Here is a 144,179-nt window from a genome sequence, read left to right as displayed (position 1 = left end):
TGTGTCTGCTCCATTCCTGCAGTTTTCCTAAGATGATGTCCCATGTTACTGGCATTTCTTAATCTTGGGGGTCTCCACTGCAGCTTCAACTCATTCCTTACACCTCCATACTTTGAATTTTCAGGGAGTGACTACAGGGTCTCTGACCCCCCTGCACTTTGCCTGGCTTCTCAGGCCTTCCTTTGAAATCTTGGTGGAAGTCCCTCCATGAACCCCTAACTCCAGCATCCTGCATTCCTGCAGAACCAGCATTAGGTGGTTGATGCCAAGATCTAATGCCGTCTGGAGCAGTATCAAGCCTCCAGGGCTACTGGAGCAGTCTCTGAGTGTCTGTGTGGATGAGCACTTTGAAAAAAAATTCCTTGTGCAAGAAGGATTTCCACTGATATCTTCAAAAAAGAGAACTTTCACTTTTACTCCCTTGAGCCTAAGATGGGTGTGGTCTTGCAGGCTCCTGAGATGCCCTCAAACTATCATTTTTATTGTCTCTGGACAAAGTCTTTAGCATTTCTTTAGTTGTGGTATGTCTTAACAACTGCAAATTCCTTAGCCCTAGTTTTACTCTGGCCTTAAGTCCACTTTATCCAAATCTTTTTGCCCTGCTTTCTGCTCCTGAATTTTCACAACAAACTTGGTTAAAAGTCACCAGCAATATCCATGCCACCACCTGAATGCTATGCTGCCTAGATATTTCTTCCACCAGATTAAGAAGTCCATCACTTTTAAAATCAGCTTCACACAAAGTTTCAGGTCACCGGCAAAATACAGACAACTTCTCAGCCAAGAACATGAGATGAATGGCCTCTATTCCAAATTCCAGTAGGGTCCTCTATTTCTGAACCCTCTTGAACCCTGTCTTCACTGACCACAGTCCTATTGCCATTCTGATCTTCTGAGCTCCCATCAGAATTGACCATTAAGCTCTCTTACAACAACCTAAAGCATTTCTAGCATGGACTGCTAAACATCTCAAAATTCCTCCAACCAATTCCCCAAAGCTCCAAAAACTTATGAAACACATGGTCGGATAGGTCACAGCCACAACCCCACTTCTTGAAACCAATTTCTGTTTTAGTCAGCTTTTTCACTGCTGTGACTAAAGGATCTGATTGGCACAATTGTACAGGGGGAAAAGTTTATTTGAGGGCTCACAGTTTCAGAGAATCTTAGTCAATAGAGGGCCCGATCCAATTCTTGGGGCTTGAGATGAGGCTGAACATCATAACGGAATGTGTGGTGGAGGGAAATCAGCTCACACTAGAATAGGAAGCAGAGAGAATCTCCACTTATCAGATACAAATGGCATAACCCAAATCCACACCCCCCAATTGCCACCTCCTCTCACCACAACCCTACCCACTTCAGTTACCACTAAATTAATCCCTATCAGGGGATTAATTCACTGGTTGGGTTAAGGTTCTCATAAACTAATCATTTCATTTCTGAACCTTTTTGCATTGTCTTGCACATGAGTTTTGGGGGACGCCATATCTAATCCATGCAAACTGTATAGAATGATTTCTTTATTCTGTTAGTGAATTATAAATTAAAAATTAGAAATAGATCAACCAATGAAATTCTAATTCAAATTTCTTCCTTTTAGACATTAGATTTTACTTCCAATAACTCAGTGTGAAAACATGATGAAAATTTAATTGAATCAAATAATTACAAATCTACTGAAAATTTATGAAATTAGTCAGAACTGTGTGTAGCCAACAGAGAAACAAATAGTCTTTTGTACAGTCATCCTTATACAAATCCTACAGAAATATTTAAAATGAATGGTTAGAAATGTATTATTTATGATGTGAAAATAATACAAACAGTTCAACCATTCCAGTTAGCATAACAACAGAGAATAATGCATTTTCCTTGATTTAGTTAATCAAATTTTCCTTTATTTTAGTTAATCAAATTCATTTGTATTTGGCTGCTACACATGAGAGAAAAAAGGAGAGAGAGATGCAGAGAGGAGAGAGTACATTGCAATTGCATTTTTTACTTCTATTCAAAAGCAAAGGACTGCTCTTATATTCACCCTTTCTTTTTGTTGGTAGTTACATGAACTTAGAATACCATACAACACTTGAATGTTGAGAAATACTCTAAGTGTATGTACAGGTAGAGTGGGAGAAAGTTTTGTTTCGTAGCGTCTTTGCAGATTGGCATTATATGGGATTAAGTTGTGGTCTCTTAAGTAAGCGGGAAGCACAAGTGTTCAAGGGCAGCTTCTGGAAACTTCCTGAAAGGGTGACTTTTCACCCATTTTTGTCCCTCCTTTTCTTCCCCATCTATTTATTCCATTCCACTTCCTGAAATACAGATAAAATAGGGGGAAGCTTTTGCTACCATTCTGTGGCTAAGAGCATGATCCATGTATTAGAGACTGTCAGAATAGGGGTTAGATATAGCTTGAGTCCTTGAGAACTTTCTTGAAGTTTCCATTCAGCACTTGACTGTATCAGAACTTTTCCACAAGTCAGGGATTATTGTTTTATTTAAGTCATTGTTATTTGGCATTTTTCTGCTGTTTGCAGTTTAAACTGATGTTCCACGTCTCTTGAAAGTGGAACTAAGGGGGAAAAAAACCACTAGATATTTATACTTTTCAAGAAAAACAATTTTTCTTCTTATTCATTGCTTACATGTCTGTCACTTGTGAACATTTGAGCTGCTACTCCTGCTCCTGCTACTCTTTTCTTGGTGGACTCTGGATTGTCAACCGTCAGCCAGCAGCTACAATGCTTTCAACCACTCTTATCTGACCCCATCAGGAACTCTCAATCACCTTAGACACTCGTAGTTTTATCATGTTTTGGTTTGTTTTTAAGAACATCATGACATCCCAAGACAATTAATAAAGCCCTAGAGTTTTACGCAATCAGGAATGGAGAGTGACTACAAATAAAGTCTTTTGTTTCTTAGTATTAGAATAATAGGTAGTACAGTTGAACCATACTCCTCAATGTTATCAAATTAGCAGAGCAAATATACACTGTTTATTGAACAATCCACTTATAAATCCAGAGTAGAGAAGTAGATACAGGTGAAAATTTGATTGACTAATATAAACTACAGCAGGAGTTTTTCTTCTAAACTACACATAAAGAGTTTTTTATTCTGAAATAGAAAATAATGGATTAAAAACACTTTTGGTCTACTCCGATCTATTTTCCCAAAGAAAATAAAATTTTGAAGGAAATGAAATAATGTAAAGGATATATTATTAATACTTTTCTAAGTGATGAAATCAAAAAGAAGTGATAAGTTTCTTTTGAATGATAAAGAAAATATTAAGGAGGAAAAGTATGTTGTTGTTGCTTTAAGAAAAAGAATAAAAAAAGAGAAATTTGGACAAGACTAGATCACCAATATATTAGCTTAACTGCCAGACTGTTGTTCTAAGGAAAAAAAAAAACAAAAAACAAAAAAATAAACAATGGCACAACAGAATGATATACTCCTAGGATTGCTGAAAATGGAATTTCAGTAATAGGACTCACAGGCAGAAAAATAGTTGAAGTTGACGACTCTCTACCTCCAGTCAGATCTAACAGTCCTAGAATGGATCAAAATACGAAAGTGATCAAAGCAAAGTTGCTGACTCTAAGCACTCCTGCCAAAAAAAGTCATGTGCATGGCAAAATTCTACAGTAAATAAAACTTCTCTTCCTACACCTGACTAGAACATTTATCTGGTATGAACAAAACTATTCTTTTGTCCTTCTCAGTTTTTTCTCTGTGTGTTCTTCCTTAGTCTGTCATTTCTGAGGCACAGAAAAGAACAAGTTGACCATTTTATTATTTTATTTTACCCTTTGAAGACTATAGAACTTCAAGAGCTAAGCCTGACATGACTTCTTGGTTCCAGTGTTTTCACCTTAACTGCCCCCTCACAGACCACCCTCATCTCCACTGAGTCTAGGAGATTATTCAAGTTTTAAAGTGAAACATTTCTTGCTATTGTAAATCAATTAAATAATGTTCTTGGTTCAGTTGTTTTAATATTAATACTTTAAAATTTTCAGCTATCAGCTTTTCAACCGCTGTGATGGACTTACAGATCCGGCTCCATAAGAATGTTATAGGCCAAACTCTAAGGGAATAAACTAAACAGACTCCATTTTGCTCTGAGAACTCATGTTATGTAGGAAATAAGCTTCTCCCATGGGAACACCCCGCTCTGTACCCAGCAACAATTGCTTAGCTCCTCCCATAGGAGCACCCCACCTCTATGCCCATCATTTGGTTGCTTAGAATGACATGTTTAGCAATACAAAATGTGACAATTCTTATATAATGAAAAATTGCTCTCTTTGATTCCTATGCTCCTAAACAATGTACCATGTGAACAGTGATTGAGTGGAGGTGAGTAATCATTCTTTAGTTTGTACCTAGGTAAGGGTCATTTTGACCCACTTCCCCTCTGTTGATGATCTCATGATGTTAGTTTGTATTTTGAATCATAGAAAAGACATTTATGATTGATATGACTTTTGGTATAAGAACCCTACAACCCTGTAGCTCGGGCTGTTCTCCCAATAGGCGTTTTTTTGGGCATTGTGTGAGACAGTCAGCTGGCCAGCTTAATAAAGACTCTCAAAATTAGGACTTTTCAGTGGTGATTCGGTCTGTTCTTAAGTTGCACCCCATAACACTGCTATCATTTTAAGTATGAAAAACAACAGTATTTTCTGAAAGATATCTATATTTGTTTCTTCAAGATTGAATGTCAGTAAAACTGTAACTCCATAATGCATTTAATTGTTTTTCTGGGACTAAGAACAGTCGTTATCATTATAAAGTGAATCTAAAATTTGAGACTGCCCTCTGTTGATTACAAACAAAAACTGCACATGCTTTAAAGATTCAATTCCTTTCTCTGATTAATTTTCAAGAAAATTATTTTAAGACAAATTCACTGTGTGTTTTCAAATATATGAGTAAAATATGTAGTGATTTATTCATGCTGTATTTCTGAACACAAGAGAATGTGTCATTTTTTTATGTTGTATAATGTGATATGCTTTGAAATTGTTATAAATATTACATAAATATCTACATCAAAGTCATCACTATTTTAGAGGATGGGTACTGGAAATTGAACCTAGGGGCACTTTACCACCGAGCTATATCTCCAGTCATTTTTATTTATTTATTTATTTTTGAGACAGGGTCTTGCTAAGTTGCTGAGGCTGGCTTTGAACTCGTGATCCTCCTGTCTCAGCCTCCTGAGTTACTGTGATTACAGGTGTCTGCGACCACCCTGGACAAGTTATCACTATTAAAATTATGGAGAACTGAGGACATAACTCAGTTGTAGAGTGACTGCTTAGGCATGTACACACCTAGGGTTCAATCCCCACTCTGCCAAAATATTTATTGTGTGTGTACATATGTCTACACATGCACATCTGCACTTAGTTCAGGTTTGTTTAAATGAAACATAAAATAGTAATATAGAAGAAAATAAGAATATTTTCTATCTTAAAGATACTAGATTTTAATTTATAGTCAAATGTTAAAGATAAGTGTGGCTTTTATTTCTGAACAGTGAAGATAAACAATGAGTGAGCATGTTATTGTGGAAATGCAAAATTGCATGTTTAGACTTAAAAATAAAATTATTATTTTCAAATATTTCAAATTGTTTGAAAATGAGAATTATGATTTCCTCTCTGTTTAAGATGTCTTCAAAATTTTCAAATGGACTGTAATTAGTTTTGTAGATACAGATAAAACTAAAAGAATAGTTTTATTGATTCAGCAAAATATTTATTGAATTTTTGTGAAATATTTTTATAAAATATGTAATATGTATTTAATCTAATTAATTGCTATAGTTTATGTTTCTACTTTCCCTGAATATTTTAAGTATTGGTAATAATAGATTAATTTATTATATTAAATAAGATTAATTAATAATCTTAATTAAATAAGATTAATTTATTATATTAAATTGCTATTGGGGGGAAAATAGAAAATTCCACTCATACATGATTTTTTCATGATTAGTGTATTACTGAAAGTTCCGAGTCCATTTAGCTTTTTAAAAATAAGGCATTCTTAGAGTAGAATCTGTATCTTGAATACATAAAATAAAAATTTAAAGATATTAAACCCTCTTTCATTTTCTCTTTTGTATTCAGCTAATATAAATGACTCATTGCTTAATCTCTCAACTTATTCTCCATTATTGTCAAAAAGATCTGTTGGTATAATAAATCATTAAACACTAACAAATAAAAGAAACTCAGGAAAGGTCTTAACAATTTAAGTTTATTGATATTCAGAAGGACTCTTAGTATTGTTACATTTCAAATCACTTTCTTAATGCTATTGTTCACAGAAATAGTTTAACACTTCATAGAGGTCTTTTCAACTTAGTGAGAGGCAATCTTTAATAATGTTATAAATTTCCAAGTAGAATCATAAAACTTATTTAGAATTATATACTCTGTATATTTATTCTAAGTGTCTCTAACAGATAAATAAGTGGAAGATTATCATGCTTTTATTTAAGAGTGAAGAAATGCATTAATCTTCTTAACATTTTTTGTGACTTCCATAAAGAAAGATGCCAACGAGAATCCTAACTTCTGTTAAGTTTATCTCTATATGAGATTCAATTAGTAATAACTCACCAGTGATTTTAGAGTATTTCAAGAATAACTTGGTAAATCATTACACAGCTCCAAATGTTTAAGTAATCTTCAGTCTTACATTTCTCATGCAGATATAAACCCCAAAGGAAATTGAATTAGTGATTCTTTCATTTTTAACAGAATGAAATAACATGGACTACATTTATTCTTCAGCTCTATATAACTAAAAAGCCATGCAAAAGATTGAAGCTTGACCCCTATCTCTCGCCCGGTACAAATATCCACTAAAAATGAATCAAATACCTTAATGTAAATCCTGAAATTCCAAAACTACTTGAGAAAAACATAAAGGAAATACTTCAAGATATTAGAACAGGCAATGATTTCCTGGCTAGGATTTCAAAGACACAGGAAAACAAAAGCAAGAATTGACAAAGGGATTGTGTCAAATTAAAAATCTTCAGCACAACAAAGAAAAAACAATTAACAGAGTGAAGAGACAACCGAGAGGATGGGAGGAATATTTGTTGACTATTCACCTGTGTATATCTACAATACATAAAAATGCAAAAAACAGAAAAGGAAAAAAATCAAGTAATTCGATTAAAAAATGAGCCAATGGTCTGAACAGACCCTACTCAAAAGAAGAAATACAAATGACCAATAGATACAGGGAAAAAATGCTCAATATCATTAGCCATCAAGAAAGTGCAAATAAAAACTACAATGAGAAATTAACCATAAGTTGTGGGTAGAAATGTAAATAAATCAGTATAGTCTATAGAAAACAGTATGGAGATTCATCATAAAAATATCATATGCTTCAACTATCCCACTCCTGAGGATTTATCCAAAAGAAATGAAGTCAGCATATAAGAGACACCAGAATATCCATGTTTACTTGCAGCATTATTCATAATAACTAAATTATGGAATCAGCCTGGATGACCAACCGGTGAATGGAACATTATTCATCCTAGAGAAGAATGAATCTTGTAATTTGCAGGAAAACAGAAGAAACTGAACAACATCATGCAAAGTGAACTAAACCAGGCACAGAAAGCAAAGTATCACATATTCTGTCTCATATGTGAGGTAGAAAAGATGACCTGAAAGTAGAAGAGGGATTACTAGGGACTGGGAACGATGTTAGAGGGGTGCTAGAGTGAGGGTAGAAAGAGTGTAGGGATACAATCAATGCACTATGGACATATCACAGTGACCCCATTAATTTTTACAATTAATGTGTTAAAGTAATAAAATAATTGCTTGATGCAAACATAACGGTGATATATAATGATGCTTATCACATATGTAAAAGGAAAATGTGTGGTTAGGATACCACATATTTCAACAAGTAGAAAAGGAAGTGAAGTTTTTTAAGGTTCCTATACATTGCAAGAAGTAGTGTATTTGAAGGTAAGCAGTGATAAGTTAATTATGAATACTATTAACCCTACAGAAAGTAAAATGAGACTGTAAGAGTTATGGCCAATAACAAAGAGAATTATAAATAGTATTGTAAAGCACATTCTATTAATTCAAAAGACAGTAGAAAAGAAAAGGAAGGCAACGGATAGAACACATAAAAGACAAATAAGATGGTAGACTTAACTCCAGCCACAAATTTAATCATAGTATATAAAGCTCTAAACACTGAAATTATAAGGCACACATTATCAGACTGGATAAAACAGCAAAACCCAGCTACATGCAATGAAAAATACAATTTAAATATGAAAGCATAATTAGATTGTAAGTAAGAGGATAGAATAAAATATTCTATGCTAACATTTATCAAGAGAAAATCGAAGTGGCTATATTAATTTCAGACTATGTAGATTCTAAATCAAAGAATATTACCAGAGATAAAGATCATTTCATGATGGTAAAGAGTTCAATTAATCAAGTGGACTTAACAATCTTAAATATTTATACACTGCATCAGTTTTCTGTTTCTGCATAACAATTACCATAAGCTTAATGGACTTAAAAAAAACTTCCATTTATTAGCTCATAGCTGTGTAGTTTAGAATCTGGACATGGCAATCTATTGAGTTTCACAAGGCTAAAATGAAGGTATCTGATGATTGTGTTCTAGTCTGGAGCCGAGGGTCCTCTTCTAAGCCCACATAGTTGTGACATTAATCTACTCCTAGCTTTTGTGGGACTGGAGGTCATATTTTTTTCCTGGTGGTCATCGTGAGTCCACTCTCAGCTCCCACAAGTCAGCAGTATTACTTGCACAATCACCCCCTCCATTTTCATAGCCAGACATGGAGAACTGCCTCACACAGAACTTGGTATCTCCCACTCCAGGACTCTTATGGCTTTTAAGGGCCTACCTGAGTAGGCCAAGTTCCCTGTGGAGATTCTCTAAGGATCATACATGAAACACACATTTTAGAATTCTGTCTATCACATGTATTTCATAACAGAGCTTCAAATTCATGAAACCAACACTAATAAGACTATGAAGAGTAATAGAAGGATTCATAATTACACTACGTATTTTAACAGCCCTCTCAACAATTTAAAGTAAGTAGACAGAAACTCAGTAAGGTAATAAAAGACTTAAATAACACTATCAATCAACTTGACCTAATTGATATTTTTAGAACATTTTACCTGCCATGAGCAGAACACACACTGTTTTCAAGTTTATATTGAATAGCTAACATGATAGACCAAATCCTGAACCATGAAGTATGGTAATAATTATTTCAAAAGTTTAACTCATTCAAAGCATATTCTCTGAACACATAGAATTAAATTATAAATCTCATCATGATGGCATCTTAATATTCCTACCAATAAAATAATAAGAGAAAGCCTCAATGAGGTAACAATTACAAAAATACTTGAGTGGGCTTGGTGGTGCATGCCTATAATCCCAGTGGCTCAGGAGGAAGGAGGATCTCAAGTTCAAAGCCAGCTTCAGCAACTTAGAGAGGCTCTAAGCTACTTAGTGAAATCCTGTCTCAAAAAATTAAAAGGACTGCGGATGTGGCTTAGTGGTTAAGCAACTCTGGGTTTACTACTTTGTGGAAAGAAAGAAGAAAGAGAGAGAGAGAGAGAGAGAGAGAGAGAGAGAGAGAGAGAGAGAGAGAGAGAGAGAGAGAGAGAGAAAGAAACTTCAAGGGTTGAAGAAGTAAACCATTTGGATGCCTCAGGAAAACTGTTTCTGACAGAAGCAGCAATTTATGCAAAGTCCCTGAGGTAAGAGCATGCAAGGAGGTCAATATGGTTGGCCCACAAGGTATAGAGCAACATACACAGACGAGGTTAGATATGGGGCAAGGCATAACCTGCACTTCATTAGTCATTGAAGCTTCATTAGCTTATTGAAGGCAATAAAGCAATCAAGTAGTCTAGAGAAAATGATACACAACACACATTCTCAGGGAGTACTTCTGCCTAAATCACCTCGTGCAAGAAAGTTATAAACAAGCAAAATGTAGGCATTTTAAACAACAGTTGGTGTATTTCTCTTTCCTGCACTTTAAAGCAGTACATTTTCATTGTTTTTGCATATTTATTCAGTCCTACTTTAAAAAATATTAGAAAAAGATAAACTAATAAAATGAATTCCAATACCCTACCCAGATGAAAGTATCAAAATTCTGACAAAATTGGATTTTGTTCTTTTTTTTTCCTTTTGCTGAAGTATTTTAAAGAAATATCATTGCATCTTTATATTTCAACATGCATCTCTAAAAATGTAAGTTATGTAAGCTATATTCTTACATAACTACATAATCATTATCACATGCAACCAAAGAAAATTACTTGTGTTTATCAAACACTCTGTCCATAATCAAATTCCTCTAATTTTTCTCAAAATACCTGTTTTGCGATTGGTTTGTTTGAACCAATACCCAAACTCAGTGGCGTTCCTTAGAGTGATGATAATTTCACTTTCCATGTAGTCTTCTCTTGAGTATCTTATTTTAAAATATTTTAATCTTTCCTGAATGCTGAATTAGGAAATTAAATAGTTAATTATAATTTAAAAGCATCCTAAAATTGACGGTGTATTTAACTTTAAATGAAAGTGCTCAATCCAAATGGTGCATTTGCATGGTTTTTATTGTCTTTGTTATTGATACAACTAAGTCATTACACTATGATTCAAATCATATATCTGTTATTTATTTAAAATCATAAAGGACTTAGCTTGTATACGTACAGTTTAGATTCATTTACATGAAATATTGGCTAGAGGAAAACAACAAAAGCAGCAAAGGTAATGATGCAACATAGAAAAAGGAAATGGTACCAGCAAAGAAAGAAGGAGACCCAGGATTTTTTTGAACAAGCATTTGCTCCACATTATAATTAGTAATGTTAGATCTTAGTTCTAGCACTGTTGCAACATGTTTACGAAGCAGCCTTTGATTTAGACCATATGAACACTCAGTAATAAAATCTGTCCGGATTTTTAGAAAGCCTTCGATTTTCTATTTATATTTCCCTAAATGTTGCACGTATTTTTTCCTTAAAAATTTCTCTTTTCTTTGCTCGGAATCAATAATAGCATTTTCTCTTCATATACTTATTGAGTTTGGCTTTCCTTTATTAAATACTCCTCAATAACAAGTCTTTTGATGTAGAGCGTGTAGAAAATGGTTTGATGCTGATGACGCCATTCATCAAATTCCAGAGAAATATGATCTTGTGTCATTTCCAGGGCACATTACTGAACCTAAACTGAACAAAAAGAGACTAACCCTAATTAATCATCCTATTATTCTTTTTCACAATCATGTTGACTGATGGTGGATTTATCCATCTTCTTCAAGTTGGAGGAAGAGTTTTTTGGAAGACAGAATTTGAAAATTTTGAGATATTCAAGTCACTATGTAAAATTTTTAAATAAAGACTAATGTCTGACAGATATTGGACATCCTAACATCAATTTCTACCAACTAGATTTTTTTTTTACTTTTACGAATCTGTTTTAAATGTAAAATAGAATAAGTTTTTCCACTTTCACAGCTCTTTTTTTTTTTTTTTTTTTTTTTTTTTGGTACCAGAGATTGAGCACAGTGGCACTTAACCACTGAGCCACAATCCCAGTCCTATTTATATTTTATTCAGAGACAGGGTCTTGCTAAGTTGCTGAGGCTGGCTTTGAACTTGTGATCCTCCCACCTCAGCCTCCCAAGCCTCTGGGACTACAGGCATGCACTGCGACGCCCAACTATAGCTAACTCTTAATTGTACTGGAAGGGTATATGTTGCCTTCAGCTCCTTCCTCCCTCTTTTTGTCTGCTTCCTGACCGCCACAAAGTAAGCAGCTTTGCTATGCCACACCCTCTCTGCCATAAAGTAGTCCTTCCTGTGAGACCCAGAATCAATGAAGCTAATTGACCATGGACTGAAACCTCTGAAAACAAAGCCAAAATAAATCTTTCCTCCTCTAAATTGATTTTCTCAGGTATTTTGTCATAGCGCTATATAGTTGACTAACATACTCTTGAGCTTCCTACCCTGCAAGAGTTCCCATTCTAAACAACCTAGACAATTCAGTACAAAACAACATGTTGACTGCTAAAAGGGATACAACCATGTAGAAAATTTTCCTATATTCTAAGGGATGATATTTTAAATATATTTTTCAGGAGTTTGAAATTTTAATTGTGAATTGTTACTAAATTATTCAATTCATATCAGTGTTATTTATTGAACAATTGAGCAATGGTCACACATTTTGTATCTCCAGTGTTTGTCATTTGGCTAGAGTAAGCAATTAGGAGGTTCCCAAATGATTCTTCACCCACTGGTCTTGAATTTACAGTACTGTTCTCTCCTGTTTCCATTGTTCCTTATCATAGGAAACTACCTACTTACTCTGTGAGGACTATGAGACTACGTCTTTTGCCCTGAGAACCGTATTTTTTTTTTTTTCAGAATGTGATAGTTTGCTCCAAAGTCTTCCTAAATGCAGACTTCATATATATAAAAAGTCTCCTGTTAAATATGAGATTACATCATTCTAGGTATTTGATATTTTCATAAGAATGAGGTCTATTTAGGCGATTTTATTTTTTCCTTTTCTTATCCATGGAGTTCACCTTACTTGTGTTGTTAGTCTTATTTTTCCATTAATGACTGAAATTTATCCAGAGAACAGAATAATATATCAGAATAAGAAAGGGCAGCTTTGACCCCCCTCACTCTTCTTTACACATTCTTTTTACCTGGATGTTCAATTGTTTACTTCTCAGATTCAATTCCGAAACCATTGATCCTGGTAGAAAAAACTTTTCATTGACAGAACCATTGGAAACTCTGCAAAGAAAATGAAAACTTGAGAGCAGCAACTCAATCAGTTTTACATTCATGGGCCCTTTGGGAATAACTGCCTACCACATTAGTTTTATAGTACATTCTTCAAATTCCCTATCCCTCCAACTGTGGTAGAGTATGCTCTTTGTCCAACTGTGTTTGCTCATTGACAAAATGTGATGCAAGTGGAACTTTAAAATAAATGCGACTTTACGGATCCTGGAAAGAAACATCAAGAATAAAGATGACTACATGAATCAGGAAGGTATTTGGCAACATGAAGATCTATTCTCCTTTAAATACTAAACAAATAGTTATAGCCTAATCAAATCCCTGTCATATCTTTCACCACTGGACACAAAAATAGAGGAGACTGACTTTAACATTGGGCTGATTCTGTGTGAAAGATACTGTTATTTGAATAAATACTACAGCAGCACATTTGTGCAGTAGATGTTAAAAATAATAAACCACATATTATTCATTTTCATGGAGTCCAAAAACAGAAGACATATTACTAATACCTATAGTCTTGACAAAAAGTAATAATTAATCAAATTTTTACAACTAGATCATTGTAGCTGTGTAATCAATTGAAAAGAGTATGATATTTCAACAGTTCTCTGATTGTGCTCTAACAAATTATTTAACATTGAATTAAAATTATACTAAGGCCAAGTGAGAGGTGGCAAACACCTATAATCCCAGCAACTTGGGAGGCTGAGGCAGGAGATCATGAGTTCAAAAACAATCTCAGCAAAAGCAAGGCACTAATTCAGTAAGACCCTGTCTCTAATAAAATACAAAATAGGGCTGGGGATGTGGCTCAGTGGTTCAATCCCCAGTACCAAAAACAAGTCATACTAAGATATTAATTAGCTTTCCATAAACATTGGGCAAGCTAGTCTTTCTTGATGGATTATCACAAAACCAACACATATAAATGTCTGAATAAGTTACTTTGTAGAACAGAGCTGATGATGAGAAAGATTTTTGTAAACCTATGAAATATCATGGTGTCAGTTACAAAGCTACTTCTAAGGCTATTCTTCCTTTCCTTTCTTTCAGTACTAGGTGAGGAATCTACAAAATATGTTCCTTCCCCAGTCAAACACTATTTAGAGTCTGCCAGTAAAGGACCTTACTGAGATGAATAGTGCACAGCAGGGGCAAAAGGACCTTCTATGTTTGATGGCTGCCACTGTCACTGTCGCCCACTCAAGCCATCTTCCCCCATTCCTATAGCAGCACTGGTTCCAGTCCTCTAATTTCTTTGTGCATTCCCAGAGAAACAGTGATATTTCCTGTCTCAGGGATTCCAGAACCAGAAATCAGCCACCTCCTCCTCCAGTGTCTAAGGCCCAAGGATACGGGGACTCTTCCCTTAGGGCTTCTGAGTTTTCAGCCATCCAGTTACCAGCTGTCCAGGCAGTGCCCTTCCTCCAGGAGTCTGGCTGTCTCTCTTTAAGTCCTTTCCCTGGGACTCTTGAGATGGTGGCATAGGCTTGATGGTAACCAGTCCTCAGAAAGAAAAGTACCACCTTCATGGAAATTCTTGCTTTAAGTTTTTTTTGTCCTTATCCCCAAACTTTGACCTTTGTGGCCCCAGTCTTAGAGTCCTGTTCCTACACTCACTATAATTTCTGTTGCCCCATTGAGTTCATTATAGCATTTTAAGACAACTGAACTAATACCCATATCCCTACTATGGCTCCTGTTTTCCTAAGATTTTGGAAAAGGATATCCTTAGTGATTTGGATAAAATATGGATAAAATTATTCTGAATTAGTTGAAAGCAAAATTATAGAATAGTTTATGGAAAATTTATCTAGGAAAATAAAAAAACATTAAATAAAGAAACTTTTAGATTATTAACTTAATTTTATGCTTAAAATAAAAAATAACAAATGTATCAACTAATCAAGTGTGCAATAACATTTCCAGGAAGTTCTTTCAATGTTATTTTTTGTAGTTCTTGAAAAATATAATCCATAAGAAGTAATCTTTAGTCTCTACCCTCAATAATTGATTTAAAAATTTGTACTAGGATGCTCTGAACAATAACTACAAATGTTTTCAATTCTACTGAATAACTCTGCTTAAATTGTAGATACATAGAATTTTAATTTTATGCTGCACCAAAATCCACAAATACATTATCAAGCATAGAAAATTCAATGGACAAGGATAATTTAATTAAAACATCTTTTCTCCAAATCATAAATTAAAATAACTCAAAACAGTGTTTTGCTTTTCTCTAAAAACAAACAATAAAATGTACTAGGTTTAATAAATCATAAATGCTTATGAAAAAAAGGAAAAGGGATACATTTTTTGATCACTACTTAAAAACAGTCTATAGGGTCCTTGCTTCAGATAGCATTTAACTCCCTATTCACATTTGAGGCAAGAATAGTAAATTGCTTTGTCCATTTTACTTGAAACTTAAGGAAACTGAACTCTCAGAGAGTTCAAGTGTAAGTTCAAGATCTGAACCCAGTCCTCCAGCTCACAATGCCCTGTGGTTTTTTCTATTCATTATTGCATCCTTAGCCTAGTTGGTGCTCAATGTGGTCACTGCATAAAAGAACAAGTCAACTTTCTCTTTGGAAATATGAGCTAATTCTCCACCACTTTCTATTTTGTTCTCAGAATGCACCAATTTATCACACTTTATTTATCTTAGATGTATTTTTCATCTCCTTCCTTTATTTTCTCCCCTTCTCTCCAGTTCTTTCTCCCCCGCCCCCAGACTTCTCTTCATTCATTTCTAAAATATTTGCATTGGAAGTTATGGAAGAATTAACACATAGTTAATTTTTAAATTCATGTAGAACATAGCATTTGTTTATATATTTGATCATGTACATATATGTATGCATGTATATTTTGTGGCCAATTCATTCAGCAGAAATTCATAACAACAGTTATAATTTTCATCACCTATATTAATTTCTAAATGGCAAATATCACAGTACTCCCATTTTTAATTGCATATAATGTGAATTATGGTTTTAATTAAAAATAGCAATTAAATTCTCATTTGTGCTTGAAAAAACATTTGCATCCTATCAATTTGTTGAGAAAAGCTTAACTCATATCCCTTTCAGACACAGTCATGCATATCAATATGCAATATGATATTATGTTTATTTAAACTCATTTTAGAAATTTAATAGAACCATTGTTTAAATGCTTCATTTATGTCACACATTTGTTGTTGCATCTCTTTTTTAAAAAATGTTCTTCATTATTTATTAAAATACCCTTGAATTTTAAAATCTTGAAGTATGTCATAAAGTTTGTGATTTAAATTTTTAAAATATTGCAGTGTTTTTCACTTGATTAAATTTTCAAAGCTAGTATGGTATCAAAAATCTGAAAATGGCAAGAGCAGTGTTAATATGCGTTAACACAGTGTTTACTTAAATATGAGGAATCCCCACAGGACAGAGTGCCAGAATGTTTCTGTCTAGGGATATGCTGAATTCAAAGGAACAGGCAGTAAGAGCATCACATTTAAAATGATAGTTTTGAAGCTAGATTTTAGGTAATAAACTGACAAATGGTCACTATCCAGTAACTTTCTCAGGAGGTACAGAATATTCATAAGAAAGAATAATAACACTTCATGTAGTTGAAGTAGGATGTTTCCTCCAAAGGAGTATCTTGTAAGACTACTCCAGCTTTTTTTTCCCCTAGCTCTAGACTTTCGTGGCAATGTCATCACTCAGGCAGAGTCAAGAAGTATCACTTTCCCCACCCCCATTTCCTTCTCCAAGCCCATATCCAACTGAAGATGGACCTCTAGTATTTGTTCTTTTAGGATTAGAACTGTCTCGACCAATTATCAACCAACTTTAAAAGCATGCATACTACTGGAAATTTTTTTAAAGTTTCATGTAATAAAAACAAAAATCTATAACAAACTTCTAGTACTAGTGAATTTTTGTAATTTTTTATTTGTTCTGAAGAGTTATACATGAAAGCAGAATGCATTTATGTATTTTGATAATCACACATAAATGGAGTATGCTTTCCCATTTTTCTGATTGTACATATTGTAGGAACACACATTCATGCAGTCATATATGTACATGAAGTAATAATGTCTGTTTCAATCTACCATCCTACCTACCCCCATTCTCCTCCCCTCCCTTCACTCCCCTCAACCATCACCAATCATAGCAGTCAAAATTTTTATCAAGGACCATGAAAAACATTTTCCATGCATAGGACCATGGAAGCCACTAAACCTCATAATTTTTTTTTTATAAGCCCTCAGTCCAATAATGCCTTATTCTAGTGAACAAGACAATTCAGACAAATTCCAGGCTCACTGAAATTAACCTTTTAGGCAGGGAGTTTGTTTTAAAAATTATATAAAACATAGTATTTTTTTCATTATACATCATTGACTGTGATGTTCCCTAATTCCCAATTTTTTTAAAGACCCAAACTGAGAAAGAAAGGATGAAAATATTTCAAATTGTAAAGAGATCCATCAATAATTAGGGTATATACTTTTACCTCAGATTTTATTAAAGGCTATACACACTTATTTTACATTAAACCCTGAGTCCTTAATTTCCACATAGTAATAACTAAGTTGGAGCTTGCTCCAAAAAATCACCAAGAATTAGGTTGTGAAGAACAGATTGCTATCATTTTTCCTGATAGGTGTGTGAATATATGTACATTATCTATCATCTGTCTATCTCTCTGTCTATCTCTATATTCCCAATAGATGCATTATTTTCCCCTAGAGGGAGTAATACTATCATTCTTCTACTTAGTATTTCATCCAGTGCTTGAAGGTATTAGACATTAAAATAATATTTCTTAAACCCATATAAGCACTGTGTATACACTATTTTTCAGGAAAAAGCATTCCAAAGTTTTAAGTTATAATTCTGGTATTTTTTTGTGCCTATTATGTGTTGTGTGCATTATTTTGGAGAAGAGACTCTGCTTAAAAATCTATTGACAGTAGCAGTGTACATGTGTGTGTGCATGTGTGTGTGTGATAGTTAATTTTAAAAGAAATAAAGCAGAGAAGTATCTATGTAGGAGAGTTCCTGAGGAGAGTGGAATGATTGTTTTCCAAGCAGTGGTAAAAGAAGACCTTGTGAAAAGGTGATAACTAAGCAGAGGCTATCCTGAGCAGACTGAATGAAGATGTGTAAGAGGGAGAAACACTGCTCTAAACAGAATGAACAGCATCAATCCAAAGACACAGCTAGTTTATTTGTCAGTTGGCTGTTGCTATGACAAAATTCTGAGCAGGTGTTTCTAAAGAAAAAAAGGTTTATTTAATTGACAGGTTTGAAGATTTAGAGATTGGCACCAGCATCATCTCAGCATTGATGAGTACCCCATTGACTGTGTCACAACATAATGAACATCATGATCAGAAAATGTGAGAGGGAGAGAGTACATGAAGAGGTAGGAAGCCAGAAAGCAGCAAGCTGCAGGCCCTGCTCTTTTATATCAACTCCCTCTCATGCTAACTAGCTTATTCATTAAGACCAACATTGATCCCTTCTGGGCATGCTTCCAAGACCTAATAGCTCCTCTGGGTTCCACCTTTTATAGTTCCATCCCCTCCCAACATTTTCACACTGGTACCAAAAACTACCAACACATGAAACTTTAGGAGACAAATCATATCTAAACAACTGCAACTAGGGTAGGAATCTTCCATTCCTTGCAGAGAATTCATCATTGGGATAATGTAAGTGGAACAAACTTCTCTGGGTTCCAAAGTCACAATGGAGACCTCAGATTATAGATTTGGAAGGAGAACTGCGCTGGTAAGTGTAATTGAATGGAAGGGAAATCAGAGTAGGCTAAGGACCCAAGAAAAGAGTCACAAAAGGGTAGGAGAGAATACTAGGAGTCAACAGGAAAGAGAGGAAAAAAGAAAGATATATAGGAAGAGATCAGGCTGATCCTGGCTGGACATTTGAATTCAAGGATAAGAATTTCTCCAGACATAGAATACAACACTGTAAATTCATTGTAAAAAAATTTAAATTTTATTTTTAACAATATAATCAGATTAGTTTCTTTTGAAGAAGCACACAAAGGTGAAGAGAACATCTTTCAATACCTGATTTCTTTTTCTCGTAGATACACTATATCAGTGGTTCTTGGTGGACCTGTGGTTCTTGGTTTGGGTTTGAGAATTTGTACTTCTAACTTGTACCCCGAGGAGATACTGAGGCAGCTGGCCCAGGAACCAGACTTGGTGAGCTACCAAACCAACTTACTGAAAGGTTGAGGTTGTTGGCATCAGATACACACAAGTTAAAAGTAAAGTACAATTTTATTACTTTAATTTCTATTTTTAGCACCCTAGTTTATTTTACAAAAATTAGTTTTCCTTGCATTCGTCCTACAAATATGTAAGTTATTAAATATGATTATTCCATCACTCAAATGAAAGCAAAGATTGATTACACCAGTAATAAGTGTTCATTGATATCCAATTATGACCTAGGCTCTGCCCTAAGTGCTTTAAATTAATTAACCTCATTCAATCCTATGAATTGTGGTGACTATTAATAATGATAGTCTCCCCACAGATTAAAAAAAAAAAATACAGAATTCCCAAAGGCCATACGTTAGAGCTGAGGACCCAGGCACTACAGATCCACTCTTGTTCTCTTCCACACCGCATGCTATTTGTTCTGCCTTAGGCAAAAAAGACAACATATTCAGAGAGGGAACATGGACATACCCAAGAGCTGCTGCTCCTCATTTCTGGCACTAATGTAGCAGGCTTGAAATATCAGGTCCTTTGGCAGTATCGCTGTGTAGCAGCATGTTGTTAATCCAGTGGAAAGCACATTGAGCTGTTGTGCATATTTTTGTATTTAAATGGCACTGGGGATTGGGTATTTCACTTTTATGGTCTACCATTTATTCCCTAGTCAATGACAGAGCCTCGTGTAAATCCCTATTTATGGGTTCTGTGGCAGAGGTCCCAAGCTAATCAGCGATATTTCTCCGGAATGCATGGCAATGCTCTAAATTTCAGTCTGAAGGAGACTCGAGACTCTTCTCTCACAAGACAGTGTAGGTTGGTGGCTGAAATCAGTTAGAAAACACAAGTTACTTAAGTCAGGGAAGAAATAAAGTTTAGCCTTTTGCACGTGATTTCAAATTGGAAGCCTTTAAATAGGCAGCACTACACTACTGACAAAGGAGGGAACCAAGCACAACTGAGGTATTTTATACCTTCCGACAGGTAGTGTTGTGAGGTTAAGTATGACAATTAAAAGTAGGCCAGTTTTAAGCATTCTTTATAAGATGATAAGCAGAGAAAGATTGAAAAGTGAGGTAGAAGAAACATTTTCTATCATGTACATATTGTTCTAAAATGTAGTTGGGAAATAGGGAGAAAGGTGCTTGCAGGTGAGAAGTACATGAACTTTATAAACTTTATTTTGGTGATTGAAGGAAAAATGCATTTATCTCCATCATTACAGTTGAAACAGTTGTCCCAGGCTTCCTGGGTTTTCATAAGGAGGGATTTTCCTTGATTTCTTTCCTTATTCTTTATTCTATCCAGAGAAGAAAGAGCAATGTAATAACTGGATAAAATTAGGAAGAATACACAATTAGGCTTGCCTCAACTACTTCCCATTACCATTTGGAAAAAGTGTCTTCTTTGTATTTCTTTCTGACATAAATACCCTGATGTCACCACACTTTGGAATACCTTCCTCAAAATTTTCCAAATCTTCCTCCTTCCAGTGCTTGTAGTGTTTTCAGGAGAGACATTCCTAGCCTGGAACAGGATCCTGTGGACCTCTCCATTCTCCCTTTGACCCCTTACCCTGCCACCTATGGAGTCAACCAGAAGCCTGGAACTCATTTACTCTGTGATTCTATCGTCAGGTCAGGTCTAGGAGGAAAACTGGGCCAATGGATTACTTCTCACTGGGTAAAGAGGCATATATTTTGCATGTCTATTTAGGGTGACTTATTCATGTTGAACACAGGGCCAGTTTAGGGTTCTGGGTTGGCTATCACCTCTCACCGACTTGAGCTATATGTCTGGGCTCTTGCATGGGGCCTTGCCTGTCCGTGTTTCCTCCATGGGGCCACCTAAAATTTACAGAACCACCATAGCAGGGGTAGGAGAAGTTGTCCCTTATCCTCAGCTGCTCATCAGGCAAGCCTCCAGGTGTGCTCTGTCTCCTCTAAGGACTCTCCAGACCATTCCTCCATGTTGGTGATAGGCCTTTCTGTTCAATGTCCTTTTTTGCTTCTCCTCAATATGGAGAAGCTATTTTTTCCCAAGTAAGTTTGAGGCTAGAGTGTTGGAGGCCGCTGCCCTGTAGGGCCCGCAGTGGTGGCTGGCCTCGCCCTATGGCGCCAAGAAGCCCAGCTGCAAGTGCTTTCTATTGGCTGACTGATCTCCTCTGCGTCTGTGCTTAGCTCGTGATCAGTACATGTCCTCATTACCCACCATTAAGTCTCCACGAGCCAAATGCCTGACCCGTTAAGGTGATTGGCTGTTATATCCCATAAAGCTGCGTATTTTGCGCGGCGGCGGGAGCAAGCAAGGCAGAGCAAGCAAGGCAAGGAGGGCAGGCAGCAGCTGTGGGACAAGAAAAGAGGAGAGGCGGCCGCGGAGCAACGAGAGAGGAAGAAGAGAGAAGTGACAGCTGCACGAGAGAAAAGAAGGAGAGAGAAAGCTACACGACAAGAGAAGAAGGAGAGAGAGAGCTGCGCGACAAGAGAAGAAAAGAAGACGGCGGCGGTGGTGGAGGAGGAAGAACCAGGCACTCAGCTCAGAAGCTCTCCCATAAAAATAAAGACCTTAAAACTTCATTTGAGAGCCGAGTCTTCATTGTACTCGCTGGACGAGACAAGTGGTGCTGAAACCCGGGACCCCTCGCACCGCCACAAAAGAGGTAAGTAATCCAGGTAAAACAGCTGTTAAAACTAAACAAGTCTAGTAAAATAAGTTAAGAAAGGTTAAAGCAGTATACAGGAAGCTGGGTGAAGTAACGCCCAGTGGAGCTGGGTTGAAGAGGGCCCAGGTACAGGGAACTGGGTAGAGTAACCCCCAGTGGACTGGCCAGGTATTAAGATTTTGTGTGTTTTGTTGTTTGTCAAGAGTCCATGTCTTTGGTTGTATTGTATTGTTGCAGAGTGCTACTGTTTTTAGTTGTTTTAGTGTGACTTAGCATCGTAGTGTGGGTAGCATTTAAAGCTTCAGAAAATGGGTGGCGAAACGTCACGGATCAGAATGGAGGGTCCACTTAGAGACTTATTAAAAGCAAATGGAGCACCTCTAAAAACAAAGGACTGCGAGCCTTTTCCTCAGAACAATAGAAGAAGCTGCGCCATGGTTTTTAGATGAGGGACTCTTAAATATACCACAGTGGGATCACTTAGGAGAGGATCTAAGAAAGAGGGAGAAAGTAGAACCATTGCCGGTGGGCACGAGCGCAATTTGGAAGTTGATTCGCGGGTGCTTAATTAACCCGAGGCCAACGTTTAAAGATACGCTATAAAAAGGAGAAGACATTTTAGAGGAGATAAAAGAGGGACGATCCAGAACCTCTGAAAGATTATCAAAAAGGGAAAGTTTCTCGGATGAGGAAGAACTTTCAGGAGAGGAACTAGAGAGGATAGTTAAAAAAGAGGGACAGGAAAAAAGAAGAAAGTTTAAATTCAATATTGTACCAACAGCCCCCCCGCCTATAATCCGTATTATGACGATAGGGAAGAACATACAAAAAGAAGCTCCAGTGCACTCAAAGGATTAATGATAGTTCCAGGAGTCATAGATCAAGATTATACAGGAGAAATTAAAATGCTTGCTTCATCACCTCAGGGCATTATTTCCATTTCTCCGGGAGACCGAATAGCTCAGCTTTGTATACTACCTAGTCTTCATGGCTCATTCCCGTCACAACAACATTTTAGGGGAGATAAGGGTATGGATCTACAGGCATCGATTTGGCCTGCCTTACTATGGAACTAAAAAACAGACCTATGTTAGAATTAATTGTAAAAGGAAAATTATAAATGGATTGTTAGACACAGGAGCAGACACAAGTATCATAGCAGAAAAAGACTGGCCAAGGATTGGCCCACACAAAAGGCAAATCAAACATTGAGAGGATTAGGTATTGCCACAGAACCAAAAAAGAGCTCCATGTGGCTACAATGGAAAAGCCCAGAAGGTCAAGAAGGACTTTTCCAACCATATGTCTTAGAACAAATCCTGGTGACATTATGGGGTAGAAATATTTTAAATCAAATGGGGATGAAAATAACCACAGAAGGAATATACAGTGAACAAGCACAAAACATAATGAAAAAACAAGGGCACAAGTGGGGAAAGGGCTTAGGAATCAATGAACAAGGCATAACGGAACCAATATCAATTAAACAAAAAGGTGATAGACAGGGATTGGGTTTTTCCTTGGGGCCACTGATGAAATAATTAAAATAAAATGGAATATAGAAAAACCAATCTGGGTCCCTCAGTGGCCCCTAAATACAGAAAAACTTAAAGCGGACCAGGAATTATTACAAGAACAATTAGAGGCAGGGCATATAAGGCCCTCCACATCACCTTGGAATACCCCCATATTTGTTATAAAAAAGAAATCAGGTAAATAGAGATTATTACATGACCTAAGAGCCTTCAATGCCGTAATGCAATCCATGGGGCCAATTCAGTTGGGCTTACCAGTCTTATCAGCATTACCAAAGGACTGGAAATCAATAATATTAGATATAAAGGATTGTTTTTTCTCTATTCCTCTCCACCCTGACAACATAGAAAAGTTTGCTTTTACGGTCCCCTCCATTAATCATGGACAGCCTGATGCCAGATATGAATGGACAGTCCCTACCCCGAGGGATGGCCAATAGTCCAACCATATGTCAAATTTACGTAAATAGTGCTTTAATACCAATCAGAAATAAGTACCCAGATATAATTATATACCATTATATGGATGATGTATTAATTTGCCACCCAGAACAAACAATACTAGATAAGGTATTTACTGATCTAATTAGTCATTTAAAGACAAGAGGACTTATTATAGCACCTGAAAAGATACAAAGGCAACAAGTTCAAGAATTTTTAGTTGCTAAAATAAACAGCACAATCATTACACCCTTAAAAACTTCCTTAGACTCGCCCATCTTAATACCTTAAACGATTTTCAAAGGTTATTAGGTGATATTAATTGGATAAGGCCTTACCTTAGATTAACTACTCAAGATTTAGGACCATTATTTAATATCTTAAAGGGAGATGCTCATCCTCCTTCACCCAGAAAACGTACAGAGGAGGCCAGAAAAAACCCTGGATGTAGTGCAAAAAAGACTAGACGAGGCACAGGTTGATCATATAGATCTGTCAGCATCTCTATCACTCATAGTACTTCCAAATAATTTAGTCCCTACAGGAGTCCTCTGTCAACAAGGACCTTTAATGTGGATACATTTACCCTACTCTCCAGGAAAAACAATAGTTTCTTATCCTGAAGCAATGGCACAAATAATATTCAAGGCATTAAAATTAGCCATCATAGTATTTGGAAAAACTCCAGACAAGATAATAACCCCATATAATTCAGAACAATTTCTTACTTAAGCAATAATTACAATGATTGGGCAATTCTTATGTTCACAACTGCTGCCCAATTTGACAATCATTATCCAAAACATCCATATATACAATTTTATTTAAGAAATCCTGTGATTCAAATAAAAATTACAAAAAGAGAACCTATAAGGCAAGCAGTGGTAGTGTTTACTGATGGTTCCAATAATGGTACTGGAGCATATTTTCATAAAGACAAGGTACAAACATTTCTTTTTCCAAAGGCTTCTGCACAGCAAATAGAATTATTAACAATAGAACAAACATTAAAAGATTTTCATAAAGTTCCTGTAAATATTCTGTCAGATAGCCATTACGCTGTTAATGCAGTTCAACAACTGGAAGACGCCTGTCTAATCAACAAAAATTCCACCATATCCAACATACTCTTAGCATTACAAAAACTCATTTGGAGTAGAACAGAGCCATTCTACATAGGACATTTAAGAGCTCACACAGACTTGCCAGGTCCATTAACACAGGGCAATAATATAGCTGATCTAGCCACAAGGGATCCTCATGTTTTTTCTATAATAGAAGAAGCACAAAACTTCCATAGTAAATTTCATGTAAATTCTAAAACCTTACAAATAAAATTTAATATAACCAAAGAACAAGCCCGAACCATTGTAAAAAACTGTAATAATTGTGTAACATACATAAATTCACCTAATAATAGCATTAATCCAAAAGGCCTATTGCCCAACCATCTATGGCAGATGGATGTAACACATATTCCAGAGTTTGGAAATCTCAAATTTGTTCATGTAACTATTGATACCTACTCAGGGGTTATATTTGCTTCATTACATAGTGGAGAAAAAATAAAAGACGTAATATCACATTGCTTACAGGCCTTTGCGACTTGGGGAAAGCCTAAACAATATAAGACAGACAATGGGCCTGCATATATTTCTGCATCATTTAAAAATTTCTTAAGTGCCTCTGATATTTCCCATTCCACTGGAATTCCATACAATCCTATGGAACAAGGAATCATTGAAAGAGCCAATCAAACACTAAAGGCTGTTTTAAATAAACAAAAAGGGGGAATAGGAGACACATACAGGTCTCCTAAAGATAAACTAAACATAGCATTATTTACTTTAAATTTTTTAAATTTGGACAAAGATGGAAAAACAGCCGCAGATAGACACGAAAATCCTACAGTGGCTCCAAAGGTCCTTGTACAATGGAAGGATGTACTCACTGGACAATGGAGAGGCCCGGATCCAGTGTTATTCTGGAGTCGAGGCTCCATATGTGTTTTCCTACAGGGTGAAAAAACACCAGTCTGGATCCCAGAGAGATTAACAAGACCCGCATCTAAGACGTCATCATCCTTTACCATTCACTAATACCTCTTCTATTTTTACCAATGCTTCGACAGGATTGCCTGCAGTTCTCTTTGATTCACAGACTGTTCTTTTAATGCTACATCTTTTTCTTTACCAGGATGATGTTCAGTTAGGGATGAAACATGTCAATCCTTATGATAACTGGCTTCTGCTTTGTAACACAAAAGGATATACTAATATACAGTCATTTTTTCAGCCTTCTGGGAGTGGAACATAAATTGTGCCAGTGGAACGCCTCTAATTGGGACAATTCTTTCCTATCTGCTACTCAGTCTCTTACCTGTAATGGAAGCATAACCTTTCCTCCCATTCCAGTTTGTGTGTCACCCCCTTTCATGTTTCTATTAACTAACCATAGTAAACGTAACTTGTTTCCTTTCACAATGTTGGAATGCCTCCCAGTTTTCCGCTGCAGTAACCAGTCTCCATAACTGATGAAGAGCTGCCTATGATTTTGTCTAGAAACAAAAGAGACTTCGGCATTACAGCAGCAGTGGTTACAGTGGTGGCTGTGTCTGCTGCTGCAGCTGCGATAGCAGTGACAGCATTAGCTACTACAATACCAATAGCACAAGCTGTCAATAATATAGCTGAAAGAGCCGCCTCAGCTTTACAAACACAAAAGGTTATCAATGCTCACTTAAAAGCTGGCATAACTGATCTTATACTCCTGATAACCTTATCACTCAATTATGATTAGAGACTGAAACATGGGCAGATATCATCTCTCTTGGAATACTTATGGTACTGGGTTTGGACTAATGATCTGATGCCTTATGCACGTAAGATGCCAACAACAGGGAGAACGTCAGACCATCAAAATGGCACTTATGGCGCTTAAAACTGGCACATCTCCCCAGGTGTGGCTAAATATGCTGGGTCGGTAGCCAATGATGGGTAAGCAAACAGAGACATATATCAACCTAAGACAGGTCCTCATCCCAAGATGGGTGAGATACCAACGATGGGTAAGAATATGTTCTGCTGTTATGCAACCTAAGACAGGCACGATCCCGGGGATCCAGAGTCACAGATAGGCTCATGGGGGCCCATACCAACCTAAGACAGGGTTCTGACGCTTGGAGGTCAGAATTCCGATGACGGGTAAGGATGGTGCTCACCACATGAGCTATCATGATGACCTGATCCTAAGCCATTAATAAAACAGAACGGGGAAGATGTTGGAGGCCGCTGCCCTGTAGGGCCTGCAGTGGTGGCTGGCCTCGTCCTATGGCGCCAAGAAGCCCAGCTGCAAGTGCTTTCTATTGGCTGACTGATCTCCTCCGCGTCCGTGCTTAGCTCGTGATCAGTACGTGTCCTCATTACCCACCATTAAGTCTCCACGAGCCAAACGCCTGACCCGTTAAGGTGATTGGCTGTTATATCCCATAAAGCTGCGTACTTTGCCGGCGGGGAGAGCAAGCAAGGCAAGGAGGGCAGGCAGCAGCTGCGGGACGAGAAAAGAGGAGAGGCGGCCGTGGCGCGACGAGAGAGGAAGAAGAGAGAAGTGACAGCTGCACGAGAGAAAAGAAGGAGAGAGAAAGCTGCACGACAAGAGAAGAAGGAGAGAGAGAGCTACGCGACAAGAGAAGAAAAAGAAGACGGCGGCGGTGGAGGAGGAGGAAGAACCAGGCACTCAGCTCAGAAGCTCTCCCATAAAAATAAAGACCTTAAAACTTCATTTGAGAGCCGAGTCTTCATTGTACTCGCTGGACGAGACACTAGAGGAGGGATTGGATATCTTTTCACTAATGTGACTATTCTTCTTGCTCTGTCTACAGCCTCTGCTTTAACCTCCCAACCTGTGGCCATGAGTGAGAAGCAAGTAAGGTCAAAATTGGAAGAAATCACACTCTGGAAATTCAGTGATAATGTCTTAAAGAGCTCAAAAGAAGACATAACTGGATGGGTTGTTCTAAATTCATACTACAAAATTCTGAATAGTAAATTTCACTGAGAAGCAAAAACAATTGTTGTTCATATTTTCCTGCACACTCTAACTTGTTGTTTGGTCATCATCAACAAAGCATAGTAACCACCACTGAAAGTCATTGAAAGCAGGTGTTCATTCACAATGCAGCATGGTAGGCAATGCGACATCAAGGGTGATTATGTAAATAGGGAAAGGTGACACCTAAGACCATAAAGAATCTTCATATATATTAATTGGACAATAAAAATACCTCTTTTTTATTCTAAATCTTCACCAATAAATCACTATGTCCCAGTCTCCTTAGATTGTGTAATACATTTATAAACAAATTATATATATGGATAGGATCCTAGTACTACCTAGTCATGGTCCTGCCCAAAAATCTTACATGAGGGCCTTATGGGAGAATTCATTTCAGTTCAGCACTGCAGAGAATTGAGTAGGTTAATTTGTTAAATCCTATAATTGAGTCAGTAGGCCTATTTGTCTTAAACTACATTTTCTAACTTCAATGTTGACATGGATAATATTTAAATTTTCCTTCTGCCTTCTTTTCTTTTCCTTTTTTCTCAGTTGATTGAGAATCTAACTGAAGAAAAGAACCTGTATTTTGTGCTCCTCTATGCCCCAAGACCCCCTTGATAAGTGGTCTTTTAACATATAGAGATGATACAAGGGACAACTAAAGACCAAAGTCATGTAAAAAAGTCCAAATCAACTGGATATTTGATATAGTTCCCCCAAAACACAACTCACCTCATTTCTTTTGTTCTTAGAAGAAAGATGTAGTTTGTTATTTAGGTTTATTGATTAGAAGATTATATCTACCTTGAGACTTCATATGTTGAATCTAATGAATACTGAGATAAAGTAATGTGTGGTACTTTTCTAACATTCACATAAATTATGTCATCTATATGTCTCAAAAACCTATGTGGTAGGTAGTTTTTAGTTTACTAGGACTTACTGGGCAGCTTAAAACAATAGGAATTTATTCCTTCACAGTTCTAGAAGCTAGAAATCTGAAATTAAAGCTTTGGCAGGCCGTGCTTGCTCTGAAGCAGCTTGGGAAAGTCCTTTGCCTCCTCCTGTCTTCTGGTGGTCCTCAGGCACCATGGCATTCCTTGCTTTTCAGCTATATTATTCTATCTTTTCATGACTGTTTTCCCTCTGTGTGAGTTCATGTCTCTCTATCCAAATCTCCCTGTTCTTTCTCTTTTGAAATATTTGGGGTACACTGTAACAGTGTAATTTTATCTTACCTGGAGAACATACCAAAACCCTATTTCCAAGCACAGTCACATTCTGTCATTCCATGAATTTTGAGGGGATATTATAAAAACCTATGACCATATTATTATTATCATCATCACCATATCACCCTTTCACACTAAGGATAACTGAGGCTTAGAAACATGAAAAGGTGAAGGGGCTTCATTTAATGTATACAGTCAATTCAGTACTGTGATTTCCTGAACTGCGGCATTTTAAATATATTTGAAGCACAACATAACATGTAAAAAAGGACACACATTACAAGTGGATTTCTTTGACACATTCTTATAAACTTAACACACATGCACATGCAATCAATGATCAGATCAAGAAAGAGATAATGACTTTGAGCTCAAAAGTCCTGCCATGTGGTCTCCTAGTAACTGCCACTATGGGTGACCACTTTCCTTACTTCCAAAGGAGAATGTGTTTCTACCATTAAAGTTATTTATGTAAATTTAATCTCTCTCATACATATTTGGGGTGGCATATTTTATTTATTTTCTATTGCTGAGGTAACAATTTACCACAAATTTAGTGGCATAAAGTAACAAATTTATTATGTTAAAGTTCTATATGTTGGAAGTCTAATACAGGTCTCATTGGGCTAAGATGAAGGAGTTGGCTGGACTGCGTTTGCTTCTGGAGACTCTAGAAGAGACTCCGGTCTTGCCTATTCCACTATCCGGCGACCACTCATAGTCTTTGACTTATGGCATCCTTTCTCAAACTTCCAAGATAACAAGCCAGTGACACTCTCTTCGCTATTACATATAAAGAGGGCAGCATCTCCCTCTTTCTACAGCCAGGAATGGCTTCTACTAAGGAGTTATGAATTAGACTGAGTCCATGTGGATAATGCAGGACAATCTTCCTGTGTCAAGAACTTTGACATTAATCATATATGCAAAATCCCTTTAGCCACATATGGTAATGGTCACAAATCACAGGGATTAGAACATAAATATATTTAATACTTCTCTATTCTAGGGTAGTACTATGGGGCATAGGATATGCATATATTCAGATTTAATAGGTATTGATAATTTTTCAAAGTGATTACATAAATTTTCATTCCTACTAGCAGAGTTGTCAATATTTGACTGTTTTTTAAAAAAACTATAGCTATTCTGGAGAAAGTTCTGAGATGTGTACCTGATTTCTTGCAATTTCAATTTTTTGATATTTTTCAAAATACTGAATCAAGAACTGTGAAGGGTCTGAGATTTCTGTAATACTTCTAAACTGACAAACTAGTCTGCTGCAGTTTCAAGGATGCTGGCAAAAGATACAAGATTCCTGGGTCAGAGATAGAAGATGGTTTATTACTTATAGCAATAACAGTGGCAAGAGTATCCACATTTGCTTCAGTTCCCATGCCCCAATTCCCACAGAAAAACACAAAGAGAGCTAGATGTCACTTTACATGCAGGCATTCATTATAGGACAGAAAGCCTGAGTTTAGAGAAACAAATGTTTTATAAGGGAGAAAATGCATACCTGGAAAGAGACACTATTTGCATGTTACAAGGACATTCCCAATACAAGTAACCTTGAAAATATATTCTGGAATAAAAGTAGCATACACATCTGCTTCAAAGGTACGCAGAAACACCAGGACCTAAGAGGTTATTGTACCCCAACATGTTGATTGTTATTGGGATTGGTAAATAGTTTATGATACTTTGGGCTGCATGGGACTTCTATGGGGAGAATTACAGAATTAAATCAAATGATGGCCTTGCTTTCAGGAAGTATACAAAGTGGCAGAGGATGAAAAGCATGTAGAATAATTTTAGAATAAAGTAGAATGTGTTAAGCATGTACCAAGAAGGCTCTTTTCATTGCTAAATAATTTCCATAACTTATTAAAGTCATGTAATCTTTGATTTTTAGAATTTAAAATTTTATGTAATCAAATATGTTCCTTTTTTGTGTCTCGAGTGCTAGAACTTTAAGGAGAGATGTATTAATTGTTTCAATAAGCTTTCATAAAAAGGAAATGGAAAAATAATTGTTGGTGTAGGATTTAGGGGAAATTTCACAATTGAGATTATTCAGATAAATGTTAAATAATTGGAAAGGAAAGAATGAAAAAAAGGACAGGCATTTTAGGTAAAGGGAAGAGATATGTCAAGCAGAGCTACAGAACTCAGAAAAGTTCATTTTTACTAAAATCATCTACATTTGGAAGAATCAGAGTATATAATTGGCCAATTTCCTCACAATTTTTCTCAAATGTGGAAATTTTATTTTAGTTACTTGTGAATGAAAGTGTTTAGTCCACATTCTGGGCTAAAATATGCTCTTATTTATTGAACTAAGTAGAATAAATACTGGAGTTTAGAATTGAGCCTTAAAAATACTTGAATGTGTTTGTGTTTAAGTGTATGCATATGTGTTTTGAGAATGTGGTATGTCAGGAAATGCTCAGAGATATTGATTGGTGTGCCCTAGAAAAATCTGATAGCGCTTCATGGTGTAAACTGTGTAACAAAAAAGACATAGAAACTATATGTCAGCAAATATCAAAGAGTCCAGGTAGAGAGCAAGCTGAACTAGAAAGGCACAATGGAAAGACAGAGTTCAATGCAAACATCGATCCTGTGTTTCTGTTAATTTTTTCCTCTTGGGTAGGTATCTGGAAAAATTGTAGCAGCTTTAACTGTGATAAAGAAGGTAGGAAAAAAACTTGCATTCTTAAAAAACTGATTTCATTTTCCTTTTTTTCCCCCAACATTTTAATGAATCCCTGGGATATACTTCTTTTCACTTACTTTGCCTTTGAAAACCCATAGACAGCCTGGCACAGGTGCCAAGAGGTTGGGGCACTTTATCATTTCCTGACACATGATGGAGCCTTGATATCTAGTGTTCCTATTGACTGCATGGGCTGAGTGTAACCACGTGTTTAAGTTGAGAGGTCCAGAAGGACTGATCCAAGGTACAGTTGATAAAATTGAATGTCAATGACTTAAAATGACGGTCATATTCAAAGTTGTTTTACTTTCAATCATTCTAACTTCCTTTATATAAGATTATTAATATATTCACACCAATAAAACTTTGGATAAACATTTCTAACATATTTCAAAACAACATATTTAATTTATTATTTTGAAATATTATGAGATTTGCAAAATAATTGCAAAGTACAGAGAGTTCATATACATCTTTTATAGTTTCCCCTAATATTAGTAGTTCATACAACACATTTATCTTTTATTTATAAAAGCTGAACATTTAAAATTTTGTTGTTTAAAAATGATGGTTTCAATTGTCAATAAAAGTCTGATTTTCACAATTACATGTGTGTGTGTGTGTGTGTGTGTGTATAAATCTCCATATAAATGCCTCATACCCACACCAATTATAAACAAAATGTTTTCCCAAATATAGTGGTATAATTTTGCAGATTATGAAACAGAACTATTTTTAATATAGGAGGTCATTTAATCTCTAATGATGTTTCTTTTGGTCATGTTCTCTTTGATGTAGTTTTTAAACAATTCTTCAGTCAACTTTGTCACTGCTGTGACTGAAAGACATGACCAGCACAATTACAGAGGACAAAAGGTTTATTTGAGGGCTCACAGTTTCAGAGGTCTTAGTCCACAGAAGGCTGGCTCCATTCTTGGGACTTGAGGTGAGGCTGAATATCATAGTAAAATGTGTGACAGAGGGAAGCAACTCACATGAGATCAGGAAGTAGAGAGGTCTCCACTTGTCAGAACAAATATATAACCCAAAGCCACACCCCAGTTTCCACCTCCTCTTACCACACCCTACCACTTCAGTTACCACTAAATTAATCCCTATCAGGAGATTAATTCACTGATTGGGTTAAGGCTCTTTTAACCCAATCATTTCTTCTCTGAACCTTCTTGCATTGTCCCACATGTGAACTTTTGTGGGACTCCACATCTAAACCATAACATTCCACGCCTGGCCCCCCAAAACTCACACTCATCTGACAATGCAAAATACATTTAGTCCATTCCCAACAGTCCCCATAGTCTCAACAGTTCTAAGATTGCCCAAAGTTCAAGTCCAACATCTTCTCTGAGGCTCAAGGCAATTTCACATGGTGAGCTCCTGTAAAATTAAAGGAATTTACAAGTATCCAATATAGAGTGGTACAGAGTAAACATTTCCATTCACAAAATTAGGGGTATAGAAAGAAGGGATGGGACCAAAGCAAGACCAAAATCCAGCAGGGCAAACAAGTCCTGTAACTTCAGGTCCATTATCTTTAGCACATGGCATTGTGAAGTTCTGTCCAAAGGGCTTGTGTAGCTCTGCCCCTGTGGCCTTGTTTGCTGCAGACCAAGTGTCCTTTCTGTTGGCTTGTGTCTGCTCCATTCCTGCAGTTTTCCTAAGATGATGTCCCATGTTACTGGCATTTCTTAATCTTGGGGGTCTCCACTGCAGCTTCAACTCATTCCTTACACCTCCATACTTTGAATTTTCAGGGAGTGACTACAGGGTCTCTGACCCCCCTGCACTTTGCCTGGCTTCTCAGGCCTTCCTTTGAAATCTTGGTGGAAGTCCCTCCATGAACCCCTAACTCCAGCATCCTGCATTCCTGCAGAACCAGCATTAGGTGGTTGATGCCAAGATCTAATGCCGTCTGGAGCAGTATCAAGCCTCCAGGGCTACTGGAGCAGTCTCTGAGTGTCTGTGTGGATGAGCACTTTGAAAAAAAATTCCTTGTGCAAGAAGGATTTCCACTGATATCTTCAAAAAAGAGAACTTTCACTTTTACTCCCTTGAGCCTAAGATGGGTGTGGTCTTGCAGGCTCCTGAGATGCCCTCAAACTATCATTTTTATTGTCTCTGGACAAAGTCTTTAGCATTTCTTTAGTTGTGGTAATGTCTTTAACAACTGCAAATTCCTTAGCCCTAGTTTTACTCTGGCCTTAAGTCCACTTTATCCAAATCTTTTTGCCCTGCTTTCTGCTCCTGAATTTCACAACAAACTTGGTTAAAAGTCACCAGCAATATCCATGCCACCACCTGAATGCTATGCTGCCTAGATATTTCTTCCACCAGATTAAGAAGTCCATCACTTTTAAAATCAGCTTCACACAAAGTTTCAGGTCACCGGCAAAATACAGACAACTTCTCAGCAAGAACATGAGATGAATGGCCTCTATTCCAAATTCCAGTAGGGTCCTCTATTTCTGAACCCTCTTGAACCCTGTCTTCACTGACCACAGTCCTATTGCCATTCTGATCTTCTGAGCTCCCATCAGAATTGACCATTAAGCTCCTCTTACAACAACCTAAAGCATTTCTAGCATGGACTGCTAAACATCTCAAAATTCCTCCAACCAATTCCCCAAAGCTCCAAAAACTTATGAAACACATGGTCGGATAGGTCACAGCCACAACCCCACTTCTTGAAACCAATTTCTGTTTTAGTCAGCTTTTTCACTGCTGTGACTAAAGGATCTGATTGGCACAATTGTACAGGGGGAAAAGTTTATTTGAGGGCTCACAGTTTCAGAGATCTTAGTCAATAGAGGGCCCGATCCAATTCTTGGGGCTTGAGATGAGGCTGAACATCATAACGGAATGTGTGGTGGAGGGAATCAGCTCACACTAGAACAGGAAGCAGAGAGAATCTCCACTTATCAGATACAAATGCATAACCCAAATCCACACCCCAATTGCCACCTCCTCTCACCACACCCTACCACTTCAGTTACCACTAAATTAATCCCTATCAGGGGATTAATTCACTGGTTGGGTTAAGGTTCTCATAAACTAATCATTTCATTTCTGAACCTTTTTGCATTGTCTTGCACATGAGTTTTGGGGGACGCCATATCTAATCCATGCAAACTGTATAGAATGATTTCTTTATTCTGTTAGTGAATTATAAATAAAAATTAGAAATAGATCAACCAATGAAATTCTAATTCAAATTTCTTCCTTTTAGACCTTTAGATTTTACTTCCAATAACTCAGTGTGAAAACATGATGAAAATTTAATTGAATCAAATAAATTACAAATCTACTGAAAATTTATGAAATTAGTCAGAACTGTGTTGTAGCCAACAGAGAAACAAATAGTCTTTTGTACAGTCATCCTTATACAAATCCTACAGAAATATTTAAAATGAATGGTTAGAAATGTATTATTTATGATGTGAAAATAATACAAACAGTTCAACCATTCCAGTTAGCATAACAACAGAGAATAATGCATTTTCCTTGATTTTAGTTAATCAAATTTTCCTTTATTTTAGTTAATCAAATTCATTTGTATTTGGCTGCTACACATGAGAGAAAAAAGGAGAGAGAGATGCAGAGAGAGAGAGTACATTGCAATTGCATTTTTTACTTCTATTCAAAAGCAAAGGACTGCTCTTATATTCACCCTTTCTTTTTGTTGGTAGTTACATGAACTTGAGAAATACCATACAACACTTGAATGTTGAGAAATACTCTAAGTGTATGTACAGGTAGAGTGGAGAAAGTTTTGTTTCGTAGCGTCTTTTGCAGATTGGCATTATATGGGATTAAGTTGTGGTCTCTTAAGTAAGCGGAAGCACAAGTGTCAAGGGCAGCTTCTGGAAACTTCCTGAAAGGGTGACTTTTCACCCATTTTTTCCCTCCTTTTCTTCCCCATCTATTTATTCCATTCCACTTCCTGAAATACAGATAAAATAGGGGAAGCTTTTGCTACCATTCTGTGTGCTAAGAGCATGATCCATGTATTAGAGATGTCAGAATAGTGGGTTAGATATAGCTTGAGTCCTTGAGAACTTTCTTGAAGTTTCCATTCCAGCACTTGACTGTATCAGAACTTTTCCACAAGTCAGGGATTATTTGTTTTATTTAAGTCATTGTTATTTGGCATTTTTCTGCTGTTTGCAGTTTAAACTGATGTTCCACGTCTCTTGGAAAGTGGAACTAAGGGGGAAAAAAACCACTAGATATTTATACTTTTCAAGAAAAACAATTTTTCTTCTTATTCATTTGCTTACATGTCTGTCACTTGTGAACATTTGAGCTGCTACTCCTGCTCCTGCTACTCTTTTCTTGGTGGACTCTGGATTGTCAACCGTCAGCCAGCAGCTACAATGCTTTCAACCACTCTTATCTGACCCCATCAGGAACTCTCAATCACCTTAGACACTCGTAGTTTTATCATGTTTGGTTTGTTTTTAAGAACATCATGACATCCCAAGACAATTAATAAAGCCCTAGAGTTTTACGCAATCAGGAATGGAGAGTGACTACAAATAAAGTCTTTTGTTTCTTAGTATTAGAATAATAGGTAGTACAGTTGAACCATACTCTCAATGTTATCAAATTAGCAGAGCAAATATACACTGTTTATTGAACAATCCACTTATAAATCCAGTAGAGAAGTAGATACAGTGAAAATTTGATTGACTAATATAAACTACAGCAGGAGTTTCTTCTAAACTACACATAAAGAGTTTTTTATTCTGAAATAGAAAATAATGGAATTAAAACACTTTTGGTCTACTCAGAATCTATTTTCCCAAAGAAAATAAAATTTTGAAGGAAATGAAATAATGGTAAAGGATATATTATTAATACTTTTCTAAGTGATGAAATCAAAAAGAAGTGATAAGTTTCTTTTGAATGATAAAGAAAATATTAAGGAGGAAAAGTATGTTGTTGTTGCTTTAAGAAAAAGAATAAAAAAAGAGAAATTTGGACAAGACTAGATCACCAATATATTAGCTTAACTGCCAGACTGTTGTTCTAAGGAAAAAAAAAACAAAAAACAAAAAAATAAACAATGGCACAACAGAATGATATACTCCTAGGATTGCTGAAAATGGAATTTCAGTAATAGGACTCACAGGCAGAAAAATAGTTGAAGTTGACGACTCTCTACCTCCAGTCAGATCTAACAGTCCTAGAATGGATCAAAATACGAAAGTGATCAAAGCAAAGTTGCTGACTCTAAGCACTCCTGCCAAAAAAGTCATGTGCATGGCAAAATTCTACAGTAAATAAAACTTCTCTTCCTACACCTGACTAGAACATTTATCTGGTATGAACAAAACTATTCTTTTGTCCTTCTCAGTTTTTTCTCTGTGTGTTCTTCCTTAGTCTGTCATTTCTGAGGCACAGAAAAGAACAAGTTGACCATTTTATTATTTTATTTTACCCTTTGAAGACTATAGAACTTCAAGAGCTAAGCCTGACAATGACTTCTTGGTTCCAGTGTTTTCACCTTAACTGCCCCCTCACAGACCACCCTCATCTCCACTGAGTCTAGGAGATTATTCAAGTTTTAAAGTGAAACATTTCTTGCTATTGTAAATCAATTAAATAATGTTCTTGGTTTCAGTTGTTTTAATATTAATACTTTAAAATTTTCAGCTATCAGCTTTTCAACCGCTGTGATGGACTTACAGATCCGGCTCCATAAGAATGTTATAGGCCAAACTCTAAGGGAAATAAACTAAACAGACTCCATTTTGCTCTGAGACTCCATGTTATGTAGGAAATAAGCTTCTCCCATGGGAACACCCCGCTCTGTACCCATCAACAATTGCTTAGCTCCTCCCATAGGAGCACCCCACCTCTATGCCCATCATTGGTTGCTTAGAATGACATGTTTAGCAATACAAAATGTGACAATTCTTATATAATGAAAAATTGCTCTCTTTTGATTCCTATTGCTCCTAAACAATGTACCATGTGAACAGTGATTGAGTGGAGGTGAGTAATCATTCTTTAGTTTGTACCTAGGTAAGGGTCATTTTGACCCACTTCCCCCTCTGTTGATGATCTCATGATGTTAGTTTGTAATTTTGAATCATAGAAAAGACATTTATGATTGATATGACTTTTGGTATAAGAACCCCTACAACCCTGTAGTCGGGCTGTTCTCCCAATAGGCGTTTTTTTGGGCATTGTGTGAGACAGTCAGCTGGCCAGCTTAATAAAGACTCTCAAATTAGGACTTTTCAGTGGTGATCGGTCTGTTCTTAAGTTGCACCCCATAACACTGCTATCATTTTAAGTATGAAAAACAACAGTATTTTCTGAAAGATATCTATATTTGTTTCTTCAAGATTGAATGTCAGTAAAACTGTAACTCCATAATGCAATTTAATTGTTTTTCTGGGACTAAGACAGTCGTTATCATTATAAAGTGAATCTAAAATTTGAGACTGCCCTCTGTTGATTACAAACAAAACTGCACATGCTTTAAAGATTCAATTCCTTTCTCTGATTAATTTTCAAGAAAAATTATTTTAAGACAAATTCACTGTGTGTTTTCAATATATGAGTAAAATATGTAGTGATTTATTCATGCTGTATTTCTGAACACAAGAGAATGTGTCATTTTTTTATGTTGTATAATGTGATATAGCTTTGAAATTGTTATAAATATTACATAAATATCTACATCAAAGTCATCACTATTTTAGAGGATGGGTACTGGAAATTGAACCTAGGGGCACTTTACCACCGAGCTATATCTCCAGTCATTTTTATTTATTTATTTATTTTTTGAGACAGGGTCTTGCTAAGTTGCTGAGGCTGGCTTTGAACTCGTGATCCTCCTGTCTCAGCCTCCTGAGTTACTGTGATTACAGGTGTCTGCGACCACCCTGGACAAGTTATCACTATTAAAATTATGGAGAACTGAGGACATAACTCAGTTGTAGAGTGACTGCTTAGCATGTACACACCTAGGGTTCAATCCCCAACTCTGCCAAAATATTTATTGTGTGTGTACATATGTCTACACATGCACATCTGCACTTAGTTCAGGTTTTGTTTAAATGAAACATAAAATAGTAATATAGAAGAAAATAAGAATATTTTCTATCTTAAAAGATACTAGATTTTAATTTATAGTCAAATGTTAAAGATAAGTGTGGCTTTTATTTCTGAACAGTGAAGATAAACAATGAGTGAGCATGTTATTGTGGAAATGCAAAATTGCATGTTTTAGACTTAAAAATAAAATTATTATTTTCAAATATTCAAATTGTTTGAAAATGAGAATTATGATTTCCTCTCTGTTTAAGATGTCTTCAAAATTTTCAAATGGACTGTAATTAGTTTTGTAGATACAGATAAAACTAAAAGAATAGTTTTATTGATTCAGCAAAAATATTTATTGAATTTTTTGTGAAATATTTTTATAAAATATGTAATATGTATTTAATCTAATTAATTGCTATAGTTTATGTTTCTACTTTCCCTGAATATTTTAAGTATTGGTAATAATAAGATTAATTTATTATATTAAATAAGATTAATTAATAATCTTAATTAAATAAGATTAATTTATTATATTAAATTGCTATTGGGGGGAAAATAGAAAATTCCACTCATACATGATTTTTTTCATGATTAGTGTATTACTGAAAGTTCCGAGTCCATTTTAGCTTTTTAAAAATAAGGCATTCTTAGAGTAGAATCTGTATCTTGAATACATAAAATAAAAATTTAAAGATATTAAACCCTCTTTCATTTTCTCTTTTGTATTCAGCTAATATAAATGACTCATTGCTTAATCTCTCAACTTATTCTCCATTATTGTCAAAAAGATCTGTTGGTATAATAAAATCATTAAAACACTAACAAATAAAAGAAACTCAGGAAAGGTCTTAACAATTTAAGTTTATGATATTTCAGAAGGACTCTTAGTATTGTTACATTTCAAATCACTTTCTTAATGCTATTGTTCACAGAAATAGTTTAACACTTCATAGAGGTCTTTTCAACTTAGTGAGAGGCAATCTTTAATAATGTTATTAAATTTCCAAGTAGAATCATAAAACTTATTTAGAATTATATACTCTGTATATTTATTCTAAGTGTGCTCTTAACAGATAAATAAGTGGAAGATTATCATGCTTTTATTTAAGAGTGAAGAAATGCATTAATCTTCTTAACATTTTTTTGTGACTTCCATAAAGAAAGATGCCAACGAGAATCCTAACTTCTGTTAAGTTTATCTCTATATGAGATTCATTAGTAATAAACTCACAGTGATTTTAGAGTATTTCAAGAATAACTTGGTAAATCATTACACAGCTCCAAATGTTTAAGTAAATCTTCAGTCTTACATTTCTCATGCAGATATAAACCCCAAAGGAAATTGAATTAGTGATTCTTTCATTTTTAACAGAATGAAATAACATGGACTACATTTATTCTTCAGCTCTATATAACTAAAAAGCCATGCAAAAGATTGAAGCTTGACCCCTATCTCTCGCCCGGTACAAATATCCACTAAAAATGAATCAAATACCTTAATGTAAATCCTGAAATTCCAAAACTACTTGAGAAAAACATAAAGGAAATACTTCAAGATATTAGAACAGGCAATGATTTCCTGGCTAGGATTTCAAAGACACAGGAAAACAAAAGCAAGAATTGACAAAGGGATTGTGTCAAATTAAAAATCTTCAGCACAACAAAGAAAAAACAATTAACAGAGTGAAGAGACAACCGAGAGGATGGGAGGAATATTTGTTGACTATTCACCTGTGTATATCTACAATACATAAAAATGCAAAAAACAGAAAAGGAAAAAAATCAAGTAATTCGATTAAAAAATGAGCCAATGGTCTGAACAGACCCTACTCAAAAGAAGAAATACAAATGACCAATAGATACAGGGAAAAAATGCTCAATATCATTAGCCATCAAGAAAGTGCAAATAAAAACTACAATGAGAAATTAACCATAAGTTGTGGGTAGAAATGTAAATAAATCAGTATAGTCTATAGAAAACAGTATGGAGATTCATCATAAAAATATCATATGCTTCAACTATCCCACTCCTGAGGATTTATCCAAAAGAAATGAAGTCAGCATATAAGAGACACCAGAATATCCATGTTTACTTGCAGCATTATTCATAATAACTAAATTATGGAATCAGCCTGGATGACCAACCGGTGAATGGAACATTATTCATCCTAGAGAAGAATGAAATCTTGTAATTTGCAGGAAAACAGAAGAAACTGAACAACATCATGCAAAGTGAACTAAACCAGGCACAGAAAGCAAAGTATCACATATTCTGTCTCATATGTGAGGTAGAAAAGATGACCTGAAAGTAGAAGAGGGATTACTAGGGACTGGGAACGATGTTAGAGGGGTGCTAGAGTGAGGGTAGAAAGAGTGTAGGGATACAATCAATGCACTATGGACATATCACAGTGACCCCATTAATTTTTACAATTAATGTGTTAAAGTAATAATAAAATAATTGCTTGATGCAAACATAACGGTGATATATAATGATGCTTATCACATATGTAAAAGGAAAATGTGTGGTTAGGATACCACATATTTCAACAAGTAGAAAAGGAAGTGAAGTTTTTTAAGGTTCCTATACATTGCAAGAAGTAGTGTATTATTTGAAGGTAAGCAGTGATAAGTTAATTATGAATACTATTAACCCTACAGAAAGTAAAATGAGACTGTAAAGAGTTATGGCCAATAACAAAGAGAATTATAAATAGTATTGTAAAGCACATTCTATTAATTCAAAAGACAGTAGAAAAGAAAAGGAAGGCAACGGATAGAACACATAAAAGACAAATAAGATGGTAGACTTAACTCCAGCCACAAATTTATTAATCATAGTATATATAAAGCTCTAAACACTGAAATTATAAGGCACACATTATCAGACTGGATAAAACAGCAAAACCCAGCTACATGCAATGAAAAATACAATTTAAATATGAAAGCATAATTAGATTGTAAGTAAGAGGATAGAATAAAATATTCTATGCTAACATTTATCAAGAGAAAATCGAAGTGGCTATATTAATTTCAGACTATGTAGATTCTAAATCAAAGAATATTACCAGAGATAAAGATCATTTCATGATGGTAAAGAGTTCAATTAATCAAGTGGACTTAACAATCTTAAATATTTATACACTGCATCAGTTTTCTGTTTCTGCATAACAATTACCATAAGCTTAATGGACTTAAAAAAAACTTCCATTTATTAGCTCATAGCTGTGTAGTTTAGAATCTGGACATGGCAATCTATTGAGTTTCACAAGGCTAAAATGAAGGTATCTGATGATTGTGTTCTAGTCTGGAGCCGAGGGTCCTCTTCTAAGCCCACATAGTTGTGACATTAATCTACTCCTAGCTTTTGTGGGACTGGAGGTCATATTTTTTTCCTGGTGGTCATCGTGAGTCCACTCTCAGCTCCCACAAGTCAGCAGTATTACTTGCACAATCACCCCCTCCATTTTCATAGCCAGACATGGAGAACTGCCTCACACAGAACTTGGTATCTCCCACTCCAGGACTCTTATGGCTTTTAAGGGCCTACCTGAGTAGGCCAAGTTCCCTGTGGAGATTCTCTAAGGATCATACATGAAACACACATTTTAGAATTCTGTCTATCACATGTATTTCATAACAGAGCTTCAAATTCATGAAACCAACACTAATAAGACTATGAAGAGTAATAGAAGGATTCATAATTACACTACGTATTTTAACAGCCCTCTCAACAATTTATAAAGTAAGTAGACAGAAACTCAGTAAGGTAATAAAAGACTTAAATAACACTATCAATCAACTTGACCTAATTGATATTTTTAGAACATTTTACCTGCCATGAGCAGAACACACACTGTTTTCAAGTTTATATTGAATAGCTAACATGATAGACCAAATCCTGAACCATGAAGTATGGTAATAATTATTTCAAAAGTTTAACTCATTCAAAGCATATTCTCTGAACACATAGAATTAAATTATAAATCTCATCATGATGGCATCTTAATATTCCTACCAATAAAATAATAAGAGAAAGCCTCAATGAGGTAACAATTACAAAAATACTTGAGTGGGCTTGGTGGTGCATGCCTATAATCCCAGTGGCTCAGGAGGAAGGAGGATCTCAAGTTCAAAGCCAGCTTCAGCAACTTAGAGAGGCTCTAAGCTACTTAGTGAAATCCTGTCTCAAAAAATTAAAAGGACTGCGGATGTGGCTTAGTGGTTAAGCAACTCTGGGTTTACTACTTTGTGGAAAGAAAGAAAGAAAGAGAGAGAGAGAGAGAGAGAGAGAGAGAGAGAGAGAGAGAGAGAGAGAGAGAGAGAGAGAGAAAAGAAACTTCAAGGGTTGAAGAAGTAAACCATTTGGATGCCTCAGGAAAACTGTTTCTGACAGAAGCAGCAATTTATGCAAAGTCCCTGAGGTAAGAGCATGCAAGGAGGTCAATATGGTTGGCCCACAAGGTATAGAGCAACATACACAGACGAGGTTAGATATGGGGCAAGGCATAACCTGCATGACTTCATTAGTCATTGAAGCTTCATTAGCTTATTGAAGGCAATAAAGCAATCAAGTAGTCTAGAGAAAATGATACACAACACACATTCTCAGGGAGTACTTCTGCCTAAATCACCTCGTGCAAGAAAGTGATATAAACAAGCAAAATGTAGGCATTTTAAACAACAGTTGGTGTATTTCTCTTTCCTGCACTTTAAAGCAGTACATTTTTCATTGTTTTTGCATATTTATTCAGTCCTACTTTAAAAAATATTAGAAAAAGATAAACTAATAAAATGAATTCCAATACCCTACCCAGATGAAAGTATCAAAATTCTGACAAAATTGGATTTTGTTCTTTTTTTTCCTTTTGCTGAAGTATTTTAAAGAAATATCATTGCATCTTTATATTTCAACATGCATCTCTAAAAATGTAAGTTATGTAAGCTATATTCTTACATAACTACATAATCATTATCACATGCAACCAAAGAAAATTACTTGTGTTTATCAAACACTCTGTCCATAATCAAATTCCTCTAATTTTTCTCAAAATACCTGTTTTGCGATTGGTTTGTTTGAACCAATACCCAAACTCAGTGGCGTTCCTTAGAGTGATGATAATTTCACTTTCCATGTAGTCTTCTCTTGAGTATCTTATTTTAAAATATTTTAATCTTTCCTGAATGCTGAATTAGGAAATTAAATAGTTAATTATAATTTAAAAGCATCCTAAAATTGACGGTGTATTTAACTTTAAATGAAAGTGCTCAATCCAAATGGTGCATTTGCATGGTTTTTATTGTCTTTGTTATTGATACAACTAAGTCATTACACTATGATTCAAATCATATATCTGTTATTTATTTAAAATCATAAAGGACTTAGCTTGTATACGTACAGTTTAGATTCATTTACATGAAATATTGGCTAGAGGAAAACAACAAAAGCAGCAAAGGTAATGATGCAACATAGAAAAAGGAAATGGTACCAGCAAAGAAAGAAGGAGACCCAGGATTTTTTTGAACAAGCATTTGCTCCACATTATAATTAGTAATGTTAGATCTTAGTTCTAGCACTGTTGCAACATGTTTACGAAGCAGCCTTTGATTTAGACCATATGAACACTCAGTAATAAAATCTGTCCGGATTTTTAGAAAGCCTTCGATTTTCTATTTATATATTTCCCTAAATGTTGCACGTATTTTTTCCTTAAAAATTTCTCTTTTCTTTGCTCGGAATCAATAATAGCATTTCTTCCTCTTCATATACTTATTGAGTTTGGCTTTCCTTTATTAAATACTCCTCAATAACAAGTCTTTTGATGTAGAGCGTGTAGAAAATGGTTTGATGCTGATGACGCCATTCATCAAATTCCAGAGAAATATGATCTTGTGTCATTTCCAGGGCACATTACTGAACCTAAACTGAACAAAAAGAGACTAACCCTAATTAATCATCCTATTATTCTTTTTCACAATCATGTTGACTGATGGTGGATTTATCCATCTTCTTCAAGTTGGAGGAAGAGTTTTTTGGAAGACAGAATTTGAAAATTTTGAGATATTCAAGTCACTATGTAAAATTTTTAAATAAAGACTAATGTCTGACAGATATTGGACATACTAACATCAATTTCTACCAACTAGATTTTTTTTTTACTTTTACGAATCTGTTTTAAATGTAAAATAGAATAAGTTTTTCCACTTTCACAGCTCTTTTTTTTTTTTTTTTTTTTTTTTTTTTTGGTACCAGAGATTGAGCACAGTGGCACTTAACCACTGAGCCACAATCCCAGTCCTATTTTATATTTTATTCAGAGACAGGGTCTTGCTAAGTTGCTGAGGCTGGCTTGAACTTGTGATCCTCCCACCTCAGCCTCCCAAGCCTCTGGGACTACAGGCATGCACTGCGACGCCCAACTATAGCTAACTCTTAATTGTAAACATTTTGGGGTCGTATCTGATAGATTTGTGGGTTTTGTTTTCCTAGTAGTCCACTGTGGTCCCTGGACTTTTTTGCAGAGGTGTTTCCATTAATTTTTTTTTTTTAATTGTTAAAAACCTTTGTTTCACTGAAGTTATGTCTTACATACAAAAAAAAAAGTCATTATGTCCGCTCAAGGATGTGGTGTCTCTCAAATGAATGGTTTAATTCTCCTTCCTGGACTACACAGTCTTTGGTTGGTCATATACAAAGATAGATATAAAATAACTGTTGTTACTGGAAATATTTTTATTTAGACTTTATTGAAAATTTTCCAAGAGCAACACCCTTTGCTAAATCCTGGATTATTTTATTCATACTTCATATTAATCCTTGAAAGTAGATATTATCATGACTCTGAGAAAGTAGGTATTACTATGGCTCTGAGATGAGGAAACCAAGGATTTGGAAAGTTAGATGAACTTCAAACTCAGATACTTAGCCAGTGCTGATACTGAAGACACATACTTCTCTATCAAGCATCTTAAATGAAATAAAATTTTTCACGATGTTGGATTCCAAGTTCAAATGTATTAGCGTGTCTGTCTACATGTTGACAATCACAGAGTGCCATACAGTGCCATACTGGGAGTCAAATGTAAGGAGGTTCAGGTAGGCAGAGATTCTGTTCTTAAAGAAATCTTATTTTAATGAGGAAGACAATTGGGCAATAAATAATTATATCCTATAATATCAAATAGTGACAAGAGCAATAAAAAATAAATTGGTAAACACTAAATATGTCATTTACATTTTTGAGCATTCACATTACAATTTGATAATTTCTACATTTTAAGTTGTGAATTTTCACAAACTATAATCCTAGTCACCTTTTGGATAGGATGCAGGCAATATCTTGGGTTCTTCCAAATATTCTAGCATAAGGTTTCTGTATGGAACCAGTAAGACGTGTGTTTCATTCAGGACATTGAATTTCTTGATAGATATGGTGGTAGGGGAATCTAGGTTTTCAGAAGCTGTACTGGCCAATTTTGATAATTAAAACAACAGTATTGGGACAAGCAAAGTCCTAGCATCATTGGTCATGTTGATATGACATGTGTTACTTAATATCATTTAATAAATTTCTTTTTTAAGCTGCCTAGAGTGAATTCTATAATTTGCAACTAGGAAATATTATTGGTACATGGAAAAAAATTGTAGCGGGTTTGTCATAAAAGGATATTTGTAAAAGGTGATGTTCCACAAAAGATGTTAATGAAAAGGGAAAAAGTACATAGAGATGAAGGCTGAGGAATAGGCAAATAAAAAAATTCTACAATAGAATTAGAAAAGAGATCGAGAAGGAGTGGACAATGAATTGAGATAAAATGCAGGACAGACTGAAGATTGTGTTTCCAGAAAGATAAGGTCACCAACCATATCAAATGCTACTAAATAACTGTAATCTTATGAGGCCTAAGAATTGACCATTAGGATTTGGCAGAATAGATGTCACTGTGCAGTCAGGTCAAGGAGATAGTGAGAATATCTGATTCAGTGGAATAAGAGGTAATGAAAAATCTTATATGAGAGCAAGAGTTGTTGAGAGAATAGGGGATGAGGAATTGAACAAGTAGAGTATAGTTCATTGATTTTCTAAAAAAGGAACAGAAATAGAATTAGGTCTGAAAGCACAGAGCATAGGGAGGGTTTTCTCTTTCTCTTTTCATTTTATTAATCATATTCACATTGACAGAAATCCATTAAAATAGCTATAGGATTTGTATCAAGTTTAATATTTTTTATTTTATTTGTTTTGATTACTATTATCCAATGACTTACTGAAACCAATCAAATGGAGGGATCATGATAGTAATGTTTCATTAAACCTCTCAGATTATTTAAAAATGGGTCTAGAGTAGACAGAGAATTTTGAACTGCTGAACAGTTTACAGAAAGGAAATATTTCACATTATGGTATCAGAGATGCTAGAGAAGTTATGGAATGAAAAATGCAACTAAATATTTTAGTTTAAGATGTTTAAACTTGGTGCTTAAAACAGTATGTAGAGTATTTAGAAAGTAAGACAGAAGACAGGAACTAAGAACAGGGAAGTGTGATATTCCCAAATTGCAAGATATAGGTCTTTAGGTTAGACAAGATATAGATAGAGTTAGGAAGTCGAGACAAACGATAAGTAGGTAGACAAAACAGCAAATTCGAAGGCAGAGGACTGATGTCTGCCATAATGTATAGGGCAAATGTGGTAACCATGAGCTCGAATCATTATTCAAGACTTCTGTATGGGCAGAGAATGGAGAGTATGCATAAAATCTGGAAGGCAAGTAAAATGGGAAAGAACATTACCAAAAAAGAAAAAGAAATTTTGGAATAATTTTGCAGCAATTTAATTTAAAATACTTTCCTTAATTCCTTTTGTGTTACATAGCTAAATCTGTGAGTTCAAAAAACAATGAAGCTTTTTATTCACTGAACTAGCCACATAAACTAAAATATATCCAATATACTGTGCGGGTGAAGATGTGAGGAAAAATGGAATCCTCATATGGTTGCTGGAAGGTTTGTAAATTATAAAATCTTTCTGAAGAATTTGACGTTTCTAAAAAAGCAAAACGTTGAGTTATTTTATAACCCAGCCATTCACTCCTATGTGAATACATTTGTATACTAATGGTTAGAGCAGCATTATTCATTATAGCCAAAGGGTAAAAAAGAAAGAAAAAACAAAAACAAACAAACAAACAAACAAAAACTCAAACATTCACCTACTAATAAATGTATAAACTAAATATAATGTATTCATACAAAGAAAATTTATTTAGCCACAAAATGGAATGAAGCACTGACAGGTATGTGCTACAACTGGAAAACTTTAAAAACATCATGCTAAGTAAAGAAGCCAGACACACCCAAGCCACATATTGTATGAGTTCATTTATAGGAAATATATAGAATAGGCCAGTCCACAGTGAAAGAATGTCCTCTAGTGGTGGCCAGGGGCTTAGGGAACAGGAGATAACTGTTCATGAATATACAGTTTATTTGAAGGGTGATCAAAGTATTCTGAAATTACATAGTGGTGATGGGTTGTAGAACTTCATGGGTATCCGGAATACCACTAACTACAGATTTCAGAAAGGCTGAATTTCGTAGCAAGTGAATTAAATCTCAGATTTTTTAATAGCGGCAAGAAACACCATATTCATAAACAAAAGAAAAGATGAAGGCATTATTCTTGCCTGAGTATTTCAGAGTCACGTAGGGGGTGCTGGGGATATAGCTCAGTTGGTCCAGTGCTTGCCTTGCAAGCACGAGGCTCTGGGTTCAATCCCCAGCACCTTAAAACAAAACAAAACAAAACAAACAAACAAACAAAAAAAAAAACCAAAAAAAAAAAAACCAGTCACATGGGAACTGAAGTAGATTCAGAGCATGGGGAATTGGACTAGACTGGAGAGAATTTGGGTTCCTGGGGACATAAAATTGAAATGATGGGTTTTGGCAAACACATTATTTAAAAAATTACTATGTGGTCAGAATTTGGCAAGACTGAAAGATCCAAGTCCACTTATTTCAAGCTGTGATAAGAAACTTGAAGGTGCTTACCTAGGATCATGCAATAAATAAATGGGAGTCAGGATTTGAACTCAGATTTGACTGACTCCAGAGTCAACACCCAGGACTATTTTTTGTCCCTTAAATACTTCATTATGATGAAATTTTCAATATAAATAAAAATCACTCTTATAGTATCAGATTTTATTTTTCTTCCATCATCAGATGAAAAATTATGTCATTTTAACTTTACTAGCACACTAGCTTCTCAGGAGCCCACTAATATTCACTAAGTACAAACAAAGATCAAAATGTTTTTTAGTGTGATTTATTATAATTGAAATTGAAGCATTTTAAAAGTATATACTTCCTAGACTATGATATGGAACACTCTGATTTTCTTAGCTTAGTCAATATATTTCATAAAGTATACAATTAAAATTATGGCAGATATATAAGTAAAGGGGTATTGAGGTATGGTCAATGGGATACACTTTTATAGCCTATTCAAGGTAATTTAAACCAAAATATATAGGAATTTTGGCCTTCAAATATAAATTATTAAGGTGGCAGTTGGGCACAAAATTTCTGATTATAACCCATTGTCACATGGCCGTGGTTGACTATATGGAAAAGTAAGACACTTATATATATGATTAGTAAAAATAAAAGGCTCTATTATCATGGGGAAAGGGGAAATGAATATTTGCAGACGTGGCAGTTCAGTTTCTCTGGGAAGCAGATTCTGAGATGGAAACTCACTGGCAAGGAAGTTTATTATACAACGTACTTGGGATCAATGACTGTGGAAGGTCAGTGAAAAGAGGAATTATGAGTAGAGAAGTCCCAAAAAACATGTAAGCCAATCCAATGGTAAATTCTGGAAGAGAATGACCCTTTATATTTGTCCTTAGTTGGAGGGAGGTGGCCATGTCCTAATATTTCAACTTTGGTCATTTGTTGCACCATTCTATTAAAATGTGTGACATTGGGCAAGGCTATTCTCTCCATCTGAGAAATGTTGAAGAAGGCTAACAGTTGAAGGCTGTTTTCCAAAATTTGTGCGAATAAATACTTTGTTCCTGAGGAGAATCTGGGTAGTACATCACAGCATGTGTGACAGCAGAATGCTAGCACTGTTTGTCACTGACGCTATAAAGGATGAAAAAGGAAATTTAAAAAACATATCTTGCCTTGGAGACGTAAAGAATTTATATTTCAGTTATATTCCAGATAACTGTAATAACAGGCAGAAGGGTTAAATATTTAAAGAGCAATACAAATGAAGAGTTATGGGAGTTCAGAGGTTACTTTTCATTCACTCATTTATAAATATTTGTTAAACACCTCTCAGATGTTAGATACCACGCGTGCTAGGCAGTATGGGTTGAGTACACCTCATCCAAAATTCTTGGGGCCATAAGTGTTTCAGATGTTACTTTTTTAAAAAGTTGGAATATTCGCATACACAGTGAGATGGATTGCGAACTGGATCTCTACTAGTCGGTTTTACATTACTATAATATAATACCTGAGATAATTAACTTTTAAAAACATTTATTTAGTTTGCCTCATTTTAAAGATTCCAGTACAAGTTTGAATGCCCACCGCCTTGGGTCTCAAAAGAAACAGTGTATCCATGGCAAAAGCATGTAGAAGAAAGAGCAAAACCATTCAACTTATGAGCCAGGAAAGAAACAGGAAGAGGAAGAGATTAAGGTCCCACAATCCCCTTCAAGGGCAATAACCTAAGGTCCTCCTACTAGACCCCACTTTCTAAAGGTTCCACCACTTCCCTATACCATTACTTGGGGACTGGGCTATTAACGCACTGACCGTGTTAATCAGTTTTTCATTGCTATGACAAAAATATTCAACAAGAACAACTTACTAGAAGAAACATTTATTTGTGTCTCAGTCCACTGTTGGCCAACTTCATTTCTCTAGTCCCAAAGTGAGACAGAACATCATGATGGCAGGGCATCGTGGAGGAAAACTTCTCATCCAGGAAACAGAGAGAGAGGGAAAAATATAATCCCCAAGGGCTTGGCCCTGGTCACCTACTACCTCTAGCCACAACCCAGTTGCCCTCAGGTGCCACCCAGTAATTCATTCAAATTATTAACCCACCAAATAGATTAATCCACTGATTAAGTTACATCTCTCATAATCTATTCATTTTACCTCTGAGTATTTCTGCATTGCCACAAGAGCTGTTGGGTGGACATCTTATTTCCAAACTATAACATGGATCCAATCCTAAACACAAAAATTTGCTTTTGTTTCATGTGGGATATACCTTATCATATATCCTGAACACAATTTTATATAATATTTTTATTACCACTGCTTTTGAATATGACTTGTCAGGTCAGGTGTGGAATTTTCTACTTGTATTATCATGTCAGTATTTTAAAAGGTGCACAATTTCAAACATTTGAAATGTCAGGTTTTCAGACTAGAAATGCTCAGTCTATATCATCAGAGAGATGAATATGACAGACCTGTTCCTAAGCCATCATGGAATTTAGTGACTCTGTCAAAAGAATGATTAAAACCAAATTAAAAAGTAAAATAATTCCTAACCTAATAGTGATATGTGGTGGGAAATATATAAACAGCACATAAATGACTTACTCTGAACTCTGGTTTTGAAGAAAATGCTTATAGAGAAGAGAAATATAAACTCAGTTATATAAAGTAAGATGGAAGCAGCCACAAAGGATGGGCAGACCAGAGGCAGGAGGTATAAAATATTCCAGAATTAAGTGACAAGAATTAAGTGATTGAAGAATGCTAGGAAGACTTGGGAAATAATTAGTAAAGGAGGAGGGAGTGGCCCGAGAAGAAGTGGAGGGGCAAACAACCCTCGGAGCCTGAGAATCTGGGCTGTGTGGAGCTCAGTGCGAATACAGGGTGTAACACACACTGGAGCACACATAATCTGATTAACAGTTCCCATAAATTGCTTCTGGCTGCACTAGAGAAAGTGATGTTGAAGGGTTGAAAAGGCTTCAGAGAGCTTAACATCACATATTTTGAGAACTGCTTTCAACTTGTATCCAACAATTATTAAACTTAAAGATGTGACATACTCTTGATACAGTAACCTGCAAAAAAACAAAATTTCTTGCCTCCAGAAGTTTACTTTTCTGTGCAGAGATTCTCTGTCTTCATACATATATACATACACATACGTGTATATATATAGAGGTATTCCCCCGGGTTTATGTGAATGAAGAGTTGAAAAGAAACTTCTGAACAATTCCGAGAGGTATTTATTTTTACTCTTTAAAATGCTTTTCCTTTCTCCCTCCTATGTATAGTAAGTTACTCATATGTTCTATATGCTATAAGTTTTATTATGTATGTATGTATATATATATATTTTGTATGTATACACATGCATATATGCTACATGTAATATATACTCCTACAAAGATATTATATTACATATAAGATGCCTTACACCAAATTATGCAGGTATATTAAAAGTTTTGGTATTATTTTTGTCATTTTTGACTAAAGATAAAAAATTTACTAGAATTTGCAGTGCAATCTCAATTTTGTCATGTCTTGTATTATGCATCAAGCCTGCCCAGTATTCTCTTTTGAATTCAAAGACATGTTTTTATATTGCTATAAATTAATTTTGCATTTTTATTTTAATAGATAAGTATTATTTCAAAGACATGTTTATATATTGCTATAAATTAATTTTATATTTTTATTTTAATAGATAAGTATTATTTTAAATATGTAGACTTTTTTCCAATTTTAGGAGAAACTATTCCTATCCAAACATAATTTATTTTAAAATGTAGTTTTAAAGTCTAACAATATCAAAGCAAAATCATTTTAATTTACTTATGACTTAGATTCTATTCATTTCATAAAAGGCACTCAACTACTAGAGAATGCCTGCTTAATTTTAAAAAAGAACATCATTCTAATTTTCCCTAAGTAGATCATTTTTTCTTTCCTTCTATCTTGCAAAAGCAAAATATTAAAACCTTCACTGAAATTTAGATACAGTGACTTCTATTCACATGTATGTAAAGTTCAAAAGTGGTTCTGGCAGAGAGATCTGAACATGGTAAAAATCTGGTGTCTTTTTAAACAGTAAACAGCTTGGATTCCAATTTCACAACAATGAGCATTGTTTAGTTGGATAGTCTCAGCTATCAGAGAAAAATAAAAAGAAAGCCAAGTACAGTGGAGAAGAGTTCAAACGAAAGCCACAGCTTCCACTACTTTAATCTACCAAAGCAAATAGGAAGTCACTTCAATTCAGCACATTTATTGATCACCTATCATGAGAGTTTGGACCTTGGTATTAGAAAGATGAACAAGACACAGGCTCCTCCCTGTCATTAGGTTAGAAAGGAAGATCTATTTATTCAACACAAGAAATGTGTCAGATATTGCAATAGAGACAGAAGTCAAGAATGTAAAAAGGGATGCAGCTGACTAGAGTTCCCCAGTTTTATAATGATACAGACCTCTAACATCTCATTTTCCATCCAGTTAAAGTAGTTGTATAAGAAACCATAAAATTATGTAGCAGTTAGCATGCGGTTTTGGAGATTGCATGAATGAGTTTTAAGTGACCATGAAATGTTCCCAGGAACACAGTACAGAACTACAGTAATGGTGTTAATCAAAAAAACTAGAGAACATTACCCAAGTTTCCACATTTTTTTCTTGTTTCAAAGTGAGTAGAATTAACTGCCTAAATCTTAGTATATAAGATTAAGATTAACATGCCTGATTTCAATGATTTAAATATTGTTAATTAACAAGTTTAAATTTCTCAATTTTTGAGGAAAGTTTCTTAGCCTTATTTCATTCTGAACATAAATCTCCTTGGTGGCTAAACCTTCTATTCAGGTTGGATGACACTTTTCGGTAGGAGCTCTAGGATCCTGTGCAACACAGAAAGGACCTCAGCAGGCTGGGGGTCAGTGCCCTCAGGCACAGTAGTTTCTAGTTCTCTCCACTTCTGTTGCTAGGCATTCACTAAAAGAATAATGGCAGGGCCATTGTAAGTGTGGTTTTCTCCACCCTCCCCCACTTTAAGCTCCTTTTTCTCTGCCTCTGAGAGTAAGTGAATATTTGAATTCAGTCAACAGAGAGGCCCACAGCGGTTTCCACATGGTAGTATCTAGGCTATCTGCATGGGTACCAAATGTTAAGGTAAGAGCTATCAATGATTCTTTTAAAAGCTTAATATTCTGCTTACTTTTTAAAAGAAGTTTGCGGTTGTTGCTTCTAAAGAGATTACAAGCCTATTTTGAGTTTTAATAGCTAAGAACTTTGTAAAACATACAAGGACTTTTTATTTTTTTAAAAAAAGCATTAATTTTCTTTTTGAATGTGTGGTACTTATAATCCAGTCAGAGTATGTGCAGAAAAAATCTGGCAGAATTTAACAAGCTATTTTACAAAAATAGCTTAAAGAAAAGTGTTTCTGTAAAAAACTGTTATCTTGTTATCAGTTATGGCACTTTCGTTGAAAGACTGAATTAACTACTAAATCAACAAACTTTGTACTGTCAATCTTTTGGATGTGATATGCTGCTCCTTTAATATTATAGGTATTCGGATTGTTCTTGGCATAGAAACACATGGGAGGACAGACAACTGCGGGAGGCATATTTACACACATGACTTTCTTTTCTTTTGAAACCAAGTTCTGGGTTTTCTTTTTTTATCCATTTTCCACTGTGGCAAAAGCTGACTTCTATGTGTCAAAGAAATGACTAAGAATCTAAATCAATATATGAATCAAGATAATGGGTGAGAGGATCTAGTTGAAGTCCTTAAAGTGATAAGTCATGTAAAGAATAGTTACATCACTTTTCATATACTATACTTGGACTTCTTGACACTATCTCATAAGGTTGTTAGAAAAATTAAATAAGATTATATAGTTTATATGCCACTTAACAGAGAATTGGCACAAAACCAGTACACAGAGAGTTAATTTCTGTAATTATCTCGAGAAGGTAAGTCAGTGTTAACCTGCCCTTCTGTTGGCATAAGAGAAAATTCAAAGAAATAGTAATCTTTCCAACAAGAACTTATAGAAGAGGGCTGGGAATATAGCTCAGTAGTAGGGGGCTTGCCAACTTGCCTAGCGTGCACAAGACCCTGGGTTCAATCTCCAAGAACTAACAGAAGAAAAAGAACTAGGAGCTGAAGAAATGACTCCTTTTGGAGAGCGCTTGCCTAGCATGCAGAAGGGCCGCAGTTCAAATCCTTGGCCCCTCAGAGGAGTAAAAAAACAAAACAAAACAAAACAAAACAAAAAACCCTGGGCTGGAGATATAGCTCAGTTGGCAGAGTGCTTGCCTTATAAGTACAAGGCCCTGGGTTCAATCCTCAGCACCACGAAAAAAAAAAAAAAAAAGACAAACAGAAAAGGCTAGTACATGGCATTTTGCTTTTCTGGTGCTTAGAGTAAAACCCCTGAAGATCAAAGAAATTCAAGGTCAGGTGGGTCCAATCCCTTGACATGGCAGAAAGAGAGAAAATTCTGCAGTTGATGGATGTTCTATAAATATCAATTAGGTTTAGTTGATTGATAATTTTATTAAAATATTCTGTATTATTAGCCTTCTTGTCTCCTAAAGGAAAGATATTAGTATCTGTGATTATAAAAATGGATTTGTCTATGCCTCCCTTTAGTCTGTCAAAAGAACAATTTATTTTTTGGGTACTGGGGTTTGAACTCAGGGATACTTTACCACTGAGCTACATCCCAGCCCTTGTTATTTTATTTTGAGACAGTTTTCTTTCTAAGTTACACAGACTTGCTCCACATTTGTAATCCTCCTGCCTCAGCCTTTTGGGTTGCTACGATTACAGACTTGTACCACCTTTGGCAGTTCTGTGGATTTTTACTTCATGCATTTTGATAGTCTATGAGATGCCCTTAGATACAATATTGTTACATCTTCTGGGTGAACTGTCTTTGAAGATTTTGAAATCTCCCTATTTGTCTTTGAAAATACTGTCTTGAAGTATTGTTGTCTAATACAAATACAGTTGAAACAGTTTTCTAATGTTTAATTGGTTTACAGTTTATATAGTATTTATTTTTACCATTTTACTTTTAACATTTCTATATTTATAAAATTTGCTTGCTCAAAATGGGAAATACTTAGGCGTTACTTTATTTGTTGTTTTGTTTTTTAACTTTGGGATAAGCACTGAATTTTTGTTTGCCTGTTTTTTTCAACATTTTTTATTGGTGCATTATAGATGCATATAATAATGGAATTTGTTGCTGCATATTCATACATGCCATGCAGTATAACGATAGAATTTGACCAGTATCACTTCCTCCTTTCTTCCCACCTTCCTCTCCCTGGTCCCTTTCATTTACTGATCTCCCTTTGGTTTTCAGGACTCCCTTGGTTTTCATTTTTGCTTTCTAGCTTCTGCATATAAGAGAAAACATAAGACCACAGATCTTTTAGGTACTTCCATTTTATGAATTTTCCATTGATTTGTAGTTTACATTTTTGTTTGTTCTAGCAATTAGAATATGCATTTTAACTTATCCCAGTGTACTTTATAGTCTTTATACAGGGTATAAGAACCTCCTTAGAAATGTGTAATTCTATTTACATCCATTTGTTGGCTGTGCTCACATCAGTCTGTACTTTTAATTATAAATATGATCAATATCATGATACACAGATGTTATTTTTATTCAGTTAAAATTTTGAAAATACATATAATGCATTATAATTTACTATTTCTAATAAAGATAATATTGAATTTTATGTTACATATTTAACTGTTCCAGTGGTCTTCACTTCTTCCTGCCAGGCTAACTCTCTCCTGGTCTAATTTCTCCTTAGCTTGAGCAATTTCTTTAACCTGTCTTGTAGCGTGGGTCCTCTGGAGACAGTCTTTCAGGTTTTGACTATTGATGATTCTTCTTCACTTTTGAAGGATATCTTTCACAAGATATAAAATTTAAATTGTTTTATCTCTTTGGGTAGTACGATTTTTTTTTTCAGACTACATTCAATATTTTCTTTTTATCTTTAGTTTTTCAGAATTTTACCTGCATATACCTAAACTTTATTTTCTGCTTGGGGTTCCTGAACATTTTGAGGGATTGGGTTAATATGTGTCATCAATTTTGGAAAATTCCCACGTACTATCTTTTTAAAATAATAATTTGTCCTGTTTTCTTACTTCCTCCAATTATACACATGTTAAAACATAGATCTCAGACACTTTTTGCTTTTTCTACATATTTATTTTTTGGTGTGTTTCAGTTTGGATGATTTCTTTTTAATTTATTTTCAAGTTAATTGGTTCTTTTATTTTTCTGATGTGCTTTTAAGCTTTCCAAATGAATATTTATGATGTCACATTTTAGCACATCTGTACATTTTCCTTTAAGTAATTATGTCTGATGAAATTTTCTTTCTATTCATAGACCACCTTCTCTACACCATTCAAGAATAGTTATTTTAAATTCTCCTCATATTTTCAATATCTGGGTTTTTTCTGTATCCTTTTCTATTGAGGATTTCTTACATGACTATGGATCACATATTCTAATTTCTTCATTTGTCTCACAAGTTTTGATTATATGAGAAACATGTGTAATGGAACATAAAAAGTGTAGTAAATAATATTTATCCTGTCCTGCCTTAATGTGGGGACTGAGTAACCCCAATTTATAATGAAGCAGGTCTAATCTAAACCAAAATCATCAAAGCTGTAATTAGTTTAACTCATCATGGTTTTAAAACATAACTGGGAATTTCTTTTAACTGTACTTGAGATCTGAGCATAGGCAAAGCTTAGGAGTGCCCTGTATTCTTTGTGATACAGAAAAAAAGTTCTTGGTGCTGTGGAAGTCTTATAACTAAGATACAATATTATGTGCTGCTTCAACATCTAAAACCAAGGTCATTGGATGGACTAACCACAAGTTCCTTTCCCCACTCTGCTCCCGAGGATAAAGTCTCCTAGCCAAATGATCCCCCTTATCAAGGCAGCCCGGCACAACTCCTGTTTATCACTGATTAGTGGGTGGCAGCTCTCTGCTAGCCCACAGAATTTTTCACCCAAGCCAATGATACACTCCTTTGGAAGGAGGAACATGCCACTCTTGATATTACAAAGCCTGCCTTCTGTAGTCCTTGATTGTTCACCTTGCTTCTGAGTGTGACCCTGCGTGACGTGCTGTTTTTTCCTCCCCAGGGCTATGAGTATATGTAGGACCTGCTGCTGGTCTCATCCATCCATTGCTGGTTGTTCCATGTTCAGCCATCCTCAGAACCCTAGTTTGGGAATTTGTCCCTTTTTAATGCTGTGAAGCAGGGTGATTAAAACACTGTGAAAAGAGCTGGTGGTGTAGCTCTGTGGTGGAGCACTTCTGAGTTCAATCCCCAGCACAAAAACCAAAACACTGTGAAGGGAGATCTCCTACTTTACTCCAAAATGTGTTCAGTGAGGGCTCTGCATGTCTCAAAGCTATTTATTTGAGTTCTCCTTCATGCTCTTCAACAAGTCTTTGGAGGGCTAAGGCAGAGCACACAATGGAGACTTCTTAATATTTTTTTTCAGGATCAAACCCAGAACCTTCATGCATGTTAGGCAAGTATTCTACCACTGAGCAGCACTCCTGCAATATCCTTCTCCACCACCCTTTTTTGAGACAGGGTCTTGCTAATTTGCTGAGGCTGGCCTCAAGTTTGTGATCCTCCTATCTCAATGTCTCTAGTAGCTGGGGTTACAGGTTTGTACCACTGCACCCAGCTACAGGAGCCTTCTTGATAATGAAATTTCTCTGATACTACCCCAGAAGGAAAACAAGGATTGTGGTATCCTGTTCCATCCTTGTGAGGTGGAAATCTAACCTCCTTTACTGGCTGGGGTGGGCTTTTTAATTTGGTGTTTGGTGGGAGTAGTTATTTTTTTAAAGTTTTCTGGTTTTCAGGTGGATAATTTTTTAGTCCTTTTCCTAGAAAGAGCAGTTTTTTGGGGGAGGAGCTTATTGTCTGTGTCTGCTCATTTGTGTTTCTAGTTTGCAAAATTCCCAGTAACCCAGACATGGAGCTCTGAAGCTCAATGCTCTGCTGTTCCTCGAGTTGCCTAGCCATTCTGTCTTCTTTTCTCTACTTTTCAGAGTCTTGTTAACATTGGTTTCATAGATAATGTACAGGACTTTTAGATGTAGTTAGCAGGAATGATAGGAAAATATTTCAATTCCATATTTCCAGAAGCGGAAGTCATTAATGTAATCATTGATAACAAGATATAAATTTCCATTCAGGAAACAAAACATTGTTATCTCTAAAATAATCAAAAGAAAGGAGTCTTAAAAACTTTTGAAATTACTCTTTCAAGGATGCTTTTGTACTTAAATTGGAAATATAAGCAAAAGGATATTTTACAATAAATCAGTACAGACATTTTCTTATAAGGGACATTTTAGTTACCTTAATCACTGTGTTCTTGTGTTCTTAATATAAAGTTAAAAATTTAACATTAGACCAAAATACGTTATATTTTTACCTGACAGAATGTGCTTTTTTCACTTAATATAAAACATTATATAATTCATTATTTTCCATATTCTTTTTCCTAACAGCTTACTTGAACCTAGTTTCATTCTTAATTCTTTTCCTTTCTTTAACCACTGAGATTTCCCATTTCTTTTTATTTTTTCATTGCTGTTTTGAGACAGGTTCTGGCCAAGTTACTTAGGGTTTCACTGAAGTGCTGAGGCTGGGGCTTGGACTTGTGATCTTTCTTCCTCAGCCTCCAGAGTAGCAGGGATTATAGGCATGTACCACCACACCCAGCTTGTTCTAAATTTCAATTAATTTTCATATCTTAGATTTTTCCAGCATCATTTCTGATTTATTACCCTTTATTACACAGCTTTTGTCTTTGCTATATTATTGCAAGGTGGCTGTAATGATTTCAAAATAAATCTTCTCAAATTTGTTTTGAAAACAAATGCTGTAGAAACAATGGACATTTGAATTTTATTTAGGAGACACTTACAGGAGGAAATCCAGGAGAATATGAAATAGTGTTCCCAGAACGAGTACATCCTATTCATTTACATTGCTTCCTGTCTCTTGAGGCTATGAGAGGTGCAATAGAGACCCCTTCCTTTACTTCCTCACACATCCATAGCTTCATCTATCTATTCATTTATTCAAGAAGTATTTGTTGAGTTCTTGTGAAACACTGTTCTGGATGCTGGGAATGTTGTAGTGTTCTGCCTTTCCCAGAGGCTCTTTTCTAGCAAATGGAAAGTATGTAATACTTGTGCTGTCAAGGATATGACATCATCAATTCCTACATGCATATGCAGAAACTGAAATAAGTGCTCAACAGAAAAGAATAAAGCAGTTACCATTAGACTAAAGACAAACTTATAAAAACCCAAAACTTTCCCTCTAATTGCATAAACTCAAACTAATAGAAATGGTTAGATTCTTAGAAGTATCTGAAGTTAGGTGTGAAATTAAAATAAAAAATAGGAGTCAGATGCAGTAGATAGGTGAGGTGGCACTTGTAATCCAAGCAGTTTGGGAGGATAAAGCAGCCTCAGCATCTTATTGAGGCCCTAAGCAACTCAGCAAGACCCTGTCTCTTAAATAAAATATTTAAAAAGGGTGGAGGATATGGCTCAGTGATTAAGTGCCCCGGGTTTAACCCCTGGTACAAAAAAGAAAAAAAAATTGAAAAATAGCTTAAAAATTTTTAAGAAAATGAATTGAAAACAACTTGAAAATTATTTTTTCACAGTTTTTCTAAACTTAGAAGTCTGTTACTTCTTTGGGGGGCCACTACCAAATGGTAGACTGTAAATTGAAACAAAATTGTGTGTTCTATGAATCATTAGTGTTACCTTGTGAATTTATTCTTAAACACTATTTTTTTTTCTATAAGTAGAAGAGAAGAGAATATATACATAGCATGGTTGTTATACAGAATGTTGAATTTAGCTTATCTACTACATTGTTTCATCAAAATCATGAGGAAACTTCTTTCCTTCTCAGCCCTTTTGCTATATACATTTCACTCCTTTATCCACATATAAAGGTAATAGGTTTTTAATATTTTCAACCAACGAAAACTTAAAAAAGGCATGAACTCTGGTTATGCAATTATTTTTAACAATTCCAACTGAAAGGAAAAAGCTATAAGAAAATCTTATTTAAAATATTTTAAGAAAATAAGAAACTCTTATATGAAAAATAAAAGAGCTACTGAGAAATTGTATCAATGGGGTGGAAGTTATATCATATCCAAAGCCTTTTATAATCATAACTCTTGAAGCCATAACAACAGCTCCAAATAATACATAGCACAATCTACAGTGAAATCCTCAGTCTAGGGTTCTACTTCAACTGGACATTTGTCGTTTTTCAACTTAATAAAAACATTTTGTACTTTTTTTTCTAGTGGTTAGAAAATAAATTCTTGTGCATTGTAAAGAAAAACAGACAAGACTGATTATCTCATCACCTAGAGATAACCCATTTTGCAGTGTGCATTCAATCCTGTTAATGATGCAATAAAAAATGACATAAAAATATCCTGAGAACCCATAACATAAAGAGTTTCATGCTTTATTTTTATAAAATATTCAAAGTGAATAAGTTAGTAATATGGTAAAACATAACCTAATATATGCGTCTAATGGGAAATAGGGGTGTAGCAGAATGAAGGGGTCCAAGTACATGAGCAGACAGCAAATTTAATTCAACAGTAGTATTTAACGTATCTGGAAGAAGAAGTGAACTGAGTATTCTTCTCTCAAGTCAGCTCAGGAATACTATTTTTCTTAATTGTTATTTGATAGTTATTAGTGAATCTCAGAAAGCAGAATTAGAAGGTAGGTCTCTGATAGTTTCTGTAGTACAGAGATTTTACATCTCTAATTAAGAGCTGATCCATAAGCCTAAAACTATCAAATGAGCTAAAAATTCTCCGGAGAGTTATAGCACAAGTCGCTTAGTAGATCAATAATGAGATATAGCACCTTTAGCCTTCAGATCACAGGGTCACTTGTAAGCTTGGATGGAGAGAGCAGGCATGACAGGTCAATACCCTACAAGAGATTAAAGGAATTACTCATTTTCATTCAGTTTTATTACCATTTGGTAGATGTTTAGTATCAATTATAGATCCGGTGAGTGACCTTTTACCACTAAAGTTCCCTTACTTTGACTAGAATCAAGGACCCAAGATGTTTTTTTTTAATTTTAAAAGCAAAAGCCAGAACTAAGCAAAATAAAAGACTGTGAATGCCATTATACTAGTTGTTTTTTCAACATCCAAGATAGTCTGTTCATCTACTCGTACTAAATCTAAGGAGAAGAATTCAAAAACGGTACATTAAATAGAAATATTTTACTTGTGTTTTTCTAATTACTATTCCATTAAAAGTCAAAGCTAGTGCTCCTGTCTCTTCTAGGTAAAGAGCTATAAAGTCTTTTTCTTTCTTTCTTTCTTTTTTTTTTTGTACTGAAAACCAAGTTTGTAGTGCAAGTATTATGTGGTTCCATTGCTCTTTTGGCTAACTAATAGCTGCCTGGATTATCTGTGCTGGACTCTTTTACTAATGTAAGGTTTGTGGATTTTTCTGCTTTGTAGTCCACACTGAAGTCAGTTGGGCTGCTAATTCCTGTGTGTTTTAATTTAAATAAGCCTACATTATATATTTTCTAGTAGGTCAACAACATGCATGTAGAAATGAATAGCAATGATTGGGGAGATATTAATATCAAGTAGTTAGGTAGCAAGTCAGGGAAAATTAGGCCTTGTTTCAAAACTTGATGTCCTGTGTTCAGAACTGGGGACTAGAACACATATCTACAATAACAAAGAGCCAAATAGGAGCAGGTTTCCTATTCTCCAATTCTGGAAAAAAAATTCTATGATGAATATTTATCAAAAACCTCATGCCTGGCAAAGAAGGTGACAAAAGATTAATTACATATGGATCTCATCTTCAAATAACATGTAAATGACCATTAAAAATGAATATCCAATAATATTCTTGGTTTCCTTTATAATCCCACCATCTATGAGAAGGGGTCTTGCATAGACTGAAGGTTTAGATTTTTACTAATTGTGTGGATAAATGAATAAACTCTTATAATTTAACATATATTTATTTAAGATATATACATATATATATATGAAATTTTACAGATGAAAGATTTGTAGAACCCTAGGAATCAGAGATTTGCTGGAAAAATGAAATCATAAATTCATGAAGCATCTCTACTAAAAAAAAAAGATAGAAAACTCTTTGATCAGTTTATTTCTTCATGTACTACAGTAAAGATATAAAAGTATTTTATATGATACTATTTTATTTTCATGTGACTCATTTTTCTTCATCTATTTTTCAGTGGTAAAATACTAATTGCACACAACCCCTAGAACATCAGGGTTAAAAAATAGATAAGGTAGCATTCCGATTATTCATTCTGTTTTTTGGTATCAGTGGTAGAAATTCTAATAACAAAATTTAAAGCAAGTTTCTTGTATACCTTTACAATTATTTAAGCTTCTTTTTGTTATTATAATCATTGAGATTAACTTTAAGTAATGATGCAACTGAAGTGTATTTATAAAAATAGTAAATTTTTCATAATTCATCCTGTTTGATGTATGAAAGACAGACTGCAAATGTGTTTTTGATTATTTGTGTGCTTATAGGTGTATATTTGTACAGGCTGTGACTCTGGATATGGCGCAGCAGAAAAGAAGTATCACAAAATATTTTCTCAATTTCCTATGTCCAGAACAAAACGTTACTCTTTCTCATTCAGCCTCTGTAAACAAAATTCCATAGTTCTCATTATCCAAGTGAAATTTTTCTTCAAAATCAGTGAAACATGAATATTGGATATTTTGGGAAGGAAAGTTGTTTCATGGTTTCCTCATTGGGTTTTCCTGATAATAATTGCCTTCATTTTTCCATTTACCCTTAGCTTCGTCAGAGGCCCTTTTACCGTGTCCATAGATCCATCCTAGCGGAGGTCACAGATCACAAAAAGCCTACAGAAACAGGAAATCCAACTTCCTGAGTCCACCACAAAACACAGAAACCTGTTTCCTCTACACATCTCAAATTGGCAAAGTTCTGTCTTAGCACATTCAGTGTAGAAACAGCCATCCCAAAAGCTTGAAGGACTTTGCCCTCCAATTTCACATGAATTTTTTTGTTTCAAACTATTGAGATGAAGGGCGCAAAGTTATTTGTTCTGCTTTCAAGTATATGGAGTGGGGGCATTGGGCTTAACAACACTGAGCATTCTTGGACTACAACTGAGGATGAAAACTTCCAGAAGAATATGGCCTCCACTTCAATTCCTCTAAATAACACACAAAGTGTCCAAATGCAGTCATCCTCTCAGATCCTATCTTCTAAGAGAGCTACAACTTCTGGGATGAGAACTTCTGAAGAGAGTCCTCTACAGTCCACACAGCCTCCCTCTGAAACAAGCACCCTTCCTGAAGGTATGAGAAACCCAACACTCAAACCCACAGGGAAGACAGAAGAAGGGGTGGTGAGGCTTCAAAATCATGCCCTCCCAACCCAGTCTGGCATCAAGGTCAACCTTGGAGCAGAGACAGTGGTTCTTTCCAACTCCACACTGAAATTTCTTCGGAGTTTTGCCAGAAAGTCAAATCAACAAGAAATTTCTCTAAATTCGGTTAGAGGCATGGGAAATCGATCCCCAAGAGAAACCTACCTCAGCAGAGGAGATAGCAGTCAAAACCAACGACCCAGCTATCAAAAATCAAGCTTTGAAACAACTAGAGGAAAGTAAGGAACACTCCTTTATATATATATATTTTTTCTGTGTCTGATTGTAATTCTATAAGATTATAAACTAACTTATTGCTTAAACTACTTCACTCCCAGAAAATTATTTTAGGTTCAAGATAAAATCAGATCATAATTGTAATCCTACCATTACAATTTTTACCTTACCTAGTTGTGAAAAGATGAGCATGTAAAATGCAGCAATTTTGTTTTATCTGAAATAATCAAAATCACTTTTTCATGCACTTATGCAAATACTGTTATTTGGGATATTCACTACTAAAGTAGCATCATGGTGGCTATTCTTGTTTTTTTTTTTTTTTTTAATTCCATGTGTTAGTTATGTTCAAAACTACATCCACAACTTGAAAGAAGAAAAACCTTTTTAAATGGGGACATAAACAGATGTGAAAATTGGAATAGAATTGTAGAAATATGTCATAATCAAACCATCTGAGTTGTGTGCAAAAATACTCATTATATAATTAAGCTTAGGTTGTAATTCTGGCTCTAGGACTGTCAAGACCCATGACTTTGACCAAATTGACTGATCTTCCTGAGTCTTTGTTTCTTCCTATGTAAAAGAGATATCATATGGGGAAATGCAGATAAAAGTAAAATTTTATGGGATTATCATCCAGATTCAAAATAATGAAATATGCCTTAGACAAATTAATCTCACAGGAAAGGGACTCCACAAATGGTGTTTTACTAGCATTGTTATTATATTGTGTTCATGGTAATGAATGTGATAAATTAGAAAAGACTACTTATGTGTTGATTTTAATTTGAAGTTGGACCAGTTTGAATTGGTGAAGTAAAATAATAACGCCAACGTTAGCATTGTTAGAGAGAGCATTCAAATAGACTGAAAACCAGACAAAAACAAAGAAAATATAATCTTGGCTAAGCCATTGTTTTATTCCTTTAACGCTCAGAGTTATCTATGTGTTTGGAATACTAGAAGCTGAGGGTTACAAAACTAAACTTGTAAAGTACTTTTACCACCCCCCCCCAAAAAAAAAAAAAAAAAAAAGATTTCAAGACACCAAACGTGTTTGGGATCTAAATTGTTAGACTTTTTCCTAATAATGTTTTAAAAATCAAATGCAAAATAGTAGTTGACACCCACTATGTGAGGACATTTTGCTTAAGCTGGTGTTGATACAAAAGTGAGGAGTAAGACAGTGAGAGGAACACAAATTGATGAATTTGTGCATATGCATTTCTTATTGAGTCTATTTCTTCACCATATCTAAAAAGTTATGCAATTTAAAAAAATATGTACAAGTATATCTGATTTTAACTAAAACTTTACTCACTTGGAATTTTTTTACTTGAAAATTTAGACTGAAAAATCAATACTTCAGATTACAAAATGTTCAATTTGGGATTGAGTAGATTTTGTCTATAATAGTTAACAAGCATGTATTAACCTTGCTCATTTGGGAAGACAACAGAATTAGGTCTATCAAATATTAGTGATATGTATCACTGAGAGCATATAGGGACATATTTTCAGTGATAGCAAAAATCTGTGCTTACTAGGTACACAATATTTAAGAAAATTAAGTGTGAAATATGAAGATCAAATTGTGAATATGAAGAAGAATCCTTCCCAAAGAAATATTTCCCCATGGCAAAGCCTGGTTGATTTGGGATAAACTCATCTTACTTTTTTTTCCCCCTCTCCTGTCGTTCTTGGATTGTTACAGTAGTTCTTAGTAAGAGGAATACTTCTGTCTATGACAACTTCTTTTCCACATGATTGTTCTGGTATATTTTGCATCATCATGCATTTTCTTTCATTTTAGCACTTCAGGATCTCTTAACTACAATGGAGCTATGGTTTCCTGTCTGGCAGAGTGGGTAGATGGGGCAAAAAAGAAGAAATTAGGACTGGTATATTTATGTGTTGAATAAATATTGACTGGACACCTAATCTGGACACCAGCACTGTGGTTATGCTCGGAGCAAATAGTAAACAAAAATGCCTGCATTCCCTGTCTGAGGGGTGTGAGGAGGAAAAACAATAAATCATAAAGGCTGATGCTGAATCAAACACAGTGAACATTCTGAATGAAGCTTCTGAGTGTGCAACAGGTGAACAACCTGCCATTCTGAATAGAGTCAGTGAGCCTGCCTGAGAGGATAATAGGTACAATGAGGTGTTGATGCGATCAGCTGCCTCCCTAGCTTCTCCCACACTCCACACCCCCTGCACACATGTATCTCAGTCTTCATCATCTCAGTAAATGGCTAATTGCATAATTGGAGAATTTAGATATGTCTTTGACATTTTTCTCTTCCTTCTGCTTTTTTTTTTTTTTTTAATCTAGTCTATAAAGAAGTCCTTTAGGCCCTCCAATATCTCTCAAGTTCCTCAACTTCTCTCCACCTTTGCTCCCACCATTCTATTCCCATCCACCATTATCTACCACTAATTTCCTAACTGGATCATATCATTCCACACTTCCCTTCCATGCTCCATGCCCCATGCAAGTAAGAGATCTTTTTAGATATTTAAGGCAGATTAATGTATTTCATTGGATGTAAGACTTTGTCATGGTGACACATTATTTTGGGTTTTTATAAGAAGGAAAAGAACCTGGTGTGGTGGCCCTAGTGTATAATCCCAGTGACTTGGGAGGCTGAGGCAGGAGGATTGTGAGTTCAAAGCCAGCCTTAACAACCTCGAGGTGCTAAGCAACTCAGTGAGACCCTGTCTCTAAATAAAAATACAAAATAGGGCTGGGGATATGGCTCACTAGTTGAGTGCCCCTGAGTTCAATCCCCAATACCCCCTCCAAAAAAAAAAAAAAAAAAAAGAAGAAGAAGAAGAAAAGAAAAAGAAAAAAAGAAAAGGCTGACATCACACTTTGACATCACACTTTCTTAGAATTTTTAGATTTATCTTTTAGACTTTTTTATCATATCTATTGTATTTATCATATTTATCTTTTTAGACTTTTTTCTTTTATGAACTTAAAATGAAACTGGTTAAGGTATTTCTAAGGCAATGGTGCTACGTACTCTCTGACTAGTTGTGACAGAAGAGTATCACTGATTTCAAAACATTCTGGATTCACAGAAATGTGCATCTGCAAATCTGCGAAATCTGATATCTCACTTACTTTAACACTCCAAACTCACTTCACAGGATTTCTCTGGGCACTCTGGCCTTCACTGCTTCCTGAACATGTCAAGTTAAATATGGATCTCTAAGAAGCTCCTGTTTGCTCTTACCAGAATGCTCTTCCTTCAGCAGGTAGTTCGAGGGACTCCTTTTCATTTGCATCTTAAGTTTTAGTGTCATCTCCTCAAAGAGACCTTCTCCAAACAATTGATGTAAAGTTTTCTATCCTCTTGCTCATTATCCCTGTCTTGTCACCCTTATTTCTTTCTCCTTCATAGCACTTATTTAAAATTACTTGGTCTATTTGTGTCTTTCCACAATTGAATATATATTCCACAAACACAAGAACTTTGCCTGTCTTACTGACTATTCTATTCACTGCTCAGAGTAGTGTCAAGTTTGTAGAAAGAGTTCAAAAAAAACTGTGTGGAAAAACAGGTTTTGGATGGGTTTGGAACTCAAAGGGGAGATCAAGTCCAGGGTAAAATCTAGGAAAGCATTGGTGTATAGAAATATATTAAGGCATTGATGTAGATGATGCTGAAAAATAGTCCTAGAATCACAATCAGAGAAATTCTAATATTTGGTGGACTAAGAGCAGCAGGTACCGGCAATAAGCCCTTAAATGGAATGCCTATGGAGCAAAGAAAAAGATATTTTAGGAAGGGAGGCAAGTGATCAACAGTGTGTAATACCGCTGAAAAAGGGCAGAAAAACGAAGACCCAAAATAGCCACTATTACAGTGACATGACACTAAATAGTGAAGTGAGCTCTGTGATGGGGTCCAAGGGACTGGAGCTACATAGAAAGGTAGAAAAAGAGACAGCAGTTACTGGCAGCTCTGTTGAGGAGGTTTTTGCTTTCATTGTTTTTTTTTTTTTTTAATGAAACAGAAGAGAACGATCAGAAATTAAGTTTAGTTCAGTTTTCCATTTTTTGTATCTTTTTCTTTCCTCATTTTATTTCATGTACAGCTGGGTCAAAATATTCATGAAAATAAAAATTGAATATGAAGAAAAAAATGGATTTTTTTGGATGAAAGTAATGACAATTTCTTTTAGAATTTGGTTTGTAATATTCATTTCTATAAACTATATAACTTGTTTATGTATAAAGAGGAAGCTTAGTTGAGTGAGTTGTGGCTTCTAATGTAATGCCTCAAAGGATGCATTCTTCATATCTTTTAAGTTACTTGTAAATTAAGAAATTAATACCACATTTAAAAATTATGTTAATTTACACAATCAAACCATTAAAGTAATTCTGTTATCATAGTATATATATATTTTTTTCTGTTCATTTTGTGTGAATTATAAGTAGGCTTCAGATTAGAAGAATCTGATGAGTTAAATTCATGTGTTGATGCAAAGTTACTATTAGACCTAATGATAGCCATAGATTATTTTTAAATGTTGTAAAATTCTAAAGAGAAACACACCATTATATTAAAAGAATATTTTTAATATGAATCCATTATATTACTGCCAGTGAAAACAAACATTATATATATTCCATATCTCAATTTTTTCTCATTAATCATTTACTTTATTGAATTACTTTGCTATTTCTCTTCACTGTTACTACTGAACGTATAGATATATTTTGTATTTTATATGCTAGAATTTAACAAGTCCTCATATAGTCCGGGTAATTGAGAAATTTTTGTATTTCCACACATGCTGCTTTTCTGGTTATAAAGCTATAATTTAAAGAATATATTATTTGGGGGAAATACTAAAAGAGTCAGTTTGCAGGAATAACCGATTAAAGATAGAATTAAGCATCACACAACTGTTAGCCTGCTTTACAGTCTGCACACTGGGAAAGTCTGACACCTACTGGAATAAAAACAGTTTACAATGCCCTGAAAAAACTGAAGTTAGAGTCTGAAGAAGAAAATAGAATAAAATAAAATAAAGTAAAATAAAGAAAATTTATGAAAAAAGTTATACTTAAGAATCATTATTTTAAAAAGATATATATGTTATACATAGTTAATTCAGTGTACCACTTCTTAAAGAGTACTATCTTTTACTTTAAAACTTGGAAAATAGGTTGGATCAGAAAACCAAACCTTAGGTATCTCCTGGGATGGGAACACATCTAGTTCATTTTCCTATAATTTTATACCAAGAGTATCGTAGAAAGGCAGTATAATCTGTGTGTCTTCTGGCACCATACAGTCATCACTGAAAACTCAATGTATTCACCACCCTGTGCTCACTACAGAAAGAAAATTAAAAATGCCTGAAAAAGACTTTAATTCCAAAAGTTGGTATATTAAAACGTGTTTCTTATTGAAGTTTGAATAACCATAAAATTAAAGTACCAAAAGTTTCCCATGGTCTCAGTGTTTCATGGTTCCCTCTTGAAATTTTGTTTTAGATATTAATCCATTTACATTATTCTTTTATAAAACTAATAATTTTATCTAAGCTTAAATACTATAAAGAAATTTGAAAAGAAAAAACTATAACGATAGAAAGGCACACTAAAGGAAAATGAACCACAAACATAAATTATTATTTTTCTCTGAAAATAAAACTTTCATTTTCTTAAGGAAGTAAGTATTGAAGTGAACTAGTCTTTTGGACTACTAGACAAAACTAAAATATAAAGACCAGTGCTTTATTTAAGTGTGATTTGCATATGGAGAATCTTTTTACTAAACGTGAATACTTCCCATTTCTATTATTTCTTCATTCATATTGTATATATTTACCTTGGACTGCTTTCTTATTTAGGACTAGTCAGCTACGTGTACATTTTAGTTTCTCAAATTAATAATTTGACAAAGGACTTCTCTTTTAAGTATGATTTTTTAAAATTCTAATAAAATATTCTGTAACACTTTGGAAATACTTATGTTTGTGACTTCTGAAGTCTAAGGAGACACTTTGAATACTATATTTCTCTTGAGAGCTAAGCTTCATCATTTGAATTGAACATAAATGATGAGAGCCTTCTCTATTGGTTTTTTGGAAATTAGTATTGACTTGAAGCATACAAGCAATTATGGTTAAGATGAATTTGTCATATAATTTAAAAAAATTAAAATGGAGTTATTAGGCAAAAAAAAAAAAATAGTGTATAATCTCCATTTAAAAAATCCCACTTACCCCACTTAAATATCTGAGTCATTTAATTATTTAGTAGCGGTGGCACCAAGTGTTTTATATATGTTAACTCAGTTACTTTCATAATAATTTTGTGAGGTAGGAAATGTCATATTTACTTTACAGATTAAGAAATTCATTTAACAGACAAGGTAATGGCTAACAGGTTGTGGAGTCAAGCTGTTGAAGCTGGCAGCCTATCTCCAGCATCCAAATTTGTCACATCCCCCTATGTAACACATCAACAACTATGTTACATGACTCTATTCAAGGAAACTTTTTCTTTATTATCTTCTTTTGCTTACTCCTATGTCACTACCTGGATCCTCTCTCTTCCTGCTATATTCGGCAATAGAAAAAAAAAACTCAGCACAGAAATGAATTCTCTTCCTCATTTACCCCCACCTGTAAAACAAAAACAAAGAAAGAAATCTTGACCAGTAAGCAGTCTTTCATCATCAGAAATGACCTTCTAAGTCTGACTCACAGAGGAGGAAAAGCAAGTGTTTGTGACACAGGTTTGATGGGGGGGGGGGGGGGGGATCCCTTATCTCCCCTCCCTTCCTTTATCTTTCAGCACATTTTCAGTTCTTTTTTCTTCCTTCTGTCTTTTCATTCTTTCAACAAAAGACAAATATGATTTCATTTCTAAGATGTACAACCTTGTCATTTTATGATCTTACTAGTAGTTATGGTCAAGTTTAGGTATTTCCATGTACTAATAATCTTATAATTAAAAAATAGGGCTCTTCATGAGATAAATTAGTGGCATTATGAATGAATTATTTCCTTGCAAAGGGTTAATTAATATTTTTCTCTCTAAATCCCACCAGAGACCTAATTTTTTCCTAAGGCATGTATGAATGATTAATACATGTATATGTTATTATCATTTGTAATTTGTAGTCATCTATAAGTACAAAGTAAGGAGAAGGTCACTTGTAATCTTACACTTTCTCCAGGCAGGGAGGCCTAGGTGAATATTAGGTGAGGTAAGGAGGTTGTTAACCAAGACACCAGGTAAACCTATTTCTTTGAGAATATTACTTTTCACAAGCAGCCATATTTTTCTTATATTGTCTCAGTTTTTCCTCTTCTTCGCCTTTGGATATCTGAATTTATCTTAAAAAGAATGATAGATTCCTCAACCTAAAAATTCTCCCCCAAACATAAAATTTTCTACAACTTCTGAGGGGGAAAAATGCACACACACACACACACACACACACACCATGATTGGCTGGGTTTATGGTAGAGACTTTGCTGGTTTATCTTGACTTCTAGTGAACACCCTCAGAGTTTGATGCTTTCATACTATTGTGTCAATTCAAGCCACAGGTTATGAAATATGAAAGTCTATACATTTAGTCTCTTAAGAATTGGATAACAGGGCTGGGGTTGTGGCTCAGTGGTAGAGTGCTTGCTTCACATGTGTGAGGCACTGGGTTCGATTCTCAGCACTGCATACAGATAAATAAACAAAGGTTCATCAACAACTAATAAAAATGTTTAAAAAAAGAATTAGATAACAATCTATTAACCTGAGTTCTAAAAACTCTTATAACTGAACAATGTTAATTTATAGACTGTTAACCTTTATTTTTAGGAAAACTATCCTATGTGGTCATTATTTAAAGGCATCCTTTGCTGCTTCAGTTCACTCTCATTCAAAATAAGATAAGAATTGGTGTATCTGGACTGTGATTTGGTCAGTTAATGGAAGTTTTTCTTAATTTAGTCTTTTTTTCCTACCTCCTGAAAGATTGAGCTTCTAAAAGGTCAAAATCAAAAGTACAGCAGCTTATTTACAATGCCCTTTCTTAGTTCATTATACACAGGCTTCAATTTTGACAAGTGGTCACAGGACCCCTTTCCACCTTCTGTTTTACGTGCTCCACAAGCTACCCTGTACTCACAACCAAAGAAGTCTGCTCCTCCCTAGACCAAACCTTTTACCTACTAACTTGGAAAATCCAAAAAATCAATACAAGCTTTTTTCACTACATGCTGCTGCACAAAAGCAACAGAGTTATTACCCTTAAAGAGAATCCCAAATGCAGCCTGCTGGATAGAGGGTTATGACCCCATGGACAGCTAAACACTTCAAAGTCACTGCTCTCTATTCACCATAATCAGTCTGGAAAGGTACACAGGATTTCCAGGTTGGAGCAAAATACTTGCCTGCGCTCTTTGCATTTGCCTTTAAATTGCTTATCACGATTTTGTCATGCTTAATTTTGTCTTTTTAAATCAACATTTTCAGACAATTTGATTTTAAAATTATATTTACATTTTTAAGCATTCCTTGGTGAGCTTATTTCATCAGAAGCATAAACCTAATTATGAGTCACACCAGGGGCCCTTTTGCTGTGGGTAGCTCTTTGAATTTATGCTGGATCAAAGATTGCTGGGCCATGAGTAATGCTGATCTGCTGCCTTCCCTCTTTAACCATTTTGGTCATGAGATTGTTTTACTATTTAGTATTTTAAAAGGTCTTTGCAGGTCACACTGCCATTTTGTCTCACACAAAAAGATATATTTTTTTCTTTTATTTGTTCTTATTATACATGACAGCAGAATGTATTTTGACATATTATACATATATGGAGTATACTCTCTCATTCTTCTGGTTATACATGAGGTAGAATTACATCGGTCATGTAATCCTATATGCACATAGGATAGTAATGTCCAATTCATACTACTATCTTTCCTATTCCCATTCCCCTCCCTTCCCTTCATTCCAGAGATGTTAGGACTCTTACTTTGCTGCCCCTTCCCAGCTTTCTCGTCATTTGGTTTAAGTGTTCAAGTGACATACAATCTCACTGTGCTTTTGTTAAAATTGTTTCAGTGATTAAGATCATCACCATTGGATTTGCATAAGAAATCTAGTTAACTCTTTTAGAAATCCATTATTGTAGTTTTGTTCATTATAAATCTAGGTTTTTATTTCTTGTTTTTCCCAGTTCTTTGTTTTGTGATATTTTTGCCTCAGGTATAATCATGCTTTAGCAAAATATGCCAAGATATCTTTTTTCCCCCCGTCTCTCTTCATAGAGACTTGCATATTTAAAACATCTCATTCAAAAGAACCTTCCACAAGTTTTATGGTATTCAATTTATCTGCTTTGGAAGGATTCCTTAGATGACCTCAACATGGAATGATTAATCAAGCTAATTAACATAGTTGATTTTTTTTTTCTTTTCATATGTTGTTTTTGGAATTTTAATATGATGTACTTAAAGTAAGGTTTTACTTTCATGTATCCTTTAGGAATTCATTGAGCTTCTTAGATATGAGGTTTGATTTTTCTTGATCAAATTTACAAAAATTTTCTTTCTTATTCATGAAATATTTATTCTGTCCCAGTCTCTTTCTCCTCCACTCCTAGAACTCTTAATTACACAATCTTAGGCCAAATTCTGTTAAGCACATCCAGTCAATCTTTAATTCATAAAGTCTATGTTTCTCGTTCTATTAAATGTTTAACCATTTTAGCCACTGGTTGCTAATTCTAACACCTGTGTCATCTCTGTTTTTTTCTGTTTACTGAATTTTTACTCTATGTATTGATCTTATTTTTCTGCTTCTCACATCCAGCTTTGTTTGCTTCTTCTTGCTCAGCATCGTGGACTCTTAGTCAAGTGTCTCCGTTTTGTTGCCTGCAAGCAAAACAAAGTATTCAGCTTGAGATTCAAGGGGACCCTATGTTGACTTTCAAAATGGCATCTCTGCCCAACTCCCTGGTTTTGTGAATCTTTCCTACATATTTTAACAATCTCAGTAGCCACAAATGCACATTTCCTTCAAGGGATGTTATATCCTTTAGGGGTGGGAGAATCTACCCCTCTGTGATGCATTTTGAAAACTCAATTGAACATGGAGCTCATATTAGTCTTTCTCACACTTTCAAGAATCGTACGACTGTGTCATCTGCTATCTGGCATCTGAAAACTATTGCTTTATATGTCTTGCTCAGATATAACTTTTAACATAGGCAGGTATATCCAATGCCAGAGACAGAACTCTTTGAAGTTCATGATTTTAGTTAATTATTTAAAATTTATAAAATAAAATAATTTAAATTCTCATGTAAAACTAAGATTTGTTTCTAAACAAATAATTTATAGATTCATTTGAAGAGAACACATTTACTTTGGCTTTTCCCATCAATTGGTGTGATTTATTAGTTTTTCTTTACAACCTTTCAATATGTTCAAAAATATTATGAAATAAATTTTATACTGCTTTTGTTGAATTTATTCTAGAGTGCATTATCCTTGTTGTTGTTGTTTTTTTTTTTTTTGCTATTGCAAATGGTATCATTTTTTAATTTATTGTCAATACAAAGAAATATAATTGATCTTAAAGTTGTGTGGGAAATAAATTGATTAGCTATTATATATTTTCATTTTAAATTGAGTAATTTGCAGAACTTTTATTAGTTATAATAATTTGCACCTAGAATATTGCATTTTTTTCACAATCGAAACATCTTCTGAGCTGGGCATGGTGGTGCATGCCTGTAATTCCAGGGGCTTGGGAAACTGAGGCAGGAGGATCACAAGTTTAAAGCCAGTGAGCCCCTAAGCAACTTAGCAAATCCTGTCTCTAAATAATGCATGAATACAGTTTTGATGGAAAGGACATTTGTTGACAATGATCTTTATAATAATGCTGATTTATCCCCTAGGAACTGGTGTGCTTATGTACATACCAGGTTATCTCCCACAGTGATACTGGACAACCAGGTCACTTACGTTCCTGGTGGGAGTGGACCCTGCAGCCGGACCATTGGATCCTGCCCCTACACGTATGTAATGTTTTTTGAAAATACAACTTGTGCTATAATCATTTATGACTGAGAATATGCAAAGTTAGTCATCTCATGCATATATGTGTAGTAGGGTCAAAGGAGAGCCATCACATTAGACATTATGTAAGTTAAAATGCAGATCCTAATAATACTTGCGTCAAATGATTTTAAAATCACGTGAGATAATAGAGTAATATACTTGACCTAGTGCCAGGTGCACTGTGAATGTTTAATAAATGTTAACACTCCCACTTCTTTCTGTTTTTACAGTTGTATTACTTTCTTTCTATGGTCTGATCAACAAAGCTATCCTTTAATTCCTTATGAAATACGAATCCAGTTTTAAAGACTTATTGATCATTTTTTGATACTAGCTCATAATCATTGCAGATTTTATGCAAAGTTATTTTTTAAAAAAGTGAGGTGTGACCATTATGTGAAGCTTTATAAAAATAGTGCCAGTATTACTTTAAAATAATTTATTACTAAACTGTCTTTCATCCAAGATAAGGAGGCATAGAATACTTGTGAATACACATTAGCGTATACATTAATGAGTGGTGACTATGATACAATGCAATACGGTAACTTGGCACATATTCTAAAATTTAAAAAGCCAGAAATTGCAATTATGCATGGTAAAACAGTTAAGTGGGGCCTTTCTTCTTGTGTCTTTTTTAATGACCTATATTATCTAGTTTTTTTTTTTGTTTTTTTTTTTTTAATTTATATCATTGCCCTAAAATGTAGAGCTGAGCACTTGATAAATTCTCTGAATTCATGTAGTCACAGTAGCTTGGCTGGAGATGTTCCTGAAGAACCTGCAATAAAAAATAGAATTGCTATTCAGGCCATGATGGCTAATGTTATGCAGATTGTGATACAAATAACTCAGGAAATGAATCTGACACATCAGCAATCTGGAACAATGCACAGTAAGGGTACATAAAATCAAGGTGTTTCTTACTCTCTTGAGGGATAGCTAAAGTTCATGGTCCAGAGAGCTAAGCACATCTTAGGGATTTGAAAGAGCTGAGCTCCAGTTCTGTCTTCAGCATTTACTCCCTTTGTGATAATTTCCTTGTCAACATGAGACACGAAGAATGCATTTTTAATTCTTTAGTAATGAAAATATGACCACAGTAACCCCTATCATATTATCCTCTGGGTTCAAGGTGAGCTCTTTGTTATTTTTTCCTCTTTAAATAAGCCAGAAATATTTATCTTTATTTTTATCTCTTATCTTTTTGTACTTTTGAGTGAATATCTCCATTCGTTCACTATTTCAGTACTTAAACATTATTTGTCCCCTTTTGTTTTATTATATCTGAGTTACATACAACAAATACTCAGTTTGCCTAAGCAGGCAAATCAAACCCAGTGGTGGTTCAACTAATTGTGTGAGCCCCTCCCTACAAACTCTGAACAAAGCCCATTTCTAAACTGCTCACTTTCTATTTAGCTGTAGTCATTGGACTAGAGATAATATTTCACTGGATAGTTATTTACTAAATATAGTTCATTGAAATAAAGTTAGGTATGCTTTTAGAAACAGAAAAGAATCTTACCACTCCCTTTACAATTGAGGAATAACCTTGGACACTTTGAGGTAACTGCACATTATGACAGAAACAAAAACCACAGTCACTGAAAACCCATTCTATTATTATGTGCTTCCTCCACATATCCAGGTGCTGCCAATGGATGAACTATAGCTGACAAATTCTAGGGTGCAAGGCTAGCCCACACAACATGGGTTAAAATTCTAACCAAAGTTAGATGTGGAACTTTGAGCAAGTTATTTCATCTCTCTGTTTTTCAGGTTCCTCAGCAGCAAATCAGGAAAATAATATTTTCATCATAGAAATAATATGAGAATTAGGAAAGAATATGTGGAATTATTTCATAGACCCATTCCATAAATATCATCTACAAGTAGGAGTCATGGATAGGAATAATGTGGCCAAATTGAGTTCATGACTTTTTCACAGACATACAATCTGTAATTTAGTACCATTCACTAATTACAGTGATTGTTCTATTGAAAGATTTATAACATATTGATTTTGTTCCATGTTTTTATCTCAGAAATAATATTTTTACACATTAGACCCCTTTATCTTTCTCTCTCTGTCTCTCTGTCTCTCTCTCTCTCTCTGAAATACTGTATGAAGAAATAGTAAATAGTATAATTTTAAAACTTTGGAGAAGAGAAAATATAGATTGAATATGACAATTAGATCCCTAGTATCCAATTTGTTTCAAGTTGTTTAATATTGATCTAGAAGAAATGAGGATCTTTTCAACTAAAACAATATAGGAAATAATAGAATTGAAGTACAGTAAGTTATCCCTATATAACTCTCTAAAAATTGAAATTAAATCAAGTTCTAATATTGGTTTAGCTTAAAAAAATTATGAAAGGAAAAGTCATAATATCTTTAGAAAATATAATGACAAAAAGAAATTGAAAATATCACAAGTATAGCCACTAATATTTTTTGTAGTGTATTCAAAGAAATCTAAGTTTGGCAGCTTTGGATATAATATTGATGCTGAAGATTATGATTATTACAGCTAACACTTACTAAATGCTTATTATATGTCAGGCATTGTTTCAAATACCTTACACTTATAATTCCAACTGATAATATGAGATAAATAATCTATTTTCCTGCAATTGCTCTCCCCTCTAGATCTCATCAGAGAGCTAACCCTGTCTATAGGATGCAACATAAAATTGTTACCTCATTGGAATGGAAGTGCTGTCCTGGATATAGTGGACCTAAATGTCAGCTAAAAGGTATGATCTGATATTAATTTTCATAATAACAATTAGAAGCATATAAATTCTAAAACATGATTTCATTGAAGAAATGAATTATTTTTTTCCTATGAATGAGGGTAAATCAACATATAGCCAAACTACTAGTACTGTTACTTTTTTAAAGCTTTCAAACGTGAAAACTATTGATAGCACCCTCAAATCTCAAGCTATCCTTTAGTTTCTCCCCCAATTTATTTTTTTTTAATTCATCGTACACAAATGGGGTACAACTACTGTTTCTCTGGTTGTACTTAGAGTCCCACCATTTGCGTGATCATACATGTACATAGGATAATGATGTTTGTCCCATTCTGTTTTTTCCTTCCCCCTACCCCCTCCTCTCTCCTCATTTTCCTCTATACGCTCCATCCTTCCTTCCTTCTTGCCTCCCTCCCACCCCTGCCCCCATTATGTATCATCATCCACTTATCAGAGAAATCATTCAACCTTTGGTTTTTGAAGATTGTCTTATCTCCGTTAGCATGATATTCTCCAACTCCATCCATTTACTTGCAAATGCCATAATTTTATTCTTCTTTATAGCTGAATAATATTCCATTGTATATATATATACCATAGTTTCTTTATTCATTCATCTATGGAAGGGCCTCTAGGTTGGTTCCACAATCTAGCTATTGTGAATTGAACTGCTATAAACATTGATGTGGCTGCATCACTGTAGTATGCTGATTTTAAATCCTTTGGGTATAGGCCTAGGAGTGGGATAGCTGGGACAAATGGTGGTTACACTCCAAGATTTCTAAGAAATCTCCGCACTGCTTTCCAGAGTGGCTGTACCAATTTGCAACCCCACCAGCTATGTATAAGTGTACCTTTTTCCCCACATCCTCGCCAATACCTATTGTTGCTTGTACTGATAATAGACATTCTAATTGGGGTGAGATGAAATCTTAGAATAGTTTTGATTTGCATTTCTCTTACTACTAGAGATGTTGCACATTTTTTTCATATATCTGTTGATTGCTTGTGAATCTTCTGTGAAGTGTCCCCTCATTTCCTTAGCCCATTTATTGAGTATGTTATACAGCAAAAAGTCATGAAATTCATTTGGAAAAATAAGAGACCCAGAATAGCTAAAGCAATCCTTAGCAGGAAGAGTGAAGCAGGGGGTATCACAATACAAGAACTTCAACTATACTACAGAGCAAAAGTAACAAAAACAGCATGGTATTGGCACCAAAATAGACAGGTAGATCAATGGTACAGAATAGAGGACACAGAGACAAACCCACATAAATGTAGTTTTCTCATACTAGACAAAGGTGCCAAAAACATACAATGGAGAAAAGATAGCCTCTTCAACAAGTGGTGCTGGGAAAACTGGAAATCCATATGCAGCAAAATGAAACTAACCTTCTCTCACCCTGCACAAAACTCAACTCAAATTGGATCAAGGACCTAGGAATTAGTCCAGAGACCCTGCACCTAATAGAAGAAAAAGTAGGTCCAAATCTTCATCATATCAGCTTAGGATCAGACTTCCTTAACAGGACTCCCAAAGCACAAGAAATAAAAGCAAGAATCAATAACTGGATAGATTCAAACTAAAAAGCTTTCTCTCAGCAAAGGAAACCATCAGTAATGTGAAAAGAGAGCCTACAGAGTGGGAGAAAATCTTTATAACACATACTTCAGAGAGAGCACTAATCTCCAGAATCTATAAAGAACTCACCCGATTTTTATGTTGGTTTTATATAATGAGTAAATGAAGATCTTACTAAATATCTTATTTGTTCTTAACTAAACACTGTAAAAACATACCACATTACAATATCAGGAATATTAATTTTGTTATTAAATAATTGCTGGAAATGAACTTTTGTATAAATAAGAATAACATCTAGCTTTGCCCCAGCTCAATTATTTGAAATAAAGCACATATGAATGAAATTCCACATTAAGGAATATATCAAGTATATGAATAATTCTTCTGTTTAATCCTAATGGAGCAAATTTTTTCAACTGAGATTTTAAGGATTTTCTGGTGGCAAGGCTGATCAAACACATGGTAACCCGCTGTGACCTAACATCCATGTGACTATAATTTTGCTTTTGACTTTAAACAGGTTTCCTTTGAAAAATAAGATAAGGCATCAGCATATATATTTTAAATGAATGAATATTACAAGAAAGGCCATTAGCAGTGGTGGGGAATTCAATCAACAGTGTAAGAGACTGTGATTAAAAATTAATGTAAGTGTGGAGAAACCATTATGATTCACATTAAGAAAAAGAAAATTATAATACAAGAGCTCTAGAAATCTTGCAATTTAGTTAGGGATATTATAGATGGTTTTGCTAGCTGTACAATGAAAATCTGTAGGCAGATTTCTCTGTAATGCTATTTGTTCTGGATCTGGCCTAAATTTCAGAGATGATAGAAATATTGATGCATTTTCAGACCATAGCATGAACATGTAGTCATTTATAATCAGACAGAATACAATTTTAAAGAAAATGTGATCTATACTGAAAATATCCGGAAATGAGATAATAAAGCGTATTCTAAAAAGAGCCAAATATACCCCTGCTTCCAGAGGACTTCTGATTTCCACAAGAGACATATTCACAATGGTAAAACATATTTGTTCTTGTTTATCTTTTATAAATTAATAAAAACTCTGGACAGTATTTAGAATCATATCTCTCAGATTTGTATTTCTCCTTTTATATAAAGAAGGATATTTGGGGAATGCTAATTCCATTATTATTTCTTGAAGATTCAAGTGTTTGTTTGAAGAATGCCTTTCTATAAATTTAAGATGTCGTCACACACCTTTTAATGGCTGCATGTAGATAAGTGGCAGGGAAGAAAGCCTACTGGTCAAAGAATGTCAGGGGCTCTAACTGCTGAGGATTGCAATTACTCCATGCTTCAGCCTTTGTACCTGCTAATTGATTCTCCCTGCCCCCCATCGCACCATGCTGGGGATGGATCCCAGGACCTGGCAAGCTAGGCAATACCTTACCACCGTACCACCTTACCACCGGGCTCAGCCCTTGGTAAATGAGTCTTAATCACTATGATGAACTACATACACAATGGAGAAACATCAAATCCATAGAACTCCATCATTATAAATATGCACCCAGAAACAAAGACTAGTTGACAATTGTAAATATCTACTATGTACTATTATTCCCATTTGTCAAAGTATTTCATCAGATATTTTAGGTGAATTCAAGAAGTTGAACTTCAATTATTTAGTGACCCTTTGTATTGTAATTGAAAACAACCTGTGGATATCTTTAATACTAAATTACAAAATTGTTGTCTTAATTCATATTGACAAAGATATTCCAAAACATTTTGCTTATGAATTTCTTTCACATTCATGTAATTAGAACTACTCATGATGCAGCTATGTGCTGATTAAGCTGTTGTGGAAAGATCTATTTTTTATTGGAATCTATAGTGGAAATAATGCTTTGATGGCAGGAACACTCAGTGTGTTGTGATGTCATACAAAGAATTCTAATATAACTTTGATTCCAAAAAATGTCCTGTTACTTCATACAGTACTCTGACTATGCTTATCTTCACTTTTCTTGCAGTCCATAAAGACTTGAATTTTTTGTTAGTGCAATAGATGCACTGTTGATATCCAGAACTACTGTGTGCCTTTCCTCTTGACCTGTTCTTTGTTTTCTCAAGCCTAGGGATTTGGGGCACTTTTTTCCCTTCTGATAATTATCCAATTACATGTCAAGTGCCACCCCCCCACACACACACTTTCTATCACACTTTATAAATGTGCCACCAATCTTTTATTCTTATACAGTAAAGACAATTATCCCCCAGAAGAAAAAACAGTGTTTGACAACACTGTGCTGTCTCATATGACAGGCTGCCTCAAATATGGCAAGAATTATCAGTTTGGCTGATGCATTCTTCAAACCTCTTTCTGAACCCTCAAGGGTGTGGAATAACCTGGTAATGCAGCCACCATGACAGTCAATTCAGGACTGGTCCCTCACAGTGTCAGGAGATTATTTTACTCAGAAAGTCTATAAGGTACTACATTCACCTCACAAGTTCCTCCTTCTGCAACATGTTTCCTCCCCACAAACAAAATTAATTCCAGAACATGAAAAAAGAATTTAATTTCTCTTTAATTTAGACTGCAATAGGGGACTATTAAATGTATAATAAATATGAACAGATCAGATTAAAATGGTGCTGTTAGCAACTAGACACCCTTTTCCTTCTTTCCCTCCACTTTTCTACCTCATTTTTTTCTTTTTCCCACTCTGTTTTAGACCCTCCTCAGACCATTATTAAGGGATCAAAATCCATGGGGCATGTCAGACTGGTGTCTTTTTCCACAATACGCTGATCTGTCACATGCACACTTGAACTGCAATTCGGGTAATCAAAATACTGGTAGTAAAAGGTTATTTTATTAAAAATATTGCTTATATCTTCAAAAGGAAACCAATTTTTAGGAAGTCCAAGTAGACTTTTATTGAGGGGAGAAAGAATCTTTAAGTCCAACGTTGTAATAATAGTTTTGAGAAATTTTACATTTGATATATCATTGGGGGGTTACAGAATTTCACCTTCAGAAAGGGACCTGATTTTATAATATGATATTCAAGACATTTTTTGAAATGTCAGTAGAAAATGCCACTTAAGCCTATTTTATAAAATTTGCAATTATGCACCTTTCCAGTAGATGTCTCTAAAATATTCTGAGTGTTACAAGAAAATTACAACTTGCTTTAAATGACACAGAGGAAAGGAAATTAATTGCAAAGAATCTTAGATTATGGAATATGAAGATAACTTTTTTGAATATTTGTTAAAAATACAGCCTATTTTACTCAGATTTTCTATACAGGGAGAAGATGTTTTATAAATTTGTGTTTTATGAAATTTATCACAGATATTATGAATGCTGAAAAGATACGAGCATGCACAGTTATTGATAAACTGATTCCTACCTGATTTCTGTTATCAATATATGACAAATATTTCATTATACAAATCCTGTGAAATAATTCGACAAGGTAATGAAATAACTGCTAAAGCTAACATTTCCAATATGTGGCCTTTTGCAGTATGACTATTTTAAAATGTATTCTAAATAATATAAATTGAAAATTATAAAATTGAAAAAGGAAAAATTTTATTTCTTATATTTTTCACATATCTAATTCTTTTTAGTAGTGTTTAATATATTCTTTTTTAGAAAGAGCATTTCCTTCTGTCAGCATCTTGCTCAATAAATTATGTTATATTAAGTTAAAGAACACTGTCCCTTAAGTCTTTGTTGCACCATACTGCCTGCTTAAATTTAACTAGTAAATCTTTACATATACTGAATATTTACCATGCAAATATTCACTTGGTATTGCAGAATCAGCTGGAAATCTATCTTGTCAAGTCACACAGGAAGATTTTCTGGAGCTAAGGGGGAGAGAGCAAGCATTCTCATTACTGAGTTGCCATTAATGACTTCCTCCATATGGCTCAGAGACCTGGAAGGGGGGGAAAAAAAAAAACCTTTCAAATAAAACCTGTCTAATTAAAAATAAAAAATTAAAAGAGCACCTAATAAGGAAGCTGTTGCTCTTGCTCTTGCCACTTGCTGACCTTGATTCTCTGAGTCTTTGATCCACCAAGTTCAGAGTTTCCATTGCAGGAAGAAAAACAGAGCAGTTACATTAGCAGATGAGACAAAAGGAGTCCAATTTAAGAACTCTATTGCATTTGCAGAAAAACCTGAAGTGCACAAAGATCTTTAAAAGTTCATTGATTTAAATAAATGGTGTTCTGTTCTGCACCTGTCACTTAGAAAGGACCAAGAAAAAGAGACTTTGAAATCTGCACTCTAAGAAACAAAGCAAAGGTTTAGGTGAAAGAGAAGATAGATTGCTTGGAAAACCTAGAATCTGTGTCGATTCTTGTGGTAGAGAATACATTTGTGGGGACCGAAAGATTGCTCAATGAAAAAAAAAATAAGAGTATTAATCAAAACCAGGCTCTTTATCATGGGAGAGTAACTGACTCCACTGTCAGAGATTCTATCAGCTCTTCACAGCCGCCAGTTAAATCCCATGCAATAAATTAGGATGAATGCAAGTATTGAACTCCAGTTGACAAACAGAGCTAGGAAAAGATAACATGAACTATTGAATTTGTAAAACAGGCATTTCCAGTTTTTAACAGCCTTGGCAGGAATCCCATGTAATGAATTCAGGAGCAAACAGGTTCATGTGACAATTGAATCCCAAGGATCTTTGTGTGATGCTTAATAGTTGTGTCTTTATTTTGGAGTAAAATTTTCTCTCCTGCCTCACACTCACACATGCACAGACACACACAATTACATTCCATTATTGACCATTCAATGTTTTCAAGTGTTTTACAATTATATTTTCTTTCAAATTGGTCTTTTTAAAATTTCACAAATATGAAAGAAAATTTTAATTTTTCTCATTGTGTGCGTATCTATATAAAGAGGAGTCATCAAAGATCAAAAGGTGTAAAGAAAATTACAGACTTCCACTTGATATGTCCATTCATTATTTTCTATCCCTTTCAATTTCTTTCCTTTTTACTTCTGTTTATTTATTCTGTCCTTCCCCACTTGTCACTGATTTTAAAGTTTCTTTCTTATGCTTTTAGTTTCTGTTTTGAAACTACTAGTTTTCTCTAGCACATCACTTTCTATGGCCTTGTTTATAACACAGTAGCATTTTTCCAAATAGCATGAATGAGATTTATCTGGAATTCTTTTGACTCTAAGGTCAGTAGTAAATAAGACCTTGATGCTCTTCATTTGCTTCCTTTTCCTGACACATTACCACTAAACTGGGTTTGTTCTGGCTTCCTGAATATTTAGAATCTTGCCTGAACTGGGTACTTCGGAGGGAACTAAGACTTGATGAATGAAGTGCTACACTCAGATCTCAACTCGGACCTGAGAAGACTTAAAATACTTCTTTCACCGCCTCTTGTGTATACATTGCACATATGGGGTGTGTGTGTGTGTGTGTGTGTGTGTGTGTGTGTGTGTGTTTGTAAGAGAGACACAAACACAGAGGCACCCAACTTCCCCAGTCCTGGGGGAATTCTAAGTGAAATACATACAATATTACAGTCTCATATTAAATGCACAATGTCCAAAACTTTGCAAAAAGTGAAATGAAGTGACCCAATTTCATTATAAAGTAATATTGGAATTTAAAATAAAGCTTTACTATTCATAATGCAGTTTTAGCAAAGTATTTTGAACCCCTGAAAACAATGACCAAGCAAAATCAACCTGCCTCTTGATTTTGAGGATAAGGTGGGAATGGGCTGGGGTCATATTCAAACATTTACCCACTAATTCGGTAATATTGATCAATATATAAAAGATCAAGAATTCATTATTCATTTTCTTCAATTAAAACATATAATAATTTCTATGAACAACAATCATGTCTTTCTATTGAATTATCTATTAAGCACTACTAAAGTAAAAGCAGTATTCAAATTTTTCCAAACCTTAAAAACTGTACATTTTTAAATATTCAATATCTATGTTCTTAAGTAAATCATGAAAATTGTTATAGAATTCTTCTATTTCAATTAATCACAGAGCTTTGTAAACATTTTTTGGCCAAATTCATGGCAACATAAATCAAGGAACACGTACTTTTCTTTTTTTGTCAAAAAAATTACTTTTTCTATAATTTATTAGGAAAATCTGTTCATTTTCTCATGTTACTGTTTATATTTGTTTTCACATAGTATATATATATATGTATACCTTTAATAACATATAAATACATATGTATCAAATAGAATATATATGCTTCAAATATAAATATTTTCATAGTATATATGAAATTTTAACAAAGGGAGTTCAACAAAAGATATTTTAAAAAATATCTTTTTAACCATAATAACACGGGCTGCTGTTAAAGTCCAAACATTCTTCCAGGGTTTACTATTTTAATCTGTAGCATGTGCTCTTCTTTCCATCTCTGCCTCTCTCTTCTATATTTATTTCTGCTGTCATTTATTTGTTATATGTTAGAAAATATGAAGTTTATCTAGAAAAGACTTGAGGGTTTTTACTTGAAAGTGCATTTATCATTGTTTTAGTCAGGAATGTTCGAATACAGTAATTTGTAGTGTCAACATTTTAAAATCCCAAAAAATTTTGTCTGAAAAACTTGGCTTACTTTCTCAATATTATTCTATTATCTCTGTTTAAAAAAATTCAATACATTTTCATGTGCACAATTTCCATGGACACTTTTTTTCTTGAGTGTTCATATGTATGACTATAATATTAACAGTTTATTTTTTTCCTTCTAATTTGCTGAGATAAGGAAAATCTAATTCATACAAATTCTTATTTTTAACAAATTTTATGTAATTTATAAAAACACGTGTGAAAGTATTCATTTTATTAATAATCTTTTAAATTTTTATTTAGTTGACTTTTAGGTTTTTCTAAGAAGTTGTCTCATTTTATTAGATATATGCTTTATAAAAAGTAGTAACATAAAACTGATTTCCAATGATAGCTCTACATCAGAATTACTATATTAGGTAAGTTCCACAATATTATTTCTTCTGAAATGCTTAATTATTTCAAATATAAGATAAATAATTTTGATTTTATTTTCTAAATGTCTTATTTCATTAACATTTTGATAAAGTATTTTTGAAATGTTTTATTATTTTAAATGCTTTACTTTTGTAAAAATTTTTATCATTAAAATTTTAATTTTACAACAAATTATATAGCATTCTTTAATATTTTCCTCTTCAGTATTAATTATTGCAAATGAACTTCAATGCAATATAAATGTAGTAAATACAATGCAAATGGAAGTTCAGTAATTTTAATTTTAAATGATTTATATACATTTGGAACATTGTTTGAATCTAACACATACAAGGAAAAAGAACCCACTAATTTTTATTGAAAAGTTAATTTTCATTCCAGAAACACACCTTGTTTTATATTGAATTTACTTTTGATATTGATTCGAGATTTTATTTTGATATTGTACATACTAAAAAATGCTTCAGTTTGATTTTTGCACAGTACCATTTAAAAATCCATATCTAAATTCATTAGTGCTAAAATTTCTACCTTTCTTTCCCTAAATTCAACAAATTCACACTCATAATGCCTGAAATATTTTGAAAATTTAACCTTTGTCCCTTTCAGTGGTTTAATAATTCATTATAAATTTCTAAATAAGAATCATAAGAAAACCATGTAGGTAGGACAAATAGAACATTGTAGCAAGTAAAGTAAGTACCAAATGACTTGAAAGTTCTAACAACTACATAAGCCATAGGCAATGGTAAATCAGTGATGTCACTAAAACGCTGCACTCCACAAAGCCCATGCAGTGCATGATACGGGCACCCGAAATTTCTAGTTTTGAAAAATAGTTCTCAGATGTTGCTGCAATAGAAATTCCTTTCATTGTGTGTCCTGCAGAACACATCCTTCACCGTGTATCCACATTTAACTGGGAACAAATTGACACTATAATTTTTAAGTTAATTTTATCAGTTATTGGGTAATGTCATTACATAGTTTCCAAAATGTATGGCTGTATTTCAGTGTTTCAACAACTGGTAGATGGCATTGAAACATACTGGCTAAACACAATTTTTGAATTTGCTGGGGGATGTGGAATACCTCTAGGTGGGACTGAGGAGTAACATCCTTGCTTTTGATGGAAAGTTTTTTGTTTGTTTGTTTGTGTTTTTGATTTTTTTTTTTTTTTTTTTTTTTTTTTTTTACCCCTGAGACTTTCTAAGACTGTCAGTGGACTCTCTGGATGTGGCTGCCTGCAGAGTAGCACAAACATGCTCACGTGCTTCCAGCTCAGCAGCACCGCTTACTCTAAAGGAATGGCGAAAGCAAACAAAAACTCCATAGTACATGTCAAAAGTTGACAGAAAAGGTCATTTGAATAGTACCCTTTTCTGTATACCTGAAAATAGTCTAGATTTTGTTATCACCATAATTAAGCTTTACTTCCAAATAAAGTATCAACCTATCACAGCAGTATCATGTTATGGTACTGCTTTTAAATGCTGTTTGTTCCTATGATCTAGCCCAAAAATATAAGGAGTAAGAAAATGAAAAGGTCGTTGGTCATCCTGTTTCTACTGCTATCAATCCTTACAAGTTTGTGTCCTGAACGTTGACTGCTTGGAGAAACAGAGAAGGTAGTCGGGTGAGATGTTCCTTAGGAGGATTTATCTTGACACTTTACTCCAGTGGAGCATGTGTTACCATCACCTAGAGGGCTTGTTAAAACAGACTGCTGGCCCATCTGAGTTTCTTAAATTATTAATTTGGGATTGGAGGATAGAAGCTGCAGGTCCAAAAGTTTCAGGAGCTGTTGGTACTGCTAATTCAGGGATTGCAATTTGAGAACCTTTGCTTTACTCTCTAGGCACACCTCTGAGTAGACAGATTTAAATTGCCAGGAATAAAATGCCTTATTATACCATCTTAGGAGAAACCATGGCAGACATTTTATGCAATAATTTAACAGATACATTTTTATGAACTAATTTGTATTTAGACTATAAGAACCTTATTGCTAGGATTTAGGAGATTAATGCTTTTCCCCACCTATCTCAGCCACAAATAATTACACTTCTCCCTAAGCTGCACATTGTTTTCTTCCTTTGAATAAGTAAAAAATCACACAGAACTTTATATAATACAGTGGAGAAAAAAAGAAAAGAAAACAATATCAAAACAGAAACTGTGACATGAATGGAAATCCATTAATTTAGTTCAATGCCCTGAAGAAAAGAAATGCAAAATTCAATCTAACAATAGAAACTAACCCAAATTACTGCCAACTCTATTATATCTCTTTTTATGGAGTAAAAACTTTGGTATTATTGTCACAGCCACATATGCCTTAGGGAGCATAATTAACATGTGCCAGAGGTGCAGAGTTTCATTGGTACATGATTTCACATGGGAAGAAGCCTAGCCAGACACCAAACACTTGTTTGCACACGTCTGATATGCAGAATTTAATGAATAAATTTGTTCATTCAAAGCCCATAAAGCATAGATCTACATTATTTAATGCACTCAAAATTTTAAAAAATCTCTCTAAATTGTTTTACCCAATGAAGAATTACACTATCACTGAAAATATTTTTAGATTCATGGGAAATGGGGTTCTTTAAGGGTAGATAGAAAAATTTCTATTCTTCTGAAATTTCACTGGCATCATTGGTTAGCACCTTTGAGATGTGCCTGTAAGTTTACTTTTACTTTTAGTTCATTAGAGACTATGTGTTTCTTTAAAAATCTGGGTCTATTAATTAACTTTTTTTTTTTTTCCAGGAAGGAACCTGTAACTCTTCCTCACTTCCAAGTAGTCGCCAGCTAGAAATTCCATTATTAAAAGATCAGACTTCGTGGTGGTCTATTTATAAGGCTGCTGTACTTTTAACACAGCAGATTATAAAATTTAATTTTGCAGGCAGTTTACATCTATTAGATTATACAACTCCTCCCCCGAAATCCCAAAAAACCTCCACCATCCATTTTTGTCTAAAGGAATTCTGAATAATTTTTTTCCAGGCAGAATTAGAGTGTCGTATTTCCAATTCCAGTGTGGTGTCACACTGCCCTATGAATGGAGGCGTAGCAGCTTACTCTGCAATCATCCCAGAACATCACGCTTCAGTACCCAGGAAAATGAATGTCAGCCACAATATTGCTCAGGACTGGAAAAAAATGAGGCAGTTCCAGTGCTTAACACTCTCTCTTCTCTTTTTGTTTCCATCTAGCTCAGGAACAGCAGCAATTGATGCACAGCAACCAGGCTGAAAGTCACCCAGCTATTGACAGAAGAACAGCCGAGCAGCCTCAGCAGCAGCAGCAGCAGCCGCAGCAGCAGCAAGACTGTGATGACCCAGGTCATAGATTGTAATTACTATCATTTCTAACCCAATTATTGTCAACAAGGTTTATTTCAACTTTCAAACAAGAAATCTCAGCTGTCAAATGTGTGATGGTGACACATTAGCATACTCCTTAATCCTTTTCTGTTGGTGCTGGATGTTGGGAGAAACCAGATGTGCTGCAGATTCCAGGGTGAAATGATGGAGAATAATTATTGAAGCACTGTGTGCCAACAAAGAAGAATACAAAGTGCTTTGATACTCGGTTGTAAGGCCAAAATAAAGCCAAATTTTCATCCTCCAAACATGGAAGAATCTTGACATTGAAGGAAAGAACTTGATCATGCTACCGAAAGCAGAGAAAATTTTCTTCCATTGATTGATAAAAGATCAGGGATGTTGATGACTGTCTGAGAAAAGCAATTATGAATAAGAAATAGCACAGACCTTGTGTTGATCCAAAGTTGGCATGCTATATTTTTTCTCATTTTTCTAATCATAAATGTTTTACCATTTTTCTTAAGCTTGAATTTAGTTCTAAAACACATAAGGTTGGTTGGTGCTAACATCTCTTCACTGACCTTGGCAGAGATTTGGCATATAAAACAGGGCGCTCAAATTGAGAAATGTGACTTAAGGGGAATCTCTTTAAGAATGTAGTTGAATATGCCTTAAAAACTATCTTTTAATGTATTATAGGGATTGGAATTCAGTAGCTTCATAAAATACTGTCCAGTCCTTGAATTATTGAAGTTATATGTAAAGGAATAGAGAATGTCATTGCTGTCTAAAGTGATTCAATTCTATAGATCTCGTTAAGGAACACCTCAGTAAACAGTAAAATTCCCAGAATATAGCTATAGTTACATACATAAAGTTACACATATTTAATGTTGGGTCATTTGATTTATTTATTTTTATTGGTGCATAATAATCATACAGAATCGTGGGTTTTATTGGGGCACATTCATAATGCATGGAACACAATTTGATCAATTTCTTTTCCCAGTGCCTCCTCTTTCTCTTCCCTCCCCCATCCGCTGTCTCTACTCTACTTGTGTGCCTTCTGTTTTCATGACATTCCTCTTTCTCTTTTTTTTTTTTTTTTTTTTTTTCTCTCTAGCTTTCACATATGAGAGAAAACATACAATACTTTAGTTTTTAGTCTGGCTTATTTTGTTTAACATGATGCTCTCCAGTTCCATACATTTTCCTCCAAACAACGTAATTTTCCCCTTCCTTATGGCTGTAAAAAGTGGCACTATGTATATATACCATATTTTCTTTATCCATTCATCTGTTGAAGGATACCTAGGCTCGTTTCACAACTCATCTCTTGTGAAGCGTGCTGTGATAAACATAGATATGCATACATCTCTATTATATGCTGACATTAATTCTCTTGGATAAATACCTAAGAGTGTTATAGCTGGGCCCCATGGTGATTCTATTTCTAGTTTTTTTGAGGAACGTCCAAACGGATTTCCACAGTGGATATACTAATTTACATTACCAGCAACAGTATGTGAGTTTCCTGTTCCCAACATTCTTGTAGACATGTATACTTATTTATATTTTTGATGATTGTCCCATTCTAAATGAGTGGAAATCTCACTGTTGTTTTATCTTGCATTTCCCTAAGTACTAAAGATGTTGAACATATTTTTCCTATATTTGTTGGTCATTTGCATTTCTTCTTTGAGAAATGTCTGTTTAGTTCATTTGCCGACTTATTAATTGGATTATTTGTTTTCTTGTTGTTGTTGTTAATGTTTACTTTGGGGTTTTTTGGATAAGTTTTTTGAGTTCTTTATATTCTTAATATTAATCCTGTGTCAGAAAAGTAGCTGCCCAAAATTTTCTCCCATTCAGTAGGCTCTTTCTTTATGTTCTTTTTTCTTTTGCTGTGCAGAAGCTTTTTAATTTGATGCAATCCCATTTATTAATTCTTGGTATTATTTCCTGAACTTTTGGAATACTGTTAAGGAAGTCACTGCCTACACCTTTATGTTTGAGTGTTGTCTTCATGTTTTCTTCAAGTTGTCACAAAGTTTCTGGTCTATCCCTAGGTCTTTGATCCATTTTGTGTTACTTTTGTGCAGGGGGAGAGGTTGGGATCTACTTTCCTTCTTCTATACATGGATAGCCAGTTTTCCCAGTGCCATTTGTTAAACAGACTATCTTTTCTTCAATGTATGTTTTTGTCACCTTGTTTAAGGATTGGATGTGTGGGTTTGTCTCTGTATCTTCTATTTTATTCCATTGGTCTTCATGTTTATTCTTACTTCTTAACTGACTGTTCTGGATCTTTTCTTCCACATGAATTTCAGGACTGATGCTTGTAATTCTGTGAAGGATGTCATTGTTATTTTGATGGAGATTGTGGTGAATCTGTAGATCATTTTTGGTAATATGGTGATTTCAACAGTATCAATTCTGCCTATTCATGAATGTGGAAGGTCTTTAATTTTTTACTGTCTTCTTCTATTTCTTTTCTTTTCTTTTTTTTTTTTTTTTAGTGTTCTATGATTTTCTTTGTAGAGGTTTGTGAATTCATTGGTTATACTTAGTGCTAGGTTTTTTTTTTTTTTTTTTTTAAGACTATTTGAGTGGAACTGTTTTTCTGATTTCTTTGACAGAGGATTCATTGTTGGTGTGTAGAAAAATTATTGATTTTTGTATGTTGATTTAGTATCCGGATACTTTGCTAAATTTGTTCATAAGCTCTAGCATTATTAACAGTAAAAACAATGAGGAAACTAGGAAAAGAAGGAATTTACCTCAACATCACAAAAACTAAATAAGATAAACTCCAAATCAATATCATATTGTGTGGAGAAAGATTGAAAGCATTCCCTCTAATATCAAGAACAAGATATGAATGTCCCATTTCACCACTTCTATTCAATATAGTACTTGACATTTTAGCTAGAAATATTAGACAAGAGAAGGAAATAAAAGGAATACAAATAGGTAAGAAAGAAATCAAATTATCACTCTGCAGATAGTGTGATCCCATTCTTAGAAGATCCTAAAAGCTCTACGAGAAGATTTGAATCATTAGATTTTGAAGCAAAAGACGACCCATTAGTTTTTCAACCTTAAGAAAATTATTTTGGCCTTCCAAACTTAAGTTTTGTCATCTTTTGAGAGTGTGACAACAACTCTTTGAGAGATCTTTAAAAAGAAAATCTAAAACACTTTAGAAATCATATATTATAATACTTTTTAAAAATCTATCTTTAAATCACCTTAAATCAGGCTGCTATTTGGTAAGTGAATGTAGTCAGTCACCTATATTTTCAAATTTATTAGTGCAAACATTATTTATTAGAATTATCTTTAAATCTAATATGAAATTTGAGTGGTTCTAAATATATGTCTTCAATTTTCTCTTCTTCCGCATGCAGCAGTGATGCAAAAAATGGCTGACCAGATGAACCAGCAGTCCATGAAACTGACCCTTCTGCAGAAGAAAATGGACAATATTTCTTTGGCTATGGATGATGTAAGGAACACATATTCCTCCCTAGAAAGGAAAATCAGTGAAGATAAAGGCAGGGAATTTCAATCTTTTCTAAAAGGTAAAAAACCTAAATGATTCATTCAGTTATTACAAAGGAAAATTATTTATCTTTTCTTGTGTCACTTTGGGATTTTTGCTTTAGATTGGTGATATGGTAGTCTACAACATATTTTTGAATGACATTTTATAATCACCCAACTTCTGAAATAATTTGAACTGTCATATCAAAAATATTTTTACTTTGTATGCAAATCTTTAATATTCCATATGGTTAATTGACATTATGTACCTAGTTATAGCATAATTGTGTTTATTTATGGTTAAAATCCATCATGGGTGATATCCTGTTCAAGGATAAAGATAGTGGTGAGGTAATGATTATCAAGATAAACTAGATGCACAGCTGTCTCAACATTATTGATGGAGGTTCTGAGAATAAATATGAAGTGGTTATCCCAGAAATTATCTAGGTTGTGGTATATAATCAATAAAATCTATTTTAAAACATTCCAATTCAGAAAAATAAATTTGCAATATAAATTGGATTAAGTTTTGTCTGAATCCTGTGCTCTTAAAACAACAAACTTAGGAGTAGGCTGTGCTCCTTTATGGAGAAAATATAGCATAGAAAATCTGTTTTCTGCTAATTCAATTTGTTGGCCGAGTTTATTTTCTCCCAGCAATAGAACTGAGGTCCTGCTTTTGTGAGATGTATGAACTGAGGCCGATTCTCATCTTCTAGAGACAACTGCATTTCTTGTCTCATGACTTCCTTCCTCTATTTTCAAAGCTAGCTACAGTGTGATGAGTTCTTATTACACCTCACCAATATACTCTTGGGCCCTCCTCTTCCAATTTTAAGAACTGATGTGATTAAATTAGACCTGGCTGGATGACTAAGGACAATCTTAAGATCCTTAAACTTAAACACATCTGCTAAGTCCCTTTTGTCACATAAGGAAACATTCATAAACACTGTGAGTAAGGATGTGGACCTCTTGTGGGGAGAGGGGTGTGCACTATTCTGCCTACCATCAACATTTATACACAGGGAGTAATTAGTGTATCAGTGTTATGCACAGGGAACAATGGGACCATTTGAGATTTGCGACAAATCCAGTGTAAGGGGTCAGAGGAATTCTTTTAGGAAGAGAAGCCATCTCAACTGACATGTGGTAAACAGGAGGAGTTGACCTCCTGGTAAGGCTTGGAGGTTCCAGGCAATTAATTTGGTTACTAGAAGGATCCCAGTGCACTGGGTTTATTGTATGTTTCCAAGTCTCAGGGTTAGTGGTCACATTGACTTTGCTTTATTCATTAAAACTTTCTCACTGCATACCCCCATTTCTTTATTCATTTTTCATTTTTTGGTGGTGCTGGGGATTGAACCCAGGGTCTTATAGCTCTCCAGGCAAGCACTCTACTACTTGAGATATATCCCCAGCCCCGCATACCCCATTTCTATACATTTTGTTCTCTCTCTTGTGGTTCACAGTTAAGAAAAAACATAAGCACGTATAGATTTGATGTATCATCCACCAAGAAAGATACTTTTGCGGCTCAACAGCAACCATGACTCCATGACTTTTTTCAATCATGTAAATGGTGCTATTCAGCTACTGAAAGGAAGACCCTATCCTACATAATTGCTATGGTCCAATTACCAATTACAACCATAAAAAATAATAAAATTTTCTCCCTGAAGTGATAGCATAAGAAAGAATTTGGGCTGGGGTTGTAGCTCAGTGGTAGAGCACTTGCCTAGCACATGTGAGGCACTGGATTCAATCCTCAGCATCACATAAAAATAAGTAAATAAGATAAAGGTATTGTGTCCATCTACAACTAAAAAATAAAAATAAAAAAAATAAGAAAAGAAGTCAAAAAGAAACAGCATATAATTGACTGTAAACATCTTAATGAAATTAGCAAAATTTGGTTATCACAACCTGAAAGAATTAAGCCTGTAAATGGCTTTTTGTAACATACTAACCTACTTAAAAGAAAAAAAAAAAAAAAATCTGGCACAGGAAATAACTGACAGGAAAAAAATCGTACTCACAGCAACAATAATAAAACTCCCTACTCAATAGTAAGGATTAGTTATGTCCTTAGCATAATCATTAATTATGAGAACCAGAGGGCTTGTAGTTAATGAATATTCTTCTAGGAAACAAAGACTAAACCCACCCCCAAGGTGCCACACTTGTCACAGTTCCCTCTCTTGTTTACTTCATGTCCAAGGTTAAGAACACCGCTTAATCTGCTAGTAACCATAGAAACTGTTGAAAATTAAATGTCTCAACTCCTTACAAGGTATCTGAATGTTAGGAAAAGATCCTATATTCACAACCACAGAAAGGGCATGCAATTCTGTCTGATATTAAATATGTCTAAGTCACCAAATACTATTTTTTAAGAAAGCAGAAGGATTTCAGTCACATGAAACAGAATCAAATAGCGTTCAAAATGATGTACCCATGCAGATATTACTATGAACTACCTTGATATATTTTTGCAAAAAGAGTGTTCCATAAATGTTTTTTGTAACAAATTGTAGACATGTCACTTGAAATAAACCAAAATAAAGTTTTAGGCTAATAATCTGTTTGGTGTTCTTTTCAGAAACTGTTGTGATTTTCCCTTTTCTCCAATGTATTTTTCCATAAAGATTTTAAAGCATTACAGCTAAAGTATCTCAGATTATTCATTTCAAAATTTCTCCTACTTACTTTGACCAAGATTCTAAACTGAATTTTATCTGACAGTTATCTGTTTTTCTTATTCTGACTTTCAGGATCAAGTAGTTTTTGTTTCCCAAGGTCAAACACCTATTGTCATTATCTGCAACTAATTGTATTTTATCTTTATAATCTTGAAAAGCATCTTATGACAAAATTATAAGGTTATAAACTCAAAGAAGGATTAAGCCCCAACCTTATATGTGCTTTATTATACTTTACCAAGTTTTTGGTGTCACAAGAATTAAAATCAATTAGCTAACAGGAGATAATTGTACAAAGGGCAACCAAAGTAATTGTACTATGGAGTAGCATCTTTCAATGGGAGAAGCTGTTTTTAAGACCAAAAACCTGATTTTCCAAATTTTATTTTGTGTAGGATACTGAATGTTTTTAATGAATATTTGTCATATAAATGGTGACTGGTTAAAGGTTAACTGAATTTAGAAAATATGAATATTTTAAAACCTTCTGTTATAAATTCAAAAGCTAGGATTTTTTATGTGTAACATCTCTTAATTATGGCTATTTATATTTTTCTAATGAATTTATCCATTCCTTAGTACTCGGGTATTGTGTGTCATTAACTATTAGTCCATATTTTGCATGCATTTTTTATGTTTCCATTACATACAAATTGAGTTTCATATACTTTTTGACTTCTAAATTTATTTCCATTTCCACTAGGTTTAGAAAATATAAATTTTTTTTCTCCTTTTAGCAACATAGAAGATAGGATTTCCAAGGACATTTTTGTCCATGTAAACAACCATCTACATTACAGCTTTATCTTTATACTAGATTCTTTAACATTGGGAGGATTAAGCAACACCTCATTTTGTTTTTTAATAAATTCTCTTTCACAATACTTTTTATGTAAGTCTGTTGTGCATACTAAATACTTCTTAAAACGTGTTTACAAAATAGATAAATACAGAGCCTACATTCATTTTTTATCCTATAGTCTTTCCTATGTATGCTGCATAATAGCCATAACTTAGATGGCAATCTCACTGATTTTCCTTTTGAAAATTCTTAGTACTATGTTGCTTGTATCTTGTAGTATTGTCTTTAGTGTTTTTAAATTTGAATGGACAGATCTTCTATTTACATTGCTAAATAGCTAGATACTATAAATATATCTCATTACCTGAGAGGATTAGGTAACCTACAAACCTACTTAAAAAAAAAAAAAAATCCTGGTACAGGAAAAAAGCTAACACAAAAATATACATGGCAATAATGATAAAATTCTCTACTCAATAGAAGGGATTAATTATGTCCTTAGCCCAGTCATTTATTTCTTTGTTATTGTTTCTGAATGAAACAGTAGAGTGTTGTTGAATTTTTAAATATTCATTTTCTGTTTACATCATTTGTAATAATCTATATAATACACTTTTCATTTCCTCTTTCCTTCTTTCTTTTCTCTTTATTCAATTTTTTAAATTTCTTTTTAATTTGTTTTAATTAGTCACACATGACAGCAGAATGCACTTTGATACATCATATATAATGGAGTATAGTTTCTCTTTCTTCTTGTTATAAATGATGTAGAATCCCACCCATCATGAAGTTATTTATGTACATGGAGTAATAATGTATGCTTCATTCTACTATCCTTCTTACCCTCATACCCTCTCCGTTACCTAAATTAACTCTATTCTTCCCTAGCTGTGGTCCCACTGTGAATTAGCATCCACATATCAAAGGAAACATTTGGCTTTAGGTTTTTTGGGATTAGCTTATTTTGCTTAGCATGATATTCTTCATCTCCATCCATTTAACAACAAATGCCATAATTTCATTCTTCTTTAAGGTTGAGTAATATTCCATCACACCACAACATACCACATTTTTTAAATCCATTCATCTGTTGAAGGGCACCCAGTTGGTTCCATAGTTTAGCAGTTGTGAATTGCTGCTATAAACATGGATGTGGCTGCATTACTATAATATGCTCTTTTTAAGTCCTTTGGGTATAAACCTAGAAGTAGGAGAGCTGGGTCACACTACTTTTCAATACTATGGTAACCTTTGTTTATAATCAGCCCATGGTTTCTCACAGTGGAGATACTAGTATGTAATCATTAGCAGCAAGTTTAAATGTAAAGTCATATTATGAAGTTAAAATGTAAACTTAAAATGTAAAGTCATATTATGAAAATAAAGCATATCTTAAGATTCTGTTTTGATTTACAATTTTTTTGTGATCCCCAAACCTCTTATTTTATTTATTTTTTGTTACTGTAAACTATTGTTGAGTCCTATGAATATGGGTTCATCTTTTTCTTCAACTCATTAAGGTTCTTCACTGTAGTAGATTCAGAGATTTTATGAATTCAAAACATAAGCTCTGAACCTGATTACTGGAAATCTAATAATGCAGTCACCAGGTATCATTTGCAGAGGCCAAAAGATCAAAGTCATTTATTCTCATTCAGAACTAGAACCAAATTTCTGCACACTAAAGTCTATTACTGAAGTCAAAAGTAGTTTCCCCATGTCTTTTGTCCTTAGAACCTTAGGTTTATGGTTCTAGCATGTTCAACATTACAGCTGATTTCTCCAATCAGACTTATCAGTCAAGGTGATTGCCTTCTATGAACTGTAGTAGTTTTTAAAATGTTATAAGTAAATATAGAAGAGTATTATTTTCACTAGTACATTTTATTAATAGTTTCAAATTTCTATCTTTTAAAGACATCTCATCTCTCATAATTAAAATAATATATTTTTATTATCTATTATTTTTTTCTTTAGGTCTAAAATCCAAAAGTATTAGTGATCTGGTAAAGGACATAGTAAGAGAACAATTTAAAGTCTTTCAAAATGACATGCAAGAGACTGTTGCACAACTCTTCAAGACTGTGTCGAGTTTGTCAGAGGACCTCGAAAACACCAAGCAAGTCATTCAACAAGTGAATGCTTCTGTGGTTTCAATAACAGTTCAGCAAAAGTCTATTTTAATGCAAGAAAATAGGCCCACTTTGACTGATATAGTAGATCTAAAGAATCGCATTGTGACCATCAGACAAGAAATGACTTCTACGTGTGAGAAGCCTATTAAAGAACTAGAAGCAAAGCAGGCTCATTTACAGGGTGCTCTAGAACAGGAACACTCAAGGGGTACTCTGTACTATGAGTCCCTCAATAAAACTCTTTCCAAGATGAAGGAAGTACATGAACAGCTTTTATCAAATGAACAAGTATCAGACCAGAAGAATGCCACGGTTGCCGAATCCATCAGCAATAATGTCACTAAATACGTGTCTGTTCTACACGAAAAGATAAACAAGCAAGGTTTGATGATGCTGCAGATGTTTGATGAGTTGCACATCCAAGAGAGTAAGATTAACAATCTCACCATCAGTCTGGAGGTAGAGAAGGAATCTGTCAGGGTTGAATGTGAAGACATGCTATCTAAGTGCAGAAATGATTTTAAATTTCAACTGAAAGACACAGAAGAGAATTTACATGTGTTAAACCAAACATTGGCTGAGGTTATTTTTCCAATGGACAGTAAGATGGATAAAATGAGTGAGCAACTAAATGATTTGACTTATGACATGGAAATCCTTCAACCCTTGCTTGAGCAGGGAGCATCGCTCAGACAGACAGTGACATTGAAGCAACCAAAGGAAGTGGTAGTTACAAGGAAAAAGGTGGAAAGTCTGATTGGCGCTGTCAACAGTCTAAATTTTCTTATCAAAGAACTTACGAAAAGACACAACTTACTGAGAAATGAAGTACAGAGTCGTGAAGATGCCTTAGAAAGACGCATCCATGAATTTGCCTTCGAAATGGAAGATGGCCTAAATAAGACAATGACTATTATAAATAATGCCATCGATTTTGTTCAAGATAACTATGTGCTAAAAGAGACTTTAAGTACTATTAAGTACAATCCTGAGGTCCACCGCAAATGTAACCAAAATATGGAAACCATTATGACATTTATTTCTCAGTTCCAACATTTAAATGATTCTATTCAAATTTTGGTCAATGACAGTCAGAGATATAATTTTGTTTTGCAAGTTGCCAAGGCCCTTGCAGATATTCCTAAAGATGAGAAACCAGGTCAGTTCAGCTTTCAAAAGATTTATCAAATGTTCAACGATTCCACTTATCAAGTTATGAAATATCAGCAAAACATGAGTCATTTGGAAGAAAACATACTCTCAGTCACTAAGATTTACAAAAACTTTGAAACTCGATTGCAAAGTATTGAATCTAAAGTGAGTCAAACACTCATTCCTTATTATATTTCACTTAAAAAAGGCAGTATGACTGCAAATGAGAGAGACCAAACTCTTCAGCTACAAGTATTAAATTCCAGATTTAAGGCGCTGGAAGCAAAATCCATCCGTCTTTCAACTGATTTCTCTTTGCTTAACAAAACTCTCCACAAATTTTTTACTGCATGTTGTAATGCTTCCACTAGCACATCAGAACAGAATACTGCCATACTTAAGTGGATAAAAGGTTCCCTGCCACAGAGTCAGCTTCCTCAGAAAGGTTTGACAGAATTTGTGGAATCAATAATTGAAATAAAAACTCAAGCTGTCCTATCTAACTTAACTTGGTATATAGATCGATTGTTGTCCGAAGGTCTGGCAAATGTTGTCAAGTCTCAGAGGCAAGTAAAATTGCTGAAGAAACCTAACACACTTAAGAAACCCACAGTAAATGTCACTACCATCCTAATAGGCCGGACTCAAAGAAATACAGACAACATCATATATCCTGGTAAGCTATTACTCAAAAATAACTTTTAACCTCTCTTTTTATTTAAATGACGTTTAGTAGGTCTGTACAGTATAGCAAGACCACAAATATAAAAGGTGTTCACTTGAAATTGAATAGTTAAATATTAGAAGATCACAGATAGATTATTTGAATCTGATTCTATGTAAGTTAACTATTAATACAAAACAAGTACTTCCAGTGTATATAATTGTCTACATGTTTTTAACATTTTTCTGATCAGAGCATTATACAATAATCAAATTTTCTCCCATCAAATATATTTCAGCATAAGAAAGCTATTCCATTGTAATTTTTTCATTTTTTTTTTTATTTTTACAGACTGCATTTTGATTCATTGTACACAAATAGGGTACATCATTTTGTTTCTATGGTTGTGCACGAGGTAGATTCATACCATTTAATGTAATCATACATGTATGTAGGGTAATGATGTCTACCTCATTCGACCATTTTTCCTAGCCCACCGCCCTCTCATTTCCCTCTAAGTAATCTAAACCGCAGTACTTTGATAAATAAGACCAGAAAATCATTTTGGCCTTATGGGACAAAATATCAGATGTGCAATAAGAGTTCAATAAATATCTGTTGAGTGACTGCCTTATGATGTATGTTTAGGAATTAGGGTTGAGTAGATCACAGAAGGCCATGAGGGCCAAGCTAAGTCACTTAGATACAATTTTGCCAAGAGAGGGATAACTATAGAAGTTTGGGGAATGGTCTGTGTAGTAAAATTCAGAAGCATGAAGCTAGCAGTAGTACATAGTGTGATCGCAGAGAATGACATTAAGGTACAAGTCAGAACATTACTGAATGAATTTTGGCCATGTTACTAAGAGTAATATCTAAGGAAGAGGTAGTTGAAACAGGCAACAGATGCAAGAAATGTGGTGAATGTATAATTAACAGAGAAAGAGCGACTAATTAAAATGTTCACCTATCTGAGGTTTCAGTTTCTTGCTTTGAAGTGACAGGATTGCAATTGGTAATTTGCTGAGGTCTTTAGGAGACATGTGTTGTAGACTGTATCATTGAAAAGATAAATAAAAACATCTGTTTACAGCCTCAATGCATGGCACTTGGAGAAGAAAGACCCTAGAATATTTTGAAGTTTTGGATTGGGGTAATGAGAGGATATTGGTACCATTAACAGATATTGTAAGTACAACAGGAGAAGCAGAGATTTGAGAGGAAAGGGATGCAGTGTGGTAATATAAAATACTTAATAGTATGAAAGACGTGTTTCCTAAATGTTTGGCATTTGAATAATACCTAGTAATATTTTCACAATGAGAATTACTGCTTATTCTTACTAAAAGAAATGGCTGTGTTTTTCTCACACAAGTAAGTTGTTTAAATTGTATGACCAATTGGAGGAATTTTGTATTTTATTGCTTTTTAATTACAGAAGAGTGCCCATTATATTAACATAGTCAATTTTCATATTTAATCTCTGAATGTTTTGATAATATTAAAAATGACAGAATAATATAGAGATGAATGATTGTGAATGTTAAAATTAGTATATTTATTTATGACTCCCCCAAAATTAGTGTAAGCAGTAGGATAAATCTTCCTACACAGAACAAACTGTTCAGTGTTATGAGTCCTCAAAGAAATTTAGCATCCCAATACAAGATGTCCTTATAGTAACAATTTTAGGAAAGATAATGAGTTGTTCTTTTCCTAAGTACCTTACCATCTTGGTCTTCATGTTAGTTTGCAATATGAGCTTCTGTGAAGTTCTGTGGTATGTTTGATCATACATCAAGCAAGTTATGTAATTTTTTTCTTAAACCAAAAACTATCTGGATTTATATAGTAAGCATAAAATTTAATTAACCTCAAAAGTAATTGAAGTAAAAAATTCGTAGAATGTAAGAACTTAAAAAACTTCAGTAGAATAAAGAATGTGTGTTAGAACCTAATGAAAATTCAATTGAAATATAAAGTGATTGATTCAATATTGAGTTTTGTGGGCTAACAGGAAATGATTCAGTTTTGATTTGCATTTTTCCAGTAATGCTTTGATTAAGTTGTTTCATGTTCCTTTACTTATTGAGAGCAAAATGTTTACAGAACTATCTGCCAAAACTGACAGTTAATAAAATTTATTTATTCCATCTCAGTGAAAAATATCAATAATGATTCCAGAGAAACAAAGACATATTGGCCTAATTCTATGTGCAAGGTAGAAATGCACCTTATGTGGGACCAGTAGCATAATGTGTGGGACCCCTTTAAGTGACTGTAGAGGTTTGCATGTCCATTAAATTGGCCATGCTTCTAGGGTCCATAAAATTGGAGGTATTTCTTGGATATCTGAGCAAGTTAGATATCTGCAAGGTGATAAAGCCCTGGATGAAAGCTAAGTTCTCTCTCTTTCTCTCTCTCTTTCTCTCTCTCTCTCTCTTTCTCTCTCTTTGGTACTAGGGATTGAAACCAGGTCACTTAACCACTGAGCCTCATCCACATTCCTTTTTTATATTTTGTTTAGAGACAGGGTCTCACTAAATTGCTCAGGGCCTCCCTAAGTTGCTGTGGCTGGCTTTGAGTTCTCAGTCCTCCTACCTCAGCCCCCCATGCTGCTGGAATCATAGGCATGCGCCATAGTCCCCAAGTTAAGTTCTCTTATAAGAAAAAAATGATTATAAAATTGAGTACTTCCTTTAACAGTCCTCTGTGTCAGAGGTAGGGTGTACTGACTAGATAGTTTATAAATTTTAATCTTAATTTTAACATATGATAACTTGCTTTGAAGCCTAACTCTGATACTATAGTAATATGATATTGGATACTATTTAACATTTACTGCATCTGAGGCACTGTACAAATTATACTATATATTTCATTTCCCAATACCTATGAGTTGGTATTATTATTATTATTATTATTATTATTATTATTATTTTGAAGATGAATAGACTCACCTGCAGAGACATTAGCCTAAGTATCCTGCTGAAGGTCATTTATCTTGTATGTGATGCCTAGATTCTGGGCTGTGTTCTCATTATATATATATATATATAATATATTTATATATATATATTTATATATATAATATAATATAATATAATATATATATATTTATTTCCTCTGCTTCCCATGCATCATGTGCTTTTCAGAGTCTTGCCATAGCTGAATATTTCTAATAGCCACAGTGGATATTCTCAGGGAATTTCCTTTCTTGGAAACTGACAACTTCTTTGTGTATTGACTCTGAGGAAGTAAGGGTACTATATCCAGTATGTTTTTTATATTATATGATCATGGTTATATTATGGTTAATGTATGAGGTGTCCTCCAAAAGCTCCAAAATGTGCAAGACAGTGCAAGGCTTTTTGGAGATAAAATGATTAGATTTAGAGAGGCGTAACTTTTAATCAGTGGGTTAACCCAGTGGTATGGATTAACTGTAGGCAGGTAGGATGTGGCTGGAGGAGGTATGTTACTAAAGGTGTGCCTTTGGAGTATATATTTTGTTCCTGGTAAGTGGAGCTCTCTCTGCTTCCTGTTGCCACATCCTGAGATGCTTTCCTCCACTGTGCCCCTCCACCATAATGTTCTGCCTCACCTGGGACCCAGAGCTTTGGAGTCAGCTGGTCACGGATCTAACCTCTGAAACTGTGAGCTCCAAAATAAATTTTTCCTCTTCTACATTGTTCTTAACAGGTCTTTGGGTCAAAACAACAAAAAAGCTGACTACATCAGGATCGTCCCTTACCAGCTGCAGGAGAATGGCAATAAAGTTCAGGGTGCTTATTGCTAGCACTTCCCTTTTAAGCCATGCTTACATTCAGTTGTGCTGTTTCTGATTTCTAGTAGGCCAGTGCTGATAAGCTGTTCTGATTCAATTGCTAAATATTTGTTTTGTTTCTAAACAATATTCCAATAGACATGAAGAGGTCTCTTATTTCATTTGTGAAGATTTGTTTGTACAGCAATTGGCAGACTGATCCCTGCAGAGAGAGGCTGGCTGCTTGCCCTTCTAAGGACGGCTAAATCCTGCCTCCGCACCATGCAGCTGTCCACTGCTGGGTATGGTCACTCCTGGTTGTGGGCCATTCACTTTTTATTAACCGTCTCCCTGATGCTTAACAGTTTAGCTGTCCTTGATATTTGTCTTGTTTCTAAACAGTATTCTAATAGACATCAGGAAGTTTTTTTTTTTTTATTTCTCCTATTCATAATTTTCCTAGTATGCCTAAGAAAGATTGCTTTCTATAAAATATGTAGTAGTGTACAACTTTAAAAAAAATCATTGTTGTGAATATAAGCTATTTTAAAAGGGAGAAAAATGAACCTAGTAAATATGCCACTAACTGTGTTCTTAATACTCTAAAACCATTTCTAACGCTTGTGACTCTTCGTAGGAGCAGTTTTTATGACTAATGAGCACTGAATTTGGAATCAGGAAATCAGGGTTAACTTCTATTGTATTTATTTGAAACAAGTCATGAAGTTTTCTCAGCCTTATTTCCTCACACATAAAATAAGAATAGCATACCCACTTTACAAGTGTATTTTGCAGATCAAGAAAATATTCTGCATATAGGATATTATTTAGCTGTGATCACATGATATATTTTCTTAGCTATATTTAATGTTTGCATTTTCTCAATATTTTGCTTGATATTTCATCAGTAATTATTTCTATGTATCAATGTAATTTACAGACTCATGGTATTCCATCATTCTCTATCTTTATTTTTATATTTTAGTGTATTTTAAACTCAGCATATACTTATAATTTAGCTTATAATTGTTATATAATGATAAATCAAAAAGAATAAGATGCAAAATATAAAAACTTAACAGTACAAAGACATGTGCATTGGTAAATACTGAAAAAAAAAATACCTCCAAAATATTTTAAGAGTGGTCTTCTCCAAGGGGTTTTCTCTTTATAGAACTTATCTACACTAAAAAAAAAAAAAAATTTCCAATATACCTCAAGATACCTAACAAGTTGACTTGAGTACAAAGTGGTTAACTCTAAACCACTTAAATTTTGAAGACCATCTACTTGAATTTAGAATTTATGGTCTATTAGAAGGCCCTCCCAAACATGCCCATGTAGGTTATTCTCCAGAAGCCCTCATAGGACTTGGCACATAGCTGTGCACACAGGTAAGGTTTATTATGGTAAAATGATACACAGTAGGTACCAATTGAAGAAAAAGATTTGGGCAGAACTGAGAAATTCATGCACAACTTCTTGATATGCTCTCCTTTCCATGAAAGGGAACATTTCTGTGAGCTCTTTTATCCATTCAGGAAAAAAAAAAAATGTAGCAATGTGTGCAATATTTCTCAGGTATTCAGCTCCCAAGGGTTTTGCTGAGCCTTGTCATTTAGGCACCCTTGGCTAAGCATATTCCAAAACTCCACGTTCTCCAAAGGAAGCAGATGTTCAGCATAAAGCATATTGCTTATACAGAGAGTCTGGGCAAGGTGAATGATACTTATAGGTTAGGGAGTGAAGTCAAGTTCTCATATGCCAGCTAAGGGCAAAATCTTGCAAGTGGGTCTTTCAAAGAAAACAGTCTCAGGCTTGCTATATTAACCCTTTTCTGCACATGATCTTAAAGATATTGTTTGTGTCAGAATTGATCAGCAGACCAGACTACTGGGGATGGCCTCCCCATTTTGTGCCAACAAATCATCAGTGTTGAAGAAAATATTAAATAAACTGCTTGTCGTCCATGGCTCCCTGGGAGAAGAAAATACCTCCCCAGCTTTCCATGTGATTCCCCTTCATATGAAAGGATGATCACAGGTGAAGAGAGAAGTCTGACACAATTGACAACCCTTTCCTGTACCTTTGCCTACAAAAAATGTGGCCAGCATATCTAAGATGAACAGTCAGAATTCTATGCATGTGATGGACATTTTCCAAGCCAGAATTTCTAATATTTAGTTTAACATTAAATGCACTTTGGATTAGACAGAGGAGAGTGAAGGGACAGGGGTAGAATGATAACAGAATGAATGGGACCTTATTACCCTATGTGCATAGATGATTAAATAACCTGTGAAACTCTACATCATGAACAACCAGATGAATGAGAAGTTATATTCCATTTATGTACGATGTGTCAAAATGCATTCTACTATCATTTACAACTAATTAGAACAAACAACAAAAAAGGGAAAAAAAATGTAGCAGAATACCATTACATAGTTGCTGCCTATTGCTTGGGTTTTTCCTAAGCAAAAGTCACTGGAGATTTTTTTCTAAATTAAACTTAAAGGACATCAACAATTTGAAACTAAAATTGATTATAAAATGGTCAGTAAGTTGAATATAGATGTGAAATTGAATAGATGTTTTTCTACCAGTCGTTAATTTCATTATTCATTTTAAATTATGCACAATGGTATTATTTCATGTTATATTGATTATCATACCCTTCTTGTGGTTAATCAACAATCCTGCAATAATTCTTTTATAATCTTAAGCAAGTGATAAAATTGTAGTTCGTTTGGAGATTTAGAGTTAAGCGACCTAAGCACAAAGACCATGTTTGGAAACTCTGGGAGTGGTGAGATAAACCAAGGGAAAATGCACTTAACCTTGGGATTGGACTGAAACAGGATTAGGGCAACAACAACCTTTGAAGAGTAGTTGGAGATAGACAGAAGTCTGGGGAGAAACTGGGGAGAAACAAAGAGATAAGAGAATAATCATAATTTATATGGTATTAACATCCAATTTTGTTTTCCAGACTTTTCACAGTAGATTAGAAGTTATAGAAAATATTCAATATCCCAAATAATTATCTTAATAATACTGATACCTCAAAACTACCCTTCAAATATGAAAACTACCTCTCAAACATAAAATTCAGAAAACTTATTATCAACTAATAAATTTTGTATATTTATTATAAACCAAGAAATTTTCTAGAAAAATGTCAAAGTGCAGATTTAACTGAAGAAAACTTTCGTAAAACATCTTCCTAGATTGAAGGTAGAATAAAAATACAGTTAATTTTTTAAATTGTGCCATATTAGTGCATAGTATTGTGCTAAAACTTGTTTAAGTTGTTTTTGTCCTAGGATCAAAATAATTTATCTTAAAGTTCTCTTATCAAGTGTTATTAATATTTGACAATTATAATAATTATAATCATCCAATTCAATTTAACAATTAATTAAGTGCCAGATGGAATCAGGTACTGTTCCTCATGCCTTGGATATACCACAATATTTTTTTTAAAACTCCTGACCACTTTCGAGTTCACATTCTAACAAGGATAGAGAGAGAAAACAAATCCATAATAAATAAGTAGAGAAATAGTGTGTTAGAAGTTGACAAATGCTATGCATGAAAGAAAATGCAGAAAAACATAAGAAGAATCAGAATGTTATGAGATGTGTGTTTGGGTGTGGTGGGAGCTGGTTATAGCATTATTAAATTAGATGAGAAGATTGGCTTCATTTTTTAGAAAAATAGTGAACTCTGCGAGGACATCATGCATGTGCAGTATTAAGATTTATTATGAATTCTTCAGATAAACACATTAGAAAATCATGACAGTGCCAACATGGATAAATAAGTACTTCAACCAGATAAGGAATAAAATGGAAGCTGGGAATTTTAGTTAAATATAAAAACTACCTATATAGAAAATAACAACTAAAAGAAAATACAAACTCATAGAACAATAACAGCAAAGTTGAACTAAAGCTTTGGTGACTGGTAAGTTGATCATCCTGTCAATAGAAATAGGAACATTAAAAAGAAGGAGCAAATATATACAGAAAGAGAAGTTTAATCTGAGAGACATTAGATATTTAATATCTCTGCAGAAATGTCCAAAAGTCAATTTGGAATTTAGGTCTTGAATAAAAAAAGGATGAGTAGATGAAAGTTGAAAATTATTTGCACAGAGGTGATACTTAAGGATACAGAAATAAATTAGATATCTAGAAAAAAAAAGACAACTGGAGATAGAAACAAGATTTGAAGATACATGAAGAGAAAAAGAGGGAGAAGGGAGAAAAGGGGGAGTGGGAAATAGATAAATGGATGAGAGGAGAGTGATCAAATACAGGAAAGTCCATGTGCCACAGAATTCAAAGTCTTTTTAAAAAATCAAAAAGGAAAGGCATAAGAACATAGAGGAAGAACTTTTGTATGAAAAACCAACCAACCAACCAACAATAAACAGGAGAGGTAAATTTTGAAGACATCCAGAAAGTGATGAGTAGTTTAGACTGGAACATACAGTGACATACGGGTCATCTCAAGTAGTACTGATATACATGATTAGAAAGCCGGCATGGCTTGATTGCTCACCTGCAAAATTGCAGTTATAGTTCAACTATTAGAAAGCTACTTTTTAAAAATTTTTGAAAAATTTTATTGGCTCCTTGAATAATATATATCCATTATGGAAAGTATGAAATAGCTATAGAATACAAAGAAGAGGTTGGTGTTTAATAAACTCTCACAGATAGTTTTATTTTTTATGACACATTTATACAAAGTAATTTAAATTTGTCCTAGATATTTACTATTTGATTGGTTTTCTTATCCAGAATATTTTTCTTCATGTGTTCTGATGTTACATGCAAGACATATTGTGCTTCATAAATGTTAATTTCTTTAAGTTTCAAAATTTGCTTAGAAGGAGGTATTAATATTATTTCCGCTTTACAAACAAGGATGTTGCATACAGAGAGTATTAGTGATGGTCTAAGTTGCAGAACTGGTTAGTTTGGGATCTGGGATTCAAACCTAAGAAATCAAATCCTCAATATTTGTCTTGTCTATCTCTCCATTCCACGAAAATATGTACTCAAACTTATTTAGCCTATATTAAACTTTTGCCTTTTAGGTCACTTTTGAATTTTTCTCTTTCTGATGTAATGTTGCATTAATAGAAAATCTTTTGCACATATCTCCAATTTTACTTCCTTAGAATAAAATACAAGAAGCAAAATTACTGGGGCAGAGCTCATGTACATGTATAAAGAATTTGATAAATATTGCCAAATTTCTCTTCAGAGATTTTCAGTTTACTCCTTTTCTAAGAACTGACCAATGGTCCTGAGTGTTATACTTTGTGTACACACCTAAATACTATTAAGTTTCTAAAAGTCTTGTTTGAAAAATTTAAAAATTTTCCAATACAAGATTTGAGTAGGCAATGATGTCTACATTGTGGAGAATAAGGGAAGTATATTTCACAGTGATATAGAGACAAGTTGTTTTAGAAACAGGCAAAGTGGCCTTCAGATGACTACAATAATCCAAATATGAGATGAGAATATCAACTAAAAAAGTTAATAGGGTTGAAATGGTCACTAAAGAGCATGAAAATGAGCTTGGGGACATTACATTTGGTAAAAATAATTTAATGCTACAACCAAAGTGCCTGGACTATCCTCCAATGATTTTGAAATCCTGGATAGGAAATTGAAGGAATTGAGACAGACAATGTTTATTTGTTTGTGTTATAATTTAGACAGGTTATTTTACTGATATTGATACTTATGCGATCCCCACCACCATCAACCTAGAGAACAGTTCCATCACCCACCAAAATTTCCCCAGGCAACTTTGTAGGCAGATCCTATACCACTCCCAGGCTCTGGCAACTGTTTTCTGTCCACACAATTTTACCCTTTCTAGAATATCTAATAAATGAAACCACAGTGTCTGTAGACTTGTGAGTCTAACTTTTTCCACTTAGTCTGGCAGGTTTGAAATTCACCCATGGTGCTGCATGTATTCCTTGTAAATTGTACAACAGTTTCTCTGCTTTCCAGTTGAAGGATATTTTGGATGATTATAGTAATATAGCTTGGCTATAAGATAAATCTAGTTTTAACTTTATAAGGAATGACAAACCACTTAGTACTTCTATCAATAATATATGAGAATTCAACTTGCTATATATTATTGCCAGAACTTGAAATTGTCAATATCTTTTATTTTACCATTTTAATAGGTGTGCAGTTGATCTCTTTGTGACTATATTTTTATTTTATTAATAACTAATGATGTAAAACATGTATTCATGCATTTTCCAGATAGTGTCTTTAATTCTTTTGATTGAGGGTTTATGACTGTGAAGAAAAAAGAGAAAACGGTCGATAATGTCAAAGCATTTAATTTTCTAGTTCATGGCTTAAGATCACAGAACTGTAGTTACAAAGGTTAAATCTTCTTTGGGACAGAGTTAATATATTTGGTAAAGATTGCTGTTAGGTTTAAAATGTGCTTTTAAAGTGGCATATGAATGGTTGAGGAAAAAAAATCCCAGGAAACAATGTTAAGAACAACAGATATCAAATAAAAAAATTAAAAGTAAAAGCTGATTATGTGAAAGAAAAGCAGTATATACGATTGGAAATAATATTTCCCTTCATTGATCAAAGAACAAAATATGAGTATCTAGAGCAATAAACTTGTATATTTAATATAAACCTAAATATTGACATTTCTAGCAGTTGTTGAAAAGGAGAATATGAATTATTTGTAGAGTAATGGAAAGCTAAATCTTATTTGATAGAAACAATTTTGATAAATATGGAGGCGAGATAACACTGAAAGCTAAGAAAGTATTCACAAATATTAGAGTTGAAATATGAGGTTATATTACCTGGAGCAAATTTGTGGAGTGGATTGTCTGATGCTTTCCTCCAGAGACAAAATGACAGGTCCCCTTACTTACCTCTTGGTAACTTCATTCAGAGTTATATGTCCTTTGCTATGTTACTGTTTAAATGAAAAAAATAAAAAATAAGATCTTTGCACTAAAGTATGAATAAGAATAAAAGAATAAAACTTTAAGCAAAGTAAAATAATAAATTAAATAAGAATATATTGTCTAGCATATATGCATATTACAAAAATTATATATATCGAATTATATATAAAATAAATAAAAATGAGGATAAAGTAGAAGACCAGCACAGAGTGTTCTTTAATTTGTTCATGAAATACCTATTAAGTCCTGACCAAGCCCTGAGAAAGTCTGAGTGGATAGAGTGTCAATTCAACACAGTCCTTCTTCTCATGGAGCTCAGACATAAAGCAGGTACTTACAATAAAAAATGTGACAAATGTTAGCCAAGGCAGAGTGCTTTGAGAATGGAAAGGGCTCTCCAATCTGTTCAAATTTAACATGAACATTTATGAATTTCAAAGTAGGATTAAGAGAAAAGTATAACTAGAGTACATATTAGGGTCCAGAAAGCAAAGGCCAGAACAAATAAAGATTGATGAAATAGTCCAAGACAATGGAAAAGGAATTCTAGACATCCTCACAGCAGGGAAATGCATATTGAAAGATTCGTTTTGCTAGGTGCCCAAGATAATAGAATGCTGAGTTGGTAGAACTATTCAACTTTTCTTCATCAAAGAAATTAAATGGACTGGTTAGGGTTTAAAAGTTTATTGAAACCCAAGGAAGGAAGGAAGTTGTGCAGAGTTTTCTTGAGATAATTCCGTGTCTCTAAAAAATATCAATGATACAGCCTCAAACTCCGATTTTGAGAAGCTGTAAGGAAGGGATAAGTTGGGTGAGAATGTGGTCATCTATGTATCTTTTGGTAATTTGTTTATTCATCTTTTAAAAGTCTTTAAAATTTTCTATATGTCATGCATTGTGATAATCAGTAGCGACTCAGTTCAAGAAATAGATCTAAACCCTGACTTCACAAAAGCTCACACTATAGTTGGATAAAGAACACATGAGTAAAAACAGTTGAGTATCACAATAAGTGCAATGAGAGAACTTACTCAGAGCATCATGTAATAATTGAGAGAATTAAAGTAATTAACTCTACCAGCAGGGATGAGGGAAGGTGTCAGAAGTGATGCTTTATTGGAAAGCAATTTTTGTTATTAACTCAAGAACGAATAGCTTTTTAAATATTAATCTGAACAGGTATCAATAAAGACATCTAACCACTTTTACCTATTTTAACAATAAAGTAGAAAATGAGTGAGAAGATGCATAAAATCTATATAATCTCTAACTAGTTGTTAACAAATTGCAGACAACTTCAATTGGCAAATCACTGCCAACCAAGTTTATTTGTCTGTTATAAGGTGATATACTTGACAGTGATCCATGAAACATTTTTATCAATGATTTGAATGAACATATGCAACCTAAAATTGGAGATGATACAAAGGCTGGGAGGAATGGTTAAAACATTTCATTCAAAATAAAACAATGAGTGATTTCTGTGCACAGAGATGGCAACTCAAGTATAAGATTACATTTAATTATATCAGTAATAATTGTGATTGTGTGTTTAAATGAATGATGTAAACATGGAACTTTGGAACCCTTCGGTAACATCAGAGTATAGACCTATTATGACAAAGTATGATACAGATGCAAAAATCATGAGCACCTAATGCATAGTTTGCATTGACAGAGGTGTAAAGTCATTTCAGCAAAGTAACCAGCAATTATTGCCAAAGCCTGCACTGCTTCAGTTTTGTTGGCATAATAAGTCCAGTACAAAACGCCATGGGCATTACATGACCAAAATGCAGATTATTTTGTCTGGAACTTATAGACCAGAGATAACATAAAATAGCAAGAAAGGCAAAGAAAGCGACTTAAAACAGTAGTAGAAGCAGGTGCAAACAGGTGAATTAGGCATACTGGACAGATGATCAGTGGGTACCTTGAAAGTTGTGCTAGAAGGCAAACTGTGTGCTCTCAAGCAGTTTGGGATAGGAGAAAATGTAGGCCCTCAGACTGAAGTGGACCCTCTTCCAGATGAATCACTACAAAAAGCTCAGAATAAAAGGTAAATTAACAGTCTCTGAAATGCTAAAAGAACAAGAGCAAGGTAAGACATCATTCCAGGAGGTAATGTAACACATGGAAGATAAAAATAGAATACTCATCCTGGAAGTGAAACAGAAGTCAAAAGCATTTGTCCTGAGTTTGATAACCTTTTTGGCAAAATGAAGCAGCTATTTTTGTAATTGATTTTGCATAGTCCCCCAAACATCTCTCTTCCTGAAGATAAATGTTAGGAGACACGTCCTTAGAGTGAAGAAGAATTCCAGCTTCTCCAAAAAGAAATTGAAGAGTTACAGGAAAGGTATAAGACTGAATTCTGTGTTAAGCAGACCCTTCTTGCAGAATTAGAACAAAAAATTATTCAAGTAAAATTGGAACAGACTTCGACTTTGTTTGATGAACTTGAAAATGGTGTGGCTCTCTACCAAGAGATCATGGGACTAGTGATTTTAGAGAGTTTGGTGTCCATGGTCCAGAACTCTAGGAAACTCCAGAACATTAGAGACAATGTGGAAAAGCAAAGGACTGAAAATATCTTAATTGCTCAGTTGTAAAAACAAAGAACCAGTAAAAAAGTCGGTTTTCTTTGTTCACCCTTTCTTGTGTTCCTCATCTTTTTTGGTCCACTCTTCTCAAGTAGCTGTACTACCTTGAACTAGTCTTTGAAGCATGTGTTCATTAGAGTCCTTTAATAAGGAAGGAGGGGATTCTTGATTCAATAATGGCTCATTTGGGGACATGATTGAAGAAGTAAAACTACAGCCAAAAATATTTATAAATTTGTACCTTGGTTATCAATCCTTTGTACTCCTGAAACTTTTGGCTTATTCTTTCGATGATACCAGGTGAGAAAAGGGTTAAACCAGTGGCTTCTTTATTAACCAACCATTATATTATGGAATATCCAACATAGATTGCTGCTTATGCCCAATAAATTTCCTTTGTGTGAAGATGTTTATAACTTCAAAGAAGAAAAAAAATCTTTGATCTTTGGTAAGAAGAAATTTGTTTTCATTTCTAAAATAAATCTTTTTCATAAGTAAGGCTCTGGTGATGTTAAGCAGTTTAGTACCTTGGGGTCCTGCAGAAGATAACCTTGGACAAAAAAAGAATCAGATCCCACTGAAATAGAAAATGAAGCTTGGGGCATACCCAATAATGAAATTTGTATTTGACTCAGGTTTTATACCAATATTTTTTCATAATAAAGTTAGTTTTAGAATCTGCCTTGTAACTAAATTTAATTAGCTTATTTATTCACACTGAGGGTACTAAGCATCAAATGTTTAGTACCCTCATATCACCCAAAGGAAGGAGAGAAATGTTAATGATTAATTTTAATGTGTTATTGCTCTTCACTTCTTTCTAAAGAAAAGAATTTAGAGTTTTTTCTTTATAGAAGAAGTTACTTAGAGTATTAATATTTGCAACTAAATATTCATAGATTTAGAAAATGTGTGCTTATTATCAAGAAGACTTATTTCTTATCCTATACATTTAATATATATGTTCTTAAAAAAAAAAAAAAAAAAAAAAGCATTTGTCCTGACGAATCAGAGTAGAGCCAATAGCCATGCAAAGCAATACAATTGTTTCTAGTTTCTTGAATTCTCCCCAGAACAGATTTGATCTCTGATTCATGGGCAGGTTGTGTCTACAGGGGAGAGTGACTTTTTCTCATCTGGAAAAATGAGAATTATAGAGTCAATCAAATTGCATAACTACTTCAGTGTTCCTCTAATACCATTGCACAATTGATCCCTTCCCAGTGAAACACATAACTGAGCACTTTTCTGTGAATCAATCTTGGTATGAGATTCAGAGAACGTAACAATAAATGGAGCAGCTTTTGCTATGAAGAATTCACATTTCTACAGGTTATAGAGAATCACTGATTTTTTGAAAATCAGCAAGTAATGGACCAAGTTCTAGAATGATAGCTAAGAGCAAATCAGAGTGTTTCATGACCTAGTCACATGGGGAAGAAATGACATTCAAAAAATGCAGGCCCATTTGAAACATTCATTAAAATGTATTATATACCATAGATTTGTACAAATCATAATATATTGCCTATAATTTTTTTTTTTTTTTACATTTTTACCATGGACTGGGACTACAACCCAGTGTCCCATGGATGCTAAGCAAGCACTCTATTTCCTAAATACATCCCCAGACATTTATAATTTATTCTGAGACAGCAACTCACTAAGTTGCCCAGGCTGGGTTCAAGTTTGTGATCTTCCTGCCTCAACCTTCCTAGTAGTTGGGATTACAAGTATACACTGTCACGCCCAGTTTATGCGTTTTTTTTTTTTTTTTTTTTTGGGGGGGAGTGGGGTACTGGGGATTGAACCTGGTGCTTTACATAGAGCTACATCCCCAGCCTTCTTATCTTTTATTTTGAGACAGGGTGTCACTAAGTTGCTTAGGGCCTCACTAAATTGCTGATACTGGCCTCAAACTTGGGATCTTCCTGCCTCAGCCTCCTGAGTCACTGGGATTAAAGGTGTGCAAAACTACGGCCAGCTACACTTTTCTTGATGAGGGAAGTAGTTTATAGACTATTGCAGAGAATACATCAAGATAATTCAAAATAGTTTCTAGTTACATGAGTATTTTTTTTTGCAAAAAATGTTTAATATAGGAATATAGTTTGAACACATTTTATAAGAATATCTTATATGCACATATGAAATTAAATGTATACAAAATGTTTATAGATCTCACTTCATGTAAAAAAAAAATTTGAGAAAATAACCCCAAATTTAAAAACCAGCAAGAATCACATAATTTGAAATGAGTGAATTGTAAACTTATTTACATTGTTGCCACAAGGTGGTGCCATAGTGCAACTATGGCAAATAGGGTAATGATTCTTCCAGCATTCTCCCTGCAATTACTTAATTATATATCATGTATTTTTCTTAAAACCATATTTGTAATTTGAAACTTTATAGGTAAATTAAATTATTCTATGTACAATACACAAACTAATTTGCTGAGGTTGGTAAACCAAACGTGTTGGGGATCTACCTCATTCTTTAACTGCTATATAATATTTCTTAGTGGGCATATATTACAATTTGTTTAATGAGTGCTGAATTACTGCTTATTTAGGTGTCTTTATATTTTTCACTAATGCAAATGATTCCATGAAGACTATGTTTGAAAAATTATCTTTATATACATAGACAAGTATTTCTGAAGTATACATATTCTGCCAAGAGAAATATCTGACTCAAAGTCAATATGGTCACATTGTTCTATTAAAAGGTCAAATCATTTAAGCACAAACCAATATTGTTTAAAAAGGTTTATTTTCTCCTATTACCTACCTGCATATTTTTTCTTTTAAAATATTACCATCTAACTTAAAATATTATTTTGATAAAATTTGCTATTACTTGATTAGTAGCAAATCGAATTTATTTTAAAACTTTTGATGATATTTTGCAGTTTTTGTTCAGTGATTTATCTACTCAGACTATTTGCCCATTTTTCATTTTAATTTTTAGGGGACTGTGTTCTTTTTCATTTGGATTCATCAGAGCTTGTCATATGTTATAGATATCAGTCATTAGATTATGTCTGTTAAAAATATGCTAATTTGTCCCTTATCATTGAACTGTTATTTTGGCAACTTTCATTAAAAATTAGTTTTTATTCTTTGGTAATAAAATGTGAGAATTTTCTCTTACAGCATCTGGTTTTTGTTGTTTTGTTTTGAAAGAGTTTTCTAGAATTTTAAAGCCCTATAAAGATATTCTCCTTTATTTGATTGTAATTCAATCAAAAGGTTTTTGTTTTCACAAAAGTATAGTATTTATACACAAGTAGAATTTGCATTTTTATCGATATCCAATTATCTTAATATTAGGTATTGAGTAGATATTTTTCTTCTTCGGTGATTTGAATGATTATCTTTATCATATATCAGTTTCAAATATAAATAATTCTGTCTACATAATTATATTCTCTGTTACAGTTGACCAAAAACTTTAACACTTTCACACAAATAAATTCAGCAGATAACAGAATTATTCCTATTTCACAAAAAGGAGGAGAGAGATCAGAGTTAAGGGATTTGCATGGAGTCTCATTACTACCTTGGCAGGAGACCTGGGTCTAGATAGGAACCTGGTTTTTAATTTGCATATTCAGCGTTTTGCCTTTTCTTTTGCGAACTATAATTTGAGATGAACAAGAAAATAGGTCACTTTATCCTCTCTTATCATGATTCTTTTTCAGTCACAGAGGAGAATTCAGGCTGTAGCAGATTTCCGTGCCAGAATGGGGGCACATGTATAAGTGGGAGAACGAGCTTTACCTGTGCCTGCCGGTACCCTTTCACTGGTGACAACTGCACTATCAAGCTCGTGCAAGAAAATTCTTTAGCTCCAGGTAAGACTCTGCATCCTTAGATTTGCTCAATGTCATATACAGAAACATATTCTGAAAATATTTGCAAATGGATATTTAAGTCTGCCTATTCTGGATCCACATGAGGATTACTTTTCTTTCTTTCTTTTTTTTAACTTCAGAAATTTATTGAACAATGTACCTGATTTACAAGTAGAAATGTCTTTATGTCAGGAAAATTTATATTTGCAGGCACTTGTTGACTTTTTTATATTGGTATTCTAGAGGCATTGTATTGAAAGTCTTACCCTCATCACTTTTTTTCTCAGGTGTATTAAGAGAAAATGCAGATGTACATATCTGACAGGTATAAACTCTTCTCAAGCAAGTTGTTAAAGAAACACCTTTGAATCGTGTCAGATATAGCCATTTAAATGAAACTTTAAACATGTGCTTGGCAGTATGTTTTCCATTAGGGTTGAGCTAACTGCCACTTTGATTACACGGAGTTTATCAGAACATGCTCAAATGCATGGAATAAAACAACATGCCTTTTTTTCTTCATGTCATTTTATAAGTATTGGTTGCTTTACATTTACTTTAATAATACACTTCTGATTTTATACAAGAAAATATGTGCAGCATTTAAACTATATTATCTTTAATGACAGCCAAGAAAAAAAATTCAAATAGGGCTTTATTTAAATATGCTGCATACTAAAGAGTAAATTTTTTAGTCTATTTTTAAGTCAGCCTTTGTAAGTACATTTGGCATTAATTACACAGAAAATTTCTTTTGTCTATTTCCCTATGGTGAATATGACTTCATTTAGTTTCTGTTTTAGCCTCTAGAAACAGTTTGACAAGGTGCTGGAAAAATTGTTTCTACATCATGTCAGCTTCAATTCTTGCAAGGGGCTTTAAAACATTCTGGCATACCACAATAATCATAGAGTGCTTTGAATTCCTTTATCTCTGGGGAGATCAAAGAAATATGCAAATTAATCTTTGAGGCATTTCTATGAGCAAGATACCAAATGCTATTTTCATCTATCCTAATCTAAATGGAGAAACTGAGGCTGTAAAAAACCAAGTGATTTAGGGTAAATCAGTCAAGAGGCAGACGTTTAGGCTCATAACCATCATTAAATTTTCTTCTTCTACTCCTTTTTGTAACTAAGATGAAATGATGACGATATGGGGAAAAAAAAAAAAAACAAAATACAAACATGAAAATTAACTCTTGCCATTTTTTTCCTTTAACAGATTTTTCCAAAGGATCTTATAGATATGCACCAATGGTGGCCTTCTTTGCATCTCATACATATGGAATGACTACACCTGGCCCTATCCTATTTAATGATCTGCATGTCAATTATGGAGCTTCATATAACCCAAGAACTGGAAGATTCAGAATTCCATATCTTGGAGTGTATGTTTTCAAATATACCATTGAGTCATTTAGTGCTCATATCTCTGGATTTTTAGTGGTCGATGGAGTAGATAAGCTTGCATTTGAGTCTGAAAATATTAACAGTGAAATACACTGTGATAGAGTTGTGACTGGGGATGCCTTATTAGAATTAAATTTGGGGCAGGAAGTGTGGTTGCGACTTGTAAAAGGAACAATTCCAGCCAGGTTTCCCCCAGTTACCACATTTAGTGGTTACTTGTTATATCGTACATAAACTAGTAAGAAAGACAGATTATCAACTTCACTGAGAAACAGCAAGTGATTTCATTATCTTTGCATGAACATCTATCTGATCTATCAGGGATTATCTACACTAAATGAAAACCAACTTTCTTTCTGAACTGAGTAAAGCTATCTGTTTGTTTATTTCACCAAATTATCTCAGTATCATTTGTATAGTCTGTATACGGAGGAGTTCTTGCTCCTGAAGAAACTTAGTGGCACAGAGAAGAGCATTTGTTAGCACGACTAGTCCTATCTCATGTACTTCATTTTAAGTCATTTCAATGTATTGTACAATGATAATCATACAATATTGGTAGTCATGGGTACACTTAATTTTTGTTACATTCTATGAATATAAATATATAACAAACATTTCCTGGTTTAACAAATTCAAATAAATTACTAGAAGGCCAAAAAGTGCTTTTTGTAATTTTTACTTTTTATTGTTTACTATTGCAGTGACTTATTTAATATACTAAAATGTTCATTCATACTCAATTTAGATTAGTTAGAAGTATTAAATATGTTTAACTATTGTTCCCTTTCTGTAATTAATGGATAAAATAATAATTGATACATATGGGATATTTTCACCTATTTCTAAGGATACATAATTCAATTATGTATCTGCCTCCATCATATAACATCAATAATGAGAAAAAAATATAATTTGTTTATAATAAGTATTTCTATTGCAATGCATGCTAATCTGCATCTATTCTTATAAAGGGTAATACCCATAGAATACTATGGATTATGGGATGCTCACTATTCCCTGGTTGTCTTCTAAACAATTTATATATCTTGTCTCATTGATTTCTCACAATAACTCATATAAGATGATATTATCATTATTTTAATGCTATAAAAAATTAAGATAGAGTGAGGTTAAGAAATGGACCAATCCCACAGCCTACCTACTGAAGCAGCACTTGAACTGAGCCCTTACTTTCCCCATTGCCTCTGACATTTGTCCCAAAATTTACTTAATAACCCCTTATCAATGAACATTTAGGTTATCTACAATTGTTATTACAACAAGTTGTTCTAGAAAAACCTTGTGAACACCTAGTTAAAACATTCTTAAAAATATGTGCCTTTCATATTTATTAAATGATTTCTGAAGAATACATTTTCTTGAGTAATAATAAAAATAATAATGAAAAACAAATGTCATGGCAAGCATTTTTCATGAATTAATTTATTTGTGCTCACTATAGCCCTGTGAATTATGCATCATTGTGAAATATTTTGCTTGTTATTATCCTCTTTATGGCCATGAGAAATAGAGGCACATAAAAGCAAATAATTTTTTTCAGTATTACAGGAAATGATGGAGAATTTCAAGAACAAAGGATTAACAATTTATTATTTTGATAGATAACTACCAAGTTACCCTAAAAATATTTCTCCCAATCTGTGGTCTCACAAATATAAAAAAAAGTATTCTTTATGCCCCACACATCCAAAACTCACAACTTTTCAATATTTGCAGTCTTTATATAAAAACAGTTGTCTCCATATAACAGAAACTAGAATCTTTTTAAAATTTTGCTAAAACTGGAATGAATATCTCAATACAAAGACTTGTATGCAAATATTCATAGTAACTATTTGCTATAGCCAAAAACTTGGAATTGCCTACACGTCCAACAACAAATAGTGAAACAAGCTTTCATATATCCATGCAATAGAGCACTATCAAATAATAAAAAAATGAACACACTGCAACATCAATGAATTTTAACCTAATTATGCAGAAGCTTGTAAACTGCAGTCTAACAAATCTTAGCCTATCCTTCAAGTAGAATATTGTCCATCAGAATGTCCCATGTTGAGACAGAATAGCTGCCCCAGCCTCATTCAGTGTTAGACTCGGGCTTTCAGGGAAGAGTGTGAGCTAGTAGCTGAAAACTGAAGGCTGGGTGAGTATTTCTACCCTGTTATATGTCAGTATGCCATTTTTCAAAAACATTTGAAAAGTTACAGTACCTTCTTCAATTGCTGCCTAAAAATTTACCATTTAATGTTTTTCATTTTGTTTCTTCAGATATCATAGGTTAAATACATTTTTTAAATTTCTAAACATATTTTCCAGTATATATTTCAGTGGCTTCAATATACTGCTTACCTTTAACAGTATCAAAACAGAAGGAAGTAAATCATTTGATGATATTCATCAATGCCATGCCCAATTTAATTTATTGATTTTATAATAAGATAATTAACATTTAGCATTAAATGGTTCTTTGATGTTTGAGATTTTAATGATTAACATTATTCTTTATTTTTGTGTTTCTGTCAAATAGATAATTAGTTATCAAATGCCTCCAATAGCCAAGAGGCATTCTAGCAGCTTTGAAGTTGCTGTGAACTTGTTTGGTATATTTAAATACCTAACCAATATCATGTAAGACAATTGAATAATGCATTTCTAATTGTTCAGGTCAAATTTATTCATGGAGAAGCAATACAGTAGTAGAATTTTTCTGAATTTCGTCTATGGAGGCAACCCTCTTATCTTCAACATTGCTTTGTAGATTTAATTTCAGAGGCTTTTTCACCAGACCTTCCTGCCCAGAGTTCCCAAAGTATATCAAGACCATAACTATTGATGACAATCTCTTATCCATTCATCAATTATTAAAAATAATAAATCATACATACCATATGATATAAAAATAAATATCAAGTAAGTCAGTGTAAACAAATGCTGAAATTGAAATACATTATTCAGTCATAATGAAATACATTATTCAGTCATAATACTGCTTACTGCAGCCAACATCATGGGATGTTCTGCAAGAATGGGAAATTTATCTCTAAAACCATCCATCTCTTTTTTCTTGACCAAACTTTTTTACTTTTTTTGCTTCCATCCAAGAGTTGAGACTTCATATTTGAAAATAATTGTGCATAAATTTTTTTTCTTATACTATTTCACAGAAAAAACTCTCATTTTGGAAGAATGCACTAATATTATTTAGGCATTAAAAATGATTCAATAAATCATGCTGACTTTTTGTTTAGTTGCCTGTTTATTTCACTTAGGATTTTTTTAGTTATTTTTATCTGTCTCAAATGAATCTTTAATTTACCTATGATCAGGTAAATTATATATAAACTTGTAAAATATATATATACTATTTAAATATGATATATGTAAATATGAATAACTGATATGTAAATTGTAAGTTAAGTTATAGTTACAAATGTATCATTTATAAATATATAATTTATATAGAAATACATCATTTACAATTACAGTTAAATGTATAAATCATTATGTGTTGTCATTTACATAAATACATTTTATATATGTAAATGTAGATATATCATCAATTATCATTTAAAAACTATAAACATGCCAGTGCTTATGATAAATATAAAATTAATCATTTTATATAAAATATGGTTTTATATATGAAGCATATTTATGTTTACACATATATTATATATACATATAACTAGCCATTTATATTTTATGTCATTTGTTTATATCATATATGCATTCAGTTGAATGATATATAAAACATATTTACATATATACAAAACATAAGGTTTTTATTATGCACCTGTCAACCAAGTTTGAAGAAAATGGGTCGACAACTTCGTACCTTTTTAAAAATCAGCTGTGGTCTATTACTGTCACCTTTTCACATTGAATAGTAGGGAGTCATAGTACTTGTCTTCATTAAAGGCAGCTTTAAATGTAGAAAAATTTTCATCATTAATCAAAATTATTTACATAGTGTCTATTATTGCAGGGTACATGTGGGACGCATTAAAGCAGAATACAGGCCTGCCCTTGCTAGTGTTCACAGTGTGGCTGGGTTGCTCTCCTTTCAGAAGGCAGACACATTTACTGCCGGTGGCTGCAGACACAGGCTCTCATCAATAAGCTGGGGAGTGTTATTAAGCACCTTCCCTTGAGTGCTTTTTCCACAGCTCAGTGAGAATTCTCAATGAGCTCTACTACGTGTGTTTAGAGAAAACAACAACTGAACAGTAATTTCTCTGCTCTGACATCCTAATTAAACAATTCAAAACTCTGGGAAAAGTACATATTTTGGAGTTTTATTTCTTTTATTCATGAATTGCTGCATGAGTTGTCAAAGCCAAATTTTAATGAAACCACTTTCCAGACTGCAAGTATTTTAGTCAGCTTGGCTGCCATAACAAACAGCCATTGACTAGGAGGCTTAAACAGCCATTTTTCCCAGGGCAGGAAGCTTGATCCAAGAATAAGATTTGGGTGTGGTCAGGTGTTTCTTCCTGGCTTGTAGAAGCCCTTTCACAGTGTTTTCACACGGACAGGGATGAGGTGTGAAGAACTCTGGTACCTTACTCTTCTTATAAGGGGATCCATGCCATTCCTGGGGCCCCATACTCATGGTCTCATATAACCTACTTACTTCCTAAGGCCTCACCTCTAAATATCATCACTTTGGGAGTTAAAGCTTCAACATAAGAATTTTTGAGGAAGCATGAATATGGCTATGGATTCCATAGTACCAAGTAATGAATGTGACAATATTTATAATGGTACTTGTAAAACCTTATTTTCAGAGCTTTAAAATATCAGTCTATAATACAACCAGGTTGTAAGGTGGTTTCCTATTAGTTAGATTCAAATAAATTCTTACATCAAGCCCACTAAAGATAACACAGAGAATGCTATATGCTGTAATTATACATGCAATAAAGGTGTTTTTTCAATGTATTATTACAATTCAAATACATATTTGGATTTCATTTTTTAAAATTCAAATCAGCTGAGTGTGGTGGCACACTCCTGTAATCCCAGTGGCTTGGGGGGCTGAGGCAGGAGGATGGCGAGTTCAAAGCCATCATCAGCAAAATCAAGGCACTAAGCAACTCTCTAAATAAAATTAAAAAAAGGAGTTGGGGATGTGGCTAAGTAGATGAGTGCCCCTGAGTTCAATCCTTGGTACCCCCCCAAAATAAATAACTAAAATTCAAATCAGTTCTTATATCAATCCTACTGATCAGGGAGGGGGGAATCTCAATTTTGCTCATCTTAGCCACTTGTGTAGAATTTGACTTATACCAAGATACAGATGATTGCAAATATTTTTTAATTTCCTTTTTTGTAATTTATTTCCTCTATTAATCTTTGTAGTCACTATCACCATGATCAAAACATTTAATTGTGCATAATGTGTATACAAAGAATCACTTGTATATTTCTTCATCTATAGAAATCTGTGCATAGTGAAAATAAATTGCCAGGAAACATATGTAAGAAAAATATCCTAGCCATTTCAAAAAAAAAGATGCAAGGTGAATAGTTCTGTGATTTATGATAACAAAAATATTAAATTTACATAAAGGCATTTATCTGCTATTTATGCATCAAATATATATGTCAAGAATATGTACTGTCCTTATCTTGATTTCTTAGATATATTCACATGCACTAAATTTCATGGTTTGTCACAGAGTCATCTTGCTTTTAACAAAGAATATCCTAAAAAGATGCCTTCCACATCCTCCAACTCCAATTCCCAACTGTCCCAATTCTCTATCTCTCCATTGTAGATATTCTATTTAATGAACATGTTTATAACTCTTTATTCCTGCTGAGAAGGCAGCTAAATAGTGTGGAAATTATTCTGTAGACGAAATTCAAAGACTCTCCAGAGATTGCATGTCTTTTTAATGTGACTTTCATTGCCCTTTCTGAATCTTGTCATTAAATCCTTTGAATCATTAATCTATTTCATAAACTCTAATTCTAATTCCTTTAAATGGTCAGCACACCGATAGATCATCAGTGAGATTTCCCTTATCTCAGAGCTCTGTATTAAAAGCAAACTGAGAACTCTAAACCATGCAATGAAGGGAAACAATAAAGGTCATCACTGCATTTCTGTACATGTGTGGCTTTTCTCTTCCCATATGGTACACTTGAAGTAGAACATCTGTTTGAGAGGGGAAATAATCATCCTCATCAGCAACAACACACCTGTCTGTATACCTTAAAGGCATTCTCGAGCATCACAAAAGACCCGATCCTTGTAAACTTAATAAATATATTGTAGATATCACTGGATCAATACTGATATCTAAAACTGGATTCCAAAGTCTATCTAAAGTATAAGTAGACTAAAATATCTACAGAGCAACTCAGAAATCCATGAGGCCATGTCAATAAAATTTCCTCTCATTAAAAGTTCTTGGCACTTCATATCAGGGAAAATCCTTGAGATGAGTAAATGCATAAAACATACTGAAAATGTGGAGAGAATTAAATATTCATGAATAAAATCTTAGACATTTATAAGTAAATGTTTAGAAATTTATAAACCTTAAAAAAATTTCTAGTGATATTCATTTTACTCACTCTAATGAAGATACACATTTCAATTTGCAATCATAAACCCAAAACTATTCCTAATTTTTAAAATCCGGAATGTAAATATGATGTCTATGTTTGATTGATGTTATCTTCAATTGAATGAAGATTTTTAAGCCTGTGATGATAACATCCAATTTTCTTAAAATATTCTAACTTCTAACAAACAACAACTACATAATGTAGCTGTATTTTTAATATGCAGATGTAGTCCTGCCAACAAGATATTTCTTCTTCAGATCAATAAATTAATTTTCTTAGCAAATTATCCTGGGATAAAACTGTGGTTAATAGGACCAAATAGGATCAATGGTTAATAGAATTAGGGATGATTATCACTTTCAACATAAATAATTGCACAGAATTTGATTTTGCCAATCTCTTTTTGAAATATGTGTCAGAGATCAGAGTTATTGGTCTTCAGTTTAAAAGTTAAAACAACATTTTTTCTCTATATTTGTAAAATGAAAAACAATACAAAATTCAGGAAGAAAACCCCTTGTTTTTCCTATTGCTTTTCCTATTCTGGTGGCTCTCTGGAAAAAGATGTATGGTAGAGGCAAGAGGAAGAAGGGGAAAAAAGAGGTAGGAGAAGAAAGAGGAGAACACAAATAAAAAGGAAGAGGACAAAGAGTGTGGGGAAGACAATGAGAGAAAAATGAAGGAAAGTAAGGAAGAGAAAAAATCGATAGCAAAATGGGTCCGTGTTGAGTGATAAGAGTATGGTCACAGTATGAAATAGTGGAAATCACAGGCAATGTAAGACACTGGCACAATATCCTTAACCCTAGATGATTAAAAAAAAAAAAAAAAAAAACCTATCAGAGGAAATCTTAATAGGAAATCATAACAGTCTATTCACTCCAGCTGCCATTTTGAAAACTTTAAAGTTTGTCTTTAAAACGTTTTAAGATATACATTTTTTCTTTGGACCTCGTGAAATTGCTTTTCTCTGAGTAACTTAATTTAAGCATCACAAACTAGGAAGAAAAAGAACAAAAATTACTTCCTTAGTTTAAAATATTCTTTGGGGTCATATGTTTTCAAACCCTTTTATTTTTTGAAACTTGGAAATTTGTCTAACAAGATGAGAAGTCACCATCCCTCTAAAGGTCTTTTAAAGAAATCCTAGATGATTTTTACTAGTGTATGATTATCAGTATGTTTGTTCAGCTCTGCACATTAAAACAAAAGGCACAAATGGGTGAAGTGGGTATATTTTTAATAAATAGAGCTCAAGCTCCAGTTCAGAAATTACAAAATTTCTACACTGGCATTGCTACTGAATAATAGGAAGTTAGTAAGTGTATTTAAATCTTTTCTGTGTTTTCTAAGTCTTTAAAGTAAAGAAAATTGGAATATGAATTTTTAAAGATGTTTAGAGTAGTGGCTTTAAAACAAATCTACATTGAATTCCATGTGCCTTGAGTACAAAGTATGTTGTATAAATATTGATCAGAAATTAGCCTGCAACAATATGTACTTCTCTCTCTTCCCCAAACCAAAAGCTCTTAAAGGATAAGAGAAAACAATTTTTCACCTACAGTAAAATTTCATTCAACATCACTTTTGGAAAAAGGTGAGAATTCTCATAAGCAAATGTACAAGTAAGGAAATAAAAGTGTAGTGAGGTTTGGAAGAGGAGACTCATAAAATCTCAGAACAGCTATCAGGAGCAGTTTTTTTTATTTTTCCTTCCTATGATATTTCATAATATCATATAGACTGGGTTACAATGACAACATTTCATAATAAATAGAAACATATTCCAGAAGATATTATATTTTGTTTCCACTTGGACAACAGTGGAAAAGGGAAAAAAGAAAGAAAGAAAGAAAGAAAGAAAGAAAGAGAGAGAGAGAGAGAGAGAGAGAGAGAGAGAGAGAGAAAAGAAGGAAGGAAGGAAGGGAGGGCAGGTCTGTTTCTTTTTGCCCACTTTATATCATATCTTGACCTCTATTTTCACCAGCCTTGGGTTTCTAGACAACTCCTGGCAGTTCCTGTTACAGGGCACAACTTAAGAACAGACTGACCACCACTGAGAAGTCCAAACTTGAGAGTCTTTATTAAGCCAGCCAGCTGACTATCCCACACAATGCCCCCAAAAATGACTATTGGGAGAGCATCCCTGACTCTAGGGTTGTAGGGGTTCTTATACCAAAAATCACATCAATCATAAGTGTCTGTTGCTATGATTCGAAATTACAAACTAACATCATGAGATCATCAACAGAGGGGGAAGTGGGTCAAAATGACCCTTACCTAGGTACAAACTAAAGAATGGTTACTAACATCCACACAATCACCATTCACATGGTACATTGTTTAGGAACAATAGGAATCAAAAGAGAGCAATTTTTCATTACATAAGAATTGTCATTTTGTATTGCTAAACATGTCACAGTAAGCAACCAATGATGGGCACAGAGGTGGGTTGCTCCTATGGGAGGGAGAAGATAAGCAATTGTTGATGGGTACAGAGGCTGGATGATCCCATGGGAGAAGCTTATTTCCTGCATAACATGGAGTCTCACAGCAAAATGGAGTCTGTTTAGTCATTTCCTTTATAGTCTGGTCTAAAATATTCTCATAGAGCCAAATCTGTCAGCCCATCACAGTCCCCAGGAACCGTTCAAACTGTTATCATTCACCCAGCAACCAGGAGGACTCTAGGTCCAGACAAATGGCCTTTGTAGGACCTGAGAATTGTGCCAGCACTTACTTGCTCCTCCAGGGTTCCACTGACTTGGACTCTTTTCCCCCCATATCCTCTCCATTGCTCTGGAGGCAAGCTCCAGTGCAGGAAATTACCTTTCTCCTACCCCCAGCTTGACTCCACATGTTCTGTGAAAGTCAGTCTGTGGAAGTCCTTTTGCAAAAGCAAAGACAAGCTTTGGTCTTTATATTTACATGATCTTGTCTCTCCTTTTCCTTCTTTCTTTTCTCTTTCCTTGTGTTCCATCTGATCCCTCCTTCTCATTTCCCTCCTCCTCCTTTTTCTCTTCTATTCTTCTTCCTGCTTCCTTCTAACTGCCCATTTTTCTCTATCAGTTTCCATTGTTTGTATATAGTAGACCTAAATTGTATTTTCTTTCTAAAAGTATTACAGAAAATGTCCTGTTCTATAGGATTCTGTAACTATTTAAACAGATTAAATTTAACTGCCATCTGGATACTATATTTCAAAGACAAAAAAAACTTAACACCATTATTTATAAATGTGGTTTTACAATGAATTTCAATTTAAGGAAAGATGATATTTTACTTATTTAGGCAAAATATTTGTCGTGTGCAAAGAAACATTAAATGACAAAGAAATAATATACAACTAAATAAAATTACTTACAATCAGCGTTAAAGGAATCTTTGGGGTAAATTAAACACTATACAAAAAGAAAATGCCTTGGTTGAAAAATTTCCTTCCTAAGAAGCAGAAGCCTTTTGAATATATAGAGCTCACATTATTATAAATCAGTACATTTCAGTGAATGAAGATTAAGCATGATGAATGCTAGATTGTCTCAGATGAAATCACGTGTGCTGACAGAACATCTGTTACAGCCTCCCTTCTTGTTATTTTATTGCAAATTTACAACCTATTGCAATTAAAATAACATGATTAAGATTATAGACATTTTGAATAAAGGATAATTTATAGACCTCTCTAAATAATCAATCTATTTTGCAATGACAATTTTTTAAAACAAGATTTCTGAACCCCTATATATTTTTTTTTCGTTACAAAGAAACACTAGTATTTAGTATTTACATTCAGACATATCTACTGCAGAAAATAAGACATAATCAGTTACTCAATAGCTGCAATACTGGTTATATTTATTAGAGGTGTTTCACAGCAACTTAACATTGGTTTTTCTTGTTCATATTTACAAGATCAGCAAATAGCAGGAATGTATTTAGTTTATTTTTTACCCAATGCTTGACTTGTAAAACAAATGTACAAACAAGGTGTTCTTAAGGACATATGTTTGGGTTGTGTATGAAAAAAAAAACACGTTACCTGAGAAAGTAACTAAAATTACTTCGAACACAAAGATGCCATAAGGAATTGTATAATTTATTTATACAGTACATATGTGGAAATTATAAGAGTAATACTAAATGTTTATTAAAATATTATTATATAAATGGAGTTTCCTTATTTCTTCTGTCTCTGTCTACTCATTGTAACAATTAAGTCTATAGAAATGTATCAACTCCCAATAGAAGGCTTTAGGCATATTCTGTAAAGTATAGCTTGACTATTTGCATGTTGTTCAAAGTTCTGATTCCAATGTTTATTTACTTTAAGTTGAAATTTTCTTATCAAAACTAAGCACAGATTTGGATGCTAAGATAATCAAGTTTTTCCTCACTAACAAAACCTGAAGTTGGTTGTCTCTTGGTCAAATCCAAAAGTCATACTATTTGATGTGAAAGGCAGACTGGCCAGGAAAGGGTAGGAATCATGTGGACAGAGATTAACTGAGTTCAAACTCCATCTTCCACCATTTGACCTTTAACTTCTCTGTGCCTCATTTTCTTCATTTATAATGGATATAAAATAGTTTCTTAGTAAGATTCTTCTGTAGTTAAAACACAATGATGCATATAAAACATTTAGCACAATGACCAGTACTTAGCAAATACTCAAAAATTATTGGCTGGCACTATAATTATGCTAGGAAAAAAAAAAAAAAAAAAGGTGGGGGTGGGGGACTTTGAAAGGTAAAGGAGAATGCCCAGGAAAAGAAAGGAGGCAATTAGCAAATTCTAAAGATTGCTTATGGTTGGATTTGAGTTTAAACACAGAAAAGAAAAAGCAACAAGATAGACAAAACTGGAAAAGCAGGACACCATATAAAAATGGATGAATTAAGAGACACCATGCCACCAGCAAAAACTTGGTCAGGCATTATCAGATGAATTGAAATACTGAAAAAATAAATAAATAAAAAGATAGTCTTTACATTCAATTACATACTTCTGAAATGAAAGATGTCTTTAGCCTGAGGTAATACAAGCTAAGACTAAGCTGGAACAGGAGATGAGGAAATATGAACAAGAAAATTCAGCAGCAAATTACCTGTTGAACTGCAGATTCTATATTAATTCTTCCTTTTCTTTATTTAATAGTGACAGAATTTTAGCAGGAGCATAAAAGAGGCTTAAAAAGACTATAAAAATTATTTTCAAGATGAAAAAGGATTTCTCCCACTAGTAAAAAAAATTAATCCTTTTTCACCTGCTTATTTTCTTAATAGAATTAGTTTTTATTATAGTAATCATAGATTTTTTTTACCTAGTAAATTAACCATATATGTTAATATGATAGGTCACATAGAACATGTAAGATTTCAGAGTTATCATAAGCAGTACTAAGATATCAGGATTACTTAAAATTAGGAAATAATTTTACATCAATGCAAATAGTTTGTTTGGTTCAATAATAGTAAAATGCGTCACTAAAATTCTTTATTAATCTCTTTAATATAAGACTTTTCAAATGTTTCATCAAAAATGTTCTTCTCTTTCTCTACGATATGGGAAAAGACACTAACAAGAAGAGCAGAACCAATTAATTAAAAGGTTTTATTTAAGAGGTAGATCACATAATGGTTACAATCTAAATTGCCTAGTTCAACATTTGGCTCTGCCCCTTAAATGCTATGTGACTGTGGTTAGTTAATTTCTCTGAGTTCCAGTTTTATCTTCTATAAAATTAATAGTAATAATAATTCTATTTACCTCCTAGGGTTGGTACAGGGATTCAATTAATAGGCAGACATCATTTAGTATACAACTGGCACATAATCTGTACACTTGGAAGTATTCACTATTCATTTTTCTGAAATGCTTAGTTTGTTCATTGTTGTATATTTCAATGCATTATCTCACAAAATATTTTCCCTAAACTATAAGAGATTTTGCTAGAAATATTGATTGTGAGATGCTTAAAGAATCACACTTATAACAAAAGAATCTCTTGAGTAAGCCAATGTAGATAGTAAAATGAATTTTTCACTCACAGTTCCTATTCATTTGTCTCTGTTACCCTTCTGAACCTTTCTTTTTTTCATACATGATTAAGAACCTAGTCTACAGTATAGTAAAGTCACAGATTTCAGATTTAATCCACATGAATCCTTGCATGTTTGATTTACTTATGTATCACTCAAGAAGAAGTTCAGTTATGTCTTATCAGCTATTTTACAGAGTGGTTAAATCCACTTTAATGAGAGATTCTGAGTAAAAGAATATTGATAAAAGAATAAGCATATTAAACCAACCCAGTCACCCACTGATAATGAATAGGGGAAGTAAGGACGAAATAGAGCTGGGTTAAAACTGATTCAGTGGTGTTATGGATTAATGACTTGGAAACAAAAAGGGGAAAGCAAGATGAGAATTGACAAAACATTAACAACAGCCACTGTGTCTTTTGTCATATATACAAATACATGTATGCATATACATCAGAAAAGTTCAAGAACAAAAACCAAAACTTGGAGAAAACAGTTTTACACTCTGGATTCTTGTATATTTCTGCAGTTCAAAGGTGTCATTAACTTCTAGTAAAACTGTGTGTAGGGATAAAGTACTTAAAATGAGAACACAATAAAAGGAAGATATATGAAATTATGTTGGAGAATTCAGATTCCCATTTAACTTTATAGTATCATATAAATCAACTAGATATTCTGTTCCATTGAAAGTGTCAACATGAGCTATAACATGCATGTTTATAGATTTAAAATATTAAAAATATTATTTAAAAATCAGAATGGTAATATTTTTATGGCTTTCATGTATCTGTCTACTTTATTATGACAAAGTGTTATAGAAAAAATTAAACTTAACATACAATGAAAGATGTATCAAGTTAGTTAAATGTAGCAGAATCAGTCTTAGGACACAAATGCAAATGTTAAATCCACTTTCTTCCTTCTGTTACTGGTTCCCTCCAAGCTAAACCTATCTTCCAACTCATGGTCCTTTACAGGGTGTACAACACACTGGGAAGGGTCACTGGATCACCCATATTCTCTCCTTTTCTACATGCTTCCCTCTTGGAGAGGAACCCCTACAAGCTGAAGCATTTCTAGGCACCTCAGGATTAAAAAATGACTTGAGTTAACTTGGTCTAGTCATTTGACTCATCATGAGTGAAGAGAAAATACAAAGAGCAAATGAACATTCAGAAATGATCAATGCTTTTGAATTATTTAAAAAATCCATGTGCCTATTGGGGTAAGCTATCCCAGATCTTAAACCACTCAAGAGTTATGCAGCTAATTCTCCAGAGAAAAAGCAAAGAAATCATCAGTGCATCATTGTTTTTATATCGAAGAGAACTTACTTGCTTCATACAAAACAAATTTCTTAAAGTTCTTATGTTGTTTTCTAAGTTATAAAATTAATTACATAATTCAATACTATTAAAATATTGATAAGCTGAAGGCAAATACTCTGTAGCTATCCCACTGTATTTCATAGACTTTGATCTTCCAGAAACCCCGGATGCCATCAGATATTTAAAAAGTACTCAGTATTTCACCCACAGCAGGTTTCTTTTCTCTAGGATGAAACAAATTAGTAATTGTGTTCAAAACTTAGATAATGTGCAAATGATCCAGTTATGTAACACTAGAAATGGAAATGGAAGAGTACTTGGGGGCAGTCTGGGGCTTATCCTGTCCCTTGATATTATCTTGGATAGGGAGGTTATTATATGGTGATGAGAAACCTATTCTATTTTGAGGCACATAGATTGTTTCAAAAATAAGCCAAAATTTATTTCTGTATTATTTTCATGTTAGTTTATTTCTGTCTTGTAGTGATACATAGAAAATAATTTCTGTGGTCTTGCAGCAGCTTGTGAATGCTTTTTTTAAGAGTGTCACAACCAGAAGGAAATGCTGAATTGCTCCAAAGAACAATTCAAAAGTCACATGGGAGGATGCTAGAAGCTTACGTCTAAGGATAATCACCAGGGGCTCTTTTTTTTTTTTTTTTACAGAGAAATATTTTTTATTTAGGTCATCATATATCTTTTTTTCTTATTGTAAACAAATGGGATACATGTTGTTTCTCTGTTTGTACATGGCGTAAAGGCATACCATTTGTGTAATCATTAATTTACATACAGTAATGTTGTTTGATTCATTCTGTTATTTTTTCCCTTCCCCCCACCCCTCCCACCCCTGTTTACCCTCTATACAGTACTTTCTTCCTCCATACTTGCCCCCCTCCCTAACCCTAACTCTAACCCTAACATTAACTATTCCCTCCCCCCCTTTATGTGTCATCCTCCACTTATTAGCGATATCATTCGTCCTTTGGCTTTTTGAGATTGGCTTATCTCACTTAGCATGATATTCTCCAATTTCATCCATTTGCCTGCAAATGCCATAATTTTGTCATTCTTTATGGCTGAGTAATATTCCATTGTCATATATACCACAGTTTCTTTATTCACTCATCAATTGAAGGGCATCTAGGTTGGTTCCATAGTCTGGCTATTGTGAATTGAGCAGCTATGAACATTGATGTGGCTGTATCTCTGTAGTATGCTGATTTTAAGTCCTTTGGGTATAGGCCAAGGAGTGGGATAGCTGGGTCAAATGGTGGTTCCATTCCAAGTTTTCTAAGGAATCTCCACACTGCTTTCCAGAGTGGCTGCACTAATTTGCAGCCCCACCAGCAATGTATGAGTGTACCTTTCTCCCCACATCCTCGCCAACACCTGTTCCTTGTATTTTTGATAATCGCCATTCTAATTGGGGTGAGATGGAATCTTAGGGTGGTTTTGATTTGCATTTCTCTTATTACTAGAGATGTTGAACATTTTTCCATATGTTTGTTGATTGCTTGTAGATCTTCTTCTGTGAAGTGTCTGTTCATTTCCTTAGCCCATTTGTCGATTGGATTATTTGCATTGTTGGTGTAGAGTTTTTTGAGTTCTTTATGGATTCTGGAGATTAGTGCTCTATCTGAAGTATGAGTGGAAAGATATTCTCCCACTCTGTAGGCTCTTTCTTCACATTACTGATAGTTTCCTTTGCTGAGAGAAAGCTTTTTAGTTTGAATCTATCCCAGTTATTGATTCTTGCTTTTATTTCTTGTGCTATGGGAGTCCTGATGAGGAAGTCTGGTCCTAGGCCGACATGTTGAAGATCGGGACCTACTTTTTCTTCTATAATCTGCAGAGTCTCTGGTCTGATTCCAAGGTCCTTAATCCATTTTGAGTTGAGTTTTGTGCAGGGTGAGAGATATGGGTTTAATTTCATTCTGTTGCATATGGATTTCCAATTCTCCCAGCACCATTTGTTGAAGACGCTATCTTTTCTCCATTGCATATTTTTGGCGCCTTTGTCTAGTATTAGAAAGTTGTATTTATTTGGGTTTATGTCCGTGTCCTCTATTCTGTACCATTGATCTACCTGTCTATTTTGGTACCAGTACCATGCCGTCTTTGTTACTATTGCTTTATAATAAAGTTGAAGTTCGGGTATTGCGATACACCCTGCTTCATTTTTCCTGGGAAGGATTGCTTTAGCTATTCTGGGTTTCTTATTCTTCCAGATGAATTTCATGATTGCTTGCTGTATTTCTGTAAGGTACGTCAGTGGGATTTTAATTGGGATTGCATTGAATCTGTATAGCACTTTTGGTAGTATGGCCATTTTGACAATATTAATTCGGCCTATCCAAGAACATGGGAGATCTTTCCATCTTCTAAGGTTTTCTTTAATATCTTTCTTTAGTGTTCTGTAGTTCTCATTGTAGAGGTCTTTCACCTCTTTTGTGAGATTGATTCCCAAGTATTTTATTTTTTTCGATGCTATCGTGAATGGGGTAGTTTTCATAATTTCTCTTTCTGAGGATTCATCACTTATGTATAAAAATGCATTGGATTTATGAGCATTGATCTTCTAACCTGCCACTTTACTGAATTCACTTATGAGTTCTAACAGTTTTCTGGTGGAATTTCCTGGTTCCTCTAAGTATATAATCATATCATCCGCAAATAGGGATAGTTTGAGTTCTTCTTTTCCTATTCGTATTCCTTTATGGATGAGCCACTGTTTGGGGCATAGATGTTTATGATTGTTATGTCTTGCTGATTTATGCTTCCCTTAAGCAGTATGTAATGTCCTTCTTTATCCCTTCTGACTAGTTTTGACTTGAAGTCCCCATTATCTGAAATGAGGATGGATACCCCAGCTTTTTTGCTGAGTCCATGTGCATGGTATGTTTTCCCCCATCCTTTCACCTTTAGTCTATGAGTATCTCTTTCTACGAGGTGAGTCTCTTGCAGGCAACATATTGTTGGATCTTTCTTTTTGATCCAATCTGCCAGTCTATGTCTTTTGATTGATGAGTTCAGGCCATTAATATTCAGGGTTATTATTGAGATATGATTAGTATTCCCGGTCATTTGGTTCATTTTATTTATTTATTTATTTATTTATTTATTTATTTATTTTGAGACGACTTGGTTCTTCCTTTATTTGACAATTCCTTTAGGATAGTTCCTCCCATTGCTGATTTGTTTCTTTGTTTTTCATCTCTTCCTCGTGGAATATTTTGCTGAGAATGTTCTGTAATGCTGGCTTTCTTTTTGTAAATTCTTTTAGCTTTTGTTTATCATGGAAGGATTTTATTTCATCATCAAATTTGAAGGTAAGTTTTGCTGGGTATAAGATTCTTGGTTGGCATCCATTTTCTTTCAGGGCTTGAAAAATGTTGTTCCAGGCCCTTCTAGCTTTTAGGGTCTGGATTGAATAATCTGCTGATATCCGTATTGGTTTCCCCCTGAATGTAATTTGATTCCTCTCTCTTGCAGCCTTTAAAATTCTGTCTTTATTTTGTATGTTGGGCATTTTCATTATAATGTGCCTTGGTGTGGGTCTGTTGTAATTTTGTATATTTGGAGTCCTATAAGCCTCTTGTACTTGGTCTTCCATTTCATTCTTCAGATTTGGGAAATTTTCTGATATTATTTCATTGAATAGATTGTTCATTCCTTTGGTCTGTTTCTCTAAGCCTTCCTCAATTCCAATAATTCTTAAATTTGGCCTCTTCATGATATCCCATAGTTCTTGTAGATTCTGTTCATGATTTCTTACCATCTTCTCTGTTTGTTCAACTTTGTTTTCAAGGTTAAATATTTTATCTTCAATGTCTGATGTTCTGTCTTCCAGGTGTTCTATTCTATTGGTTATGCTTTCTATGGAGTTCTTAATTTGGTTTATTGTTTCCTTCATTTCAAGGATTTCTGTTTGGTTTTTTTTTCAATATCTCTAACTCTTTATTGAAATGATCTTTTGCTTCCTGTATTTGCTCTTTTAACTGTCGATTGGTGCGATCATTCAGTGCCTGCATTTGCTCTTGCATCTCGTCATTTGCTTCCCTGATCATTTTAATTATGTACATTCTGAACTCCCTTTCTGTCATTTCTTCTGTCATGCTGTCGTTGGGTTTCATTGATGTAACATCTAGATTTGTTTGCAGCATTTTCTTTCCTTGTTTTCTCATATTGTTCAGGTATCAGTTGACCGCTGTGATATTGCAGATTTCCTCTATTGTCTTATAATATCCCTGAAGATTTGTATTATATCCCCTCTTAGTCTTCAGTAGCCTGAAGTCTTGGAGGAAGTTGATAATGCGGTGCTCCACAAGGGAGCTGACTCCCTAGGGGTGGTGGCCTTTCGGTGGGGTATATTCCCTGCTAGTGGGCAGAGGTACCTTCACTTGCTGATGAATGGTCATCCAAAAGGGAAGTAGGATGTGGGCTGATGCAAGACCAGTTTGGGCCTGTGTCTCTGATTTTACAGTCCTTTTGGGAGAACCTCACTCGACAGGGAGGAGTCACCCCGTGGGGAGGTCTCGCTGGTCGGTTTTCCTCCCAGAGGTTCCGTTCAATTCACAACTACCGCCTGGGCTGGGCAGCCTTCTTCTGCAATGTTCCCAGGGACCCGGACCTACCTCCTGGGCCTGGAAGCCTCACCCTTCGCAAATGAATCTCCTTAGGCTGCCTCTCCTCAAAGAAGCTGCCTGCAGTCCTGGAGCCTTTGCTCCGCCCCTCAGTTTGTCTGTGGGGCTCTTCCACCAAGAAGCCGTCTAGGACCCTGCTCTGCCCTTTTCGCCTGGCTATGTGGCCCCTCCTCTGAGCAGCCACCTGGAGCCCCTTACAATCGCTCCAAGTCCCAGTGACCCGCCACACGCCTTTTCCTCAGGCAGCCACCTGTTGTTCCGTGCAGTTGCTCTAAATCCATGTGACCCACCACGCACCTCTTTCTCCACCAGGCAGTCACCCAGAGATCTGGTGCGTCACGAGTCCCAAGAACTCACTGTGCACCTTCTTGTCCCGACTGCCACCTGTAGCCCTGGTGCAGTCACTTCGAGCCCAAGCACCCCGCTGCGCTCCTCCTCCTTCTCCAGACAACCCCCCTGTGTTCAGGAGCGGATGCTCTGGGACCAAACCACTCACCACGCTGTTCCACCGGATAGCCACCCAGAGCCCTGGTGCAGCTGCTCCAATTCCAAGCGACATGCCGAGCCCGTATTTCTCCTTCTCCTCTGGGCAGCCTCCTGTGTTCAGGGATGGTCGCTTTCAGTCCAAGCAGCTCACCAAGCACCTTCTCCTTTGGGCAGCCTCCCAGAGCCCGGGTGGGTTGCGCCGAGTCCAAGCGCTGTGGTGAACAGCCACCTCTCCAATGCTCCCAGTTGTCCGCGATCACTGCTCCGGCGGGGGGAGGGGCGTCTCGCCGGCAGCTCTACTTCACAAAGTTCCCTGCTTTCGGGGCTACCGCCGCTTCCGGGACGCCTGCCCAGTGGGAAACACTCACCCGGCTGCTTTGAGTTGGTCCCAAGTCTCTCAATATCTCCTCTTCTTGAGTCCTGAGTCCACGCTGCAACTCCGGATAGCCGCCCGGAGCCCTGGCGCAGCTGCTCCAAGTCCAAGCGACGTGCCAAGCCCGTATTTCTCCTTCTCCTCTGGGCAGCCCCCTGTGTTCAGGGGTGGTCGCTTTTAGTCCAAACAGCTCACCAAGCACCTACTCCTTTGGGCAGCCTCCCAGAGCTCGGGTGGGTTGCGCCGAGTCCAAACGCTGTGGTGAACAGCCACCTCTCCAATGCTCCCAGTTGTCCGCGATCACTGCTCCGGCGGGGGGAGGGGCGTCTCGCCGGCAGCTCTACTTCGCAAAGATCCCTGCTTTCGGGGCTACCGCCCCGTCCGCGACTCCTGCCCCGTCCGGGACGCCTGCCCAGTGGGAGACACCCCCGGCTGCTTTGAGTTGGTCCCAAGTCTCTCTATATCTCCTCTTCTTGAGTCCTGAGTCCTGGAGCAACACGAAACGCAGCCACCCTCTAGTCCGCCATCTTGAATCCTCACCAGGGGTCTTGATGAGAGATTACCAATGTTCACCTCTCTACACTTTCTATTTCTCAGGAAGTGCCAATCTAGGGTCATGTGAGATTGGACTACAGACTTCCTTCCCCACTATGTTAGCGACTGAGATCTAAAATGAGTCTAAATTATTTTCACATTAGATAAAGCATTCTAAAAAGAAAATGAGTTATCAAACTGAACAGTAAAACTCAGCAACTGCAGTATAAAACTCATTTATGCAATTATAATTAATATACAATAATACAAATTTATTGTTGGCAGCTGAATTGTGTTCCTTCCCCAATTCAGAATTGAAATCCTAATCCCCAATATCTCAGAATGTGCCTGTATTTAGATATGAGAACTTTAAAGAAATGAGTGAGTTAAAATGGGATCGGTAAGATGGACCCCAGTCTTGTCTGACTGATGTCCTTATAATGAGGGGCATGAACACCCATGTGAGAAGGTGGCCATCCATAGGCCTACGAGGCAGGAGCAAGGAAAACTACACCTGTTCACACCTTGATCTTGGATGTTCTGCCTCCAGAATTGCAAGAAAATTTATTTCTGTTTTTAAGCCACCTATCTGATGTTTTGTACAGCACCTCTACCAACTTCTATGTGAATAGCATACATATTTATGTTTAAAATAATGTGATAACATCGAATTTTATCTATCTATATAGGACATTTCCAGACAGGGTGAATTTTCTTGAAAAAAAATGATGCAGTTTATTAATGTCCCCATGCAAATTTCAATGATTTTTGTCTATATTGGAAAACATTAATTTTTGAATTTAAAAAATCACATAGAAAGATCTTTTCTCATGGAGAACTTAACAAAGAATCTGATACCACTTTCCTACCAAGCAATTTGCCTTCTCTGGGTAAGAGCATTTTAAATAGTGTGCAGCATACTTACATAATTGCCTCTAACCTAACAACCTTAATGAAGAACTTGTATCTGTGTTTTGCTCTTCCCACAGCATCATGGCTGCCTCTTTCAGAGTAGGGTACCAATCATTTGCTCTTGTGTACTGATAACAGTGTGCTGTCAACATCTGCATTGTTAGACCTGCCTATTGTGTTTGATATATTTGATCATGGGTTCTCACATTCTTATAAAGCATATGTCATTGCCTTAAATAGGTTCTATTATTTGCCTATGCAGTATATATGTTACCTTATTGTTAATATTGCCAAGCATTTTCCCATTTGCAATTAAGATCCATGGAATTTAATTCCTGAATAAGGGTTTTGGAATTCTTGAATCAAGGTTATATTTTTTCCTTCTAAGATCATCATTCTAAAGCACAGCTTCCATTGACTTTGTTATGTTGATGATATATGAGTTTATTTTTCATCTCTCAAAAAGCAATTTAAAAATTGATTAAGTGCCTGAAGTGTCATTTGTAAAGTAAAATTGTGAGCATCCATCCATCATTTGAATGGTGCTTTATAATTTTTGCTCTCATATGATTTGTATTTATTTCACAGCTATGGGGATGTTTTGATTCACATATTTAGTGATAGTAGGAAATTCACAGAATCTTCAGGTTGAAACGATTTGGGACCTTTTTTCTTTTAAATGTTTGAAAAGCGTAGAAAAGTAACATCTGAGAATAACTTCATATTAAGGCATATTATAAGTAATAATAAAGTAAGAGACTACCAGGCAGGCATTATTAACCTAATTTTGCAGAGGAATTTACTGAAAGATTCATAAAGGTTAGATTATTCACTAGTCAGCACTAGATACCAAAAGAATGTGAACCATATTTGATGCTGAAACCCACTCTTAATGTACCGCACATATAACACATAACACATACGTTAATTATACATAAATTCTAAGATTCTTTATTTTCAAGCTGATGTTACTCAATAAACCAAATGTTTTAAAATAGTTGTTTATGTAGACACTTGACAAAAATTAGCCAAATTAGCAACGAACAGTTAAAAGGGTGCACAATATTGGGAAATGCAAACCAGAAATACAATGACATAAGCAAACATCACAAAATTGCTAAAAAATGAAAGGACAGAAAATAACAAATATGGTAAAAATTAGAGGAATGGAATTAAGAATTTTTCTGAAAGTAGATGTGAGATTCAAAACATGGCATTTGTTAAAGCTTATCCTTCAAAGTGTTGGGGGGCTGAGTACAGCAATATTTGGAAGAGATTCCTCAACAGGGATTCATTCACATATGAATTCACATAACAGTATTAGGTATGTCCCAATTATTGGCAAGATATGCTAATATCTCTCTATCCTTCTCTGTGATAGTGTTAAGTAACTGTGGAATATTCAACTTGAATTTGAATGTTTTCTTCTTTATTTTATGATTTTTCACATAAGATTGATGGGACACTTGGAAAAGTTTGAAATGAATTGACCACAGCAATTTCACCATACTAAAATCTACCCTGGTGTGATCTGATTACCTAAGACAGTATTTTTACCATATTTTTTTCCCATTTGGCTTAGAAACCTTTATATGTGGGGTATTTTAAAAAAATGGAAAAGTGTGTGCTATCTGGTCATAGAAGTGGTTTGGTAAGAATGTAAATCCTGCTAGCTTCTCCTGTTCCCTGAACAGAAAAGATCATGGCCATACAACACTTAATACTGTACTTGAGGGAAAAAAAAGAAAAGATTTCATTATTGGAATGCTGATCTATGCTGGTATTTTTTGACACATTTTTCAAAATAAGTAAATTCTCCAAAATACTAAGGAAACTATAAAATATCTCATTTGACAAAAGAGAACTTTGCAGCAGTGATTAAGTTAAGGATATTGAGATGCAGGGATATTGCCCTGGGTCATTCAGGTGAGCCTTAAATGCAATTGCATTTTTTTTAATAAGACAGAGGCAGAGCAATTAGATACACAGTAGAGGAAGTCAACCAGCTATGAAGTGATATAGCCACAAGCCAAGGAATGACAGCAGCTACCAGAAGCTGGATGAGGCAAGGAACAGATTCTTCCCTACATCTTTCAAAGGAATTGTGGCCCCACTGATATCTTGGTCAGCAGGAAAACAAGTGATACTGATTTTAGACTTCTGACCTCCAGAACTGTGAGAGAATAAATTTCTCAATTGAAGCCACCAAGTTTGAAGTAATATTGTGATAGCAGCCACAAGAATCTAATACATGAAACATAGCTATAAAACTATATGGGGGTTTTTCAAGATGGCGGACTAGAGGGTGGCTGCATTTCATGTTGCTCTGGGACTCAGGATTCAAGAAGAGATATTGAGAGACTTGGGACCAACTCAAAGCCACCGGGTGAGTCTCTCCTGTTGGAGAGGCGCCCCAGATGGGGCGGTAGTCCTGGAACGCAGGGAACTTTGTGAGGTAGAGCTGCCCAATGAGACACCCCTCCCCCCTCTGGAGCAGTGAACTCGGACAACTGGGAGCATTGTAGAGGAGGCCGCTCAGCAAGACGCTGGGACTCGGAGCCCATGGGGGCTCTGGGCAGCTGCACAGAGGAGGAGGCATGCGGTGGGTCACTTGGACTCAGAAGGACTGCACCAGGGCTACAGGCAGCTGTCAGGAGGAGGTGGTGTGCAGTGATATGTGATATGCTCAGACTCGTAGCGACCACACAGAAACTCTGGGCGGCTACCTGGAGGAGGAGGAGGTGCATGGCGGGTCACTTGGACTCAGAGCGACCACACAGAACACTGGGTGGCTGCCCGTAGGAAGAGGCATGCAGCAGGTCACTGGGACTCGGAGCGACTATATGAGGCTCCAGGTGGCTGCTCAGAGGAGGGGCCGCATAGCCAGGCAATTAGGTGCAAAGCAGGGTCCCAGGACCTAGGCGACTTCATGGTGGAAGAGCCACACAGAGACACGCTTGGGGCGGAGCAAAAATTCCAGGACTGCGGGCAGCTTCTCTGAGGAGGGGCAGCCTAAGGAGATTCATCTGCGAAGGGTGAGGCTCCCAGGCCCAG

At 34.6% G+C, this 144,179-nt stretch overlaps 1 protein-coding gene across 2 annotated transcripts; it reads left to right on the top strand.

The window, feature by feature from the left end:
* Nucleotides 1–64,047: 64,047 nt before the first annotated feature.
* MMRN1 (multimerin 1) lies at nt 64,048–121,560 on the top strand. 2 transcript variants are annotated; one of them, XM_079153198.1, is made up of 8 exons: nt 64,048–64,731; nt 75,683–75,802; nt 78,502–78,608; nt 90,448–90,576; nt 93,975–94,145; nt 99,592–101,577; nt 118,632–118,784; nt 120,009–121,560. In XM_079153198.1, the coding sequence occupies exons 1-8, from the start codon at nt 64,142–64,144 to the stop codon at nt 120,428–120,430; spliced, it is 3,678 nt and encodes a 1,225-aa protein (XP_079009324.1). In that variant the 5' UTR covers nt 64,048–64,141; the 3' UTR covers nt 120,431–121,560. The 2 variants fall into 2 exon arrangements, with proteins under 2 accessions (XP_079009324.1, XP_079009323.1); XM_079153197.1 differs by having other exon boundaries at nt 93,972–94,145; nt 120,009–121,559.
* Nucleotides 121,561–144,179: the final 22,619 nt, after the last annotated feature.

The sequence above is a fragment of the Sciurus vulgaris genome (genome assembly GCF_902686455.1).
Source record: "Sciurus vulgaris genome assembly, chromosome: 9".
Lineage (NCBI taxonomy): Eukaryota > Metazoa > Chordata > Mammalia > Rodentia > Sciuridae > Sciurus > Sciurus vulgaris.
The sequence above is the reverse complement of the archived record's forward strand: the minus strand, read 5'-3'. Positions and strand labels throughout refer to the sequence as shown.

Bases quoted from the DNA above. Each gene is read 5' to 3' on its own strand.
- MMRN1 (XM_079153197.1), top strand. From the start codon at position 64,142: ATGAAGGGCGCAAAGTTATTTGTTCTGCTTTCAAGTATATGGAGTGGG. The intron at 94,146-99,591 runs GTAAAAAACCTA...TTTTTTCTTTAG, and splicing joins ATTTCAATCTTTTCTAAAAG to GTCTAAAATCCAAAAGTATT. The intron at 101,578-118,631 runs GTAAGCTATTAC...ATTCTTTTTCAG, and splicing joins AGACAACATCATATATCCTG to TCACAGAGGAGAATTCAGGC.